The sequence below is a fragment of the Thamnophis sirtalis genome, unplaced genomic scaffold (assembly GCF_051295495.1).
Source record: "Thamnophis sirtalis isolate CommonGarterSnake01/CBP01778 unplaced genomic scaffold, rThaSir2_p1.2 scaffold_10, whole genome shotgun sequence".
Lineage (NCBI taxonomy): Eukaryota > Metazoa > Chordata > Lepidosauria > Squamata > Natricidae > Thamnophis > Thamnophis sirtalis.
This window is the reverse complement of record NW_028261390.1, coordinates 12,363,986-12,478,948: the sequence shown is the minus strand read 5'-3', so window position 1 is coordinate 12,478,948 and position 114,963 is coordinate 12,363,986. Positions and strand designations below refer to the sequence as shown.

At 41.7% G+C, this 114,963-nt stretch overlaps 3 protein-coding genes and 3 long non-coding RNA genes across 9 annotated transcripts; 2 read left to right on the top strand and 4 right to left on the bottom strand.

Annotated features, from left to right (window-relative positions):
- The first annotated feature begins 4,492 nt into the window (after positions 1 to 4,492).
- LOC106546816 (ATP binding cassette subfamily G member 2 (JR blood group)) lies at positions 4,493 to 29,811 on the top strand. 2 transcript variants are annotated; one of them, XM_087723771.1, is made up of 15 exons: positions 4,493 to 4,552; positions 5,308 to 5,422; positions 6,807 to 6,959; positions 8,615 to 8,772; positions 10,466 to 10,617; positions 14,208 to 14,288; positions 14,725 to 14,762; positions 16,605 to 16,838; positions 18,485 to 18,567; positions 19,502 to 19,591; positions 21,192 to 21,316; positions 23,142 to 23,296; positions 26,918 to 27,007; positions 28,805 to 28,899; positions 29,603 to 29,811. In XM_087723771.1, exons 1-15 carry the CDS (start codon positions 4,500 to 4,502, stop codon positions 29,748 to 29,750), a joined length of 1,770 nt encoding a protein of 589 aa, XP_087579897.1. In that variant the 5' UTR covers positions 4,493 to 4,499; the 3' UTR covers positions 29,751 to 29,811. The 2 variants fall into 2 exon arrangements, with proteins under 2 accessions (XP_087579897.1, XP_087579896.1); XM_087723770.1 differs by lacking the exon at positions 14,725 to 14,762 and having other exon boundaries at positions 14,208 to 14,312; positions 16,597 to 16,838.
- Positions 29,812 to 32,142: 2,331 nt separating this feature from the next.
- On the bottom strand, positions 32,143 to 66,223 carry PKD2 (polycystin 2, transient receptor potential cation channel). Of its 2 annotated transcripts, none has more exons than XM_087724089.1 (15): positions 65,722 to 66,223; positions 57,171 to 57,281; positions 54,949 to 55,082; positions 53,314 to 53,564; positions 51,183 to 51,407; positions 49,112 to 49,340; positions 47,684 to 47,854; positions 46,663 to 46,844; positions 43,311 to 43,431; positions 41,003 to 41,101; positions 39,283 to 39,404; positions 38,369 to 38,486; positions 36,914 to 37,077; positions 36,021 to 36,168; positions 32,143 to 34,766 (listed from the first exon to the last, which is right to left on the bottom strand). In XM_087724089.1, exons 1-15 carry the CDS (start codon positions 66,218 to 66,220, stop codon positions 34,503 to 34,505), a joined length of 2,838 nt encoding a protein of 945 aa, XP_087580215.1. In that variant the 5' UTR covers positions 66,221 to 66,223; the 3' UTR covers positions 32,143 to 34,502. The 2 variants fall into 2 exon arrangements, with proteins under 2 accessions (XP_087580215.1, XP_087580216.1); XM_087724090.1 differs by having other exon boundaries at positions 36,914 to 37,074.
- Positions 66,224 to 69,768: 3,545 nt separating this feature from the next.
- Positions 69,769 to 74,844, bottom strand: LOC148043788 (uncharacterized). The gene is made up of 2 exons (XR_015697854.1): positions 74,747 to 74,844; positions 69,769 to 69,932 (listed from the first exon to the last, which is right to left on the bottom strand). It is a non-coding gene; the product is annotated as an uncharacterized LOC148043788 (long non-coding RNA).
- LOC148043787 (uncharacterized) lies at positions 71,867 to 88,351 on the top strand. 2 transcript variants are annotated; one of them, XR_015697856.1, is made up of 5 exons: positions 71,867 to 73,685; positions 75,336 to 75,433; positions 76,289 to 76,352; positions 84,218 to 84,412; positions 88,222 to 88,338. It is a non-coding gene; the product is annotated as an uncharacterized LOC148043787 (long non-coding RNA). The 2 variants fall into 2 exon arrangements; XR_015697857.1 differs by lacking the exon at positions 84,218 to 84,412 and having other exon boundaries at positions 88,222 to 88,351.
- Positions 74,845 to 84,353, bottom strand: LOC106548083 (uncharacterized). Its single transcript, XR_015697855.1, has 4 exons — positions 84,252 to 84,353; positions 78,308 to 78,374; positions 78,135 to 78,185; positions 74,845 to 75,277 (listed from the first exon to the last, which is right to left on the bottom strand). It is a non-coding gene; the product is annotated as an uncharacterized LOC106548083 (long non-coding RNA).
- Positions 88,352 to 90,520: 2,169 nt separating the features above from the next.
- SPP1 (secreted phosphoprotein 1) lies at positions 90,521 to 101,686 on the bottom strand. Its single transcript, XM_014065402.2, has 7 exons — positions 101,532 to 101,686; positions 98,658 to 98,757; positions 98,511 to 98,561; positions 97,248 to 97,358; positions 95,624 to 95,668; positions 93,386 to 93,625; positions 90,521 to 91,086 (listed from the first exon to the last, which is right to left on the bottom strand). The coding sequence occupies exons 2-7, from the start codon at positions 98,709 to 98,711 to the stop codon at positions 90,676 to 90,678; spliced, it is 912 nt and encodes a 303-aa protein (XP_013920877.2). The 5' UTR covers positions 98,712 to 98,757; positions 101,532 to 101,686; the 3' UTR covers positions 90,521 to 90,675.
- Positions 101,687 to 114,963: the final 13,277 nt, after the last annotated feature.

Below are 114,963 nucleotides of genomic sequence, written 5' to 3'. Positions count from 1 at the left end.
TTGATCTGTAAGGGCACATTGGCACGAGGGGCTTTATAAAGACCCAACCACCACCTTTGTATCAGATGCAAAACTTCGTTAGTACTTTTAGGCTTCGTAATTACACAGCGTGTTGGGTGAACTCAATTAGTTTCTGAACTGAGAATATGGGTAAGCTCACTCACCAGTTTCGGCAGATGGTCTTTATAGACCACTGACCCATCTGGAGTGGGGTGTTTTTTTTTTACTCTGGCTGAAATCTGTGCATGGATTGAGTGGCATGCACTCAAGAATTAATTTTTATTATTAATTCATATTAATTATTTATTTGTCTGTCTGTCTGTCTCTCTCTCTCTCTCTCAATCAATCAATCAATCACCTACCTACCTACCTACCTACTTTACCTACCTACCTACCTACCTACCTACTCATTCATCCATCCAACCATCTATCTGTCTTTACTATATAATATATTAATTATAATATGAATTAGCAATATTAACCTTTGCTTTATGGACTCCCCAATGCCTGACATCCTTTGTACATCCTCTACTTGTGACCACAATTGAGCCCAAAATTTATGCTGCCGAATGATACATTTCTTAAGTGAATTTTGTCCCATTTCACAACCTTGCTTGCCACAATTGTTCAGTGAATCATTGCAGTAACCCAGTTGTTAAGTGACTCTGAATTTTGATCACGTGACCCTAGGGATACTGCAATGGTCAGAAGTGTGAAAAACAGTCCTGAGTCACTTTTTTCACTGCTGTTGTAACTTCCAGTGGTCACTAAGTGAACTGTTGTAAGTTGAGGACTACCCGTACTAACCTATAAGTAACAATAAAACCTTACAGCCTCATTGCAGAAATAGAGACACCTTTGAATCTTGTTTTCGGAGGCCTTGGAGGCCAGACAAGCTCTTCTCAGAGGTGGTTTGTGCAGCTGAAAAGTGTACAGTTGGAGCCACACCCATTTCCATGTGTGCCGCATGCACTTTAGTAATTCCAAAAAAGATGGGGGTGTGGGTTGCATAGGTGCCATCAATGCAACACTAGAGAAACCTAAATCTTTTAGAAAACTTTGTAGGATAAATCTAATTCATTGGGCATGCCAAGCTCTCCTATAGCATCTCTTCATTGATACTAACTCATAACACACTGTACGACTAGTATAACTAGTTTTTGACAGAGCAACTCCATTTTGTTGGAAAACCAACACCCAGCTTCATTTTATCTCACTTCTGTTCTTAGATCAGTGTTTCTCAACCTTGGCGACTTTAAGTTCTGTGGACTTCAACTCCCAGAATTCCCCAGCCAGCTGTGCTGGCTGGGGGATTCTGGGAGTTGAAGTCCACAGGACTTAAAGTTGCCAAGGTTGAGAAACACTGTCTTAGATGTTCTCTCTTTGGGCCTCTCATTCTTGAGCTTCACATCCTTGACCTAAAATTCCTGGAAGGCTACATGATAGCTTTGTCAAGAAACTTTGCCAGACCAGGAGTTGAGTCAGGGTTTCATCCCCTTTTCTGTTGCAGATATTAATTAGCTAGAAAGTCCTGCATACTTAATTACTAGACTTATCAGGTAGGGACAGAACGGCAAAGGATGTCATATTTTAGGAAGAGCCATTCTTTACCAACAGGGTGAACATTTTATTGCTTTTTGCTTGCTGCTTTCTAATGATCACAAGTCCCAGTGTTCCAAAAGTGTATACAGTTACTCCTCAAGTTATGACCACAATTTAGCCCAAACTTTATGTTATTAAGTGAGACACATGTTAAGTAGGCTTTGCCCCATTTTATGAGCTTTCTCGCCATAGTTGTTAAGAGAATCACTGCAGTTGTTACGTGAATCATGTGGTCGTTAAGCGAATCTAGCTTCTTCATTTACTTCGTTTGTCAGAAGGCTGCAAAGGGGGATCACATGACCCCGGGACACTACAACTGTCATAAATAAGAGCCAGTTGCCAAAAGTCTGAATTTTGATCATGTGTCCATGGGGATCCCACAACAGTCATAAGTGTAAAAAATGGTCATAAAACACTTTTTTCAGTGCAATTATAACTTTGAACGATCAGGTAAATGAACTGTTGTAACTCAAGGGCTACCTGTACAGAAATTTAAATAATAAGTGTGCAAAGACTTCCTGAATAATTGAAAACACTTCTGCCTGGTTTTTGATCATCTAACTCCCTATCTGTCCCACATCACACTTTCATAAGCTGAGGTGCTATGGAATTATAAAAGAAATATCCAAGTACTTGCAAACATAAGGATGTTATTGCGATAGGAATGCAAGAACTGAACTGACCCATAGATGTTTGATTTGGGTTTAATGCACTGGGTATTTCCAACCATTATGGTTTGTTTATTTGTTTTATGGTAGGGATGGCAGAGGGGGTATTCAGCAGATTCTGACCAGTTCTGGAGAACAGGTAGTGGAAATTTTGAGTAGTTCGGAGAACCTGTAAGTACCACCTCTGACTGGCCCCGCCCCCATGTATTCTCTGCCTCCCGAGTCACAGCTGATCGGGAGGAAATGGGGATTTTGCAGTAACCTTCCTCTGGAGTGGGGAGGGAATGGAGAGTTTACAGTATCCTTCCCCTGCCATACCCACCAAGCCACACCCTGCTCAGGAAGCCACACCCACAGAACCAGTTGTAAAAAAATTTGAATCCCACCACTGATGTATGGGCTGTTAGCTACATACAGCCTCCCACAAGCACTTTTACTATATTTTCTTTTAAAAAGAAAATGTAAAATATTGCATTAAAGCTTTCGTTGGAGGCCATTTCTCAAAGACAATATGTTACCCAGATGCAAAAATCTAACCCTTTTTAGAATATGATGGTAAGCCATGGTTCATTCAACCTTATTTTAGCATGAGACATGTATTATTCCCTAGTTATATATCTGATAGCCAAATATTACATCTGCCAACTTGTTCTCTCCAGATGTGCCATGGTGTTTCCAACCATTCCTTTTGTTTGTTTTTTTCAAGACGCTGACAAAAATATACTTGACATATCGAAGAGAAAAGTTACTTTCTCAAGCAAGACGAGTATAATAGGAAGTAGCATGACCTTTTACAATGTTTCCTATTATGTGAAATTCAAGACAGGTTACCTTGGCTTTCGAAAAGAAATTAAAAAGAACATTTTGTTCAATGTCAGGTAAGTTTTAACTGAGGAGGGGGTTTATTGGGTTAAATTGGTATGGACTGGGAAGCTAAGCAGTATCAGGTTTGGTTGGGATTTGGATGGTGGAACATCAGGAAATTCCAAAATGGGAGCTACAACAGTATGATGGAAGCTCCGTTTCAGTTTCAGTTTCAGTTTATTGTATTTGTATGCTGCCCTTTTCCCCCGAAGGGGGACTCAGGGCGGCTCACAACTCGAACCGGGGAAGGGGGATACAAACAAAAAATTAAAAAAAAGCAAACATAACAATATATAATTTAAAACTCACAACAGTCATACCATTCGAGACGGGGGCAACAGCTCTTTAGCCCCAGGCCTGTCGGAACAGCCAGGTTTTGAGGGCTTTGCGGAAGGCCTGGAGGGTGGCGAGGGTTCGAATCTCCACGGGGAGTTCGTTCCAGAGGGTCGGAGCAGCCACAGAGAAGGCTCTCCTCCAGGTAGTTGCCAGTCGACACTGGCCGGCGGATGGAATTCGGAGGAGGCCTAATCTGTGGGATCTAATCGGTCTAGTGGAGGTAATTGGCAGCAGGCGGTCTCTCAAGTACCCAGGTCCAATACCATGAAGGGCTTTATAAGTGACGACTAGCGCCTTGAAGCGTATCCGGAGACCAATAGGCAGCCAGTGCAGCTCGCGGAGGATAGGTAAATCCGCCTGATTTACTGATCTAGGCTTTTAATGTCCAACCAAAACCAGTAAGTGCCGAAGTACTCTTTAAGAGTTGTTTGAACTTTAGGTTTCAAGTGTCATCATCTCCATACATTGGATCACAGAATAACAGAGTTGGAAGGTACCTTGGAGGTCTTCTAATCCAACCCCCTGCTCAGGCAGGAAACCTAAACCATGTCAGACAAATGGTTGTCCAATCTGTTCTCCAGTCCTGGAGCACCCACAACTTCTGGAGGTCCACGCAGTAGGTATTTAGAAGCAGCTTTGAAACTGTGGAAGGCAATCAATTGAAACGATGAGAAACTTATAGCTAATAATCACATGTTATCTGTCTGTGAATCAAAGATAACAAAGCAAAATGTGTAATTTGTATTTGTTATATATATATATATATATATATATATATATATATATATATATATATATATATATATATATATATATATATATATATATATATATATATATATATATATATATATATATAATCTCTATCTATATCATCTATATCTATATCTATCTATCTATCTATCTATCTATCTATCTATCTATCTATCTATCTATCTATCTATCTATCTATCTATCATCTATCTATCTATATATACATACAGTAAACATCTCCAGAGTAACAAACTAATTTTATTTTACAGTGGTGTCATGAAACCTGGTCTTAATGCAATTCTAGGACCCACTGGCTCTGGCAAATCTTCGTAAGTGTTAAATTAATGGAACAAAACCCCTATTTTATGATCCAATTAAATGTATATTGCAGCTTAGTAGAGTCACAGTCACTGAGTGAGCCCCAGCAATGACTAAGGATATACAGCGGAAATGGCACCTTTCTAAGAATAACAGAATAACAGAGTTGGAAGGGAGCTTGGAGGTCTTCTAGTCCAACTCCCTGCTAAGGCAGAAAATCCTACATCATTTCAGCCGAATGGTTATCCAATCTCTTCTTAAAAACCTCCAGTGCTGGAGCACCCACAACTTCTGGAGGCAAGTCATTCCACACTGATTAATTGTTCCGTCAGAAAATTTCTCCTTAATTCTAGGCTGCTTTCCTCCTTGTTTAGTTTCCATCCATTGCTTCTTGTCCTGCCCTCAGGTGGTTTGGAGAATAGCTCTTCTTTGTGGCAGCCCCTGAGATATTGGAACACTGCTATCATGTCTCCCCTAGTCCTTCTTTTCATTAAAGTTTGACATACCCATTTCCTGAAACTGTTATTCATAAGTTTTAGAGTTTCAATCCAAGCTAGATATTTACAGGACTTTTGAACAATTGAATTCTTGGAACAATTAAAACAACTCTATATTTCTCCGGTGTATGTAGCTGTTTTGAAAAGTCATGTTTCTATTGGGTGCGCATGCACAGATAAATTATGATTTCAAAGGATTGCAAAGCCTCAGTTGATGTGTTCTTGAAATGTAGGTCTCAATCATGAAATGGGTTTTCTTTTTCTTTTAGGCTATTAGACATTTTATCTACGAGGAAAGACCCCCAGGGGCTGACTGGGCATATTTTGTTAGATGGCATGGGCCTGCCAACACATTTTAAATGCATGTCTGGATATGTAATACAGGTAAGCCTTTTGTTGCTATGTATAATCCACATATTTTATTTCCCAGCAGCCTGTAGTATAGAACACCTTTTCATTTCTCAATCACTGCCGTTTATTTGTTATAAATTGGCCAAATAGAATGGTTTGCTTCAGCAATACATTCCAATATCCTCTGTGCTTCTATTGTAGAATCTAACATAGAATATTGTTAAACGAAATATACAGATGCTGAAGATTTAAACAGGAAGAGGAAATGAAATGTAAAAGAATGTTCAGGGGTTGTAAAATTAGAAATGAATACAGGTAGTTCTCGACTTACAACAGTTCATTTAGAGACTGTTCCAAGTTACAAAGGCAATGAAAAAAAATGACATGACGGTTTTTCACTCTTACAACCGTGATTATGTGATAAAAATTCACACACTGACTCGTATTTATGACAGTTGCCGTGTCCTGGGATCACGTGAGTATATTTTGTCATCTTCTGACAAGCTAAATCAATAGGGCAATTTAACAACGGTGTTACTAACTTCACAACTGCAGTGATTCGCCTAACAACTGTTGCAAGAAAGGTTGTAAAATGGGGCAAAATTAATTTAACCACTGTCTTACTTAGTGACAGAAATTTTGGACTCAATTGTTGTTGTAAGTCGAGGAGTACCTGTATACTAGGGGTGGGGGATGGAAGTCTTGGAAAATCCTATGCACGTGGGAGCATGTCAGAATATAAAATCTCTCTCTGCTTTGAGAGGTTTTTACAGGAACGCAGACCCTATATACCAGAGGTGGGTTCCTACCAGTTCGCACCTATTCGGTAGAACCGGTTCGTCAAAACTACCGAACCGGTTAGAAGAGGTTCCACCAGTGGACCCGGAAAGCAGGCCACACCTACAGAAGAGGTTCCAAAATTTTTTGAAACCCACCACTGGTCCTTGGATATGATTATTCTACACTATCATGCTCATATTTATAAAACTCAGTGCCTCTGTGAAAGATAAGGATGACTACTGCGTTTGTGGTGCAATCAGGACATTGCGTGTGTTGAAGTTGTTTTAACGCAAACCAACGATGCCTTTTAAAAAACAAGTTTACATCCTATTCTTATGCATGCCAGTGCTGTGTGTGAGGTAATTTAAGGTGGTTCTGACAAGTGTCGTCGGCATCTTCATATCCGGTCACGGGTGGCAAGCCACTCCCATCCGGTCACATGGGTGGCAAGCCACTCCCACAAAGGAGGCCACACCCACAGAGTAGGTTCGAACAATTTTTGAAACCCACCACTGCTATATACAATTCTGTGAATGCTCAATACCCTCTTAAGTGTCTAACAATGACTGTACAATAGCAGTCTAAACAAGTGTAATGTCCAAATGACAATGTCCAGTTGTTTTTCTTAATCTCTAAGGATGACATAGTGATGGGGACCTTGACAGTCAGAGAAAATTTAATGTTTTCAGCAGCCCTTCGGCTACCTTTATCTATGAACAAATATGAAAAGAAGCAGAGGGTTGAACAAGTTCTCAAGGAATTGGATTTGGCTAAAGTTGCAGATTCCAAGGTATCATCTATACATACATTTAGCCCAAATGAGGTACCAATATTTAGCGGTGTAAATATTTATGCCTAGAAACAATGGTACACCCCCGCCAAAATATGTCTGTGGGTTGCAAGAAAGCTGCGGCTTGGTGTTTGTCCACCTTTGACCTAATCAGAACGTGAGAGAAATTTAAGTCCATTAGTATTACTCTATTTTGCAAGAACAACGATCCCTGAGTGTTATAGGAACTGCAGTTGGGGCTGTGCTGAGCTTGTAGAAAGCATCCAGTCTGGAGCTGCTGTATCAGTCTTATCTTAACGTAATGTAGCAGCTGAAGGGCCTGCAAAAATGAGGAATTGTGGATCATCTCATCCGCATCAGAGGTGGGTTCCTACTGGTTCGGTCCGGCCGAATAGGTAGTAATTTGGCTGGACACGTGACCGTACTGTTCTATCCTGGGTGCCACCAACTTTATTTTCGGTTCTGCACATGCTAATAGCAATAGCAATAGCAGTTAGACTTATATACCGCTTTATAGGGCTTTCAGCCCTCTCTAAGCGGTTTACAGAGTCAGCATATCGCCCCCACAGTCTGGGTCCTCATTTCACCCACCTCGGAAGGATGGAAGGCTGAGTCAACCTTGAGCCGGTGATATTAGAACCGCTGAACTGCAGATAACAGTCAGCTGAAATGGCCTGCAGTACTGCACCCTAACCACTGTGCCACCTCGGCTCTACTAATCTATGAGGGAAGATTTGTTCAAGGCGGCCATTTTGTGAGTGCCTCAAGGACATGCATGTTCTCAAAATCCCAGTGGCCCAAATGCACCCAGTGATCCAAAGAGGATCATTAAAACAGCTGTGGTGGTGCAGTGGTTAGAATGCAGTGTTGCAGGCTAATTCTGCCCACAGCCAGGGGTTCGATCCTGACGAGCTCAAGGTTGATTCAGCCTTCCATCCTTCTGAGGTCGGTAAAAGGAGGACTCAGGTTGTTGGGGGCAATATGCTGACTCTGTAAACTACTTAGAGAGGCTCTGTAAAGCCCTGTGGAGTGGTATATAAATCTAAGTGCTATTGCAATCTTTAGGTGAGGTCTTATGGATTTTTCTGGCAACAAAGGATCACATGAACTCCATACGAATGTGCATCCTTTCACCAGTGCAAGAGGACAGGTTGCTTAAGATAACCATCTGAGATCCCTTCTTCTATTCAATTAATGCAGGGGTGGGTAATCAATCTTCCCATGTGAGAAATGGGGCTGCTGTGAAGGGCCAAACCAATAGGGTTGTGAAGATGCATAGGCACACACACCCATCCACACATATATGTACATTGGAAAAGGAAAAAAAGCAGTCGCCTTCAAAATAAAAGCAATGCAGTTGTATTGCACACATGGCATGCGCTTAATTTACATTTGATTTCTAATTACTGATTGATCCCATGCGAGCCAGATGGGGACGATGGTCAAAATGCTGAATGTAGACTGAGGGCCCTAAAATACGTGGCATTCCGGGTTCCCATATTCTTTCAGTGATGTCCCATTTGATAAAGTCAGTTATTACCAGGAACGGACATGATTAAAGTATTTTATGCTGAAATGTTTTCCACCCCCCCATACTGTTCATGAAATGTTACATTTCCATGAGGTTTATTTTGTCATTTCCTTTGCTGCTCCAGGTTGGCACCTATTTTGCTCGTGGAGTTTCAGGGGGGGAAAGGAAAAGGACCAGCATTGGATTAGAACTCATTACTAACCCCAAAGTGTTGTTCTTAGATGAACCAACAACAGGACTGGATTCTAGCACGGCCAATGCTGTCCTGCTGCTCTTAAAAAGGTAATCTGTGCCACAGGTAGGGCTCGACTTACGGCCGTTCGTGTAGCGACCTTTTGAAGTTACAATGTAAAAAAGTGGCTTACAGCCAGTCCTCGCTCTTACGACCACTGCAGATGTTTGCTTAATCATTGTGGCAAAAAAAGTGTTTGTAAAATTGTGTGCAACTCATTTAAACAATGGAAATGTCAGGCTCAACTGTGCTCATAGGTTGAAAACCACCTGCACCAGGGGTGGGATTCAGTCAGTTCAGACCGGTTCAGATGAACTAGTAACTTTGACGATCAGCTGAGAGCGAACTGGTTCACTCCGACAATTAGGTTGGCCCACCCGTCCGTCCTTACCCATATCCTCTCAGCTGATTAGCGCAGCAGAGCGGATTGCCTCGCCTCAGCTGTGTCACTCCCCAAGAAGTAACGTGGAAGTAAGATTTCATAAAATTGTGCACGCACACACAACACGCAATCACTGAACCAGTTGTTAAACCGGCAGGATCCCACCACTGACCTGTACTTGTGTCATTCCTGGTGGCCAGGAGAATCTTCTTCATTGTGTGCCATTAATTCATTTCATTACACTGGTTGGAATGTAGTATAGTAGACAAGCTCTAGAGTTCGATCCTTAAGGGGGTCAAGGTTGATTCAGCCATCCACCCATCCACGCATCCGAGGTCGATAAAATGAGTATTCAGATTATTTGGGACAGTATGCTGACATTTGCAAATCGCTCAGAGAGTGCTGTAAAGCATTATGGGACTATATATATATATATATATATATATATATATATATATATATATATATATATATATATATATATATATATATATATATATATATATATATATATATATATATATATATATATATATATATATATATATATATATATATATATATATATATATATATATATATATATATATGTGCTATGCTATACTTTGAAAACTCAATTTGCTATGATCAGTAAATTTAGCAGTTTAATGAAGGCCCATGTTTCATTTAGATTTTTTCTTCCAAAAAAATAAAAATAAATGTTCAATATGTCTTTTGTACGTTTGCTAAAATAAATGTGTGTAGTGTCATAATACACTAATACACAAAATGCATAATACAGATAATGCAGGATTTGGGTTTGGCTAGTCTAGAAAAAAAGAAGGACTAGGTGGGGACATGATAGCAGCATTGCCACAAAGAGAAGGGGGTGGTCAACTTATTTATCAAAGCACCTTTATGCAGGACAAGAAACAATGGATGGAAACTAACCAAGGAGAGAAGCAACTCGGAATTAAGGAGAAACTTTCTAACAGTGAGAACAATTAACTAGCTTGCCTTCAGAAATCATGGACACTCCATCACTGGAGATTTTTAAGAAAAGACTGGACAGCCACTTGTCTGAAATGGTATAGGGTCTCCTGCTTGCATAGGGGGTTGGACTAGAAGACCTCCAAGGTCCCTTCCAGCTCTGTTCTGATTGATTGATTGGCTATGGTTAAGACAGAACTGGGCTAAAACAGGTGGTTTTAGCTGAGCAGGGTAAGGCTATAAGACCCTCAGCAATTTTTGACTGTAGTAGCTTCATTCAAGACCCTGATCCATTTTCTCATTTCAAGCTGTATGTATTATACTTTGATGCAGAGCACTTAAAAGCAAAGTGCTCTTACATGAGTTAATGATCTTCCCTGTGTTGCACTCAGGATGTCACTGCAAGGAAAGACAATCATTTTTTCAATCCATCAGCCCCGGTACTCTATTTTCAAGTTGTTTGACAGCCTGACATTACTTGCTGCTGGAAGGCTATTGTATCACGGGCCAGCTGACAATGCGCTTCCCTATTTCAAAAGTCTTGGTGAGTTTTTAACGGGGTGCGCCCCATTCTTATCTTATTTCATTAGCCCACTGCTTTTCTGTTTGAGGAATTAACATTCCAGTATAGAATGGAAAAGGTATCATTTTAATTTAAAAAAAAAAAAACACCAGTTAAAATCAGTGGAATACAAACTCCAAGTGAAAAATGTCTGGCTGAAAAGGAAGAATTTGATCTTTCCTAAAGGCAGAGAAAGTGGAGCTGAACACAAGGCAATGCATTTCCATCATTGAGAGTTGTTACAAGTACAAATTATGGATGCGCCTGTGAATATTTTGGACAGTAAGAAATATATCTTGAGCAATGGTTAGTGAGAAAAAGTATTTAAGGAAATACATTGCAGAGATAAGCAAAGCCTGGCACCTGGTTATCTATGTGTGATCTGGAGGAAAATCTAAGAAAATGGAGCTTTGCTTACTTCTGTGAAGCCTTGAAGATCTGGCTTTTTCAGCAGACTTTGGATGGTGTGTGTGGGTGTGTGTGGGTGTAGGTAGGTAAGTAGGTAGGTAGGTAGGTAGGTAGGTAAATAGATAGGATGGGTGGATTGGCTTAATATAGCTACTTGATGTTCTGATTGTTTTCATAACAATCTTCTCCCCAGAATGGATATTTGGCAAATGTCACTATTGTATTTTTTATTTTTTAAATTGCTGTTCTAACGCTAATCATTCTACTTTTAAACTGGTTAGAATTGTGATAGACATTGGGATAGGTTATACACTGGATGAAACAAAGTGGCAAGAAAACATAAAATAAAAAATGGTTCATATGTTTGTGTCTGGGAATGAAAAGCAGAAGGAAATTATCTGAGTTTAAAAATCTCTTGGAGCAGGGATTCCTAGCCTGTTTGCGCCATGGCCCTTTTGAGAGTCTGATAGAACCTGCAAATCCCTTTTAAGACTGACTGAATGAATGATTAAATGCAACCCCCCCTCCCCCATACACTGCTCCAGACATAAATCATGTATTGCAAAGGAAACAAATTATGCTCAAAAATCTAAATCATATCTAATATTTTATCTAAATACTAACAAAATATATATGCCTCTTTATTAATCCATTTCATAACAAGAATATACCCGTTTTTAGGACATACTAATTTTGGACAGTAAGATTTATTGAAATTGAACAAGAGATTTTTGGAGTCTAGTGATCATAAATTTGTTGTATGCTTGCTTTATTGAATGAAAAATTGTGTTTCAGTTGGGGTCAGAAATCCCCGCAGATGAAACTCAAAATAAGTCCTTAACTCCTCTGCCTCCTTGTGGTTAATACTACTAAGCACAGTTTAACAAACAGCAACCTCTTATTATCTGATAAAGGACCTCAGAAGGCTCAGAGCAACTCAGCGTTAAACAGTTCATATAGAATTAAAAAAAAAACTTTTAGGGCCTGGCAAATGGCATCTGGTACAGCCTTTTGGCTCAGATTTAATACAGATATGTTGCAATAGATGGGAGTTATTAAACCTCACTGTCTGGAGAAAGGTCAGTGCTAGATTATCCCTAGATTTATATTTGTAGTTTGAGATGTTTTCCTGTTTATATAGCCAGGCCAGGGTGATAAGGAGTCGAGCTCTGTAGCTCAATGGTTAACACATCTGCCTAAGAGGCAATAGAGCACAGGTTCGATTCCCAGCAAGGGTATGGCTAGCTGATGAGAGCTAAATAGCTTGAAATAGATCTATACTAGTCTCCCTTTATTTATTTATCAGCATAAATATAACATATATATGTTATATATATTAGTGTCACAACCCCTGGTAAGCCCCAATTATGGGAGGAAGCTAACTGCTTCCAACATCTGTCAATCGGCTCGTCACAAGAGTCCATCACGACAGAAACCCAATATTTTTACTGTTGCCTTTTGTTATATTTGTGTTTTTATTTGTGCTGATAAATAAAGTCTCCCTTCATTTATTTATCAGCACAAATAAAAACACAAATATAACAAAGGCAACAGTAAAAATATTGGGTTTCTGTCTGGATGGACTCTTGTGACGAGCCTAATGACAGAGAGTGGAAGTGTGACCTTCCTCCCACACTTGGGCATACCAGGGGTTGTGACTTTAAGTATATACCTCCCACCCTGGCTGGCTGATAAAAGGAGTCGTTCTCTGTAGCTCAAATGGTTAACTCCCTGCCTGGGAGGCAATAGAGCACAGGTTCGAATCCCAGTAAGGATATGGCTAGCTGATGAGAGCTAAATAGCTTGAAATAGATCTATACTAGTCTTCCTTTATTTATTTATCAGCACAAATAAAAACACAAATATAACAAAGGCAACAGTAAAAATATTGGGTTTCTGTCTGGATGGACTCTTGTGACGAGCCTAATGACAGAGAGTGGAAGTGTGACCTTCCTCCCACACTTGGGCATACCAGGGGTTGTGACTTTAAGTATATATATATATATATATATATATATATATATATATATATATATATATATATATATATATATATATATATATATATATATATATATATATATATATATATACATACATACATACATACATACATACATACATACATACATACATACATACATACATACATATATATATATGGAAAATAAACAAACAGTTATATATGGAAAATAAACAAACAGTGCAACTCCAGATTCAGAAAAGCGAATCCTCCCTCCCTCATTAACTGGCAACTGTTTGTTTATTTTCCATATATATATATATGTATGTATGTATGTATGTATGTATGTATGTATGTATGTATGTATGTATGTATGTAATCTGGAGTTGCACCACCATCTTATTTATTTATTTATTGTATTATATTGTATTGTATTTATTTATATTTCACATTTCTAGACCACCCCTCTCTCACATGCTTAAGAAGCCAATAACTGGAGTTCATTTTCCTATTTGGCCAACTTACAAATATAGGTATAAAGCTAGTCCTTGACTTGTAGCAGTTCATTTAGTGGCGGTTCAAAGTTGCAATAACACTGAAAAAGGTGACTTGTTGTATTACTGCTTTTCACACTTACGACTGTTGCAGCACCCTTAAAGTCACATGATCAAAATTTGGGTACTTGGCAAACTGACTCATATTTATGATGGTTGCAGTGTCCCGTGGTCATGTTATTACATTTTGCAACCTTCTGACAAACAAAGTCAATGAGGAAACCAGATTCACTTAGCAACTGCTTACCAACAACAATTCACTTAACAACTGTGGTGAGAAAGGTTGTAAAATGAGGCAAAATTCACTTAACAAATGTTTCACTTAGCAACAGAAATTTTGGACTCAGTTGTAGTTGTAACTCAAGGACTACCTGTATAGCCCCTTTGGTTGGATGGGCAGTTTGGGGATCTAAATATAGTAAAACTCTGGTATCTCTGAAAACAATTACGACAGTTAGAAAGTTCTGGTTTATAGTGTCTAATTAAAAAAAAAGATTTGTTAGTACCTTTTTTGGCTATCCCTCATAAAGCATGATGAAGTAGCCAAATTGGATATAACTAATAAACACACCAAGTTGTAATTGCTTTGTGAGTTTTCATTAAGACTGCTGTGGTAATGAATTTTTTTTTTAAAAAATTCCTTATAGGGTTTGTGTGTGAACCGTACAACAACCCTGCTGATTTCTTTCTGGATATCATCAATGGGGATTCCTCGGCGGTTGCAGCAAGTAAAATGACAATTCACAGCGCAAGTATGAATGACAATAGCACTTAGGCTTATATACCACTTCATAGTGCTTTTACAACCCTCTCTAAGCGGTTTATAGAGTCAACCTATTGCCCCCAACAATCTGGGTCCTCATTTTACCCACCTCGGAAGGATGGAAGGCTGAGTCAACCTTGAGCCGATGAGATTTGAATTGCTGAACTGCAGCTAGCAGTCAGCTGAAGTAGCCTGCAGTACTGCACTCTAACCACTGCGCCACCTCGGCTCTATTGTGGAAGAAATTGGGGGGGGTGTGCATTGCCCCTGAGCCAGCCGCACGTGGGTAGTTGTTTCAGAAAAAAGAATGAACTCATTAGCACCCTCAGAGTGAGGTGGGAGATTCTGCTTCAAGGGGCCTTTTCTCTTTCCTATACTCCAGCTCCAAAATAAAAAAAGAGAACGGTCTGGGCAGAACAGCCAAAATAATCTCAGCGAGGTGATGAAAGGCAAGGAAGGAAGGAAGGCATTATAAATAAAATATATTTATAAAATTCATTTGTAAGGATGCAAGCAATCCTTGCTTAGTGACTGGCTGCTTAGCAACCATTTGAAGTTGGACGTCCCCCAAAGGTACTTATAACTTGGATTGGAATTTCTGAGGGCTAGTCCACCCTTCCTCACCAATACGTGATTGCATTTTGGATGCTTGCCAACTAGTCCACAATTATGGCCATTTGTAGTGAACCATAGTCATGTGACTGTAATTTACATTTTTTGCTGTGTTGCCAGAAACTGGCATTTACTTCTGGCTTCCAGCAAAAATCCCATCGCAGTCAATAGGCTTTGTTTAACTGGCTTGACTTATGATTGTAATTTGAGGTTCAATTAACAGCTGTACATCAAGGACTACCTGTACACCCACACACACATGCACGGACGTACACACACACACACACCCACACACACACACACACAGACACATACTGATTTGTTCATTCATTCCTGGTTAGCATCCAATTCTTGTTTAAATTATTTTGCATTCCTATCATTTATTTCAGTATTTTTCAAACTTTGGAATTTTAGTGTGGACTTCATGCTGACTGGGGAATTCTGAGAGTTCATGTCCGTATATCTTAAAATTGCGAATTTTGAGAAGTCTTTCAATTAAAAAGAATATTCTAAAGCCTGCGATGACACGTCATCACATGACATATCACAACCTTTTCCCCTTCACTAAACTGGGGGTGGGCATGGCCATCATGTGATGCATATGGCCTGTGACGCCGCGAATTTGACACCCCTGTTTTAGAGAGTGAACATATATGTATATGTATGTATGTGTCAGTGGTGGGATTCAAATAATTTAACAACCGGTTCTCTGCCCTAATAACCAGCTGGGTAGGCATGGCTCGGTGGAAAGGAATGTTTCCTTTCTGCCTTCCTTACAGGATTAGCCCTGTAAAGTGGAAGGAAACAAAAGGAGATTTCTTCCAACAACCGGTTCTCCAAACTACTTAGAAAGTTAACAACCAGTTCTCCTGAATAGGTGAGAACTGGCTGAATCCCATCACTGGTATGTGTATATAGTGGTGGGATTCAAATAATTTAACAACCGGTTCTCTGCCCTAATGACCAGCTGGGTAGGTGTGGCTCAGTGGTCATGCGACTGGGTGGGTGTGGCCAACTCAACATCACTCAGGTCGATGGGCACTTCGCCTTAGTTGTTACAATGGTAACAAGGGTTAACTGGAGAGGCAGTTTCTCTAAGCAGAGCAATCAAGATTAGGCTAGAAACAACACCAGAATGTTTCCTTCCTGCCTTCCTTACAGGATTAGCCCTGTAAAGTGAAAAAAAAACAAAATGAGATTTCTTCCAACAACCGATTCTCCCAACTACTTAGAAAGTTAACAACCGGTTCTCCCGAATAGGTGCAAACTGGCTGAATCTCACCACTGTTATACATACCAACATAAACACACTGCACATACACACAGACTTATTTGTAATTCCACTCTGAGGAGCTGTTGATTTGGATACTGAAGAAAACATATCTGAAAACACACTTGTCTTTTGCTGCCTTCCTTCATAGGCTGTTTTAAGATTATTATTAAGATTATTTTTCTCAAACTGCTTTGAAAAGCAGTGAAAAACTGCAAAATCACATGAATCTGGAATCATGGTAGAGATCAGCAGCTGCTCACCGGTGGAAAAGTGGCTGTTTGCAAAAGACAGATATGACCTAGAACATAAACTGTGGATCAACTGACCTGTATGTTTCTCTCGTTTTATTTGAATGCATTAATTTGGCTTTTTGTTGTCTCTCGAACAGTTCTGGAGGCAACTGAAAGGGAACAGGAGACCATTGCTGTAACATTAGCAGTACAGTTTTCTAAATGCAGTTTCTACAAAAAAATGCTTGAAGAACTGGATGTACTGTCTAAGGAGCAGAAAAGATTAGGAACAATAATCAAAGGAATTCCATATTCCACTCCTTTTCTTCATCAACTCAAGTGGTTATCCAGGCGCACATTTAAAAATTTGATAGGCAATCCACAAAATTCCACAGCCCAGGTAAACAAAGTGGCCTCCTCCTCCTGCTTGATATATTAAGTATTAACCTGTACATGTTTGATATATATTATGAAATAACCTGTATATGTTTAAGTGTTTTTTTAATCAGTGGCAGATCTAGAATTATTGCATTTAGGCCTATTTATAAATGGAGTCTTTAAAATCCTTAGTGCTCTCTGGGCTTGGTTGTTCTCTTGCAGAACATTTCATTACCCAACTAGAGTAATCATAAATGCTGAAGAAGTCTGGGAATGAAGTTGCAAAGTAAAATCAAGCCATGGCTTCCTTCTCTAGTCATCTTCCGGATAATGAAACCACCTTCGAGCATTAATACATCACAGCTAATGTAATAATAGTAATTATTAAATTTTCTGCACAGAGAGGCCATGAAGTTAAAAAGTTTTGTTATGTGTGTGCTAGTCTTATGTGGATCTTATAAATTGCTTTGTAAAAATTTGACCTTGTGACAGGAATTATGATTTTAGGAGCTTACAATTTCCCCCTCAGCTAAGAGCTCTGACTTTTTTCTCACAATCATTTCTATCTCCCTAACCTCATTATAGATGGATTTTTGAAGGCATTCTTCTAAAAGCCCTTACATTTCATGGAATTAATCCCTTTTGTTAATCCTCTTAAATGGGTCTAGCTATGATCCTTGTTTCCCACTCCAATTGTTTAATGGTAGAATAAGTGCCGGCCTTTGGATCTTTCCGCAGCTCTCTTGAGCCTAGAACCACGTTTAAGAGCTTCCTGTCATTTTGATTGAGGCAATCCTTCCTGTTCAACACTTCAGAGCAGCCTGTTACCATCACCTTAGCTGAGATTTTAATTATATGTGCTTATTCTTCAAAATAAAAATCTTAGATATCCGTCAGCTTGATTATGATAATTGGTGCCACCATCCTAGGCATATTTATGTAACAGTAATCCCCATTAACCAAATAGTAATTCTGCGTAGTCATTAGAATTACTTGGTTAACACATTCAAGCATAGTTTACTTTATTTTTAATGCCCTCCACCCTAAACTGCTGCTGTACAGTGACTTTGGAAGTCCATAGAGTTCCCAGACAGGAATTCTCAACTAATTAAATTACGGAAACTAAAGATTCTACATCAAATGATTTGTTGGTTAGGCCAAAATCAACTCAACTCAACTCAACCTAACTTAACCCAACCCTACCCACCACTTAGTATGTTTTCAAAACTTGGATAAGGTTGGATTTACATATATGCAAAATAGGCTTTGATTGTGGAATAGTGGGTTATAGGAATCCAATTAACTGTCTCTCATCGGACTATGCCTAAGAGATAGGTACCATTGGTTAGTACAATGTAAGATACATACCTCCCAAGCCAAGACTACCAGATATGGGTACAAAAATGGGAGGTTTCTTTAACTATTTGATTCCATTTAGTGGTTGACTAGATTTTTGCAGTTTAGATCACCCTCCTAGTTGTAAAAGCAGGTATTTCCCATCCCTATTCTCCCTATCCTTTCCTAGGCATTGGAATGGAATATTTGTCATATCATGTAAACTGTAGAACTACAGAAAACAGCTATATTTTATAAGCTCCTTAATTTGTCAAAACATTTCATCCCTGTTTCATTCTAACATTGATAATTTGAAGTACCCTTTCTTCCTAGATAGCTATTATCACAGTCATGGGAATAATTACTGGAGCTGTTTTTTCTGGCGTGAAAAACGATGCAACTGGCATTCAAAATAGGTTAGTTAATGTAAGAAACATTTTTCTAAACCAAATGCACCTTTCTCAATTAATAGTTTAACTTTTGAGATTAGCAGGGCCTAAAACAATTGTACTAAAAAAATGTTAGCATCACAATCTCCAATATTGTTTTATTAGCTTGCTCCTTTGCTTGTTGTCCTAGGAAATTAGATAAATAACTTCACATCAGTTTCGATTATTTGATCAAAGTATTGTGTTTTGTTTTTGTTTTGTTTTGCTTTGAGGAAAATTAGGCAATTTCTATTGGGAATGTCCCAAGGGAGATGAAGAACATCAAAATGTTGGGTGTGATTGGGCAATAGAAACTATTTTTCTTTTGGAAATTTTAAGATGCTATGGGGTCTCTGAGCTTGGTTATTTTCTTGCAGATGTTTCATTACCAAACTAGGTAATATCATCAGTTCACTAAAAACCCCAAAGTTCAACCCTGAGCTACAAATATTCACTTCTATTGATGTCTTATACTCTTTTATAGGCTTATATTGCATGCCTTTTCTAGTAACCAAGCCCTTGATGCTTCTGGTTTCCAGTATAGTTAAAAGTGCATCTATTTTTGATTGGCAAAAGCCACTGTGTACAGAGTGGCTATGCCCTTATTATCTGTATTTCAGCAGGAGAGATAGGACTTCCTGGTTGCTGTGTTGTATCATGCAGCAACCAGCCACTATATTTGGGTTCCAGATGACCACTAGACAGAAGCAAAGTCTTAAGCTTTCTCTACTTCTTTGCTACCATCTAGTAGTCATTGGGTAAATTACAACTTATATTCATTCTGTATGTATCCCATATAACATTTTCCTCATTTGGAAGCACTCTTGATTTTCTTATATTGTGATCCTATCATGCTCTGTGTCATTAGTGCTTCATATTTGTTCTCCCTTTCTAATTTGAACATTCTTGGGTTTTCTTGTAGAATTGGTGCTTTGTTCTTTTTGGCAACGAATCAGGTTTTGAACAGTATTACAACCGTTGAACTTTTTATCACAGAAAAAAGGATATTTATGTAGGTAAATCTGCATGTAATGGAACATCACAGTTTTTTTCTTATAGTTAATAATTGCATTTGTTTACTCTTTGGTTAATCATTTGTTGGTTTCATTCACAGTGCCCATGCATGTTCTTTTGGCCTATTGTTTGCAACAAACTGTAGTCAGTATCCCCCCCCCCACCCCAAGCGGAAGGCCCAGTCTCATGTTGAGTTATCCCCACAGAGAGTTGGCCGGGGTGAGGAGTCCCGCAGCAAGTTATCCTAAACCCCTCAATTCATGAGAACTGAAAGATTGTATTTCAATGTCTTTTTGACTTTGTTACCATTATGGTTCTGAGCAATGCTCCCAAACAATTCAAGACTCCTTGGCTTCCTAAAAAAATCCTGTTTATTGGGTACATCATATCGGCACAGTCAAATGTGAAACCAGCACTGAATAATTCTGAATAATGAATAGTTTTTGGTATAATTAAAGAATAGAGACTGGCCACACCCTTGTGTCGCAGGTCATATTAGCCAACCAAGCAGGGGATGAATTTCTCAGCACTCCCTCCTGCCTTATTGCTGTTATGTCTGGCACATTGGAGGAGAACATTCTACATTCCACAAGTCCCCCTTCCCCACTAAATATGGCAACTAAGAAACAAAGCAAAAAAGAATATGGCTTCAGCTAGAATCTTTTTGAGCATTGACAGTTACCTTCAGTCCAAAACAATAATGAAGATTCTTACCTTAAGTATTCCAAGACTGAACATCCTTCTCTGTCTCAGGTATGATGGTATGAGTCTTCAGAGTCTAATTTTTTTAAAAAAAAATTTATTCAGTGATGAACTTTTTCCACCTCTGCTTTGGGCAGCTGTTATTTATGACTTTAAAAGTCATATCCAATACCTTGATTTGGACTCAGAAGCAAACTAGCACCCAATGCAGCTTGTGGAGCATAGGTGTTACACAGGCCATTCTTTGGGTGCCCAAGATGGCCGCATTCTGTACAAGCTGAAGTTTCCAAAAACTTTTCAATGGTAGCTCTATGCACACAGCATATTGCAATAGACCAAATGGGAGATGAACAGGGCGCAAGTAACCGAGCGGAGACCCTCCCTATGCAGGAAAGGGTATATAACTGGCACACAATATGAAGTTGAGCAAAGCCCATCCAAGACAAGTCTGCCACCTGCTGTTCAAGCAGGAGCCGTGAGTCCTGGAGGACCTCCAAATTACTCCCTGGTTGTGTATGGAGTAGTGCAACCCCACCCAAGACCAAAGATGATAAACTCCTCGATGCAGAAGGGCCCACCCACAGCTACTCCATCCAACCAGAGTTCTGCTGAAGTATGTTGTTCCCCATCCAGGTCCCCACAGCCTCCAGGCACCAAAAAAGAACACCCATGGTATCACTCACTTCACCCAGGATGGTGAATAGATGCAAATAGCGAATACGAAATGTAGCTAAAAAGACTATTTCATATTTAACTGAACATTTAAGTTAACTGAAGAAAATCCACTAAATTCCTACATGGGTCTAGGCCCCGATCTGAAATCCGCTATATGCATTTATTTGATTATTCTGGTTTTGTGTATGTATATATGTGTACAAGTATCTTTTTTCTTGCAGACATGAATATATAAGTGGCTATTATAGAGTATCTGCATATTTCTTCTCAAAAATAATAGCTGACATGATGCCAATGAGGACTTTGCCAGGCATCATCCTCACCAGCTTGAATTATTTCACAATAGGCAAGTGAACTCAGTTCTGCACCCTTTTTTGTGGTACAGAGAAATGAGAGATATTGTTTGCTTTCTGTTTTATTTATTAGAGTTTTAAACTTCTGCCTTTGTTACTTTTTAAATACCTCAAGACAGCAAACGTACCTAATATTCCTTCCTCCTCCTATTTTTTTTTTCCAGATAGAAAGGAACTAATCCAAAATCACCCAGGGTGCTTTCCATGACTAAGGCTAGACTAGAACTCACAGTCCAGTTTCTATCCTGATGCCTTAAACACTAGCCCAAGTTGGCTCTCTTTAGTTATAATTGCTGTTATATGCAAACAACTGAGCAATTGGATAATTTATTCTCTCAGGGGAAGTATAAGGAGGCTGAAATTGGTTTAGAGCTTGGCACTGAGAGCCACTTTGGTGTAGTGGGATGCTGGCCTAGAAATCAGAAAATCAGAGTTGCTGGTGTGGGGAAAATGGAAGGCAGGAATATAAGGTATTGCCATCTTAGGTTGTATTATAAAAATGGTGGGATAAAAATATAAGAATAAGAATAAATGGAAGAAGTGCTCAAGCATGGCCAAGCAATACAAAAAGTTTAAAAAGACAGTAATCCCGTCCTCCAAAATTCCAAACCCAACTGTTTGTGATTGCTAAGCAAATTCACTAGTTTTGGGAATGACAGAAATTCTCCAATGTAAAGGGAAAAATGCAACATCAAATAGTTTATTTCTATCCCTTACAGCAGGAGTCCTTAATCCCCAGGCTGCAGACTCCTACCACTCCACAGCCTGTTAGGAACTGGGCCGTGCAGGTGAGCAAAGCTTCATCTGCACACCGTATGAGATCTAGATAGCTCATGAAACTATCACCCCTCTCGGTCCATGGAAAATTGTCCACGAAACTGGTCGCTGGTGCCCAAAGGTTTAAGGAACACTGCCTTACAGTTCATGCCATCCTGGAAGGAAGGACATGGCTGGGTAGAAACTTTTCTGCAAGGGCCTAGCAATACACAAAATAAATTGGATATCCCACTTGCAAACTGCTTGATTGTGATAAATGAGTCTTACAGGGATTGCTAAGCTTTTAAGACTTAGGGGACAATTATAAAGTTGGGCTATTATTTCTGGGCTGCAAAAATCCGTCCACTAAGAGGTTTCAGAGGAATATAGCAAACTCCAACTGTTTCTGCCCTTTTAGGATTGTCTGAAATGTTTTGCAACTTAGATATGAAAGCCTTAATAACATTATTTTCAACTGACTTGTCAACACAAAGTACAAGCAGGAGAATCTTAGCAAATAAAAACAAATTCTGATATATGACATGGCAGGAAGCACCGATTGCATTTAGGGATGCTTCCTTCTGAGTGGACATGCAGAAGTACAGGTAGTCCTCGACTTATGACCATAACTGAGCCCAAAATTTCTGTTGGACAGTTATTTTGTCCTATTTTACAACCTTTCTTACCACAGTTGTTAGGTAAGCCACTGCAGTTGATAAGTTAGTAGCTTGGTTGGTAAGTGAATCTGGCTTCCACATTGAGTTTGCTTGCCAAAAGGTTGCAAAAGCAGGACATTTAACTGTCATAAATACATAATAATTGGCAAGCACTCAAAACACCATGGTTTTGATCACATGACCATGAGAATGCTGCAATGGTCGTTAAGTGTAAAAAATGGTCAGAAATCACTTTTTCTGCCGTTATAACTTTGAACAGCGACTAAATCAATAGTTGTAATTCGAGGACTACTTGTTTAAATCTCGGTTAAGGTTGTTACTAAGCATGTATGTACATTTGTATGCATCCAACATATGTATATGTGTATATGTTAATTCCTTGCAGGTTTCAAGCCAGTTTTGGCATCTTTCTTTATCATGATGCTTACTATTATATTAATTGCATATGCCTCTAGTTCTCTCGCTCTGGCTGTTGCGACAGGACAAAACGTCACATCAGTTGCGAACCTCCTGATAAATATTTGCTTTGTTTTTATGATTGTGAGTGTTGCCTTTTAATATTTACTTGTTATATGTAGCTTGCCTATCTTTAAAAAGCTAGGTTCGGTATTCGGTTCATTGGCCTAAATGCTGGAAAACTCCACTATATGCAGAATCAGAATTGGAACAATGCATCCCAATGCATGTTTGATGGATCAACCAGTGGTATAGTCAGGACAGAAATTTAGAAATGTATCCCTGCAATCAGGGGTGGGTTTCTCGCCCCGTTCCAACCGGATCGGTTGGAACGAGGCCGGCGGCGTCCTCACGCATGCATGCGGCACGCGGCGTCCTCGCGCACGCACGTGGCGCACGCATGCGTATTAGCGTCTGCGCGATGCTCCAGCTGCTCCTGGAGGATCGCGCAGGCGTTCTGCGCATGCGTGGAAAGCACGAAATTCAAAAAAAACGGGTAAGGAGCGGGCGCAGGTGTGCGGGCGCGCGCGGGCGTGGGGGGGGGGCTTCGCCGTTCCCGGAAGTTACTTACTTCCGGGTTCGGCAACCAACCGGATCGCAGGGACCGGTGCGAACCGGTTGAAACCCAGCCCTGCCTGCAATCCTTTCAGCAGGACAGATATAGCAATGTTCGGCTGCAAGGAAGAGATGGCCATAGGAAAGTATGTCAGGGAATTGCGCAGTGGATGTCCAAATAGAATCAGAGACGCTGACACGAACTTGATGTTTTACATAAATACAGGTAGTCCTCAACTTACGACCACAACTGACCCTAAAATTTATGCTGCTAAGTAAGAAAATGTATTGCCTTTTGCTCCATTTTACGACCTTTCTTCCCACATTTGTTAAGTGAATCACTGCAGTTGTTCAATGAGCAACACCGCTGTTCAGTGAATCTGGGATTTCCCATTGGTTTTGCTTGTCAGAAGGTCGCAAAATGTGATCACGTGACCCAGGACACTGCAACCGCCATAAATATGAAGCAGTTGTCAAGTATCTGAGTGTAAATCACATCACCATGGGGATGCTGCAGTGGTCATAAGTGTGAAAAATGGTCATAAGTCACTTTTTCAAGTGCTGTTGTCACTTGGAACGGTCACTAAATGAACTTTTTTAAGTCGAGGACTACCTGTAAATATTTTTTACATCTATATTTTTACAGCAGACAAGATAGTCAGGCAGACAGGAGCATCATGAGGTAAATCACAGAGCACACAGAAGAAAAAGGCGGGGAAAAAGGGAAACTCCCCCTCTATACCCACAGCAACCAATCATAGCGCAGATTGCCTCACACAGGAGCCATATTCTCCAATCAATCAACTACAACTGTGTGTTCTGGCTCATTGTACAAGCCCAAATATTATCAGGAATTAAAAAGTTTCTGATTGCACAGTTTAACATAGGAGTCCCTCAATAAATAAAAATAACTGGCAGTCTTGGAGGATTTTAGCTCCAAGCTAATTATGACCTAGGTTAAGTGTCCGTCCCCCCCCTCAATATGTGGACATTAGCTTCCAGAACACTCTAACCAACTGGGTCATTGTACAGTTTGACAGAAAGTAGCCAAAGAGGAACCTTAGTCCATATCGTCAGTCTTTAGGAAATCAGGCCACATAAGATGCATGAGACAGTATCCTGAATAACTAACTTCGTCCGTCTGTCTGTCTGTCTGTCTGTCTGTCTGTCTGTCTCTATCTCTCTATCTCTATCTCTATCTATCTATCTATCTATCTATCTATCTATCTATCTATCTATCTATCTATCTATCATCTCTATCTATCTATCATCTATCTATATCTATCTATCTATCTATCTATTATCTCTATCTCTATATCTATCATCTATCTATCTATCTATCTATCTATCTATCTATCTATCTATCTATCTATCTATCTATCTATCATCCATCTATATCTATCTATCTATCATCTCTATCTCTATCTATCTATCTCTATCTATCTATCTATCTATCTATCTATCTATCTTTCTAACATCTCTCTCTATCTCTATCTACAGTATCTATCATCTCTCTCTCTCATCTCTCTATCTACAGTATCTATAATCTCTCTCTCCCCTTCCTCTCTCCCTCCCTCCCTCTCTCTCTTTATCTATCTACAGTATATCTATCTATCTATCTATCTATCTATCTATCCATCCATCCATCCATCCATCCATCCATCCATCCATCCATCCATCCATCCATCCATCCATCCACGGGTGGGTTCCTGTCAGTTCTAACCTCTTCTATAGAAGAGTTTCCATAAATATACAGTGCCATTTAGAACCGGTTCCAGTTCCCTCTCCCCGCCCGTCTGCACATCATCAAGATGGGAGTTGAAGTCCACAAGTCTTAAAGCTGTCAAGTTTGAACATCCCTGGGGTTTTTTTTTCTCCTAAAGGGTTAGGGGTGCAAGGGTCTTGTAACTTGACAGCTTTAAGACTTGCGTGCTTCAAATGCCAAAGTTTCTGAGCCAACATTTTGGTTGCTAAGCAAGAGCGTTGTTAAGTGAGTTTCACCACATTTTACAAGTTGGCCACGCCCATCCAGTCAAATGTCTGCCAAGCCACTCCCACTCAGTCACATGGACGGCAAGCCATTTCCACCTGGTCACATGGACGGCAAGCCACTCCCATAAAGCAGGCCACACCTACAGAAGAGGTTCTAAAAATTTTGAAACCCACCACTGCATCCATGCATCCATCCATCCATCTGTAATACAGGATAAGTTCATGAATCTGATTAGCTTAATTTAGACTAAATTAACCATAATCATAAAAGGTTCACTCTTAAAAGTATAATAGGACACTTTATTGCTTTTTCTAGTTTTTTAACAGGGTTATCAACTCAGGAATTTGGGCCTGATTCTCTTTTCCTGGATACATGAAACTTGACAGATATTTTGCCTCTGGAAGTAACCCAGGGTCTTTAGTTGCTTTGGAGTTAGAAATATAACTTGTTTGCCATTCTTCCCTGCTACTAGTCTCTCCATTCAGATAACATAGGTTTGGGAGCATGAAAGGCACTCAAGTTTACATAATTGCAACTAATCATTGGATAAATGTGTTCTGATGGCCTCTTTTTTGTCATGTCCCCATGACATTACTTTCATCTCCCATCTATGAGTTAGACAGGCAAAACTCAGCTTTAGTTGTTAGTTCTTTGCTTTTATTCTGCCACCCTCCAAAGGTATCTTTGGGGTGCATAGAATTTCTTAAACTCTGTCATCCAGTAATTTGGAAGTAAGGCAAACGATCAGGCATGATTAGGACCAGAGACAATAGAGTCAGCATCAGGGAGAGCGGATTTCATGTTGGGTTGTTTTCTTACAGATCAGGGATGAGTAGCTACCACTATGAATTGCTAGTACAGAAAGGCCAGTGACTTTCAATTTGCTGTCAAGAGAGAGCTTGTGTGTTTCCAAAGACAATATTCTTTTGAAAAAGAGCCTAAAATAGCAATCATAAATAAACAAATTGCAGGAACTTTGCTTCTCAGGAAACGTGAAAGTCACAAATCTTCCTGTATTCTGTATACTGTATATGCAGTGGCAATGACGGATGAGGAATGAATCCTGGATATAAATGCAAAATTCTTTTGTGGAGCTCTGGACAAAATTCTATGCCATAACAGATGTCTCTCCCTCACCCTTTTTTTTTTTCTTGCAGGTTTTTTCTGGTGTATTGGTAAATCTCACAACCATTACATCTTCGTTATCGTGGCTGGAATACTTCAGTATCCCTCGCTATGGCCTAAATGTAAATAATATTATCACATTTTATTTGTTAGCTATTTGTGAAAGAACTCATCATCCAGAACTATCAAACTGGTAGAATCGACTGGAGAATGGTCTTTTCTTCCTTGGCATGGCTTCATGTAGTCTCTTGGAGCTAAAGTGGGACGTGTTCCTGTTTAGGAAAATTGTCTTACATGCTTCTAGGATGTCGGTACCATTCAGCAGTTCCCAGGGATTCATGGAAGCTCTGCCATCCCCAAAGATGTTGGGATTTGAACACTTTACCTCCAAAGGTTGTCCTTGTTCATACAGACATGATACGCTAGAAGAGGGATGGGGAACTATGGCCAAGCTGGCTCAGGAAGTCTAGGAGCTGAAGTCCATAAGTCATAAAGAGCCATGGTTCCCCACCTCTGAGATAGAAGGACATTCTCTATTTGGCTTACAGCGGGATTGGGGAGGATCTGTTCCTTTTTGAAAAGAGAAGTGGGTGGGTGGGTGTGCTTTCCTACAGTCTTACTTGAAGCAAAACCCCACTTTTCAGAAGCAGCATTTGCAGAAGTGTTAGAAGACCATTCAAGTACCTTTTCTATTGTAATTATTGCTTGTCCTCTTCACTGGCGCCACCACACATTTTACCCATTTGCACAAGACACCCCTTTGGGGAAAACATTGTTAATCCGCCTGTTATTCTGCTTTTATTCTTTTATTATTCATTGTTATTCTGCCTGCTAAGGAAGTCTAGCACACCAGCTAAAGAACCATTTGAGGGATTGTAGGATATGTCCTGCACTGCACACATTGTCCAGACAAACATCCTTTGGTCTATTTCCATTGTTTCCTGTGAACCAGCTGTGTATTCAAGCAACCTAATATTTATAAATTAAATGAAGTACTGTTTAGTGGTGAGAAAACTACTCTCATGGAAGCTCTTTAGAAAATGTTCTTCTTCTCCAGAGCCAAGTCCAAGAAAGTGCAATATTTTGAAGTTACAAACGGAAAAATTGAATAAATCGTAATCTAATGTTGACATCTAGTGGTTTATTTTGAGAACTTTGTGTGATTTCAGCTTTAGAAGAAAAAATTCTATCCTACATAAGTAACTCCCACATAGTGGCAAAAAAAAAAGTTTATGTCTTTTAATACAATTTGGTAACTGGAAAAGATGGTACCAGGTTCTGATATTTTTGCCACCCTAACTAACACGCTCTCCTCTTCTATAGTTGTACACAGGGTTTTGTGATGTGCCAAGAATCCTCAAAGGATCCCTTCCAACTCTATAATTTTTGAATGGGCAGTGTCTGTGATTTCAACTAAATATTCAAATGGATCTACCATTTGCAGTGCTTCTTAGGAGATTCAGAAAGAGGGATAGATCACGGTGTCATGATTCATACCATACATTAAAACATCTGGCTTTATTTGATGTAGCTTTGGTTAGGTTTGCTGTATGAACCATAGTTTACCTTATAAACCATAGTTTATGGCCTAGTGTGTTATATAGCTGCATATGAAGTGCTAAAGCTATGGATCCTCATCTATTTTGTACATGTGACTTATGCAGTTCATCCAAAAATTGTTACAAACTGGTAAATTTGAACTGGATACTGCATGGGAGAGCAGAATAATTTATTTAGAACATCAACATAATGGGGCATAAATATCTCCCTATTTATTAAGGCTTAAAAATTCTGATGTTGCTTTAATTTTAGCAAAGCACTCTCATTCCTGTCATTTTGTTGCCTTTTAGGTCCAACTGCACGGGAAACCTTTCAGATAATATAAGCAAGTAATTCCATTATCTGTCTGTTTTTCAAAGGCTTTACAAATCAACGAATTTACTGGACTCAGATTTTGCACTGAAACCCCAGTAGGGGTCAACGCAACATGTGTTTCTACTTCTGCATATACAGTGTAAGCATCTGTCACATGGCAAACTGTTGAACCATCTAGAAAAGTAAAACAAACAAATAACAGTGCCCAGGTTTCTTTAATTATTACTCATGCTGTTTTTTTTTAAAGGAGATGTTTATTACGTAAAAATATTCAGGACTTGCTAGTGAATAAGGTATGGAACTGTTGCCAACTTGACGGGGGCAAAACGTTTGGAAGGGTGGCTTGCAGAGCATGTTGAGCAAAGCATCGTTCATGGGGCATTAAATTTGTTGCATCCTTGTGGAGGTTTATATTTTTTACAATTGACTCTGAAGGTGTATATGCACCACACTTCTACTGGGGCTTCCAGAAAAGTAAAGAAAGCACACATGAAAACCGGAGAAGCATTCTTAGCATATTTCATTGTTATTCACCAAAATTTAAACTTTAAAAATATGATATTTTTGCCCAAAACTTGCTATTCATCTCTAGTTTTCTGCCACAACAAGGCATAGCAAACAATGAGTTTGCTTAATGACCATACTCTTAATGACTGTGGCATTCGCTTTATGACCGCAGTGTTTGCTTGATGACTGTCATGAAAAAGATTCAAAAATCATGGACTGGCTGTATTATGGGCGTAAGCAGAGGACTATCTGTATGAATTTGCATCTATAAATAAAAAAAAGTAAATTAAGAATTGCACTGTCCTAATACAAAAATTTTTAACCCATGTTTTTAGATGCACTGGAGAAGACTATTTGGAAATGCAAGGCATTGGCACAACTTCTTGGGACTTGTGGAAGAATCACGTTGCACTTATATGTATGACTATAACTTTTCTCACATTTGCATATCTGAAATTGAAATTTCTGAAGAAGTATACTTAGCAAGAGACTATCCTTATTTAACACAGCATTGTACTTTTATAATAAACATTTAGTTCTTGTAACATACGGTATACAGTTCTTGAAACACTTTGCTGGTTCATATTTTGTAATAATTATGGAATTGCAATTGTTGTACAGCTATTGCCTTCAAACTGAGGGCCAGTTTAAGCCAATCTTTTTTGAAAAATAAAAGAGAACATGAAGCCCCTCAAAAGTCTATCTGAGGTATCTATACTGCACAAGCCAGATATCTGATCTCTTGCAGTCCAAGAAAAAATGGACATAGAAGTCAATCCCTGGATGACTGGATGGGAAGATGGTATCCCCATAACAGACTTGATTGGCCAATAAGAGCAGGGCAGATCCTGGCTCCTGTCTGTATTGCTGATATAATTAACGAGGCACTACAGATTCTCTGTATTAAGATTTATACTGGAAAGGAAAAATTCCATGTGACAGTGAGATAACTGAAGATAATTAGATTGTCTCAACTACAGAGGATGTCATAAAGATGTATGTCTCTTAAAATGAGGTATCGTTATTACTTAGTAGTAAATGAAATGTGAAGACAAGTTCTATAATAGTACTGTCAATGAATTAGGGATGTGTAAAGAATTTTACAGAATATCCAGACCTTGAAGCAATACCCATCTTAAGTTTTGATCTGGGCTCTGAGCTTCAAAAGAAAATTCTGTTTTTTTTTTTTAAAAAAGGTTTGTTTTTAATCTTCTTTTGTGTTTTGCTGATAGTGAGTTTCAGGATACATTTTAAAATGCAAAGCCTCTACGTTGACCTGGATTGATTAATTCTGCTTTTTCTGCTCAAGGTTTGGTGTGTGTCTGGCCTTTTATGATGTGAAGAGTAAAAAAAACCTGTGGTTTTAAATGCTCAATGAGCAGATTTTGCTCTTTTTTATTGCGCAGGGCTAGGTTTTCATTTACTTTGTTAATTTAGCTCTGGCTGTGATTTAATTAATGATTAAATTTAAATTTTAAACTGTAATGTAAGCTAAGTTCATCTGGCTGGTCTGCTTCTTCCACCCCGAATTTCCAAGTAAAACAAATCTTGCTGAAGTCTAACCTATTAAGTGCTAATTGAAAGAGTGCTGATAAGGTGCCAAGGTGGCGCAGTGGTTAAATGCAGCACTGCAGGCTACTGCTAGATCAGCAGGTCAGCGGTTCAAATCTCACCGGCTCAGGGTTGACTCAGCCTTCCATCCTTCCGAGGTGGGTAAAATGAGGACCCAGATTGTTGGGGGCAATATGCTGACTCTCTGTAAACCGCTTAGAGAGGCCTGAAAGGCCTATGAAGCGGTATATAAGTCTACTGCTATTGCTATTGCTATAAAAGAGATTATGCTATTTTGGTAAACACTTTATTTAAATGAGCTAAAAGAGTGTTAATAAACTTGGGTGAAAACTAGACAAAAAAAATCCCAGAGGAGTAGAATTTTGTTCCTATTCTGTATGGCTTACAGAGTCAAAACATTTAAGTTTTATTTCAATGGAATAAGGAAAACTCAAAGCCATTCTTGGGTCTTTGTGGAGGGTGTTTCCATGATACACAGGAGTGTTTCAGATGAAATTGTTTTGTTCCAAACTTGAAATGTTTATTGTATCATGTGGGCAGCTCAGTTATATTTAGAATAAATTACTATACAGAGTCTTCAAGTTACAGCCACAACTGTGGCCAAAATTTCCACTGCTAAGCAAAACAGTTGTTAAGTGAATATGGCTTTCCCACTGACTTTCTTGCCACAATTGTTAAATGAATCACTGCAGTTGTTAAGTTAGTAAAACAGCTGTTAAGTGAATATGGCTTTCCCATTGACTTTGCTTGTCAGGTCGCAAAAGGTGATCACAGGACCCCAGGACACTGCAACCACCATAAATACAAGCCAGTTGCCAAGCATCTGAATTTTGATCACATGACCTCTAAAATGCTACGAAAGGCGACCATAAGTAATTTTTTCAGTGCTGTTGCAACTTCAAATGGTCATTAAACGAATGGTTGTTAGGTTGAGGACTACCTGCACACAACCTTATGCCAGCAATATTTTTTTTATAAATAACTAAATTGATATGACAGAATTAGAAAAGGAATTTTCTTATTTTGAATCCATGTGACTAAGTATCCATGGAAGACAAAAATAACCTTTAATCTGCTGATCTGGTACATATGACCAGGTATGTTGTTTACAAGCTTTCAACCAACTTCACTGTCTTTTTATGGGTTAAAAGATCTAAAAGAGAAAGCACTAGTAATATCCATTTTTATTTAATGTTTCTGTGTAGCTTCCCATAATGACCATAGAAAGAAAGTCATGATTGAGATTGTAATCAGTGAAATACAAAGCCCTATAACTAGAAATATTAAATCAAATAAAAATACATATTATAAATCTTTGGTTTTATTTCACAAACAATTAGTTGGATGGCACTTAAGAGCAGAGAGAAAAAATCCTCTTCCTTTGAAATTGATGCAAAGCTCACTTCCCCCCTTTTTAACCACTCACAACTTCAAAAACACACACAATCTTTATTGGTCAGGAAGTTGTTCATTGGTACATTTTTACCATTATGTGAAATGTTCAAAATTAACATTTATATTCTTTTCTAAGGCAACATTATCCTAGAAATATATTGGCACTTTGGAAGCATATATATATATATATACACAGTGTGCAAAATAGCAGATACTCAAGCTTCTTTGCTGTCATACTTTAAATGTATGTGTACATTGTCAACGCGCATGGCTATCCCATGAAATCTTAATGCACTTCAAAATGAAGTTTGTTATGAAGTAACAACATGTTACAAAATGTAAGCTATTACCATATGAATGCAAACCTTTGGTTTCCATAATGCTCCTTTATGTGAAACTATTGTTTTGAAGGTTGCTAAAAAGAACAAGAAGATATAATTTAAAATCAAGCATAGTAAGCCGTGTGAACAGTTTCCCACTCTACCTCAATACCCAAAGCATGGGTGATTTCAGAAGTTAAGGTTACAAGCATTTTACAAAGCTTAGCTTAGCATGTTTTGAGTAACTCAAGGAGTGTTCTTTCCCTTCCTGCCATGAACATCAGAACAACGTAAGATGAAGCATCTACAGTATAGAACAGGGGTTTCCAACATTAGCAACTTTAAGCCTTGTGGACTTCAATTCCCAGAATTCTGGGAGTTGACGCCCAGAAGCCTTAAAGTTGACAAATTTGGAGACTGGTATAGAACATTTCTGGTTCTCCCTGCCAGAAGCAATCCGGTGGCCAGTTATGCATCATATATACATGTTACATTTTGAAATATGTTACATGCGATTTTTCTACATCTCAATCTGACCTGCACTTGTATACCATTCCCCCAGCCTCTCTGGTTTTGACTTACATGCAATGAAATACAAGAATATAAACCTTTCAAAAGCTCCCTATTAAATACTGTTTGTTGTGCTGTCCAGTTTTCTGTTAGAACAGCTCATTTAGCAGTGTGTTTGTTTATTTATTTTTTACATAAATTATTTTCATAAATGCTTTCGGAATATATTTAATCGGATCCCTGTTTTATGGTCTTATGAAGATTATGCTCCGGAGAATGCTTTTTCCAGTACATAAATTTCACAGGGACAATTATAAGTGGCCCTTTTAGAACAATATCCTATGATGGGAAAATTTTCCTACAATCATGCATTTTCACCTGCAAGATGATTAACGTTGCTAAATTGTGTCATAAATTTTTTTCTCAAAGGGGCTTGGAGAATAATGACGGTTATCCTCCCAACAACCATATAAAATAGGCTTTATCAAAATAGGAATTCCTTTTTGGTAAGCTTAAATCTTACAAGATTAAAAGACAAATCTATCATATTGAAATAACGATAAGCTAATTCATGCAGCCAAACACAGATATTACTTCTGTATGTATTATTTTGCAGAGAATGTATTATAGACTACCTGTTTCAACTAACAAAGGAAGAGTGTCAGAAGAAAATCATATAGACTTGATTACGCCCTATGAAACAGCTATGTATAGTGTATTTTATGCACATTTTTTTAGAAGTGTGTCTCTGGTTCCAATATGTCTTACTGCCAGGTAATAATTACCTTAAGTTCTAGAACTGGGAAATAAATTTACTAGCTTACCTATTTTCTCCTAACAAATAGAGAAATGTGCATCTTTCTAATGAAAGGAGTTGGAAAGGAAACCAAGGGCATTTAAAACAAGCAGCTCTGGTTTTTAAAAACAGATCAGATAACAACATGATGGTTTCTTATATCATACTCTATAACAGGGATGTCAAACTCAAGGCCCGTGAGGGGCCACCCTGGAAAAAGCCAAGGTCTGGTCCATGGTGCCTCTATACCAGTGAAAACGAAACTCAAGAGGGCAGCGCCCTTTTCACTGGCAGAGGGCTTCAGGAAGCCATCATAGCTGAAAATGGAGCCCAGGGGTCCGTGTGCCCACCCCCCAAGCTCTATTTTCTCTGGCAGAGTGCTAGCAAAACAAACTACTAGCAAAAGTGGATCCCCCCCCAGCTCTTCTTGGGCCACCACAGGTGCCCCCAACACAAGTGTCATTGAGATGGCCATACCCACCATGGCCATGCCCCCCTCAGGTCAAACACAACCCTGATGCAGCCCTCAATGAAATCGAGTTTGACACCCCTGCTCTATAAACTCACAGCCCTGTCCCAAGGCATCTTGTCATTAGCTAACTCATGATTTGTGGAAAATATTTTGAGCAAATACAAGTGCTCCTAGACGTGGATGTTGCTCCCTCTATTTCCTCCCCCTCCCCCTTCCTTTCCCCCTCCCCCTCCTCCATCAATGCCTTCTGTGGACTGTGAGGAAGAAGGGCGCGGATTCCTGGTCCGTCCATGGCTGTTGACTCCCACTGGGGTTCCCAATCGTTGGCTTACTTGGGAAGCAACGTCATCCGATTCCCAGTGTTCCAGTTCCTCTCGTACAAGCCTCTCCATCTGATCTCTGTGCGCTTCGTTCTCACAACCCAGCCTTTCATCCTAAGCAGGAATACCACAATCTCTGATCATGCTCAAGGAGCTAAACTCTCTTTTAGCACAAAGAAATAAACACATTCCTGAATTATTTTTTTAATAATCACAGATAGTGCTCAACTTACAATTGGGACCAGGATTTCCATTGCTATGCATGGCGGTTGCTAAGTGAATTGCGCCCGATTATATGACCTTTTTATCTACGGTGGTCAAGAGAGGTGTTAAGTGAATCCGTGGCATGACAAAACCGCGGTCCACTAAAGCGCGCCCGATTAAACCGCGTCGCTGACGTCATCAGCAGCGCGACAACAGCGACCGCGGAGAAAAAAGGGCGCTTCAAAAAGCGCTTTGAAAGCAAGCCGATTCAAGTTAAGGTAAGGGTTAGGTTTAGGGTTAGGGTTAGGTTAAGGGTTAGGGTTAGGTTTAGGGTTAGGTTAAGGGTTACGGTTAGGTTTAGGGTTAGGTTAAGGGTTAGGGTTAGGTTTAGGGTTAGGTTAAGGGTTAGGTTTAGGGTTAGGTTAAGGGTTAGGTTTAGGGTTAGGTTTAGGGTTAGGTTTAGGGTTAGGTTTAGGGGGGTTAGGTTTAGGTTTAGGGGTTAATTTTAGCTTTAGCGTTCACAGCGTGCTTTTTTCGTCGCGCTGTGATGACGTCAGGTATGCGGTTTCGTCGAGCGCGCTTTAGTCGAACGCGGTTTTGTGGTGGAACCAAGTGAATCATGTAATCATTGAGAGAATCCAGCTTTACCCGTTGACTTGGCTTGTTGGAAGCCACCTGGGAAGGTTGCAAATGGCAATCATATGATCCCAGGAGGCTGCGACTGTTGTAAATACACGTCAGTTATTAAGTTCCCAGATTTTGATCGTGTGACCTGGGGATGCTGTAACAGTTGTGTGAGGAGCAGTTGTAAGTCGAGAACTATCTGTAATCAGAATGGTATAACTCTGACTAAATAACTTGCTAGGAATTATTGATTATAATTCATAGTACAACATATAATATAATACTGGAAGTTTTTAAGACATTGGATAACCATTTGTCTGAAATGTTATAGGATTTCCTGCCTAAGCAGGGGGTTGGACTAGAAAGACCAAGTTAAAGACAGATTATTATAACAAAAATCTATCTACGGTGCTCACGAAGAGTTGACAATGGCTATATGGCACATGATCAATTAGCGATGTCCTTTCAACTGAAGGAATTAAACATAAAACAGTAACTTTTGCAAAATACTGAATATTTAGCCAGTGTAAGCAAGTTTACCTCCGCAACTCCATCAAGCAGCCTGCCCAAGACCTCTTTTCGCTTCAGTTTAACTCTCTCCATAGTTTCCAGCTTGACTATGACAGCATCAATCTTGGATACAATGCTGCCTATGGAATGTTCCATGCGATCCACTCGGCGGACCAAACTGAAAGCAAAATGCATTTTGATACAGTTATGGTTTCAAGAACAGTATGAACAACACGTTCTCTTTTAAATATCTATCCCAAAGATAGGTAGAATAACAGCTACACCAACTTTTCATCTACTACTTTTCTGAGGGATATCCATAACGATTAAGTCTGGTGGACTCTTGGATAAGAATTTCTGAAGTAGCCTTAGTGTCAGCCCTGAAACCATTTTGGGAGCATCATTAGGGCTGCCACAGCGAGGCTGGTTGGAGCTGTGGGGATGGGAGGAGGGAGGTAGTTGGGGGATGCATAGCCAACATAACATTCTTTCCTGTGGGAGCCAAGGACGCTTCACCAGGTGTTGGAGAGGAGCAGAACAAAGCCCGCTGAAGATGGGACTGTGACCTGATTGGACTATGTGGTAGATGTGTGACATGGGGACAAGAATTTTGGATTTTGATTGGGGGGGGGGGGGAAACCTCAGGTCCTTCAGAGTTGGGTTTCCCCAAATGTGCCAAAATGACACTCCAAATAAATCGATGCTTTGAGAAACCACCAGAGCTCAGATTCTTGATTGCCTTGGGTCTGTTACTTGGAATCCTGACACTTAGGTCTACTCTGGAGAGTTATTTTCAGCCAGGGTACAATTGGAAAGCAGATTCGTATGGAAAGAGAGTTAGGTATTACAAATCATATCATAATTCCGTATTTTAGAATGAATAAAATGGGATTTGACAGGGAAAAAAAAACTGTAACACAAACACTTGAAACTCTTCATAGGAGACACCACTTGAGCTGCTGCCTCTTCTTCTGGAGCTGTGTCCACTGTCGTCGTCATCATCTTCTTCCGAATCATCGAGGCTTCGTGGAAAGCTACGGCCACTGAGTGGACGGTTTAGAGAATTTCTGTCTAGCTCTAAGTCCTCCTTAGTGGAAACAAACACAACTGTTAGAATTTGACTCTTCCTTACTCCTACAATCAGTGTGTCATATTTGCAGGCAATGGAAACCTGCTTGACCAACTGAGAATAGTTTTCTGGTTCTTTCAAGATAATAGTAGAGTGCCCAAACCACAATTCAGGATGAGCAAAACATTTCCTATCCAAGCCTAATACAGGTAGTCCTCGATTTACAACAGTTCATTTAGTGACTGTTCAAAGTTACGATGACACTGAAAAATGTGACTTATTACCATTTTCCACAGTTACGACCTTTAAAGTACGTCCATGATCATGTAATCAAAATTCAGAGGCTCGGCAAATGGTTCACACTTATGACCAATGCTGTGTCCCAAGGTCATATCTTACAACCTTCAATGGGGAGCCAGTTTCACTTAACAACCAGGTTACCAACTTATCAACTGTAGTTATTCACTTAACAGTTGTGGCAAGCAAGGCCGTAAAATGGGGCAAAACTCACTTAACAAATGTCTCACTTAACAAACAGAAATTTTGGGCTCCATTGTGGTCATGAGTTGAGGACTACCTGTACGCTATTTTGTTGCCCCGTCATTCAACACTCAGCAGCCAGAGATCTTCATTAGCAATAAAATGAGATTGTACAAACCAGAGGTGAGTTCCTACCAGTTTGCACCTATTCAGTAGAACCGGTTCGTCAAATCTACCGAACCGGTTAGAAGAGGTTCCACCAGTGGACCCGGAAAGCAGGCCACACCTACAGAAGAGGTTCCAAAATTTTTTGAAACCCACCACTGACACACACACACACACACACACACACACGCACACACAGACTCACAGAGAGAGAGAGAGAGAGAAAGAAAGGAAGAAAGAAAAAGTGAGAGAGATGAAAGAAAAAAAAGGAAAAAGGGAGAGAGAGAGACAAAAGAAAGGAAAGAGAGAGAGACAGAGAGAGAGACAGAGAAAGAGACAGAGAGAGAGAAAACATGGCCGGCAAGCCTCTCCCACTAGGTTACATGGCCGGGAAGCCACTCCCACAAAGGAGGCCACACCCACAGAGTAGGTTCGAAAATTTTTTGAAACCCACCACTGGTACAAACTTAGTAAACAGAACTAGGAAAAAATGCTTCTCTGAAATCAAAAAATAAATTTCCAAAGAAATAAAATTCCAGAATTTTGTAGGGCATTCATAGCCATGAAGATTTATTTCTGATTCAATTGCAGTTCAGGCTAACAAATCATCCCTTCTTGCCTTATTTTTCAAGAATACTATCATGCCATCCAATGTAAAGCTCACCCTCTCTTTCTCCAAATCATCTCTCATTTGCTGATGCTCCAACTCCGTCAATTCTTGATCCCCATCTTGGTCATACTTTGTAAAGATGGCTTCGATCTCAGCATCCGTACGTCCCTTTCTGGAAGTAAAGCCTAGGTTTTTAAATATGATTGCTTTAAATGTCTCAATAAAAATTATTTTCTTGTGCTAGGAATAAATAAGGGGCCATCACATAGGCATTCGGTATCCAGCAACTTAATTATATTACTGTTTTGTAGAACTGTCATAAAATTAGCAGAGTCACTAAATGCAACCAGAAGTGTTACTCTGTATAAACGTATGCCCTGAAAAATTACTACTGTGGAGTAATCACATCTTTACTTTAAGCCAGTAAATATACAAGGAGACAGACCCTTTCTTGTAACTTACTTAATTGGGATGAGAGTGCTATAGGATGGAAATAAAGTATGTTTTATGGATACCTATAAGAAATACTTAAAAGAATGGACATATATTTTCATACGCAAATGATACAAAGAAGTTCATTGAGATAAACTGGTTTATGGAAAGAGTAAATAAGGATCCAATCACAAAAATAAAGGGAGGTAAAGGAAAGACAAAAAAACCCCATGATTTAAAAGAAACGATGAGAATCTGAAAATGAAACGTGAGAAATCAAAGAAAAGGGAATGGACATGATACAAAGAAGACTAGTTTGCAAGGACAGAAAGATATGGAGAGAAATTGCAAACGACCGTATGATAAAGCAGATTTAACCATTTTATTTCTTTTTTCTTATCAAATTCCTTGGCTTTTCTATTTCTTTCTTCCATTTCGGGGCTGTGGGAAACAGTGGTTCTTCTAAAAGCAACTGTGAGGTCATTTACTTGTTATTTAGTCTTTGTACGAAAGAAGAAGAAACACTGCAAACCTACCCCTTTAGGTTCTGCCGTAGTTCATCAAAATTTAATTTGCCTCCACAATGGCGCAGACTCTCTGAAATGTCATCGACTGGTGTTTTTTTCAATTTTAATTTCACCATGGCTTTCGTGTATCCCTGAAAAAGGAGAGCGATATATTCCTTATGTGGATACAATAGTTAGGCAAGCAATGCAGTGAAGCGCATTGGGGTTTCAAACAGAAGTGAATGACCTAACAATTGCAGACTTGCATAATTTAAATGAGGTGATTCCACCCTCCACCCACCCCCAATTTTCTACCCATTTTGGGTGGTTTTTGCTTTGATCCCCCTTTTCAAACAATATGTTACTTCATAAGTATCCTGTATGAGATGTTTACATGGAAGTGTGAGGTCATAAGTACAGTATCTGTATGAGTTGCCTGGATCCATTTCTGTTGTGGCCCAGCAGGAGCCGTTGGAGCTGCCACCAGACTCCGACAGCGAGGGGCCCTATGAGTCGGCTCTGGAGGATGTGGAGGACCCTGGACAGGGTTCCGACTCCGAGCAGGGTGCAGAGAGGCTGGTTGGCCACCAGGAGGCGACTGAGTCTTGGACCAGTGGAGAGGAGACAAGGGAGTGTGATCTGGACATCAGCAGTGGGGAGGAGCCAAGGGAATTGTTCCTAGATGCCCGGCAGCGAAGAGCTAATAGGCGTAGGGAACAATTATGCAATTACAGGAGGTAATTGCACCCAGCTGGTGGTCATTAGGCTCCTCTCCAGACCTCTGCCCTTTTTGCAGAAGTCAACGCATTAACTAATGCTTGATGAACAGTATTGTGAGCTTGGCAGGCTGGATTGCTGCCTCGGCTTATCTGTGCCGGTTTGCTGCCAAGGATCTGTCTGTCTGTGAATAAATTATGTAAAATATATTTGGCTTGGAGTGTTTTGGTGTGGGACGAGGGGGGTCAGAACACATTTTTATAGCTTTTGTTAATTTATAAGGATTTGTTAAAATAACTGATTTACTTACCCTTAAAATTTCTAAATCCCCAGCCAGCTGGGGAATTCTGGAAATTAAATTCCACACATCTTAAAGTTGACAAGTTTGAAAAACACTGTTATAAATCATATCCAGACCCTGTTATATATATAGGTATGATAGCTGATTGTCAGATGAGGTTCTAGTAACAACAGATTGTGCCAGGAAGATATTCTAGTCTTTTTCATTTTAATTTTAAAAAATGATAAATATTTTCCTCCCCACATCCCATTAGTACATGGAAACAACTCTCTTGTCATCTTATTCCGTTATTTAAATTTCTTAGATCAATTATCTTGTTCAGGGTGTTATTCCAATTTAGTCAAAAATGGAATTATAATCAGTTTGTTACAACAGGCCAAACAAGTAGATAAACTGTTCTATGATGGACACCAAATATCACAAGCCCTGATTTTAATTAAGTCCTAATGAGTTTAAGTCCCTCCTCAGCCCTGAAAGCCAGGTGCGTGATCTTGAACCAGTCACCAGGAGACTGTGAGTTCTAGTCCAGCCTTAGCCATGCAAGCCAGCTGGGTGATTTTGGCCAGTAGAGCTTTCTCAGCTCAAATCATCTCACAGGGTTGTCATTATGGGGAAAATAGAAGGAAGAGGTTGTGTTGGATATATTCGACACCTTGAGTCATTTGAATAAATAATCGTGAAAACAATTAGATAATTTGGTGTTAAACCATTACAATCCAAGGATGAGATTACCTTTTTAAGAAGATCCGAAAGTTCCATTTCTGACTTCTGCTGTATCATATCAGATTTGACTTCTGAATATGTATCGTTGATTATGGCCACAAACATGTTCTGTTTAAGAAAAACACTTTAGAAATGTTTTTTTTAAAAAAATTGCTGACTTCCTGTTTTTAAAAATCTCAGTACAAAACAAGTAATTTCTCAATATCTCTAGCAATTACGTATTTTTTTGGAGTATAAGACGCACCAAGATTTTGAAGAGGTACATTTAAAAAAAAGGTTTTTGCACTCTGCAGACCTCCCAAACGCTCTGCATGCCTCATTTTTTTGTGAAAAACAGGGCATGCAGAGAGTTTGAGAGGCCTGCAAAGTGCTCCTGGGGGTTGGGGGGGGTACAAAAACGAGCAAAAAATGGCCCATTTTTTGCAAAAACAGGCCCATTTTTTTGGACAAAAATGGGGCTTGCATAGCCTTTAGGATGCTTGTAGAGTGCTCCTTGGGACCGCCCCCTCCCAAAATGAGCAAACAACGGCCTGTTTTTCACTGATTTTTGCCCTCCCCAGTCCCCAGAAGCACTTTGCAGGCCTCCCAATCCTCTGCACGTCCATTTTTGTGAAGGGGTGGGGTTTCAGGAGGCCAAAAATGCTGTATTCAGTGTATAAGATGCACCCCGATTTTCACCCTTTTGGGGGGGGGAAAGGTTTGTCTTATACTCCAAAAAATATGGTAACTTTGGCAACTGCAAATATTAAACAATTTTTTTCTGGTCCCCTTTAATTTGATTTTGCGGGTTTATCATTGGTCATTAGAAAAAAACAAAAATGAAGCCATTTATGTGGCATGTGAACAATGCAGAAGGAAATATAGCAGGGCACACCCTTAAGTTTCATTCATTTTGATATGAAAAGTAGATATTACATTGCCACTTGTATTAATGTCTCCTTATATATTCAGAAAAAGAAGCAGCTTCATCACTTGCTAGCACAGGATACCTGTGAGCCGGCATTCCATGTATGCCCAATGCGAACCGTATGGGTTTTGATTTTGATAGGCACAGAGGTGGAATGGGACAACTCAACATAGCCAACTTGCCCTGGTCAATTCACCATTAGGACAACTCTCCATGGACAGTGGCGGATTAAGGCTTACTGGTGCTCTAAGCACTGACAAATCTTGGTGCCTGTTAGGAATATAATCTAACGGTTGGGTTGGCAATATATAAATCATATAGCAATGCTGTACCTGTTTCTTTAAACCATACTGTAAAATGTGATTGGTTGCTGTATTCCTCAATCGGCCATAAGAGGGAGCCCGAATGCCTGTTAGCTCTCTCTCTGTTGGTTAGATGCTGGGCTGATCTGATCTGAGTGCCGTGAGCTATTGTAAGTTTTGCAACTGTTAGCAAACCTTGATTACTGGACTGATTATATGTTACTGGACTATGTTATTTGGATTATCCCTTAACTGAAAGACGTTGATGACTGACTGTCTTATCCGTGTATGACTTGGACTGTTTGATAGACTCTGATACCTCTATTTTCCACGAAAGTAAAAGCCTATTTAAACTGCAGGGTCTCTGTATGCTGGTTTGTGTGTTCTCCAACAAAACTATCACAACGCTTCGCTGAACGTACTCGCTCTCCCAACGGGGAGCTTACCTAACAGTGCCCCCCTCTTTTGTACATACTGTACAAATCTTCATCGGTTTGTTTTTTTCTTTCTCAACTTTGTGGTGCCCCCAGGGGCCTGGTGCGCATGCTTATCCTGCTTAACGGTTAATACACCACTGTCCATGGGCAACTCACCGTGGGACAGCTTGGCACAGGGCAATTCAAAAATTAAATTTAATTATTTAAAATAATTATTTTGCTTTTTGTCATTCACATTTCATTCTGTCCCTCCTTTGGCATCCTTTCTTTAATGATTCCATTCCACCACTTCTTTGTTATTTGTGTAACTCTTGTTCCGTGGCAAATTGTCCCATGCCAAATTGGCCACAGCGAGTTGGCCATGGCAAGCTGTCCTAGACCTGACGGAGAAGCATAGAATCTGCACCTTTTTGATTTGATGTTTGTGAAATCTGCCCACTTTTTAGTATAGTAAGACAGCAGTGAGATTCTCCCATTACCAGTGTAAGGATTTGGAAGGTACATGCTTCTGGTGAGATTTAGTCCTTTTTTTTTTTTTGTTCTTCTGGTACATAGATACATAGCATAAAACTCGTATTAGCTGTATTGAAAAATAATAATGCAAAATAAACTTCCATTTGAAAAGAGGACCAGCAACAAAAATATCAAGGAACAAAAAAAAAATTACGTACCAAAAGAATGAAGAGCATAAAGAACACAAATGAAGTGAAATAAACGGGTCCTAAGATTCTGTTAGCTTCTTCAACCTCTGTAAAGTCAAAATCTCCCAGCAGGATGCGGAACTGAGTAAAGCTTTAAAGAGAATAACACGCTAAAGTTTAGCCAACAGTTAAGGCACTGGGTGCTACTGGAATTTTCTTTACCAACTAACTTCAATCTTTCAGGATGTTCCCAGGGCAAAATGAGGTGTTTGAATGCATTCTGTAGCTGAGAGGCTGAAGTAAGCTGAATACAAAGGGAATAGAGTGTTGAAGAAGTGTGAACTAAAACAAACAAACAGGTTCAAGAATGAATGAGTGGAAGCAGATTGGATTCAAAACGGACCAGGAAGGAGGAAATTCATTGAGATTTGTGTATGATCACAAAAAAATGAATGAGGACCATATTGCAAAATGAATATACGAAGGAACAGTGAATGAGTTGAAAAGGATAGGAAGCGCAAGCAATGTGGTTGGATGGATTTCTTAAGATGCTGCTGAAGAGATCATTTAAGGAACAAAGTATTGAAATATTGTATGGATAAAGTGAAAAGAAAGATAATTTACAAATACACAGTTCTGTCATTGTCACTTTTATATCTCATGTCTTTTAATTTCTCTGGTTTCTACAGCTAGTCCCCGACTTGCAACAGTTCATTTAGTGACCGTTCAAAGTTACAACGGCACTGAAAAAAACTGACTTATTCACACTTACAGCCGTTGAAGTATCCCCCTTGGTCATGTGAACAGCTTGTGTGACCTTCTGACAGCCAAATCTAATGCGGAAGCCAGATTCACTTAACAATCGCGGTACTAACTTAACAACTGCAGTGATTCACTTAACAACCGGGGCAAGAAAGGTCATAAAATGGGACAAAACTCATTTAACACATGTTTCACTTAGCAACAGAAATTTGTGGTGGTCAGCTGTGGTTGGAAGTCAAGGGTTACCTGTATTTCTTACTCTCCCCACTTCTCAATATGATCTTTCCTTTGAAAAGACAGAGTGTAATTAGGCTGCACTTCTTCTGAGCGTTATTCCAGGGTCCACCTGTTGGCAAAGCCATCTCCATTTGGCTTGATTGAGGCTGTCTTCAGGGGTGATGCCCACACACTTCATGTCATGTGATTGTGATATGTAAGAAATAACCCCAAGCTAATCAGACAAAATATTAACAGTCTGAATCAGACTATATGTTAACAGTCTGTAAGACATTTACTAATTCACTAACAGCTTTTGAATTACGGTACTTTACATTTCAATCCCTTGAATAAGGAGTAGGGCAATGCATCTGGCTGACCTTGAACATTTCTCAAAAACTAGAGTTTGTTCTACTTTGGAAACCGCTTCTGGACTTTGTGCTTGAGGTGGAAAAAAAATGAAACGTTGATTTTGGGTTTTACCAATCAGATAGGTTTGTTGCTATAGAAATGGCTAGATTATATTATTATGTAAAAGTAAAAAAAGTTGAGATTTGATGCTATTATCTTATTCAACTGCACCGAAGGGAGTTGGAAATCAACGCCTTTTCTTTCTTTTTCCCCTTTGCCCTACACCAGGGGCCAGCAACCTTAAATACCCAAAGAGCCATTTGGACCGGTTTCCACAGAAAACACCGGGAGACACAAAACCCTTCCCGTGCCTAACTATTTCCTGAGCGGCCACAGAACTAGCATATGTAGTTGAGATAAATGTTCTGTTTTCTTATGAAACTTTTCTTTTCTTGGATTTATCTATGGTTGGTCGAAAAGCTCAAAGAATCATGTGCCGGCAGGTATCACACATTGGCGGTTGTGACGCATATTTTGAGCGACAGGGAGCCACAGCAGAGGGATGTAAGAGCCACATGCGGCTCCAGAACTGCAGGATGCTGACCTTTTCTCTTCCTCTTTTCCTTTCCTTATTTTCCTACCATTTTCTTTTGCATTTTATATTATACATTAATAAATTTAAAATGTTGTAAAAAAAAAACCCGCTACAGTTGGTTCCAAATGCAGCTGTGTAAGCAGTTGTGAGGATGCTGTAGGGCACGGGTGTGAAACGCAATTGCATCACGTGACGAATCTTGATGTATCGTGATCTGTTGGGTGCCCAGGTCTGCTATGTGAAATGTGCCTGTTACCAGTAAACTTTAGGGTATAATGCAGGTATCTGATTGTCATCAACTAAGCTCTTATGGCATAGGATTGGTTATTTAAGGAACTGCATTTTTCGGTTCCACCACAAAACCGCGTTCGACTAAACTGCGCTCGCCGAAACCGCGTAGCTGACGTCATCAACAGGGCGACAACAGCGTGAAGAAAGAAACACGCTGTAAACGCTAAACCTAAAATTAACCCCTAAACCTAACCCCCCTAAACCTAATCCTAAACCTAACCCTAAACCTAACCCTTAACCTAACCCTAAACCTAACCCTTAACCTAACCCTAAACCTAACCCTTAACCTAACCCTAAACCTACCCCTAACCCTTAACCTAACCCTAAACCTAACCCTAAACCTAACCCTAAACCTAACCCTTACCTTAAGTTGAATTGGCTTGCTTTCAAAGCGCTATTTAAAGCACCCTTCTTTCTCCGCGCTCGCTGTTGTCGCCCTGTTGATGACGTCAGCAACGCGGTTTAATCGGGCGCGGCTTAGTCGAGCGCGGTTTTGTCGTGCCACGCTTTTTTCACTTCTGCCCTTCTCATAACCTGAAATAGAGTGGGCATCCCTTATGTCCCATCTATTAACTAATACCTTGTGATGGAGCCGAGGAAGGATGATTTTTCTGTCACTGTGTCTGCCTTCTGGGGCGCATATACGTAGTGTATCACAGGTAGTCCAGGACTTACACAACTGAGCCCAAAATTCCCGTTGCTGAGCGAGGCAGTTGTTACCACAAATTCTGCCCCCTTTTACTTGCCACAGTTGTTAAGTGAACCACTGCAGTTATTACATTAGCAACACAGTTGTTAAGTGAATCAGGCTTCCCCATTGACTTTGCTGATCAGAAGATTTGCAAAAAGCGATCCTATGACCCTGGGACAATGCAACCGTCATAAATACGAGCCAGATGCCAAGCATCATGTGGCCATGGAGATGCTGCAACGGTTGTTAAGTGTGAAAAACAGTCATAGACCACTTTTTCCAATGCTGTTATAACTTCAAACAGTCACTAAATGAACTTTTGCAAGTCGAGGGGTACCTGCATGTTCTTACTTTCTCCAGTTGAATGAATTATGATTGTGTTTTGAATTTATTCATCAACCATAACTGTTGAGTTGGGCAGCTTTAGAAATCTAAATTATAATATACAAACAAACAAAGAAGTTCATTGTACTTACACGCTATCCTGGAGAGTACTGAAATCGTTAACTTGGGTCCCAAAGACAAGATAAGCTAGTTGAGCATAAGCTAAGAAGATGATGAAAAACATAATTGCAAAGCCGAGAACATCTTTGGCACATCTCGACATGGTTGTTGACAATTGATTCATGGTTCGGTTGAAGCTGATAAATTTGAAAAGCTGACGAAGAAAAGAAAATGGTTTAAAACAAAGAGCAAACAGTAGCAGAAAGAACTGGGGTACCAACTAGAAAGAATTGCAGCGAACGAATTCCAAACCAATTAGCAATAGCAATAGACAGACTTATATAAGTCTTATACCACTTCATAGTACTTTACAACCCTCTCTTACAGAGTCAACATATTATCCCAGCAATCTGGATCCTCATTTTACCTACCTTGGAAGGATGGAAAGCTGAGTCAACCTTGACCCTGGTTAGATTTGAACTGCCGAACTGCAGCTAGCAGTCAACTGAAGTAGCCTGCAGTACTGCACTCTAACCACCATGCCACCTCGGCTCTCTCATATATTACAAGTCATATGGAAATAATATCTTAAATATTAAGAAACTTTATGTCAAGGACTATTCCAAAGATTGTTTTTTGACAACTCAAAAATAAATACAAAGTAAATAGCATGAATTGCCATACACTTAATTACTAAATTGTATTATTACTCCTGTAACTATAGCAAAAACTAAATTGGATTGGACTTTCTGCTCCTTTTTAGAAAAAGCTCATTAGCTTTTAAAATAATTTTATATGTCATGCCAGAAAGCAATTAAAAAAAAACCCTTAACTGCAAGGATTTTATCTACATTGGGAACTTTTAAAATGTTCTGTGTTCCTGACTTTTAGAGTAGATACACAATTAAAAGAGCAAAAGAGACAGATCTTGAATGCAAACTGGTTTTCTCCACTCTCAAATTATAAATATTCCATTTTTCAAAAAACAACAACAACAATGTTCTTATAAAGTGTCCTAATTTACTTGAATTATCTCCGTAAAAATTGAGTTACCTTTATCCAGACGAAAAACATGGTAACAGCTGCAACATTGTTGAACTGGGTTTGCCAGTATGCTAAAGGTTCAAAATTGGGGAAGCTATTTTGACCTTCTAGCAGTTTCTTCAGTAGCTTATCCACAGTATATATTTGATAGATATTCAATCCAATAGCTGCCAATGATAGCTGGGAATAGAAAAACAGGGGGGAAAACCCCATACACAAAGTTTAGTGGACTAACTTTACCGCTCCTGCATAATATTGTAATCCTGTCAGTATAGACAACTGTCCTTTTAACTTCTAGTTAACACATGGTACTACTAGAAAAAAACATTTTAGGTATCTTTAATACCATAAATAGATATCTAGAGAATTGAGGAAATGGCATTGAAAACTGATTGAAAAAGAGTTGAATACCACTCTGAAATTTATGGCCCATCCTTCTGGTCCTTTTATAATGTCTTGAAAACCTGGCTTTATTCTCAAACCTAGCCCCATCTAAGAGAACCATCTCCTGATTGTATATATGATGGATTAAGAATATGCCCGTCTATTCATTTTTGTTTTTGTTTTAAGTCTCAAAGGTGCTGAAGAAGCTTTTTAGATGTGAAATGAAACGTTTTGAAAGAAAAACCAGAAAGTCCAATTGGCTTTTGAAAAAGCACCTTTGGCACAACCATGACCTGGATGACTAAGAAACTCCATAGATATTTTTGTTTTAAGTGTTTTTATCTGTTTATTATAAGCCTCCTAGCATAACAGAAAAGTCAAATGGGCAGCTACATAAATAATGTAGATAAATACAGTATAGAGTGCTTTGTAGTATAAGCATCTGGCTTCCTGTTCTAGTAGCTATGGTTACTAATTCATCAAACATGGGACGGTTATTACTAGTTATTTCCATCTAGCTGATTGTCCGGGTAATTATTTATAGGGGGGAAATGTCCAGACCAAACGTAATTTCTAATGCTGGATTTTCTCCCTTATCAGAGGGAGCCTCCTTGTGGAGTACTGTGAAGCCGTTACCATGGCAACTCCACTGCACTGTACAGTAGAAGCCATTTTACAGCAGTACAGTAGAAGCAATTTTAAGGCACAACAGGCTGTATCTTAACAGAACACACACATAGAGAGGGGTTTTAGGGGTGTCTTACCCCCACAGTATTTGTTTCCAGTGGGTAAGTCATCTGTGTACCAAGTTTGGTTGAAATTGCTCGAGGCGTTCCAGAGTTTTGTTGGAACACGGACACACACACAGCCATTTTTATATATATAACTTTTTTTCCTAGCAGCATCAAGAAAGAAGGCATCTCTAACAGTTATGGTGTAGAAAGGACAAACAATGAGGCATTTCTTTGCTGGTCAGAGACTTGAGAGTTGGCAATTCCCTACAAAGTTTCAGGAATATTTCAAACTGGTCAGTATTGAAATGGGTTTACTTACTGTGATAATGAGAACATCGAGACAGTTCCAAAGATTCCTAAAATAGAACAACCGGTGAATGTGAATTTCCAGGATTTCTTCCACCACATAATAAATAACAAAGAGGCAAAACACAATTTCACAAGCAGCCAAGAAGAAGTCGAAAGTGGAAATGTAGTGGATTAACTTCACAGGCTGGAATTGCCAGGATGTCAGGAGGCCTCCAGTGGGTGGGAATTCCACCAATAACCTGTATTTAAAAATAAAAGTTATTTTGTCATGGATTATTCTTTTGTTGCTCAGCTGATATTAAAGATCTTTATTTAACCCAAGGGTGGGCAATTATGATGTCAAAGTTATAAGTAAACATACCTATTGAAATCCCATGCTTTAACTATTTTATTAAAACATTTTAACTTAAATTATTTTTAACGTCCCAGAAAATATTCTTTTTTTTATCATTTGCAAGTATTAACTTATGCCCACTAACCTATATTTCAAATATAGGGTATTTATTTAATGACACTTTGGTTTGGTGGTTAAGGCTCCAGACTAAAAACTGGGAGACTGCGTTAAGCACGAAGCCAGTTGGGTGATCTTGGGCCAGTCTCTTTGTCTCAGCCCTAGGAAGAAGGCAGTGACAAACCATTTCCAAAACTGGTGCCAGGAAGACTTGTTCATGTAGTTGCTAAGGAGTCAAGCCTCACTTGAAGGGATTCCCCCACTCCCAAAAGAAAAAGAAATGTATGTAATCAATCAATCAATCAATCTATCTATCATCTACCTATCTATCATCTATCAATTTGTCTTTCTGTCCATCCATCCATCCATCATCTATCCATCCATCCATCATCCATCTATCTATCTATCTATCTATCTATCTATCTATCTATCTATCTATCTATCTATCTATCTATCTATCTATCTATCTATCTATTTCTATATATCTATAACTCTCTCTCTCTCTCTCTCTCTCTCTCTCTCTATATATATATATATATATATATATATATATATATATATATATATATGTATGTATGTATGTATGTATGTATGTATGTATGTATGTATGTATGTATCTATCTATCATCTATCTATCTATCTATCTATCTATCCCTCCCTCCCTCCCTCTCTCTCTCTCTCTCTCTCTATCTATCTATCATCTATCAATCTATCCATCCATCATCTATCTATCTATCTATCTATCTATCTATCTATCTATCTATCTATCCCTCCCTCCCTCCCTCCCTATCTATCATCTATCTATCTATCTATCTATCTATCTATCTATCTATCTATCTATCATCTATCAATCTATCCATCCATCATCTATCTATCTATCTATCTATCTATCTATCTATCTATCTATCTATCATCATCTATCTTCAGGATGTTCAATAGCAATAGCAATAGCAATAGTTAGGCTTATATACCGCTTCATAGGGCTTTCAGCCCTCTCTAAGCGGTTTACAGAGTCAGCATATTGCCCCCAACAACAATCTGGGTCCTCATTTTACCCACCTCGGAAGGATGGAAGGCTGAGTCAACCTTGAGCCTGGTGGGATTTGAACAGCCAAACTGCTGAACTGCAGTCAGCTGAAGTAGCCTGCAGTGCTGCATTTAACCACTGCGCCACCTCGGCTCTTGCAACCATTAGAAGTACATGCCAGCTGTCAAGTGCCGAAGTTCTGATCACATGCCAGGGATAAATCGTCATAAATGCGAGTCAGTTGTCAAACATCCGAATGTGAATCACGTGACCATGGGGATGCTGCGATGGTCATAAGTGTGAAAACCGGTCATAAGTCCCTTTTTTCAGTGCCACTGTCATTTTGAACAGTTGCTAAATGAACCGTTGTAAGTCAAGGACTGCCTGTAATTAACCTTTTACCTTTTACCTGCCTGCTAATTATTCTTATTAAAAATATCCCAAATCCGCAATGTTAATTATAGCCTCATGAAGGAAAAACACATTATGGGTAGTGTGGCCTTCCTGTTGAGTACAACAGAGATGACATCTACATGCACCAGATTGTGGCTTCACAAATCAAGAGTTAATGGTCAGTTAACAGTCAAACATTCCAAGGCTTACCTGACAATGCAGAAGACATTGATATTTGCATTGTAGACTGAAAAGTCGATAAACACTGCCCGTGTGCCTCTGTCAAGCCACAAGTTGTTCTTAAGGACAGCAATCAAGGCCGAGGTCTCTTCTCTGCTTTTCGAGAGGTCCTGGTAATAGCCAGACCCACTGTACGTGGCAATCAACCCCCAGTGGCTGCTTCCATTCAAGTCTTTTTCACCGGTGTACGTCCAACTGAAACACATTAGAATCATGAGAATTACCATATTTTTCGGAGTATAAGACTCTTTTTCCCTCAAAAAAGAGGCTGAAAATCTAGGTGTGTCTTATACACTGAATACAGCATTTTTTTTGCCTCTTGAAACCCTGCCCCCTTCACCAAAATGGTCGTGCAGAGCTTTTAGGAGGCTTTCAGAGAGCTCCTGTGGGTTGGGGAGAGCAGAAATAAGTGAAAAACGGGCCATTTTTGCTCAATTTTGACCCTCCCAGCCCCTAGGAGCACTCTATAAGCCTCCTAAAGGCTATCCATGTCATTTTGGGGGGGAAAATAGTCCCTTTTTGCTCATTTTTGCCCTACCAGGAGCACTCTACAAGCCTCCTGAAGGCTATTCATGCCCTTAAAAAAAACAAAAACCCAACGGGCCCATTTTCATGAAAAGTGGGCCGTTTTTGGGAGGTTTACAGAGGGCAACAACTTTTTTTGAAAAAATTTGCCTCTTCAAAACCTTGGTGCGTCTTATAATCCAGTGCGTCTTATACTCCGAAAAATAAGGTACTGGAACTGTAACTCCAGGGGTGGGTTTCAAAAATTTTAGCAAGGCGTTCTCTGTCCGGTGGCTGGGTGGGTATGGCCTAGTCGGCCTCCTGCACCACGGCCCGGGGTGGGTTTTTGCCCTCCCTGGGCTCTAGAGGTTTTCCTTGAGCCTCCAGGAGGGCAAAAACTGCCTCCCCAGGCACCAGGGCCCATTTCTGGACTTCTTGAACTTCTGGTAGGCCAGTTTTTCGCCTTCCCCAAGCCTCCACACACGCCCTGCACTTACCTGTATCTAACGGGCCGCGTGGGGACTCCTGGGAGGGGTGAGGTGGGTGAGGCCAGCCAGGAGTGGGATTTGGGGTTTTTCCAAACTGCACAGAATCTTAGCTAGATGCTCTCAAAAATGGAGTACTATCCTATTGGTAAAGCATACCTATAGTATGGGTAACCTAAGGGCCAATAATGTACTCTACACCTCTTCTATCTTATTGAAAAGCATGACTAACTCTTGATCAATAAAAGTTGCATCTGGTAAGCTTTGGGCTCCAGAATTTAAGAAGAAGAAATGAATGAATGAATAAATACGCTAACAAAAATAAATGAAGTTGTTATCTGAATTTATGGAACTGTGTTGTTTAAAGGCCTTAGAACAGGGGTGTCAAACTCAAGGCCCCGGGCCCATATCCAGTCTGGGTGTGTGTGTGTGTGCAAAGGACACAGCAAAAAGCAAAGGACCAGCCTGCAGTGACTCTGCCAGTAAAAATGGGCTCCCGAGCTCCGTTTTTGCTGGCAAAGGATTGCAGGGCCGTAGCAGCCAAAAATGGAGCTTAGGAGCCAGCTTTCACTGGCAGAGCACTCAGGCCACCACAGGCACCCCCGACACGAGTCACGTTGAGCTGGCCACACCCACGCTGCCCCCCCCCCAAAGTCAAACACAACCCTGATGTGTCCCTCAATGAAATCGAGCTTGACACCCCCACTTTAGAATCTTTAAATTCTGGTTAAATATATATGAGATTGTTGCGTCCTCCTGTGCCAGCCGACGGGCGGGGCCGGAGCAGCCGTTACCTGATTGGCTGCGGCGCACCCGCCGGCTGGCGGGAGACCAGCCGATCACCCATTGGCTGGCCAACTGACAGCTTGGGTATATAAAGAGCTGTCAGTTGGTCAGGAGCTATCCGCATTCTGAATCCTCTCTGTAGCTAGACCTGTTAGAAACCGTTACTGTTGCAACAACGACTCTAGCCTCGTTACTTAAAAGAGATGAAGACATATATGTATACGAGGGCATGGCTAGCTCAGGAATTCTGGGGATTGAAGTCCACAGGTTGTACAGTCGCCATAGTTACCCAAGCCTGGTCTGTATGAACGTAAAGAAATACATACGCTGTGCCATTCCGGAGCCCAAATGGAGCAGTGTCCTCATTAGTCACTGAATAAACATCATAACAGTCTTTTATTTCATCTTTTAAATCTTCAGGTATGGAACATGAGGCATTCCTCACTTTCAGCTGCCGGATACGAGGCACTCCTAAAAGCAGATTCTCGTGGTAGATGAAACTTCTGTTTTCTGCTACTGTTTTATTGTTGTACCACATCTCCCAGTACAGTCCATCCAACAACGGGCCTTCAGTGAACTGAAAGATTAAGCAAAATGTTTTTGACTGAGGATCAGCAATGCAGTGACTCCGATATGACTTGCTGGACTCTACTGAATGCCTGCCATTAAAAAATATATATATTTTAAAAAGGGATTGTTTTAAATTCATTGTAAAGCTTATAAATTGCCTTGAGGATCACTGTCTCCTCATTTACCATTCCTTGCCACTTGGCCGTTTAATAATTACATATCACTTTTATCATATATATTTATGGAGAATGAAAATCTCTCTCTCTCTCTCTCTCTCTCTCTCTCTCTCTCTCTCTCTCTCTCTCTCTCATGTGTGACGTGCTGGCTCAGTGGCTAAGACGCTTAGCTTGTCGATCAGAAAAGTTGGCAGTTCAGCGGTTCGAATCCCTAGCGCTGCGTAATGGAGTGAGCTCCCGTTACTTGTCCCAGCTTCTGCCAATGTAGCAGTTTGAAAGCATGTAAAAAGTAGAAAAATGCAAGTAGGAGCCACCTTTGGTGGGAAGATAACAACATTCTGTGGACCTTCAGCGTTTAATCATGCTGGCCACATGACCACAGAGACGTCTTCGGACAGTGCTGGCTCTTTGGCTTTGAAACAGAGAAGAGCACCTATAGTTGGGAACAACTAGCACATATGTACGAGAGGAACCTTTACCTTTACCTTTACCATATATTTATGGAGAATGAAAATCTCTCCGTCCATCCATCATCCATCTATCTATCTATCTATCTATCTATCTATCTATCTATCTATCTATCTATCTATCTATCTATCTACACAAGCACAACATACAGACACTCATTGATGCTCTGCTTATGTCAAATCATAGGATAGTGTTAACTGAAAAGACTATTTAGCTATTTAATATACTAGCAATTAATTTCTCCTGTTCATAATATAGCAATGTTAAAAAAACATCAAACATTTATTAAAATTAAAACATAGATGATCCCTAACTGTTTGCCTAAATTCTTTTCGCTACTATTGTGCACAAGTAGAAGTTGAACCGTTTTTTGTTATACCATGAATCAGGTCATATCTATCCATACAACTGTTCACAAAGCAAATCTACGTGTAACTACTTAGAAAAGGTTTTTTTTCTTGGTAATAGCAGTAGCAATAGCAGTAGACTTATATACCGCTTCATAGGCCTTTCAGGCCTCTCTAAGCGGTTTACAGAGAGTCAGCATATTGCCCCCAACAATCTGGGTCCTCATTTTACCCACCTCGGAAGGATGGAAGGCTGAGTCAACCCTGAGCCGGTGAGATTTGAACCGCTGACCTGTTGATCTAGCAGTAGCCTGCAGTGCTGCATTTAACCACTGCGCCACCTTGGCGCATTAATGTGCATATAGCTCAAAGATCTCAAGAATCACATTTCAACTAGTACCTTCCAGAAATCTCCCATTGTGGACAATGATCTGAAATTGGTCTTCTCCATCTTTGATACTGGTGTGTCAAGAAAGAGCTGGGACATTACTCTTGTGTAGTAGTAAATGTTAGAGTTCACCATTCCGTAAGATACTGTAAAGAGGAATTTGGAAATAATAAGTATTTCAGACATAAATTTATTCATCATCATCTTCCTCCATAACAGGAAAGTGTAAAGTAATATTTTCTTCTCTACGATATTATCAAGAATTATCTCACATGGAGCTCTTTAGGATGAATGAACCTAGGTGCTAGATTGTCTATGTTTAATGCTAAATGGATGAGAAGTAGGTTTCCCTCCACGTATTATATATGAATTTTCCCAATGTCAGTTGAAAAATAGGTTCCACCACAAAAGCGCGTAGGACAAAATCGCGCTCGACAAAAGCGCGCTGTGACGTCATCACAGTGCGACGAAAAAGTTCGAAAAATGTAAAAATAAAGCGAAAACCTTACCCTAAGCCCCCCAAACCTAACCCTAACCCTAACCCTAACCCTAACCCTTAACCTAACCCTAAACCTAACCGTTAAAGTAACGAAAAACCTAACGCTAACCCTTAACCTAACCCTAACGCTAACGCTAACGCTCTAAAGCTAACCCTAACCCTTAACCTAACCCTAACCCTAAACCTAACCCTTACCTTTATGTGAACCGGCTTGCTTTAATTTAATTTTTATTAATTTTTATTTGAATTTTTCGATCTTTTTCGTCGCGCTGTGATGACGTCAAAGGCGCGATTTTGTCGATCGCGCTTTTGCCGTCCGCGCTTTTGACGGGTCACGGAAAAATACAGGGTGGGGTTTTTTTGCATTCTTTTTATCAGATCCTTCTTATTTTGTGTTCAAAGTAGCCAGGAAAATGGGAAACCTGTAGCTGTCTAAAATGGTAAGACAGATTGATGTATATGTGTCTCGGTTGTTTATTTTCTTCTTTCTTTTACTTTGTTTTAATTGCTGGCTAAATGACGTAATAAAATTGGATTGAAACTGAAATGATCCAGATTAAGTTTCTGAAGAAAATGTACATTGAAGGCAGTCCTCTTATCCAATCATTAGGACATGGGCTAGTTTCTAATATTAAACCTATTTGTTTATATTCAATATTTGAAAAAGGGAAAAAGGAAAAACATAAAAAAGATACATGCTTTTTTAATTTATTTGTTTTGGTATCCAGAAAAGCATCTGCAGTAAGGTTGGTTACTTACTAAAGCACTTAACTGTAGCTACATTCGGTTAATCGCCTGCCCAATTATATTCTCTAGCAGAAACAAAACACTGCAGGAGACTGCATTGCAGACAAAAGCAGAGCTCTTTCAATATTTTATGTATCCCTAAACATGTTCTAAGAATCAGTTTGTTCTGCTTGTTAAAACCACCAAGCTAGACATCAAAAGACTGTGAGTTCTAACCCTGCCTTAGGCACCAGGTTTGCTGGGGGATTTTGGATCAGTTATTCCCTGTCAGCCCTAGGAAGAATGAAATGGAACATTAGTTTTAAAAACATTACCAAGGATTTGTACATGTAATTGTCAAGAGTCAATATTGACTCAAAGGGACAAAAAATATCCCATAGTTAAAGAGAGAATAGCTCTTTTAAGATCATCAATACATGTATCTCATCATGCTTTTGAATTGCGTGGAGCTGGCAGAAATGGTGAAATTGACCATTCTGGTTAAACGAAAGACAGGGGTGTCAAACTCAATTTCATTGAGGGCCACACATGGGTTGTGTTTGACCTGGGGGGGGGCTGGGGGCATGGCCAGGGTTGATGTGGCCAGCTTGTATTCACTCGTGTTGGAGGCGCCTGTGGTGGCCCGAGCACTCTGCCAGAGAAAACGGGCTCCAGAGCTCTGTTTTTGGATGCGATGGCCTCCTGCAGCCCTCTGTCAGTGAAAATGGAGCTTGTGTGGCCCCTGTGTCTCGTTTTCAGCCGCAACAGCCTCCTGCAGTCCTCCTCAATCTCCATTTTCACTGGAAGAGGCACCATGGGCTGTTCCTTCACTTTTTCCTGGGAGGCCCCGCGGGCCAAATCTAAGCACTAAGAATTAGCAGTTTTCAGAACATCAAATTTGACTGGATTAGCAATAATTATGGTCTTGAATGAAGAAATCTTTCGGAACTCTATTTCATTATATATTAAATATATGTTCACCATTAAAATATCAGCAACGACTACTTACAGATTGATAGGACCACAAGAAAAATCAAATATGTTATCAGCTCACGCAAAACACTTTTCAAGTATCTCTCTCGAGTTGTAGTTTCTTCCATGAGCCGAGTACCCCACAGACCTTTAAAAAGAATAACCAGGAATCCATAAGAAACATGATGTATTGATATATTAAAGGCATCTGTATAAGCTAGTCATGGTTTGCTGTTGTTTAGTCTGATGTATAAGCTTGGACATTAATTTCAGCCTTACAATATTAATACAAGACTTACTTTATATTATTTCAATAAGTTATATCTGCTAACCAGAACAACAAGGAAAAGAACTAGACAGGGAAGAAAGATTGCCACCTAACACGTGATAACCGATTTCAGGTAGTCCTCAACTTACAAACATTTGTTTAGTGAATGTTTAAAGATACAGCGGCACTAAAAAAAAAAGACTTATGATGACTTTTCATATTTACAATCATTGCAGCCACATCCTTGTGGCCACGTGACCAAAATTCGGACACTTGGCAACTGGTTCATATTTATGATGGTTGAAGTATCCCAGGTTCATGGGATCCCCTTGTGCGACCTTCTGTCAAGCAAAATCAATGGGGAAGCCAGATTCGTTTAACAACCATGTTATTAACTTAACAACTGCAGGATTCACTTAACAACTGTGGCAAGAAAGGTTGTAAAATAGGGAAGAATTCAGGTAACAACTATCTTGCTTAGCAATGGCACTTTTGGGCTGAAATGTGGTTATAAGTCTGGATATCATTTGCATCGATATTACATCACTGCAGTCAGAGGCCGGTTTCATATAATTTTACTAGTGGTTGGCCGCGCACGAAAACTGTGAGCATGCACACACTTGCTTCATGAGCATGTGCAGCTTGCATGCATGCGTATGGCCTTCCATGCATGTGCTTTGCCCTCACGCATGGCTTGCACGCATGTGCGCAGCTTAGAAATTATGGCTAAATAGGGTGGCATAGAGCTGGGGAAGTCCAAACCGGCTGAATACCACCACTGACTGCAGTTCTAAGTACTACCAAGATCGATCAAGCTGAAGAACAGTAACTGCTGATAAGAATAACCAAGTTAGAATGGCGAAACTTGGCCAGCAAAATGCACCTTGTGCAGTTTTTACTAGAAGATATGGAAATAGCTTTTGTAGGCAAAAAAGTATCTGAAAAACAAATATACAAAATTTAGTGGAATAGCATATGACTCTAGGTAAGGAAGTAAGTTTATCTCTGTCTTATTAGCAGTTAACAACTTTTCTCTCAAGTCCAACACAGTAACAGTGATACCAATGGCAACAGCATATAAATACATTGCAATGCTGATGCACTATTTACAAACATTGCTAGATTGATGTTTTAAAAAACATTACTCCAAAAATGCAGTTTATTGCAAAGGTTCTTCTACAACATAAGAAATCATCAAAAAGGATTTAAAGGTTTTAAACATCCCAAATAGGCCAAAAGAGCTACTTAGACTCTTTCGAAAGCCAGCCAGACCAGAAGGCTCAAAATGTATGTAACAGCAGCAAAGTAACAAAAAGAACTATAAAATTCTACACGATTGAAAGTCCACAGAAGTTTGGCTCTTCTCCGTCAATTCATTAAAAAGCTGATTAAAATGGCAGTCCTCTTTCAAATGATATCAGGATGAAGGAGGCAAGAAATTGTTACTGCGTACATATACACACGTGTACATAATTACATATTCGAACTTGTAAAATGTATTTGCATGCTGTTGTGTATCCCACTTGTCAGAGAAATAGGGATCCTTGCAAAAGATAAATTGACAGAAAGTTTTGTAGAAATTTGCAGATTATTTAGTACCCATTACCTTCCACTTGAACAATTGGGAAAAAAAATAGGACAGTGAAGATTTTATTTGCTCTCAATTTCTACCAGTTCTGGCTAATGGTGAAGGATTGCAATATCAGATTGACAATCTCTAATCTTAAAACTCAGAGATTTCTCTTAGTTATCTGAACAGTGCAAATCATAGTGCAAATGAAAGTACTCTACATATTTCCCACTTTTTAAAAAGCAAGCTATGCTAAACGGTATTACTTTTGAATTAGACCGACAATGAAGACCAATCCCTTCTCTATAACAGTGGACTATAAAATAAGGGTTGGAAAAAAATATCCATCTGGTTCAGTTCCAAACTGGGAGAAAGAAGCTGGAAACAACATGGAGGCTGATTGAAAAGATGGTTTATTGATGAAGCAGAACCAACAACTATGTGTGATTCTGGGCAGCTGACAAAATGGAGTTGAGAGTGGGGGAGGTTATAACTTCTTTGGGCTTTGTATTTGAGCTTCCTGTTCCTGTGCAAGAACATGTCCTTTAATATTCTATTGGCTGCTGCCAGATTCCTATGTGGTCATGTAGGGGTTATGTAGGGGTCATAGCTGGCTCTATAGGCAAAAAGGAAATGCAAATCCTAGGTGTTTGTCTGAACTAATTTGGTTGACTTTGGACGGCTCTGGGAGTTATGCAATGAAGGGTCTTGTGTTCTGAAAGAGAGATGGACAATTCCTATTGTGCCTAATTTTAGAGGATCGGTGGGAAGGACGAGGCAGGAGCCAGAACTGGAGGAATGGAGAAGTGTTTATTAACAGGTCAGAACTATTTACAGGCGATTCAGCATCTTCCCTGCTTGACAGCTATTTATATGGAGCTGTCAAGCAGGGAAAGCCAATAAGCGCGCCCTTAGCGGCCTGCGCTTAGCCAACCCGCGCCTTAGCCAATCAGGGCTTGGCTTGGCTAGTTGCTAGCCGCTACGTCGTAAAGTCGAGGACTTTCTGAGTCCTCAACACTAATGACTTTCGCTTGTGTTCGATCTTGAGAAGGGGGCTGCTTCAAATCCTACCAATCTGCCTTTGTTTCAAAATATCCTGTCTTGAATGGATTACCAAATCTGCATTTCTAAAAGCTGCCTCCTCAGTTTCTGCTTGGAGGGCAGGGAGACTAGTGCTGATTTCTGAATAGACTCGTGCAAAATATATACCAGGGGTGATGCTATTAAGAAAGACTGAGTTTGCTTCCTGCCTCTAAAAAAACATGTTCCTCCCTTTCCCATTTAGGAAAATATAATATTCTGCCTTTTTAAATATTCCTCAAAATATTTCATTCTCCTAGGAGGGGGAGCATGGCTTCCCACATCTGAATGATAAATGTTGCCAAAAGCAATGCACCAAATCAGTTTTGTAGATCAAAACAGTAGTTGTACAAAATGTGCTCCTTTCGTCATACCAAAGGCATGTTACTAAAAATAGCAGCATGAGCTATCCACAAAAGGAATTGCAATGCAAGAAAAAGGGTATAACTTAAGTTATATTATGCAATAAGTAAGTTTGCAAATATAGTTTAGCTCTTTTTAGCTGTTAACATCCTTCTCAAATAATTATCACTTGTGGGTTTTTTTAAATTAACTTTTAAAATATATGCTTCTTATAGCAAGACTTTCTGTCTTATGTGAATTATCCTGCATATAAATAAGTTGCAAACAAATAATATTACGTGAAAAGGAGTGGGATACAAAAAAAACCCCTGCTTTACAGTACAAACTGAAATTAGCTGCAATTACGTTTGTATTTTTTTACTTCTACGGATTCATATGGCTACTCTTCTGGAATTCGCAGCTAGCTAGATGGTTATCCTGAACTGGAACAAATGAGCAAAGGCTGGTTGGCCGAGCAACAGAAAGTTTGAAATACACTCCGAGTGGATTGGAGTTTGCAACGCTTGGCAAAAAAGTATTTTATTTCTGGAAAAAATAAGCACAGGTCTGAGACAGGCTTAAAAAATAAAGCAGTTTATGAATCTTGTGTGATGCCCAAAGTAAAGGCTTCATATTTTTCTAGGACAGTTACAAAAACCTAAAGTTTTTCCTTAAGACTTTACATTTTAAAACATTTTTGCTCCTACAGCTGGAGACCATCTCAGCTTGCCTTGCTCAGGGCCTACAGCAGGGATGTCAAACTGGTGGCCCGTGGGCCGGATGCGTCCCGTGCCGGCGACGCCTACCCCAGTGCCGCGATTGGGAAAAACATCGCGAAACATCACATGACGGCAATGTGACACAGTGAGTTTGACACCCGTGGCCCAGAGACAAGATAAAAGAATGTCAAAGAGATAAGCAGAAAGATGTTGTCGAGATATGTTTGTATTTTCTTTGGGAGAAAACGGGGATAGGCCTCAAAGCATGCGAATAAATTGCAGGGAAGTTGGCAAATTATGTAATATTGTCTGAATACCTACATCTGCAGCACAGTAATAAGTCAGAAGAAAAATCATGTGATTTCAGAAAAAGAAGTTTTCAAACACACAGAGAGAGTTTAAAATAGTGACAGTGTATTGCTCTTCAAATACATATGTCCAGTTCCACGTTATAACTAAGTAGACTTGCATAACCTACTTTATTTTTTTTATAAAAACTGCTAGGTTCCATTGATGTCTTTTAAATTTAGATAGATAGGGAAGGTTAGTATTCAGGAATATTTTAATTGTAATAGTTAAAACTAGACAATCAGTGACTCCTTGGGTGGCCGTTTCAGAGATATTTCCTTACCAGATTTCTCAGTGCTTTCAACAATGGCAGAACTTCCAAGGTATGGGTGGTCCTCAACGTACGACAATTGAGTGCATAATTTATGTTGCTAAGTGAGACATTACGTGCATTTTGCCCCATTTTGCAACCTTTCTTGCCACAGTGGTTAACTGAACCACTGCAGATGTTAAGTTAGCAACATGGTTGTTAAATGAATCTGGTTTCCTCATCGACTTTGCTTGTCAGGCCACAAAAGCTGATCCACATGATCCCAGGATACTGCAAATATCAGTCAGTTACCAAGCATCTGAATTCTGATCATGTGACCACCAGAATGTTGCAGCGGTCATAAGTGTGAAAAATGGTTGTGAGCCACGTCTCTAAACGAACTGGTGTGAATCGAGGACTATCTGTTCTTAAAAATTCAAATAGATATTCAGAGATGACTATGCCTTGAAAGTAACCCACATTACTCTGTAAATGTGTTATTGTTGAACATCAGCAGTTGACCAGAGGAAATGTTTTATAACATTTTGTATTATATCACAAAAGCTTGGTAACAATGTTAACGTCATACAGTGCTTTATAAAATTTGCCAAATCTCAATTCCACAGGAGTCATGGGTTCCAGATTTTGGATGTGTTCTGTCCACTAGCCCATTAACGGTATTTTGGTTGAAAAAGTTTTGTTTTATGATAGACCATTTCACCCAGTCAAAGGCTATTTAACAACCGGTTCTCTGCCCTAATGATTTCTTCCAACAATCATTTCATCAAACTGCTCAGAAACTTGATAACTGGTTCTCCCGAAGTGGTGCGAACTGGCTGAATCCCACCACTGTCTAAAGATACTAAATTTTGTCATGAGACTATCCAGATGGTCTTAAGTCCAAAATAGCAATAGCAATAGCAGTAGACTTATATACCGCTTCATAGGCCTTTCAGGCCTCTCTAAGCGGTTTACAGAGAGTCAGCATATTGCCCCCAACAATCTGGGTCCTCATTTTACCCACCTCGGAAGGATGGAAGGCTGAGTCAACCCTGAGCCGGTGAGATTTGAACCGCTGACCTGCTGATCTAGCAGTAGCCTGCAGTGCTGCATTTAACCACTGCGCCACCTTGGCTCTTAGAGAACATGTAGGAACATTATGTTTGGATCAGAGGTGGGTTCCTACCAGTTTGCACCAGTTCAGTAGAACCGGTTCATCAAATCTACCAAACTGGTTAGAAGAGGTTCCACCAGTGGACCCGGAAAGGAGGCCACACCTACAGAAGAGGTTCCAAAATTTTTTGAAACCCACCACTGGTTTGGATCTATAAAGGAAGCCCCAAACTTTTTATTCACAACTATTCTTTCTCCAATTAAAACAAATACAGACTCAGGGGTGGGCTGCTACGGGGACTCCCGGGTTCGGGAGAACCCGTAGCTAACATTATGACTGATTCAGAGAATCTCCAAATCCCACCCCTGGCTACCCATGCCCACCACGCTTCACCCCTCCCCTCCCTTCCCATGAGTCTCCATGCAGCCTGTTTTGGATACAGAGGCTCGGGGATTGGGGAAAGGTGCCTCCCAGAGGTTTGGGGCCCATTTCCGGCTTCCAGAGTCTGGGGGAAGCAGTTTTCGCCCTCCCAGAGGCTCAAGGAAAGCCTCTGGAGCCTGGGAAAGGCAAGAACACCCCCCCCTCCGCCTTGCTGCAGGACGCTGACTAGGCCACACCCACCATGGCCACACCCACCCAGAAACCGGGCAGAGAACCCATTACTGAAATTTTTGAAGTCCATCCCTGCACAGACTGCAATTTAAAGTCAACATCAAACCCATCTGAAGGATATCAATTTGGAAAAAGTTGAGTCACCCACCAAAAGAATAAAATTCAGACAACAATAATTAACCTGCGAGTTAATAAATTAAAAAAAAACCATGTACCGAAAATACACTGTAACCCATCACTCTTTATAACTACAATTCAATGCCTTTTGAACCAGTGCAATTGTTTTGGTAAACATTATGGAAGTTGCTGGCTATTGTCTTCTGGAACCTTTTTTGGGGAGGGAGTTCTCAGTCCAATTAATCTACAACCCTGGGCTCTCCTGATGGTCTCCCATCCTGCTTTACATTTTTTTTTTGAGCTTTACTCTGTCCCTTTCAGGTCCCAGTCCTCTTGACAGCCACATGTAGACAGAATGGGACAACCCACCACTTCGCTATAGCCAACTCGCTTTCTGCCAGAGCCAACTCCGCATGGGACAATTTGTCACGGCCAATTTGCTGTGTGAAAACTTACCACAGGCAAGTTTATTTGATTCTTTAAAATAATTCTACAGAGGAATTATTGAGTCTGCCATCTGCACCTCTATAAATGTTTGGTTTGGTTCTGCAACCCAACCAGACAGACAGAGACTTCAGAAGATAATTAGAACTGCAGAAAAAACAATTACTTAGCAACCTGCCTTCCATTGAGGACCTGTACACTGTGCGAGTCAAAAAGAGGGCTGGGAAAATATCTACAGACCTCTCACATGCTGGACATAAAATTGTTTCAACTTCTACCCTCCAAATCACGTTATAGGGCACTACACACCAGAACAACTAGACACAAGGACAGTTTTTCCCCAAACGACACCACTCTGCTAAACAAATAATTCCCCCAACACTGTCAAACTATTTCCTAAGGCTGCATCACTATTAGTATTAATCTTCTCATCGTTCCTATCACCCATCTCCTCCCACTTAAGACTGTAACTTTGTTGCTTGTATCCTTACGATTTATAGTTTCCTAATATGATTTGATTGCTTATTTGTACCCTATGACTATCATTAAGGGTTGTACCTTATGATTTGTGATGATGTATCTTTTCTTTTATGCGCACTGAGAGCATATCCACCAAAGACAAATTGTGTGTCCAATCACATTTGGCCAATAAAGAATTCTATTCTATTCTATTCTAGTTTCATTCTTTTCCTATTCTATTCTTTCTATTCTATTCTTAGTAATTCTTTCCCAATTCCATTCTTTCCCCTATTCTATTCTTAGTAATTCTTTCCTAATTTCATTCTTTTTATATTCTATCCTATTCTATCCCATTCTAAGTAATTCTTTCCTAATTTCATTATTCTCCTATTCTATTCTAGTAATTCTTTCCTAATTTCATTCTTTTCCTATTCTATTTTCTATTCTATTCTATTCTTAGTAATTCTTTCCTAATTTCATTCTATTTATATTCTATCCTATTCTATCCTATTCTTAGTAATTCTTTCCTAATTTCATTCTTCTCCTATTCTATTCTTAGTAATTCTTTCCTAATTCTATTCTATTCTAAGTAATTCTTTCCTAATTTCATTATTTTTTATATTCTATCCTATTCTTAGTAATTCTTTCCTAATTTCATTATTCTCCTATTCTATTCTTAGTAATTCTTTCCTAATTCTATTCTATTCTATTCTATTCTTAGTAATTCTGTCCTAATTCCATTCTTTCCCCTATTCTATTCTTAGTAATTCTTTCCTAATTCTATTCTATTCTATTCTTAGTAATTCTGTCCTAATTCCATTCTTTCCCCTATTCTATTCTAGTAATTCTTTCCTAATTTCATTCTTTTTATATTCTATCCTATTCTATCCTATTCTTAGTAATTCTTTCCTAATTTCATTCTTCTCCTATTCTATTCTTAGTAATTCTTTCCTAATTCTTTCCTAATTCTATTCTATTCTATTCTAGTAATTCTTTCCTAATTTCATTCTTTCCCTATTCTATTGTAGAAATATTTTTATTCTTGTCATTCCCACTTCATGTTGACCCTTCCTTCTGCATCCTTTCTTTAACGACTTTATTTTACCATTTCTTCGATATTAAGTAACTATTGTCCCGGCGGGGCGAGTTGGCTGTGGCGAGACAGGTAGAGGCATCCGCCAAGGGCTGCCCTTCCTTCCAGGAGGGGGGAAAGCAAGCCGCGGAAGGCGGGGAGGCGAGGCTGAGCCAGGCGGGCGCTCACTCACCTCGCAGTCGGCTCGCCAGCCCTTTGGGCCAGGCGATGCGGTGCGGCGGGGGCTCCGCGGCCTCGCCGTCGCCCTCTTCGGGAGCGAAGCGCGCGGGCAGGGCGTCTCCAGCGGCGGCGGGGAAGGGACGGCCCCGCTTCCCTCCGCCTTCCTCCTCCTCCTCTTCCTCCTCATCGCCCCTCCGCCTGCGCCGCCGTTGCCTTCCCTGTGCGGCGTCTCCGCTCCGAGCGCCGGGTGTCGGCGAGGCCGCTTCGCCCCGGCCCCACTCCACGTCCATTCTCAGCACCGGCCCGGCTACCGCCGTCGCCACCCTAGGCGGGTCTTCCTCCTCGGGCTCAAAGACCGGGTTGTCCCGGCTCCAGGCCTGCCTCGAGCAAGAGGAAAGCGGCGGCGAAGGCGAGCCTGAAGGCGGTCCCAGCTGTCCCAGCTCCAGCTGCTCCAGGCCGCCCGGGGGACAAAGTCCAGCGCGCCCGCCGCCGCCGCCCCCCGCGCCCGCCATTGTCCCCTTTGCAAGCCCCGCCGCCTCCGAAGCTTCCCCGCAGCCCCTCCGAGGAAACGGGGCGGGAAGTGAGCGCCGTCGCCCCCTTTTCTCTCCATCCCCGCCCACAGAGCCTCGGCAGCCAGGCTGGCGGAGCCAACGGCCTCCTCGGACAGGCGAAGGGGAGAGAAGCTCCCGAACTCAGCGGGCATCCTTTGCGGTGGAAGTGGGATATCTCTGAGCCGATTTTCCCAGGAGTAAAATCTCCCCCGAGTTTCCTTGGAGTGATTTCTAAGGGGAGAGAAAGGGGGAGAGGGAAGTAGAGGGAGGGGGAGGGAAGGAGAGAGGGAAAGAGAGAGGTAGGGAGAGGGAAGGAGAGGGATGGAGAAAGAGAAAGAGTGGGGGAGGAAGAGGGAAAGAGAGAGGGAGGGAAAAAGAGAGAAGGGGAGGGAGGGAGAGAGAAGTAGAGAGGGAGAGAGAAAGAGGGAAGGAGAGAGGGAGGGGGAAAGGACAGGGAGGGAGAGGAAGGGAGAAAGGGAGGGAGAGCGGGGAAGGAAGGAGATAAGGAGAGAGAAAGGGGGAGGAAGAGGGAGAAGAGAAGGGGAGAGGGAGGGAGATTGAGAAGAGAAAAAGGGAGGGGAGGGAGGGAATGTGGGAGAGAGTGGGGAGAAGGAGGGAGAGAAAGAGGGGGAGGGAGGGAGAAAGAGAGAGAGGGTGGGAGAGGAGGGAGAGATAGAGATGGATTGAGGGGCGGGGGGGGGGGAGGATTCAGCCCTAAATTCTGAATCAGAATTTAATATGGAATATGGAAACATTGGAAGGTCCAGTGGATTATCAGGGAGAAGCTGATGATCTGGATACAGTGCAAGATAGTCCTTGAGTTATGACCACAATTGAGCCCAACATTTATATTGCTAAGTGAAACAATTTTGGTCAGTGAGTTTTGCCTCGTGTTACGACCTTTCTTGCCACAGTTGTTAAGTGGATCATTGCATGTGTTAAGTTAGTAAACCATATGGTTGATAGGTGAATCTGGGATTTCCCATTGATTTTGCTTGTCAGAAGGTCACAAAAGGGGATCGCATTGACCCCGGGACACTGCAACCGTCATAAATATGAGTGGGTTGCCAAGCATATGAATTTCGATCATGTGACGGGGAATGCTGCAAGGGTCGTAAGTGTGAAACACGGTCATGAGTCACTTTTTCCAGTGCCTTTTTAACAGTCCTTGAAACAAAAAAAATGTAAATTGAGGACTATCTGTATTCTTTTGTGTAACAAAGTGTTTGCCTGATCTTGTCTGTGCTCCAAATACTAAGCAGGGTTGCCCTGATTAAGAGCGAGGTGGTGCAGTGGTTAGGGTGCAGTACTGTAGGCCACTTCAGCTGACTGTTATCTGCAGTTCAGCGGTTCAAATCTCACTGGCTCAAGGTTGACTCAGCCTTCCATCCTCCCGAGGTGGGTGAAATGAGGACCCGGATTGTTGGGGGCGATATGCTGACTCTGTAAACCGCTTAGAGAGGGCTGAAAGCCCTATGAAGCGGTATAGAAGTCTAACTGCTATTGCTATTGCTGATTAGACCTTGGGAAGAAAGATTTTATATCTATATCTATAGGGCTCTATAGCTATCTATAATCTATGTTCCACCTGTCTGTGTGTCTGTCTATATCTATCTATCTATCTATCTATCTATCTATCTATCTATCTATCTATCTATCTATCTATCTATCTATCTCAATCTATCATCTGTCTGTCTACCATCTATATCAAACTATTTTCCATCTGTCCCATCTATATCTGTCTGCCTGTCTCTGCCTGCCTGTCTCTGCCTGCCTGCCTGCCTGCCTGCCTGCCTATCCATCCATCCATCCATCCATCCATCCATCCATCCATCCATCCATCCATCCATCCATCCATCCATCCATCCAAGATAAAACTGGTGCTGAATACCAACCTACTCACAGGGATGTTTTTATTAACCTAAAGTCTGCTGGAATCAGAGGTGGTATTCAGCAGGTTCTGACCGGTTCTGGAGAACCGGTGGCGGAAATTTTGAGTAGTTCCATAAACCCCACCTCTGACTGGCCCTGCACCAATCTATTCTCTGCCTCCCGAGTCCCTGCTGATTAGGTGGGGATGGAATTTTACAGTATCCTTCCCCTGCCACGCCCACCAAGCCACGCCCACAGAACCAGCAGTAAAAAAAAATTGAATCCCACCACTGGCTGGAATGTATATATTTTGTGATTAATACATAACGAGGCATTGCTATCTGATACCTTTGTTTCTTGTATTAAAATGATTGAACTATGTTCTTGTAAAATATTAGTGCTCCATGAATTAATCAATCTTTCTTTTTCCTTCCCCCTCAGTAAAATAAAGTCCTCTAGACTGGACTACTGCAACGTTCTCTACATGAAGCAGCCCTTGAAGAGCATTCGGAGACTTCAGCTTGTCCAGAATGCAGCCGCGCGAGCGATCGTGGGTGCACCTCGGTTCACCCACGTAACACCTATCCTCCGCGAGCTGCACTGGCTGCCTATTGGTCTTCGGATACGCTTCAAGGCGCTAGTCGTCACTTATAAAGCCCTTCATGGTATTGGACCTGGGTACTTGAGAGACCGCCTGCTGCCAATCACCTCCACTAGACCGATTAGATCCCACAAATTAGGCCTCCTCCGAATTCCATCCGCCGGCCAGTGTCGACTGGCGACTACCCGGAGGAGAGCCTTCTCTGTGGCTGCTCCGACCCTCTGGAACGAACTCCCCGTGGAGATTCGAACCCTCACCACCCTCCAGGCCTTCCACAAAGCCCTTAAAACCTGGCTGTTCCGACAGGCCTGTGGCTAAAGAGCTGTTGCCCCCGTCTCGAATGGTATGACTGTTGTGTGTTTTAGATTATGCATTGTTATGTTTCGTTTTTTATTTTTATTTTTTTGTCTGTACCCCCCTTCCCTGATTTGAATTGTGAGCCGCCCTGAGTCCCCTTCGGGGGAAAAGGGCGGCATATAAATATAATAAAATCAAATCAAATCAATCACTACAGGAGTTGTTAAAAGAGAGAGAGAGAGGCATTTCAATAGGAAACAAGATTGCTAGTAATAAGAGTTTGCTTATTAAGAAACCTGCTAAGTTTGACTTTATGATTTGAAATCAGGGTCATTACTCCAAGCCCATGATGGTGAAACTATGGCATGTGTGCCACCTGTGGCATGTGAGCCATCAGCTCCAGTGTGCATGCGCACACTGGCCAGCTGATTTTCAGCTTCTGGAGGGCCGGGGGGGCATTTTTGCCCTCCCCAGGCTTCAGGAAAGCCTCCGGAGCCTGGGGAGGGCGAAAACGCCCCCCTGCCCCCTGGAGGAAATACCAAGCTCAGCTTGGAGGCGCATGGGGATTGTGCATGCATGCGTATGTGCGCACACTTTGCATTATGAGTACCGGCACGCATGAATGCTATCGCGTGTGCAGCCTTGCATTTTTGGCACCCAACAACAAAAAGGTTAGCCATCACTGCTCCAAGCTGTTGAAAATAAATATTGATGTAACCCAGAACAATGACACCGTGGATTTATGCTCTAATTTAAATTTTATTATGACGTTTGGAGTCATTCTGACAACCACTGAGGGAACGCAGGAATACAGGTTCCCTATTCTTCTTCCTGAAATTCATTTTCTTGAGGCAGCTCATTAAAGATATGCTCCAAAGGTTCCTCATAGATTGCCTCAGAGCCCTGCAAAAAAAAAAAAAAAAAAAAAGGCATTGTCAATAGGCTTTGAAGACACACTATAGGTTCATCTTTAAATAAAGGAAATTGAGGATTTGTTTCAATAATAATTTGTTGTAAATTCTATTTCCCATTTGTATCATGTAAAAATGAAATTATAGCTATTTTGACTATGAAAATTCTTGGAACCAGTTCCAAAATGATAAACGAAAGTATTCGAAATGAAGTTAAGCTTCTGAAATTTTTGTTTCAAGCCCTTCTCTTCCGGAGGCATCTGCAAGGAGGTCAAAAAAGTCACAATGGTGCCACACAACTGAAGTCCTGCCTTGCTTGAGTAGGGGGTGAAACTTTCATTATATAATAGCAACGGTCATCTGGACTTTTATTAACATTTCCCTACCCACCTTTGGATTTGTGTTATTTTAGGAACAAATCTGCCCTCCTTTTTATCTGTATTATGAAAGTGTTAGGCAATGGTGGTTCCTATTGGTTCAGACCCTGCTACGCCCCTGAACCAGTTCTCCTACACTAGTGCCATCTTGTTTTTCGGTTCTGCGCATGCGCAGAAAAAATTTCATTGCACAAATATATATTTTTTCCATTAAAAAAACATTTTGCACATGCACAGACATGCACAAATGTGCATATGTGTGGAGTATTTGTCAGGCGCATGCCCAAGTGGAGTGTGTGTGTGTGTAAAATTGCACATGTGTGCAAAATTGCACATGTGCGCAAAATTGTGCACGCACCGAATTGGCAGTAATGCCAGCAGCAACCCACCCCTGGTTTTAGGATTCCATGTATACAGTCAGTGTAAACTAGTTCCCATTAGAATCATAGTTTATAGGAAACTTCAGTTAAAAAGTGGATATAAAAAAACTGAATGGATCTAATCCTTTCATATGTAATATGTTTTCGGATAGTTTTTTCCTGATTTTTTGCAACAACAGCAAGATAAAATTCCATCGGCTCTTCTGACCCTTAGAAAAACTGTGCAACATTTTCCATAAAGTTGTCTGTTTCTCTAGAAATCTCATTAAGCCAGTGACCATCTGGTGATCCATCTATTTAGCTTCTGTCAAAGTACAATGAATTAGATGACATTTTCTTGCTTTATGTTTAATGGAGAAAGTACACGTGATGCTTCTAATTTGCTATTTTATGTCTTCTTATTTTTATTTTTAAAAAACGAGCTAGCTAGTACAACTTTTACTTTTTCAAAGGCAGATTTTTTTTTTAAATGCAAGCAGGGACATTGCTAAGTAGAGAAGTAATCAGTTAATTTCGGCAGTGAAATTATTTTTGAGGCTGGGGAATTTAATTTGGTTTTAATGGTAGTCCTTGTGGTTGCTATGAGGAAAAACTATTTTAATGTTTAACATCTGTTCAATTTCACATGATTTTAGATGTTGGAATCATTATGATTTAAGGGTGTTCCAAGATTGCTTACTCTACTTTTACTTGCCTTGTTCGTGAAAATATGTATGTGTGACTTGATCATAGATAATTAAAGCAGAATAAATAGGAAGGGGTGGGGTGGACATTTGTTCTCTTTTACCCTTTTGAGGTATTCAAACAGTTCCGTATTTTCTTTTTCTAAGGTATGATCATTTGGTTTAGTGGTGAAGGTGACGGAGCAATCAGGAGACTGTGAATTCTAGTTCTGCCTTAATCATGACACCCGGCTGGGTGACTTTGGCTACCGTATTTTTCAGGGTATAAGACGCACCAAGATTTTGAAGAGGCAAATAAAAGAAAAGTTTTTGCACTCTGCAGACTTCCAAAAAACGGCCTCTTTTGTGAAAACGGGCCTGTTTCCCCCCCCCCAAAAAAGGGCATGAATAGCTTTTAGGAGGCTTGTAGACTGCTCCTGGGGGCTGGGGGAGGGGGCAAAATTGAGCAAAAAATGGCCACTCCTTTCTTCTCTCCCCAGCCCTCAGGAGCAATCCAAAAGCCTCCCAAACGCTATGCACGGTCATTTTGGTGAAGGGGCGCTGTTTCGGGAGGCAAAAAATGCTATATTCAGTGTATAAGACGCACCCAGATTTTCAGCCTCTTTTATGAGTCTTATACTCCGAAAAATATGGTAATTAACTCAACCCACCTCATAGGAGGGGGAAATAGAAGGAGGAAGGAGTGTTTTATATATGTTCGCTGCCTTGAATTACTTATAAAGTAATAAAGGCAAGATAAAAGTCCAATAAATAAAGTATGCTATTTTGACAGAACAAAGATCTGTCAGATACATTATATATTAAGATGCCTTTTTTTCTAACTGAATAAAAATGTAGTCAAAAATTTAAAGTTTAAGAAATTTAATTAATAAATAAAAATAAATAAACTCTGTCTAGCATTATTTCTCCAGAGGGATACCCGTTTTCCCAAAAATAAGACAGAATCTTATTTTCTTTTGACCCCCAAAATAAGTGCTTGGCCTTATTTTCGGGGAGGTCTTATTTTTGAGGTGCAGGAGGCAGCGAGCGTGGTCACCTCATGGCTGCTGCTGTGTTGCACGTCATTGGACCAGCCACTCTTTGTGGTGGCCATTAGCATGACAGAAGGGCGTGGTGGCTAGGGTTGCGGAAGCGACTGTTAGGTAAGGGCGTGTGGGGTTCATGGGGCATGTTCCCCCTCCCTTTCCCCTCCTCTGGCGTCGCCTCATCTCGTGTTGTTTGCGCGGCAAGCAACCAGAGGAAATGGCGGGGACGGGCTGCGCATGCGATTAAATATTTTCAGGAAGCGCTTATTTTTTGGGGGGGAGAGCTTATTTTAGCGCATGCACTCAAAAGCCCAATTGGGCTTATTATCCAGGGAAATCTTATTTTAGGGGAAACGGGGTAGTGAAAATTGTATTGTTGCTGATGTTTTCAATGTACAGAAGTACAAGAATTTGGGGCAGTTAATAAAAAAGGGTGAACTCTTCTTATTCAAGATTCTACGTAGTCCTTACTGTGCATTTTGTGATGGTTCAAAGTTACTGAATGGTACTGAAAAAATCTGGCTTATCAACATTATTTATACTTGCAACCTTTTCAGCATCCCCATGGTCACATGAAAATTGAGTTGATTGGCAACTGACTCATATTTACGACAGTTGCAGTCAGGAGATCTCCTTTTGCAACCTTCTGACAAGCAAAGTCAATGGGGATAGCCTTATTCGCCCTACAACCATGTGACTGACTAAACATCTGCAATGATTCACTTAACCGTGGCAAGAAAGGTCATAAAATGGGGAAAACGCACTTAACAAATGACTCTCTTGGCAACAGAAATGTTGGACTCAATTGTGGTCTTAAGCTGAGGACTTAACTGTATTTGTCCCGCTGGTGATTCTCATTAAAAAGTATTTGAATTGAAATAGATATTCCATCTCTGAACATTTTTACGTTTATCCCTCATTCCATCATGAAATGCTGTCACTTAATAGAAATGTATCTTGACAGAAATGTAACTTTGAGGGGAAACTATCCATTTTGTTATTGAATCATTTAATTGTTAAGTGAAATAAAAAACCTACAAGGTTTGTTTTATATAGTGCTAAGCAAAGTAAGTTCACAATAACTTGATTTCTGCTGTAGATTTTCTTTTGGGGGTGCAGGGTCCCCTCGCACATATGTGCTAGTTGTTCCTGACTCTAGAGGACGGTGCTCATTTCCGTTTCAAAGCCAAAGAGCAAAGTCCGAAGACGTCTCCGTGGTCATGTGGCCAGCATGACTAAATGCTGAAGGTGCACGGAACGCTGTTTCCTTCCCATCAAAGGTGGTTCCTATTTTTCTTCTTGCATTTTTACATGCTTTCGAACTGTTACGTTGTCAGAAGCTGGGACAAGTAACGGGAGCTCACTCCGTTACGCGGCGCTAGGGATTCAAGCCGCCAAACTGCCGACCTTTCTGATTGACAAGCTCAGCGTCTTAGCTACTGAGCCACCGCGTCCCTCTTACCTTTACAGTAAGGTACTTGAGTCATTATTGACTGCTGAAAACTGCCTGGACAAGTTCATCCTATCACCTTGACAAGTTTTTTTCAGAAGTGGTTTGCCATTGCCACCTTCCTAAAACTAAGAGAGCCTGACTTGCCCAAAGTCACCCAGCTGGCTTAGGGCCTAAGATTGAACTAGGACTCAAGGTCTTCGGATTCCTAGATTAGCGTCTTACACTGTTCTAATTATTATTATTGTGTTCTTAGTGGAATAATCCCAGGTGCCTTTGATTAAACAATGGCATCTGATGGGGCACAGAGCGTATGCCTCAGTCTGCCCTGTGGAAGACCATGCCCTCTTAGATCCGAATGGCTCTGAGCGGTGACTTTCCGAAGGCGTTAAAATCTTGAGTCCCTCTCCTCTCCCCCAATCCGGCCTTAGGTTAGAAAGTTAAGTGAATCCCTGTGTGGCATTGTGGAGGTGGGTTGTCTCTGGTGGCTGTATTGCCCCAGGTTTGATAAGCTGCTGAATTTTTGTTGAGTGTTTATCAATAAAAAGGTTTACCTATTTAAAAAAAAATTCTTTTTGCTGATTTGGTGTTATGTACAAATCACACCGAATCAAAACAAATAAATAAACACTCTGTAGTACAGGGTTGGGGAACGATGGCTCTTTTGTGACTGGTGGACTTCAACTCCCAGATTTCCTGAGCCAGCGCTTGTGGACTTCAACTCCCAGAATGCCAGAACCAGCACTTATGGACTCCAACTCCCAGAATTCCTGAGTCAGCACTTAATGGCTGGCTCAGGCACTCTGGGAATTGAAGCCCACAAGTTATATAGGGGCCATCGTTCGCCACCTCTGCTTTAGTGCTTAATGCTGTGAAAAGTATTGCTTCTACCTGCTGTTCCTGGAGATCATTCTGGCTCATAGAAGAAGAAGAAGAAGAAGAAGAAGCATTATCATCTGCGTTGAGCGTCTGTGGATCAGCTGGTGTTGGTGCTGAGGGCTCCTTTAGCGCGAGTGTTGGTGCTGAGGGATCCTTTAGCAAGAGTGCTGGCCTTGAGGGCTCCTTTAGCGCGAGTGCTGGCGCTGTGGGCTCCTTTAGCAGGAGTGCTGGCCTTGAGGGCTCCTTTAGCGCGAGTGCTGGCGCTGTGGGCTCCTTTAACAGGAGTGCTGGCGCTGAGGGATCCTTTAGCAAGAGTGCTGGCCTTGAGGGCTCCTTTAGCGCGAGTGCTGGCGCTGTGGGCTCCTTTAGCAGGAGTGCTGGCCTTGAGGGATCCTTTAGCACGAGTGCTGGCGCTGTGGGCTCCTTTAGCAGGAGTGCTGGCCTTGAGGGATCCTTTAGCGGGAGTTCTGGCGCTGAGGGATCCTTTAGCGGGAGTTCTGGCGCTGAGGGATCCTTTAGCGGGAGTTCTGGCGCTGTGGGATCCTTTAAAAGGAGTTGAAATATTAAGGAGAAAATTAAAAGAATTTTGTGCTCTTAACAGGTTCCAACATTAATAAACCATAGACAGAGATGTTAACCAAAATAATGAAAACAGCAGATTAATCCACGAATAAAATGAATTTTAAGATTGAGTAGAAGGTAAAATATCCAGGTATTGCTTTGACAAATAATGAATTGTACGTTATTTCAAAGTAACTATGTTAAGACATAGAATGAGGTTTAAAAGAATAGGGGAGAAATTACAACTGTCCTTGCTGGGGAGAATATCTGTAATAAAAATGAATGCCTTGCATAGAATGATGTTTTTGAATGGCATGGAGATCTGTGGTACCACAAAATCAAGGTTACTGTGGAATTTATTGGCGAGAGGATACCCTTTATAGTCTTTTTATGTGAAACACACAAAAAAAGGAATTTATGATTTATGGTTTTGATAATTAGTTTAGATCAGGGCTGTCAAACTCAAGGCCCGCAGGCCAGACCCAGCCTGTGGGGCGCTTATAGATCTGGCTTGTGGGCCGCCCTGGAAACACCGAAGAAGTGGGCCATGGTGCCTCTGCCAACAAAAACGGAGCTCGGGAGGGCTGCATGCAGCCGTCCCGATCTCTGTTTTCTCTGTCAGAGGGTTGCAGGAGGCCGTCCCAGCTGAAAACTGAGATCGGGAGCCCGTTTTTGCTGGCAGAGCGCTTGGGTCACCACAGGCAGCCCTGACATGAGTGACATCCAGCTGGCCACGCCCCCCAAAGTCAAAAACAACCCTGATGCGGCCCTCAATGAAATCACATTTGACGTGCCTGGGTTAGAGTATAGAAAGAACAAAGTTATCTTGTAAGCATTGAATAAGCAGTACATTTGTAGCTGCATTTATAACTGGTGTAAAGAATGGAAGATTTTCTTTTATCCTTTTTTCCTTATGTATTAAAAATGTGTGTTCCTTTCTTGCATTTTTAGCTTTCTCTGATTTCTTTGTTTTCTTTTCCTCTCCTTATACAGATAGTCCTCAACTTACGACTGCTGCTGAGCCCAAGATTTCTGTTGTGAAATACACTTTTGTTCAGTGAGTTTTGCCCCATTTTACTACTTTCCATGCCTCAGTTGTTAAGTGAATTGCAGCGGTTGATAAGTTAGTAATCCGGTTGTTAAATGAATCTGGCTTCCCCTTTGACTTTGATTGTCAGAAGTGTGCAAAAGGGGATCACAGGACCCCAGGACACTGCAACAGTCATAAATATGAATCAGTTGCCAGGCATCTGAATTGTGATCACAAGATCATGGGGATGCTGCAATGGTCATAAGTATGAAAAATGGTCATAAGTCACTTTTTTCAGTGCAGTTGTAACTTTGAATGCTGCAATGGTCATAAGTATGAAAAATGGTCATAAGTCACTTTTTTCAGTGCAGTTGTAACTTTGAATGTCACTAAAAGAACTGTTGTAAGTTGAGGACCACCTGTATTAGCTTGTATTATTTTTTAGCTTCCTTTAAAAAAATCTTTAACAAAAAGTTATACGTAGAGAAGAAAAAGGAAGAAGGAAGAAGGGCAGAGGAGGAGGAGGAGGAAGAAGAGGAAAAAGAAACCTAAACACAATAAAATGCAAATGATTAATATTGGAATGATTGTTGTTAGTATTCCTTGGTGTACTTCAGAATTGCTTAGGATTTGTTAATTTATTGAACTTGTCTATATCTTAAATTATTGTATTCTATTCCAATTTCATTTTAGACTGTATTTTATTCCAATCCCATTTTAAATTGTATTTTATTCCAAGGTCATTTTAAATTGTATTTTATCAAATCCCATTTTAAATTGCTTTCATCAAATTTTAGTAATAACTTGTTTCTGGAACTTTGCACTTCGATGTGGCCCAAGGGCTAATCAATAAAGACTCAATGCCAATGTCAATGAACTGGATACATGAGAAACATTAGCATTCAAAATGATGAATACCATACCCATCCTATTAGTTCAGAAGAGGAAATTTTATGTACCAGCTTCTATGATGGTAATACTTGAGTTTGTATGGACTCCTGAGCAAGAATGCCACCACCATTCTTAAAACAGGAGAAAAGAATCAATATTCAGTTTTATATATACTGCCTGGATAAGACTTATTGATTCTTTAGTATATTTGTATTATTAATATTTAGTATTATTGATTTTCTTTTTGGGACAAAAAGAAACTTGCACAAGCTTTTGATATTCTGTTATTCATCCTAACTACTCTTGTTTCATTCCTGATCCCCTTGATTGAACAACTGAGGGTTCCACCACAAAACCGCGGACGACAAAATCGCGCTCGACGAAAGCGCGTATGTGACGTCATCACAGCGCGACAAAAACATTGCGCTGTGATCGATAAATGTAAAAATAAAGCGAAAACCTTACCCTAACCCCCCCAAACCAAACCCTAAACCTAACCCTAAATCTAACCCTAAACCTAACCCTTAACCTAACGCTAAACCTAACGCTAACCCTTAACCTAACGCTAACCCTAACCCTAACCCTAACCCTAACCCTAACCCTAACCCTAACCCTAACCCTAACCCTTACCTTTACGTGAATCGGCTTGCTTTAATTTTATTTTTATTTCAATTTTTAATTTTTTTCGTCGCGCTGTGATGATGTCAAATGCGCGCCTTCGTCGAGCGCGCTTTTGTGGACCGCGGTTTTGACGGGTCACGTCTTGACCTGGCCTAGATTTATTTGCAATAATAGGCTTGGAGGAGGTGGAGGAAGAGGAGGAGGAGAGAAGAGAAATGGATAGACTTTTCTCCATGTAATATTTTGCAATCTTTATTATTTCTTCCAAGAGATCTAAGGAAATAATGCTTGACTTACCTCCTTCGCTTCTAGCTGTGCCAAAACATTGTCTGGCAGCGGATGAGCGACCTTGGAAAAAAAACAAAGCAAAAGAGGGATGATGAAAAAAAAAATCGCATTTCCTGCTGCCAATGCCAAATATATTGTCCTTGTTTTATTTTTATTTTTTAAAAAAATGATAATGTACTTACTGCTAAAGCAAAGATGACGACGAAAAGGCAACAGATTATCTCAATGCTTTTCATTGTGGCTGATCCCCTGTAGAATATTTTATGAGAGGATAAATATCCAAAAATGAAGCCAGAAGGTTACAGAGATTTTAACCCTTACTTTTTCTATATATAATATTATATAAAATTATACAGCAGTGTTTCTCGACCTTCAAGAGGGTTAACGTCATTGCCCAGAGGATCGTAGGTAGCCCTCTCCCCTCTTTGGAAGACCTTTATAGCTCCCGTTGCCTTAAGAAAATTTAAAACATTCCTAAAAGATCCATCTCATCCTGGGCACCCCTTTTTTGAACTATTATCATCTGGCAGATGGTACAGGATAATAAAAACAAGGACAAATAGGCTGAAAAACAGCTTCTATCCAGGGCAGTAACTATATTGAAGTCTATGGTATATATTATTGCAATATTATTGCAATATCAGGCTTTCAATTTCAATTATATAGCATGTGAAGGATGTGTGTATTTTTATTTTTATAGTTGTAATGTACACTGAAGATTGCATTTAATTTCATTGTATATGTGCAATGACAATAAACTAAAACTAAACTAAACTAAACTAAACTTTGCAGCTTGAAGATGTGTGGACTTCAACTCCCAGAATTTTCCCCAGCCATCTATGCCCGGGATGGTGAACCTATGGCATGTGTGCCACAGGTGGCACGCAGAGCCATTTGTCAAGCCACGCGAGGCGTTGCCCTGTCAGCTGGCCAGCGCGCATGCGCGCCTTGGCCAATTGACTTCAGTCTTTCTTTGAGGCCATTTTTTGCCCTCCCCAGGCTTTATAGGAGCCTGGGGAGGGCAAAAACAGTCCCCCCATCCCCTAAAAATACTGGAGGTCAGTTTTGTTGGCCTCCAGAGCCATTCATTGGCCTCCATGCCATTCAAGGTCCCTGAAGGCTCTGGAGGACAAAAAACAGCCCTACGAACAAACCGGAAATGACTTCCGGTTTGCTCGTAGGGTCATTTTTTGTCCTCTAGAGCCTTCAGGAAAGCCTCCGGAAGGCCCCTGAAGGCTCCAGAGGGCTAAAACCAGCCCTATGAGCAAACTGGAAGTCCGTTCCCTAACTTCCGGTTTTCCTGTAGGGGCGTTTTTTGGGGCTCCGGAGGCTTCAGGGAAGCTACTGAAGCCTCCCGGGGGGGGGGCTTGGGAGGCTGTTTTCGCCCTCCCCAGGCTCTTATAAAGCCTCTGGAGCCTGGGGAGGGCAAAAAAAATGCCAAAATGGGGGCGAGCGCTGGTCATACATGCATGCGTGTTGAAGTCATGCCTTGCATTATGGGTGTGGCATGCCCGCCCACGACCCCCCCTGCGCTCACCCCACTTTTGGCATGTGAGCCAAAAAAGGTTCGCCATCACTGATCTATGCTGTATAGGAATGGTCGCATTACATTCAGCATATTAATGTTGCAGCCAGTAAATATATTTTAGAGCAAGGAGCAGTGAACTCCCTGTAGGTTTTCACAATCCCTGAAAATCCTAAATAATCAGAGATTATAAGGGGATTAAAATGCATTCCTATATACCCACCAAACAGTAAAGGTGCCAAAAAGTACAGTAAAGAATAACCAGAATACCTGAGGTATGCTTGCTCTAACAATTTTGACATTTAACCATAATGTTTTGAAATTTAGCCACTATACTCTATGTATATAAACCACCCACCTTTTGATCACAGTAGTTGTGGTTGCATAAGACAACTTGTTTACGTAATATGACTTTTTCTGGGTTTGCACCACACACTGAACAAGAAGCGCCACAAGCTGATTGAAAGGCAATGAACTTATCAAACAACAACATCTGTCTATCCTAGGTCCTTGGAAAGGACTAAACATTTGGCTGATTGTGCAATCCACAATAATAATAAGCTGGTGACAAAAGAAAGCAGAGAGCACCAATAAGGATAGGCTCCTTGGGTACCGTCGATGGGAACGCCATCGGCATTGGCAAAATCGCCACGAGTCAATTGCAAAAGGCAGCTTTGCCTGGAACTATCATGATATTCTTGGATGATAACTTTCGTGCCATTAGTTTATTTAATAAGTAAACCAGCTAGCTGTTGAGTGCTTGGGGCTAGTTGTTATGCCAATACCCCATTAAAAAATGAGCTAAGCCTTTATCCAAAGAGTCTGATAATACAGGAGAGAAGTGAGAGATGTGCCTACAGCACTATCACAAACTGGAAGCGAGCTTGAATGTCTTCTTGGAGACATTCATAGAGTGGAGTTTACATGTAGTAGCTGGCCCTGTCAATCTTAGAGATTTAGAGATTTAGCGATTTATTAACATTTATAGGCCGCCCTTTTCCCTGAGGGGACTCAGGGCGGCTTACATAAAATCAAGGAAGGGGTATACAAACAATAACGCAGACAACATAAAATAAAATAATGAGCAACATTCATTCATCATTCGGGAGGGGTAATTATCTTTGTCCCCAGGCCTGACGGGCTAGCCAGGTCTTAAGGGCTATGCGGAAGGCCTGGACGGTGGTGAGAGTACGAATCTCCATGGGGAGATCGTTCCAAAGGGTCGGAGCTACTACTGAGAAGGCTCTCCTCCTTGTAATTGCCAGCCGGCACTGGCTGGCAGATGGAACTCGGAGGAGGCCCAATCTATGAGATCTAATTGGTCGCAGGGAGGTAATTGGCAGAAGGCGGTCTCTCAAGTACACAGACCCACTACCATGGAGGGCTTTATGGGTGACTAGTAGCACCTTGAAGCGCACCCGGAGATCAACAGGTAGCCAGCGCAGCTCGCGGAGGATAGGTGTTATGTGGGTGAACCGAGGTGCACCCACGATCACTCGCGCGGCCGCGTTCTGGACTAGCTGAAGTCGCCGGATGCTCTTCAAGGGCAGCCCCATGTAGAGCACATTGCAGTATTCCAGCCTAGAGGTCACAAGGGCCCGAGTGACTGTTGTGAGAGCCTCCCGATTCAGGTAGGGTCGCAACTGGCGCACCAGGCGAACCTGGGCAAATGCCCCCCTGGACCCCCAAGTTGCGAACCCTCTCTGAGGGGTGTAGAATTTGACCCCCCAGCCTGAGCGATGGAGTACTGGTCGAATTGTTGGGAGGGAAGCACAACAGCCACTCGGTCTTTTCCGGGTTGAGTACAAGCTTGTTAGCCCTCATCCAGTCCAAAACGGCCTCAAGACCTCGGTTCATCACGTCCACCGCTTCATTGAGTTGGCACGGGGCGGACAGATACAACTGGGTACCGTCCGCATATTGATGGTATCTTATCCCGTGCCTGCGAATGATCTCACCCAGCGGTTTCATGTAGATGTTGAATAGTAGGGGGGATAAGACCGAACCCTGCGGCACCCCATATGTCAGGGGCCTAGGGGTCGATCTCTGCCCCCCCACTAACACCGACTGCGACCTGTCCGAGAGGTAGGAGGAGAACCACCGCAGCACAGTGCCTCCCACTCCCACCTCCCGCAGTCGTCGCAGAAGGATACCATGGTCGATGGTATCGAAAGCCGCTGAGAGGTCGAGGAGAACCAGGATGGAGGGGTGACCTCCATCTCTGGCTCTCCAAAGATCATCGGTCAATGCGACCAAAGCGGTTTCTGTGCTGTAACCGGGTCTGAAGCCTGACTGGAAGGGGTCGAGATAACTTGCTTCCTCCAAGGACCGCTGGAGCTGGAAGGCCACCACCTTCTCAACAACCTTCCCAAGAAAGGGAAGGTTGGAGACTGGACAGTAGTTGTTGAGGACAGCTGGATCCAAGGATGGCTTCTTCAGGAGGGGTCTCACCACCGCCGCTTTTAGCGCGGCGGGGAAGTTCCCCTCCCGAAGAGAGGCGGTAACAACCGCCTGGATCCAGCCTCGTGTCACCTCACTGCTGTTAACGACCAGCCATGAGGGACACGGGTCCAGTACACAGGTGGAGGCACTTACAGCCCTCATGGCCTTGTCCACATCCCCAGGGGCAACATCCTGAAACTCAACCCAGAGGTGGTCTACTTCATCCTCTTGTGCCTCGGCTGGAACTGCAGAGATGGAGTCCAAGTCCGACCGAAACCGAGCAATTTTGTCCGCTAAGAATTGGGCATAATCCTCAGCTCTGCCCTGTAAGGGTTCCCCCGTTTCCCTCCTATTTAGTAGGGAGCGGGTTATCCTAAACAGGGCGGCTGGGCGGGACTCAGCGGACGCAACCAAGGTGGCTATATGAGATCTTTTCGCTGCCCTAAGTGCCCTGGTGTATTCCTTGGTGCTGGTGGTTACCATTGCTCGGTTCGATTCGGACTTATCGGACCTCCATAGGTGCTCTAGGCGTCTCCTCCGGCGCTTCATCTCCCGGAGTTCCTCGGTGAACCAAGGAGGTCTCCGGGATCCGCCGCCTCGGAGGGGCCGTAGTGGCGCAATCCGGTCAAGGGTCTCTGATGCTGCCAAGTGCCAGGCAGCAACCAGAGTCTCTACCGGACTGTGGGCGAAAGTATCAGGAATGACCCCAAGCTCCGTCTGGAACCTTAACGGCTCCATAAGTCGCCTGGGGCGGAACCACCTGGTCGATCCTCCTCCCTACAGTGGGGGTTTGGTCTCCGGAAGTCAAGCCTCAGTAGGCAGTGGTCTGACCACGACAGGGGTATGATGTCGTTACCCCTCAGACCAAGATCACAAATCCACTGCTCCGAGAGAAATAGAGGTCGAGCATGTGACCCGCTGAATGGGTTGGGCCCCGGATTACTTGGGTCAAGCCCATGGCTGTCATGGAAGCCATGAACTCCTGCGCCCCATCAGAGTGTTCACCGAGTGACGGCAAGTTGAAGTCCCCCAGGACCATCAGCCTAGGGAACTCAATTGCCAGCTCGGCTACCGACTCGAGGAGCGAGGGGAGGGCTGCTGCAACGCTGTTGGGAGGCAGGTACGTTAACAGCAGACCCACTTGACCCTTGAGGTCCAACTTTACCAGCAGAGACTCACACCCGACAAGCTCCGGAGCAGGGACCCTACGAGGAGCTAATGACTCCCGGATAACAATAGCCACACCCACACCCCCACCCCTTCCCTGGGCTCTCGGCTGGTGCAGCACCTGAAATCCTTCTGGGCACATCTCTACGAGGGGGACTCCTCCCTCTGGGCCCAGCCAGGTTTCAGTAATACATGCCAGGTCTGCCCTCTCGTCTAAAATTAAGTCCCGGACGAGAGGAGCTTTATGTACCACAGACTTGGCATTTAGCGACAGCAGCCTGAGTCCAGGGTCCTGATTACTTGCGCCATCTGGTCTCGGAGTGGGACTCATAGGGCCGGAAGGAGGGATCTCTGTAATGTAGCGAACCCTCCTTCCCCGGTAATGGCCTGCCCTAAAGTCCCCGCCATATCTGCCCCTCCCTGTTACGACCGTAATACTCCGACCCTCTCCCGTGTCTCTGGTCCCCTCAACCACCCCCATGGCCCCCGCCATGGGTTGCAGTATGCTGCAATCTTGGGTTGCAGTATGGTGTCGTTGATGGTTTCTCGATTAGGCTATTGATTCTTTCCTGACTATCCTGTTTCTTCCTTGAATATCTGGATGTTGGGTACTAGAAAAGTTGAGTCCTAGAGCAGATGGGCTATGTTGCTCCCATTTCTTGAATCTTTCACTTGTCTGTTTAGAGTCAGAACTAAACTAAAGAAGAGATGTGAAATAAAAGGTATAACTAAGGGCAGGCAAGAGAATCTATGAATGGGAGCGACCGCTTTAAGTTGCCTGTTTGCATAGATTAATAAACACCGTAGTGTGGCATAGTAAATATTCTTGATCCATATAGTATCTATACCTGAAGCAGCAATTCTGGTTATCTTAGGGAAGCCATTATTTTATAACTTCAATAATCTAAGGATAGCCACACTTGTTTAGCTTACAAGGTTCTTGTATATATTGCCCTAGAATATTGTAAAATAGTATGCGATCATCTCATTACCTGGATCTGAAGAGTAAATTCTCCAAAGGTGGCCAACCACTTAGAATGGACTTCAACGTGTCTTGGATTTCTGACTCGGAAGACTTTTATCTCTGCTGCTGTGTTGCCTCCAACCCTGGGAATTTTAATCCTGCCCAAGCATCAACCCACAGTCTCGTGAGGTCAGACTTGCATAAATTTCCTTATTACTTCTTTTTTGCTCACCCACTTTCTCTTCTTTTGGTGGCCTCAGAAGCAAAGATATAGTTAAGATTGTACTGGTTAAGATATTCCTTATCGTGATCTAACATTTGCATCAAAGACTCAGTGGGAGAACTGAAACGAGGTACATAGTATTTCTTTCAATTCAGTGTAGGAGTTCTGAGGAACATATCACGGCCTTATTATAATGCTGGCAATTGATTTTCTTCAGTCATTAACTGATTGTTCCTTAGATTTCCTCTGGATAGAAGTTTTTTTTTAATGCAGGTGTGCCTTAGTAGTTAAATAAAAGTGTACAGCAATAATTCACTGAAAAGTGGATAGTTTCTGCCTTTGAAGTTTGAATATCAATAGTAATTAAAAAAAAACAATCAAGAAATATGTTGCAGACCAATGCTTGGTTGGTTAACAATAAAAGCTTTGGAAAAGATATTTGAATGTTGTGATGTGCCTGTAGCTTCAAAGCTAAGAATTTTGCAAGCAATGCCAGCTCTCTGAAGTAGACCAGAAAACTGACTTCACAGAAAGAATGGAACTGTATTTTATTGAAATAGGCTACCTTTGCAGAATTTTGTATCACCCCTATGTTCATTCGCTCCCAATGGATTGCAGATTTCAATCTACTTTATGGCAATTATTTTATAGGCTCTTGGCATGATATCATTATCTAGGTTCCATGAGGAAATGTTCAGATGGACTCAGGACCTATTTTCGTAGTAATAAATGGAAATGTAGAAAAACATGCTCTTCGGTAAAGCCCTTCACCCACGTGAATTAATTTTTAAAAGAAATGTGGAGAAATTGAAGGAAGTATTACGGTATATCTATTATCTGATGCTGTTACAGAATACTACTTGGCATTTTTCATAATTGCCCTCTGTACTGATTAGTGCGCTGGCATTGAATTCAAAGGATGCACAGCAGATAAATATTTTTTAAAATGCTATATTAAGAGACTGAAATCAAAAAGCCCACAGGCTTATTTCCCTGTTCTGCCCAATCGATTTTAAATCAGAATTTAAACCCAGATGTTCTATTGGAAGGGTGTCAAACTCGACTTCATTGAGGGCCGCATCAGGGTTGTGTTTGACCTCGTGGGGGGAGGGTGGGTGCAGCCAGGGTGGGCATGACGTCACTCATTTCGGGGGCGTGTCCCAAGTGCTCTGCCAGAGAAAAAAGGCTCCCGAACTCCATTTTCAGCTGCGACAGCCTCCTGCAACCCTCTGCCAGCAAAAATGGAGACCGGGAGGGCTGCTGGTAGAGGCACCATGGGCCAGTCCTTTGCTGTTTCCAGGGCAGTCCTGTGGGCCAGATCTAAGCACCCCGTAGGCCAGATCCGGCCCCCGGGCCTTGAGTTTGACACCCCTGTTCTATTGCATAGAACTTCTGGTCCATTCTGGTTCCAGGTAAATGAGCACAGGATGGCTGTTTAAAGTGGAAGTAGAATATATTTGACAGCAAGACTATCAAAGAGTTCTGTTCTCAAAGACAGCCATGTTTAAATAGTTTTGGAAGTATTTATACAGAAATCTAAGACTTTGTGGGCATGATTTGCCTTGAGGGTTTGCACTGAGTCTGGGAGGCAATGCCATCTTCGAGACAATCTTTATATATTTTGTATATGTTGTTGTCAGCCATGAGTGATGGGTTCAGATCAGGGGTGAAATCCAGCAGGCTCTGACAGGTTCTGGAGAACCGGTAGCGGAAATTTTGAGTAGTTCAGAGAACCAGCAAATATCACCTCTGGCTGGCCCCAGAGTGGGGTGGGAATGGAGATTTTGCAGTATCCTTCCCCTGCCACGCCCACCAAGCCATGCCCACAGAACCGGCAATAAAACGTTTTGAATTTCACCACTGGTTCAGATCTGGAGAGTGTATAAAGGATTTTAATGTTTTGAAGAGCTTTTTTAGGGTGTGATTTGTGTTGCTGGTATTGCTTTATTTCCTAAGGTAAGGCATGTTTAATCAACCAGCAAATACCACCTCTGGCTGGCCCCAGAATGGGGTGGGAAGGGAGATTTCGCAATATCCTTCCCCTGCCACACCCACCAAGCCACGCCCACAGAACCCGCAGTAAAAACATTTGAATTTCACCACTGTCTAGGTTGCTTCTCTCCTGAGTTGGTTTCCATCCATTGCTTCATGCCTTGCCTTCAGGTGCTTTGGGAAGTAGGTCGACCCCCGCTTCTTGGTGGCAGTTACTCAAATCTGGTTAGGGATAGGTTGATCAAATAAGTAAAAGGAAAAGAATTGCATCTGTTTTCAGTGGTGTAAAGATTGAAATAAAGATTTTGAAGAAAAGCAATAGGGTGAAAAGTGGAATGCAGAGGAGACACGAGTATCAGGTGCAAGGAACCAGAACAACTTTGTGAAAAGGCCAAAGCAGTCCCTTTATTGTTGACTAGCTGATAAACCGGCGTTGCCTGGATATTTATTTATGCTAATTCTGTTTTAGACAGGAAAAGGAATGAATTATATCTATAACAGCGGTGGGTTGCAGGCAATACGCCCTGGTACGGGGGTACCGGTGCCTGCCGGGAACACCGGGTACCGTTGTGGTATGGTGCTCTGGAGGGCCCACCTGCCCACCCACTATCCTTACCTGTATTTGAGCTCTTTGTCGCTTACGCGCACGGAGGATATAGCACCTGTGCGATGCTCTGCCGAGCAGCTGGAGCATCGCGGAAGCATCAAAGAGCATCACAGGAGGTAAGGATGCATGTGCGCGCTGTGTGTGTTTGTGTGTGCTACATGTGTTCATGTGGTGGCCACCGGGCCCCATTGCACTGTACTGGTTGAACCCATCACTGACCTATATTGTCAAATCAAAGTAATGCTGGAACCCACAGACACAGACAGACACAGACATAGACATACTAGGGGTGGGTTCCGGCCGGTACTACTGCCATTTCGCTCGTGTGCGTGCTTCATGTGCGTGCGCATGCTTGATGCATGTTGCGCGTGCATGCACGGTGCAATTAAATTGTTCTGTGCAAGCACAGAACTGAAAAACAAGATGCCGGCGCCATCAGCATGGAACTGGTTCGAGGGGGTGGCAGGCCTAGATCGGTGCCGGTTCCAGCGACCCAGGCCGCCAAACCACTACCAGTTCGTCTGAATTGGTCTGAACCAGTAGGAATCCACCACTGACACACACACACACACACACACACACACACACACACACACACAAGAACTTGAATCCAAAATGCACACTATCACTGTCAAAAGTACTGTGATTTGATATATAGATATAATTCATTCCTTTTCATTTCAGTGGCTCAGATGTTCCAGAGTTATGCTGGAACACACACACACACACACACACACACACACACACACACACACACACACACACACACAGAGGTATTAGGGGTGTCTGACCCCGACAGAGAGTAAGTCATCTGTGTACCAAGCCATTTCAGAGGCCCAGGCATTCCAGAGTTATGCTGGAACACACAAGGGGTGTTAGGGATGTCTTACCCCCACAGTATTTGTTTCCAGAGAGTAAGTCATCTGTGTACCAAGTTTGGTTAAAATTGCTCAAGTTGTTCCAGAGTTATGCTGGAGAACACACACACACACACACAAACACACACACACAAATAAAAGGTGGGTGAAATGACACTCTTGATACATGGAATGTGAATATTCTGCTTTCTGGACATAGGTGTAATTCATTGGACACTGAACCTGCCATAATAGCAGATGTCTTAATCTCGGATGCTTTTTAATGGGACTTGTACTCCCATATGTGTGAAAATCCCAGGCTGAAGAAAGATGAAGATAGGTCTACCAACAGAATCGACCCATATATTGCAGACTGCCATGGCTGAATTACCATATTTTTCAGACTATAAGACGCACTGGAGTATAAGACGCACCATGATTTTGAAGAGGTAAATTTTTTTTAAACAGTTTTTGCACTCTGCATGTCTCCCAAATCCTCTGCACGCCTCATTTTTTGCAAAAAAAAGGGGGGGCATGCAGCGCTTTGGGAAGGTTGTACAGTGCTCCTGGAGGTTGGGGGGGGCAAAAGCGGCCCATTGTTTGCTCTTGTTTGCACTCCCCAGCCCCCAGGAGCACTTTGCAAGCCTCCCAAACCCTCTGCACGTCCATTTTGGTGAAGGGGGCGGGGTTTCAGGAGCCCAAAAATGCTGTATTCATGTATAAGACGCACCCAGATTTTCACACTCTTTTTTGAGGGAAAAAGGTGCATCTTATACTCCGAAAAATACAGTAACCAAAAATGATTGAATACATAACTGGTTGGGTTTACACCAGAAGGCTCCGTTTTTTTGTAATAACCAGGACAGAGATTCCTTAAGACTTGCCAGCTCTTACATCAGTTATGCAGACCAATAGACCAAATCACAGGTTTTGAGAAATTATATCTGATCAGAGAGGCTATTGAACAAACTGGTATTAATTACCGTGGCCCCCAATCCTTTGGGCACCAGGGACTGGTTCTGTGGAGAGAGCTTTGTCCATGGACTGGAGAGACTGTGGCTTCGTGTGCTGCCTACATCCTATGGATGGGGCTTCACTTGTGTGCGCGGCCTGGTTTTTGGCATGCCCTGGGCCAGTCCACGGACTGGCGTTGGGGACCTCCGCTTTACAGGCCGCCTCCAAGGTACAGCCTTTAGCGACTGTTAGAAGCTACTAGCACTGAATAAAGTGACTCCTGACTGGTCCTTATAACTATGATCATTGCAAGATCCCCATAGTCACGTGATCAAAATCTGGGCACTTGGCAACCAGCATGTATTTACAATAGTTGCCAGTGTCCAGGGGTTCAGGGGTGGGCTGCTGGGGGTTTTCAGGGGTTTGGGAGAACCTCTAGCTAAGATTCTGTGCAGTTTGGAGAATCCCAAAATCCCACTGCTGGCTGGCCCCGCCCACCCTGCCCCTCTCCTCTCAGGAGTCACCACGTGGCCCATTTTGGATACATGGAAGTGCAAAGTGCACATGGAGGCTCGGAGAAGGTGAAAAACAGGCTTACTGGAAGCTCCGGAAGGCCGGAAACGGGTCAGTTTCCAGCCTCCAGAGGGCCTCCGGAGCCTGAAGAGGCGGTTTTCACCCTTCTGAAGGCTCGAACAATAGCCTCTGGAGCCCAGAGAGGGCAAAATGACCCCCCCCCCGGTGGTGCAGGAGCCTGACTAGGTCACGGCTACCATGGCCACGCCCGCCCAGCAATGGGGCAGAGAACCCCTTGCTAAAATTTTTGAAGCCCACCCCTGGGTTTTGTGATTGCCCCTTTACCACCTTTCCAACCAGCTGGCCACACGATTCATTTCATTTAACAGCTGGGGTTATTTGTTTAAAACAGTCATAAAATCAGGTGTGACTCATTTAATGACTTCTTTGCTTATCGACAGAAATTCTGGTCCCAATTGTGGTTATAAGTCCACGACTACCTGTATTGTCCCGATAACTTTAAAAGTACTCTCTTCAGCCACTAGAGGTCGCCCATAAGACTAACCCAAGAGCCCAACAAGACCACTACACAAAAAGGCCTAAAGTTTTGTCACTTTATTTAACTCACAACTGTCAACAAAATATACACTGCAATATTAAACATTTCAGAAGTACAGCATTGTAAGATATGCAAAAATCAGCGGGAATGTAAAACTAGATTTTTTCCCCACGCATTTTCCCCCCTCTCCTTCAGAGCAAGTGACTGTGAGACAGAGCAGGACATGAAGGGCATTAATATTCTCTAATCCTCATGACTACTGTTATTGTTCATTTAAACACTAATATCCTAAGCATGTTTATCTGGAGCAAATTCTACTGAAGAAGCTATCAGATCGACTGCCAAATAAGCATGAAGAGGATCGGGCAGCACTGTTTACAGTTGCTGCTAGTTGCAAATTGCTACGGCCTGAAATCCGAATTGTGTGTATATAATTGGGAGCGAACATTCAGGTCAAAGTTGCGTTGCCTCTCTCTCTCTCTCTCTCTCTCTCTCTCTCTCTCTCTCTCTCTCTCTCTCTCTCTCTCTCTCTCTCTCTCTCTCCCTCCCTCCCTCCCTCCCTCCCTCCCTCCCTCTCCCTCTCCCTCTCCCTCTCCCTCTCCCTCTCCCTCTCTCTCTCTCTGCAACTCGGCAAAACAAAAACACTGGTGGTAATGGAGGAGTTCAGCTTTGATCTTAGTTGGGCCCTTACATGCAGAAAGTCTGGAGAACTCCCTCAGATAAGTATCGGCCTCTTACTCTGCCCTTTTAGAGGATGACCTCATTGTCCTCAACGCTATCGTGATGCTCAACACTGTGGTGGTCTTCAGAGCTGTGCTGACTCTCGGCGCTTTCCACAGTTTGGTTGCTGGCGTCATCGGAGTTGCTGTCTAACTGTTGGGGTTCCTCACTGTGATCTTTTTTCTGCTCTCTGCTTTCAGTGCTTTCAAGGGAAAGGGTAGCTTTGCTGTGGTCGCTGCTGTCCTCCACACTCTCGGGTTTCTCTGGGCTGTGGTCCTCTAGACTTATGTCGTGAGATGCGCTGTGGACTTCATTGCTATCCGTCAGGTCACTTTTGTCATCACTTTCGTGGCTCTCCAGAGAACGGGCCTTAGAATCTTCGTGGCTCTCGTCATCTGGGGTGCTGTCCACTTCATCGGACACACTTTGGGAATCAAACTGAAAAAGTCCACAAGAGGAACCATCAAAGGCCGCTCCACTCTCATGAGGAGTCGCTACAATGCCGACAATATAGGATCCACAACAATTTTCCTTTCTTACACAAGGCTGGAGGGTAGTATTTTCAGAAGCTCTAATGCAGGGGTGTGGGAAATTATGGCCCTTTTTATGACCTGTGGACTTCAACTCCCAGAATTCCTGAGCTAGCATGGAATTACCCTGCTTCCCTGAAAACAAGACCTCCCCAGATAATGAGTCTAATCGGGCTTTTGAGCGCATGTGCTAAAATAAGCCGTCCCCTGAAAATAAGCCCTCCCTGAAAGTATTGCAACACAGCAGCAGCCATGAGGTGATCATGCTCACCGCCTCCTGCACCTCAAAAATAATAAGACTTCCCCAGAATAAGACCCAGTGCTTATTCAGGGATCAAAAGAAAATAAGACACTGTCTTATTTTCGGGGAAACACAGTATTAGATCAATATGAGTTATTTGTATCCTGCTTTTAGTATTTTAAAAAATAACTCAGGGTGGCAAACTTATCCAGTGCATCTTTCTCCTCATATTTTCTCCACAACAATTCCTCTGTGAGGTGGGTTGGGCTGAGAAAGCGTGACTTTCATGGCTAAGGCGGAATGAGAACTCTCAGTCTCTAGTTTTCCAGCCTGGTGCCTTAACTATTAGACCAAATTAGCTCTGGTACCACACTTTTCTAGAAAGACTATCCCTGGTGTGATACAAATAAAGTGCAAAATGGATGAGAAAGTACAAAGAAGACTTAATAATACACTGCCTCAGATATGTACAATATTAATTTCAACAACCTGTACTATTATTTTTGATTTTGTTGAAATTAAAAATAACTGGTTTTTGTTGAAACCAATTAATCTTTTGTGAGAACGCTTTTGCGTTTTTTCATGAGCTGAAGCTTAAGTTTTCTTAATATGAGAAGTGGTTACTGAACATAAATTGGTTACTCATGTCCTTTTACACCAGTGACAATTCCCCTGTTTCTCTAAAAGAATTACATTGGTGTAAAACATAAAGTAACAAAACAATTTCCACATAAACATTTTATGGCCACAACATTTAGCCTACAACTAAAAAAAACCAGAAAACTTACTGCAAATGTTATTAAAAATATCTAAGTGTCTGGCATGTAGATGTTAAAAAAATGAAAGCAAAGCATGTTTATGTCAACAAATTATTAAAGCAAGGAAATGCTGAATTTCTTGTTTCTTCCCCCCCAGGCTTTGCAATATTTATTTTGTAGGACTTTTATAGCATTAATGCAGTAGGTTTTTCTAAACCAATGAATTTGTTCAAAACATGCTTCCTCTTGCTAGTTCTCAGATACAATATAATATTTATTTACAGGGAGTTTCTTCGCAGCAACCACAAAAAGTGTTGTCCAAGTGTGCAACATTTGCACATCCATCTATCAAAAACTGTTGTGACAAGTGGCGTTTTAATGGTGGCCCTGCCAATCGCCACAAGATGGGGAAGGAAGATGAATTGGAGGAGGAATTGGCATGACATTTTAAAGTCAACCAACCACCTCCGACATTATTTTCCATGATTAACCAGAGCTACCAAACATTGGCAGCTGCAGTTCAAAATCCTCCAGGCAAAAATATCATGTGTGTGAATCAGTGGTGGGTTTCAATTTTTTTTAGAACCTCTTCTGTAGTGTGGCCTGTTTTGTGGGAGTGGCTTGCCAGCCATGTGACTGGGTGGGTGTGGCCAACTTGTAAAATGTGGTGAAATTCACTTAACAACACACTTGCTTAGCAACCAAAATGTTGGCTCAGAAACTCTGGCATTTGAAGCACCCAAGTCTTAAAGCTGTCAAGTTGCAAGACCCTTGCACCCCTAACCCTTTAGGGAAAAAAAACCCGGCGGGGTTCAAACTTGACAGCTTTAAGGCTTGTGGACTTCAACTCCCAGAATTCCTCCTCTCGCTCTTCATCTTGATGATGTGCGGACGGGCGGGGGGAGGGAGCTGGAACCGGTTCTAAACGGCACTGCAGATTTGTGGAACCTCTTCTATAGAAGAGGTTAGAACTGGCAGGAACCCACCCCTGGTGTGAATGGCAATATAATAAATGAGCGGTGTAGTTCTAGGTAGGATAGTTGTCTTGTTCTTTGAAATCAAACATTTAAATCACTTGATTTAAAGCAGATGATGACATCCAGATGCAGCTAAAAGTGCTTCTCACAGACCAGCTTTTAGGCCATCCCAAGTTCTCCCTCCTCTTATGTGAGTGCAGCAATAAAAGAAAGCCCTCAACTGGCATTTACCTTTCCAGACCTCCCCAAACTCATGAAGTCAACGTTTGGCCTGAATTCATCGGATGGGACGTCTCCCCTGTTAGTGACGGACTCAGTGTAGGGAGCCTCAGTGGGAGCGTCAGTGACGGTTTCATGAGACTCATCGGATTCAGATGAATCATCTGAATCATCTGAATGATCGTCGTCTTTGGAAACATCACTATGATCATCATCATCTTCATGACTTTTGCTGGAAGAGGCCAAAAGAGTCTGCAAGAAAACCAATGCAACTTGGTTATGCCACGTGAACAAGGAAACACCTTGGGAAGATGCTACACAAACTCAAGAAATTGAAATCGGGCAGCTAGTTTTCAGGGCCAAACACCAGGATGAGAACCTTGGAAACTTGAGGGTAATATCCCAGGGCAAATGCAGAATGTCTTTTGTTCACTAGTTGGCAGCAAAAAGAATCCGATGACTATAGCTATAGAAGTGGCGCAGTGGTTAGAATGCAGTACTGCAGGCAGTTCGAATCTCACCAGGCTCAAGGTTGACTCAGCCTTCCATCCTTCTGAGGTCAGTAAAATGAGGGCTCATATAGTTGGGGGCAATAGGCTGACTCTGCAAACTACTTAGAAAGGACTGTGAGGGCTCTCTTAAAGCACTGTGAAGCGGTATATAACTCTTAAGTGCTATTGTTATTGCTTTACTCTCAAGTATTTTAAATTTTAGATAAATGATATAATCTAAAGGCGCACGGTGGCTCATTTGATTAGGATGCTTGGCTGATAAGCAGTAAGCCCACGTTTGAGACCCGACTACTGCCATGGGGCAGGGTGAGCTCCCATCCTTCACTCCAGCTTCTGCTGGGGCATGAAAGGGGCCTCCAATTGGGTGTCCCCTGGGCGATGGTGATGTCATTGCCTAATCCTTTCAACCTGAAAGCCCCTTGGTGCTTCCGACATGAGTGTGGTGCGATTGACAGGCTTCCTAAAGGATCTCTATTTGGATTTCTTAAAACTACCCAGAAGCTACAGCTGGTACAAAATTCAATATGCAGGCTCCTAGTTGGTATGCAAAATAGTCTGAAGGGATATTTGAATCCTTTAATAGTTTAGGAGACGTGTGTGTGTGTGTGTGTATGAATGTATGTATATGTATATATCAGGGGTGGGTTTCGACCGGTTCGCACCGGTCCCTGCGATCCAGTTGGTCGCCGAACCCAGAAGTAAGTAACTTCCGGGAACGGCGAAGCCCCCCCCCCCCCCGCGCCCGCGCGCGCCCGCACACCCGCGCCCGCTCCTTACCCAGTTTTTTCGAATTTTGCGCTTTCCATGCATGCGCAGAACGCCTGCGCGATCCTCCAGGAGCAGCTGGAGCATCGCGCAGACGCTAGTACGCATGCACGCGCTGCGTGCGTGCGTGCGCGAGGACGCCGCCGGCCTCGTTCCAACCGATCCGGTTGGAACGGGGCGAGAAACCCACCCCTGGTATATATGCAGTATATATCTCCTAAACTATTAAAATTTGGATTTTGAAACCAAAACCAATGCACAATATACATAAACCTGACTTATTATGAATCTGTTTGCCGGTTACACTCAGGCGTTACTTTTTGACAATGCAAACGAAATCTATGGGACTTTTTTCTGCACAACTATTAAAGGTGAATTACTCCTGTCTCCTTTTTCACCCGATCCAAAGGAGGCTGCAAATACAGTCAAGTTGGTTTGTCACAATAGGATGATCAAAGCTTGGCCTGATTTGTTTGCATATAAATACCAGTTGTGGTTACCATCTTGATTGTTTTGACCAAACCCTGCAGATACCACCAATGAGAGGTCAGCAGTGGTGGGATTCAAATAATTTAACAACCAGGTCTCTGTTCTAGTGACCAGCTGGGTAGGCGTGGCTCAGTGGTCATGTGACTGGGTGGGCGTCGCCAACTCAACGTCACTCACATCGATGGGCACTTCGCCTTAGCTGTTACAATATAATAAGGGTTAACCGGAGAGGCAGTTTCTGTAAGCAGGGCAATAAAGATTAGACTAGAAACAACACCAGAATGTTTCCTTCCTGCCTTCCTTACAGGATTAGCCCTGTAAAGTGGAAAGAATCAAAATGAGATTTCTTCCAACAACCGGTTCTCCAAACTGCTTAGAAAGTTACCAACCGGTTCTCCCGGATAGGTGTGAACCGGCTGAATCTCACCACTGGAGGTCAGCAATTATTGGGAAGAATGGCTGATGCATGTTGAGTTAAACTGACCTGTTGCTCAGTGATCTCATCCCGGTCTTCCGAAGACTGAGAGTTCTGAAAATGAAATAAAAGCCTTATAAAAACGAGCAGTGGATTTGGAACAAAGATAACATAAAAGGAAACCAGCCCAATTAAAGCTTATGGAATTCATTACTACAGGTAGTCCTGGACTTATCAGTTCATTTAGTGACCATTTGAAGTTGCAACAGCACTGAGGGGAAAAAAAAGACACTTGACCATTTTTCACACTTACGACCGTTGCAGCATCTCCATGGTCACATGATAAAAAATCAGATGCTTAGCAACGGACTCATATTTATGACGGTTGCAGTGTCCCGGGGTCCTGTGATCCCCTTTTATGACCACCTGGCAAGCAAACTCAATGGGGAAGCCAGATTCACTTAACAACCGTGCTACTAACTTAACAACGGCAACGATTCACTTAATTGTGGCAAGAAAGGTCATAAAACGGGGCAGGATTCACCTAACAGTTGTCTTGCTCATTAACAGAAAATTTGGGCTCAGTTGTGGTCGTAAGTCGAGGACTGCCTGGGTATATATCTGGAGAAGAGATCAGTTCATGAACAGTAGGTATATTAACAACCATGAATCATGGTTAATGATTAGGTTTAGTAGCAATATAATTCTGACCACAGGGGGGCGGAGAAACGGAGAAAGAAGGGTATTCTGGTAAAGCTCAGCGGGTGGTAACCAGTGGAGATGCTGAATCATTTGGATCCAGTTGAGGCTTTCCTGGGATTCTTTTTTATTCAGGGAATAATAGGATTTAGGGCCTGGATTGAGTGGAATGGAAATGTTTGGTGGACTGGCCTAAAGGTGGAGCTCCCGCCTCACAATCACTGTGAGTTCGATCCTAGGTAGAGGCAGATATTTCTCTCTTTGGGCACAATGAGAATATATCTGCTGAACAAAACTCCGCATTGGTGACACGAAAGGCATCCGGCCATTAAACACTCTGCTAGCTCCATTCAGTTGCCCAGACTCCACCCCGCAAGGCAGGGGTGGGTTCCGGCTTCTTTTACCGCTGGTTTGCTCAGGCAAGTGCTTCAGGCGTATGCACAGAAGTAAAAGAATTGCTTCTGCGCATGCATAGAAGCAAAAAACAAGATGGCGGCACCTACGCCGCTGTTGATAGAACCGGTTCAGGCGCATGTCCAGCCGAACTACTACCTACTCGGCCGAACCGGTCAGAACCAGTAGGAACCCACCTCTGCCACAAGGGATTATGGGGTTGTTAAAGATGATGATTGGATGGAATGGAAATAGGGCTGGTGGGAGGTATGGAGAATAATGGACAGGGAAACAAGTTAAATAGAATAACGGGTAAAATATCTTGCGCTAAATCTCATCAGACCTAGTTTGACCATGACTGACAAGTAATTTGTGTCCCATTTTCGCTTGCTGTTCCCACTACAATATTTCTTTTTACGATGTTGCTTTTCTGGGGGAGGGAGGGAGGGGCTTTTCTCACTTTAGAGCTTTCCAAGTTATTGGACTTGCAACTCCATAATCCCCAGATCTCAAACCATGCCATCTGGGTTTATAGGCACATCCAGAAGCTGCCAGGTTGAGGAAAGCTCCTAACAGTTTGCAGAGAAGATGAGTTGCTTACCAGTTGAGAAGACTCTTGACTATGGTGTTCTGGTGACTCTTGGCTGTGCTCATGGCTGTGTGAATGGTGGTGATGATGGTGGTGTGCGTGAGCTTCATTTTCTTTGGAGTCCTACAACAATACAAAAACATTAGAATTTAGCATGCCACATCTCAACGCTTGGTCACCATTAAAGGGCAACAACCGAAGGCTCGGTACAAGAATCCCTACAACAGAGAGGAAATAGGTAGGAGGATCTAATTGCCATGCTATCTAACTTCATTCTCCTAAAACCTTTGGGGAAAAATATTAAAATCAGTGTTAAGAATAATTAGAAAAGAGGTCTAAAATAATGCAGAAAGTGCCTATTAGCAAGTGAAATGAACACTATAGGAGCCGAGGTGGTGCAGTGGTTAGGGTGCAGTACTGAAAGCCATTTCAGCTGACTGTTATCTGCAGTTCAGTGGTTCTAATCTCACCGGCTCAAGGTTGACTCAGCCTTCCATCCTTCCGAGGTGGGTGAAATGAGGACCCAGACTGTGGGGGCGATATGCTGACTCTGTAAACCGCTTAGAGAGGGCTGAAAGCCCTTTGAAGCGGGATATAAGTCCAACTGCTATTGCTATTGCTATTTTGTAGTGAATTCAGGTAGTGTAGGTTATAGCTTCTTTAAAAAAAAATATTTTGGAAAGATACAAAAATAACAGCCTTAGTAACCAAGAAATAAACACCTTGAAGTTTGGGGAAAGGATTACAGGATTGCAAAAAGGGAGGGTTTTTTTTAAAAATAAAAAGTTTGGGAGAAGTGTGGCCCAAATAAATGCATTTAATAAAAGGATTCCAATCCTTTTAGCGGTAGGACCTTTTTTTTTTAAAAAAAAGTGAAAGGTATTGTCAATGGTCTCACCCAATGAAATTGATGCCTAGAGGATTAGATCTGAAAAGTGTGTGTGTGTGTGTTTACACACAGATGTAAACCGGAAACAATTGAGGATACTGTATTGTTTCTCCCCTAGCTATGCACACTCAGGCTTAATTCTAGTAAGTAGAAAATGTGAAGAAGGAAATTCCAAATGACTGTAAAATATTAAGATTTGAAGCAAGAGAATGCTCCAATTCTTGACTGCTTTTTATTGTTAGAATTTACTAAGTGTGTCTTAAAAAACCCATATTTTTAAACTTTTAGATAAGAAACATAGGCAATCTGGATCCACTCCTACTAAATGAGGTTCAATAAAGATCGCAACAAAAGTAATTCCCCGCACACATGCAATGCACACTTACATGTTTCCTTTCTGCACTCATAGAATCGTCATGATCTCTCGATTGGCTGATCTTTAAGAAGAAGAGAAAAAAAAATAGACAGCATTGATTCCTTTTTGCTTCACGAAGGAAGTCCTGATTGACTTGGTAAATGCATAGCATACTTACTGGTAAGGCAAAGGCAACGGTGAAAAGACACAAGGTAAGCACCGCAATTTTCATGATGACGGATCCTTGTGGAATAGTTTGCAAATGCTTGGTAAGATTCCTGTTCCAAAACAACAATAACAATTCATTTGCCCTGTGTTTTACAAACTGTCTAAATATATGTAAACAGTAACTCCAGACTGAAGGTCTCATTGGATTGATCAGAAATTCACCAATGAACTGGCTAGTCTGCAATGTTGATAAAGCTTTTCTAGATGGTACCTTCTTAAACCAAAAATAATAAACCAAAAATAATCGTCCCTTTGGAACGATCTCCCCGTGGAGATTCGTACCCTCACCACCCTCCAGACCTTCCGCACAGGCCTCAAGACCTGGCTATCCCGTCAGGCCTGGGGATAAAGAGTGTAATCTGTCCCCACCCGAATGATGAATGTTGTGTTTTACTTTTACTTGCACTGTTTTCATGTTTATTGTTTTATTGTCTTGTATCCCCCCTCCCTATAAATTGTAAGCCACCCTGAGTCCCCTCAGGGAAAAGGGCGGCCTATAAATTAATAAAAACCTAAACCTAAACCATAATAATAGTCCACCTGAAAAGTTGTGGACTGTCACTGCCTTCTAGTTCTCCATATATTTATCACTCTCTTTAATCTCTTCCAGAACACCTCACCTGGCTGAGATTTGAAGAAGCAGAAACAAAAAGGATGAAAACGGAGAGAGGAAAGGTTCCCCTGATTCCACCATATTATAGGTCTGTGAAAGTTTGCGACCTGATTTATGAAACCCACCAAGCCATAAGCTGATGTGCTTGCTTTTCACTTAACGTGAAGTGGGAACTCACTCCTTCTGCCATTATTTTATGTGCAAAGTAGTACCACTGCAGCCGGTTCAACCAACCATGGTTTGAAACATTTTGGCAAAGCATATATTACAACTGAGTGCAGATTAGCTTGATGGAAATGCACGCATTTCCACAGCATTCCATAAATGCAACGACCCAGGTTTTTTGGATAATGTTATTGCTTTAGAACACAAAAAGATAGAAAAAAATAGAAACCAACAAATATAGTAATACAGTACATATAGAAAAAAGGCTCTGTTTCAAAACATAGTATTACATTTTGGGCCACACAGAATAAAATAATATTGGTTAGTCTTTTCATTGAATTGCTAAATAGTACGTTCATGAGCATCTCTGCTTCGGAAAAACTATCACATAGGAATAAATAATCTCTTATTTCCAGCATAAACATTCTGTGGAAAATCCAACACATGCGAAAGAAGTATATTTTCCTTTAATAATATCTTAAGATTGTAAGAAACATACTAAATGTTTTTAAATGATGCTTGGGTATTTATTTGTTAATGTGGGATGTAGCAACTTGCTAATAACCAACATTCAGTTCAAGAATTCTATTATCTGTGCATAAAAGGAGAACAATTTGAAACACATTTCAATGCTGATCATAGTTCAGGAGTTTTAGATGTTGCTACTGCAGTAGGAGGATGCGATCTCTTGGGAAGAAGGAGGAAAAGCGAGAGTATATTATGAAATAATTCAAAGGCAGATATTTGAAAACTTAATGGAAATACTGGGAAAGAAGGTTGCAACAAATTGGTATTTCTTCTGCCTCTGGTTGCCTGACATATGCATATGAATAGAAATTTAATTCAAGCATAATAGTAATGCTTTAGCAGCAATACCATCAATTTGAATGGGTCCTTTATTCTAAAGCATTTTGAAAAGATTTCCGAGTCAGATAGGATTACACTGTAATGGGTAACACTTTGGAAAAAAAGATGATGAATCAGGACTCAAGGGACATATGAGAAATTGATGAATCATGGTGGATGGAAGACGGTATCAAGAGCCAGGCTGATGGGGGAGCTGGCATCCTTCCTTATGCATTGCCCTTCCTCTTACAAGGTTAATGAGCACTTGTGCTAAAAGCAAAAATCAATGTGAAAACACTGCACCAAATTATATCTGAGTAATACTCCTAAAAAGCCTGGCGGAGGATGGAGAGCCAATGATTTTTATGGAGATTAAATGCAACACTTTTAGCCAGAAATACTTTGCTAAATAAATAGGTGCTGTATAAAACATGGAAGCTAGCAAAAATTTGAACCCTTCTGGGATGGAGCTGTGAGGGTTTAACTTGCATCCGGATTCATTGGTCCTCTGATATCCGGATATATAAGAAAATATTCTTGAACACTTATACACTGCATGATTTCCCCTAGATTACTAAATTATCTTAATATGATGGCTATTTTTGCCTTTTAACAGCAGAGCAGGAAGCAAAGTATGCGGCTGCTGGAGATTTCTGTGTCCAGATGCTACTGTTTAATAAATAGGACCCCTGATTAAAAACAGCAGTTGATAATCCTTGTTATCCAAATCACGATAAACTTATGGCTTGTCTTTCTCTTCCAGCTCACTTCAGTGCCTCCCCATGTTACTTCTAACAACAGCCTTGCGAGGTAGAGGAAGGGCGAGACCCACACAAGGAAGGAGCGTTTGTCAACATCCCAACTATGATGCAATCTGTTCTACTCATAACTCCCCCACCACCACCACTTCTGTAATTTAGCACTAGAGACAGCAGAATGCAGACCATAAGCCATTTTGAGCCAAAAAACATGAAGCAATTTGATCCCCCCCTCCAACTCTTAAGAAAGAGCCATTTGTATTTTGGTTTTCGTCCCTGTATCTTTAAATCTGCTCCCAGATGCTATGCAAACAGCACTATTTCAGGCAAAATGCCCCCCCCCCAACCTCAGTGTAAACGGGTCTCTAGCATACCTAACCTCTTAATGAATTGCAGCACAGCCCTTGAAAGTAACAGGTAAGAAAGACAGACAATTCGGTACCTGGATTGATGCTCAGATCCTCAGGCAGCAAATCTGCAGCTGTGTTAGTGAAGCTCAAAGCAATGCTGAAGTCACTTCAGTCTAGTTTCACTCACTCTCCTCTCTCTTCTGTTTCCCATCTGCAGACCTCTGAATTTAAACTGTAGTCCAGATACCAGCCCACCAATCTGCGCCAAGCGGAAAAGATGAGGTCATGAGTTTCCTGGTTTCAGTCCTCCCACCATTCTGCTACATTTCCTCTCGGGGTTGTTTTTTTTTTTTTTTGTGGCTTTCCAAGCAAACAAGGAGCTATTCCATAGTTAAAACATTACTTATGTAAAGTCTGATTAACTAGTGTTTTAGATCAACTCCCTGCACTCTGTCTGGAGGGAGCGGAATTTAATAAGCAGGGGACTTATTAGCATTTATGGGGAGAACTACATTAAACTGCATCTTTTTTTAAAATAAAGATATAGGCAGCTTCTGCTAGGAATGGTAAGACTATAAATAACCCCTGGAAAGTATAAATCTTGGGGTGGCTTGGAATTCCATTTGCACGAAAACAAGATACGTCTTAGAGCCCTTTATGTTTTGGCATTTGGATGAAGAGAAAAACATCTTTTTAAATCTCTTATTCTAGTAGCAAGGTTTGCAATGCCTCTGGCATGACAAATATTACTCACAAGTCCATCTGAACCCAACTCGGAAACCCACAACTCTCGTTCACACTGGCTGAGTTTGCACATTATACCAAGCCACAAATCATGGTTTGCAAGCCACAAGAGCAAAGCCAACTAACGGGAACATTTAACCAAAGAACTTTGTTGTTTGGTATGGATTCATTCTTTCTTAGTATTCGATCCTTTCAAGCAGTGCATCCCAGAAGGAAAGATTGACAAAAATGATAAAGAATAAATGATAAGATACTAAGATACAGTGCTAAATTTTGGAAATGGAATAAGCCCAAACTTTAGCACCTATTTATTAGTGAGTTCATTAATTTCAAGAACTATTTGAACTATTTTTCCCAAATGCCAGATTGAAGCTTACTCCCCCCCCCAAATAGGAGTAACCTTGAGCTTTGTTTTTCCTCATCATTAATAATGTTTTGAGATTTTTTTTTTCTTCCCCAGAGATCTTTCTTAAAGGAGAGCCTTCTCTGTGGCTGCTCTGACCCTCTGGAACAAGCTCCCCGTGGAGATTCGAATCCTCACCACCCTCCAGGCCTTCCGCAAAGCCCTTAAAACCTGGTTGTTCCGACAGGCCTGGGGCTAAAGAGCTGTTGCCCCCCGCCTCGAATGGTATGACTGTTGTGTGTTTTTAAATTATGTATTGTTATGTTTCGTCTTTTTTTTAATTCCTGTCTGTACCCCCCTTCCCTGATTTGAATTGTGAGCCGCCCTGAGTCCCCTTTGGGGAAAAGGGCGGCATATAAATGTAATAAAATCAAATCAATCAATCAAATCAAATCAGCCTAGATCCTATATGTATGATATCTAGAGGAAATTGATTGGCCCTGGAGAGCTGTACTTGAAAACAACAGGACAAAATGCTTTTTATCTCTGACAGATTATTCACACAATATCCTTAACTTGATTATTGATTATTTTCTAAATTCTAAGATTATTGATTATTTTCTAAGTTTGCCCAATACATTAAACCATACATTAACCAAAAATGGAAGGATTCTTCCATTTTTTTCAGTAAATCCTCCCTTTCCCTACCAATACAATCAGAGCTGAAGAAGTTTCTTGGATGAGAAGCAAAACATCTTCAAAGAAAAACCAGAAAGTCCAGCTGACTCTTGAAAAAAAAAGCACCTTTGGGACGATAATGAAATAAGTGACATCTTTTGATCAAAGTCAGCAGTGTTCCTCTTGAAGATCAACTTGCAAACTGTGGAGGCTTTAGAAGATAGATTACTGAATGACCTACTTTGGAATGTGAGTGTGTTGGGATATGCTTATGTGTGTATGTAATGTATGTATGTATGTATGTATGTATGTATGTATGCATGTATGCATGTACTGTATGTATAGTTCTCAACTTACAACAGTTCATTTACTGACTATTTGAAGTTACAACAGAACTGAAAAAAAGTGACCAATGAACATTTTTCACACTTATGACAGTAGTAGCATCCAGGATGGTATTCAGCCGGTTCAGGTGAACCGGTAGCGGAAATTTTGAGTAGTTCTCCCTCCTGCTCTCCCGTCCCCATCATTCCCCATCCTATATTCTCTTGTTTTTCAGCTCAGCTGATTCGCGCAGCAGAGCAGATTGTCACGCCTCAGCTGAGCTAAAACACCCCTCAGCTCACCAGCGCTGACACCGAGGGCGGTCTTTGAGTGCTGCATGCGCGCGCGTAAAGCACGCTTTCATAGAACCGATGGGAAAAGGTTTGGAATCCCATCACTGGTAGCACCCCCATGGTCATGTGGACGAAATTTGGATACTTGGCTACCAACTCATATTCATGACGGCTGCAGTATTGTGGGGTCATCGGGATCCCCTTTTGTGAGAAGCAAAGTCAATGGGGAAGCCGGATTCTCTGAACAACTACCTTACTAATTGAACAACTGCAGTGATTCGCTTAACCACGGTGGCAAGAAAGGTTGCCAAATGGGGCCACGGTTACTTTAGCTGTCCCCATTAGCCACAGAAACGTTGGGCTCAATTGTGATCAGGGGTGGGTTCCTGCCAGTTCTAACCTCTTCTATAGAAGAGGTTCCACAAATCTACCGTGCCGTTTAGAACCGGTTCCAGCTCCCTCCCGCTGCCCGTCCACACCACGCTCGCCCCGCCCACGTCTAAGAGTCCTATCTAAACCTTAAAGTCTTAAAGCTGTCAAGTTTGAACATCCCTGGAGGTTTTTTTCTAAAGGGTTAGGGGTGCAAGGGTCTTGTAACTTGACAGCTTTAAGACTTGCACACTTCAATGCCAGAGTTCCTGAGCCAACATTTTGGCTGCTAAGCAAGAGCGTTGTTAAGTGAGTTTCACCACATTTTACAAGTTGGCCACGCCCACCCAGTCACATGACTGCCAAGCCATTCCCACTCGGTCACATGGCTGGTAAGCCACTCCCACCCAGTCACATGGCCGGCAAGCCACTCCCACAAAGCAGGCTACACCTACAGAAGAGGTTCTAAAAAAAATTGAAACCCACCACTGATCGAGGACTTCTTGTATGTGGTGCCTTATGTGCAAACTCATGGTATCATCATGACTTTGCACATAGGACTGATTTTTCTTTTTAAAAAAAAGGTTCATATTTTAAGATCGATATTATGAAATTTTCCATGCTATGGTCCTAGTCTATTAGTCTGACACAGTTCTTCCATCTGTACCTTTCTTATCAGAACAAGAGGAGGTGAAGGACAAGGACAAAGCTCTTTAAGCACTTCCACTCAATTACAAAACAATATTTTTTTTCCAGGAAGACTTGCCTAGGAACAATGTCACCGTCATTTCGGCTCCAGGAGAAAATCTCTTTTTGTATGCCCAAGCATTTTAAGCGGCCTTGCTTTTAATCCACGCCCTTTGCCTGTCATTCCCTCGGTCCTGTTGCATACCCTTCCTGCATTTCAGAATTGTCCCTTATGTTGTTGAACTTTCATTCTCCTTTTAAAAGTCTTCCTCAGTGAAACCAGCAAAGGCATAATAGCAAGAATCACAAGTGTTTTCTCTCCCTCTTGACCTGGGATGGGATCCTGCTGGTTTAACAATGAATTTGGTGATTGCCTGCTTTGCGTGTTTCACGTGCATGCGTAGTTTTAATAAAACTTACCTTCCACGTTGCTTCTGGGGAGTAACACAGTTGAGGCGCAGCAATCTGTTCTGCCACAGCTGAGAGAATATAGGTAAGGCAGTGGTGGGTTTCAAAAATTGTTCGAACCGACTCTGTGGGTGTGGCCTCCTTTGTGGGAGTGGCTTGCCACCCATGTGACTAGATGGGAGTGGCTTGCCACCCATGTGACCAGATATGAAGATGCCGAGGACACTTGTCAGAACCACCTTAAATTACCTCACACACAGCACTGGCATGCATAAGAATAGGATGTAAACTTGTTTTTTAAAAGGCATCTTTGGTTTGCGTTAAAACAACTTCAACACACGGAATGTTCTGATTGCACCACAAACGCAGTAGTCATCCTTACCTTTCACAGAGGCACTGAGTTTTATAAATATGAGCATGAGAGTGTAGAATAATCATATCCAAGGACCAGTGGTGGGTTTCAAAAATTTTTGGAACCTCTTCTGTAGGTGTGGCCTGCTTTCCGGGTCCACTGGTGGAACCTCTTCTAACCGGTTCAGTAGATTTGACGAACCGGTTCTACCGAATAGGTGCGAACTGGTAGGAACCCACCTCTGAGGTAAGTGAAGTGCAGGGGCGGGCAGGCAGGCCCACCTGATCATCGGAGTGAACCGGTTCGCTCCCAGCTGAACGTTGGAGCTACCGGTTGGCCCGAACCGGTTTGAACCGGCTGAATCCCACTCCTGCCTTTGACCCAACGAAAAATGCTGCCAGGAAGAAAACCGTCCTGCCCCATTAAGCTGATAGACGAAATCTTGGATTAACTGCAGGGAAACAGAAAGGAAGGTGGAGATTCTTGGAGGGGAAAACCCATTTTGAAGCATGATCGCCTAAAGGCTAATTGCATTCTTCTGGCATGAGAGGGAGAAAATCCTGTAAGAGCCTCTCCCCTTGCTTGGAAAGACAAGAACAAATAATAAATAAAGGGTCATCTGTTGGGTGTTCTCCCAGGATCTATCAGACCAGCTGTCTGAGACAGTTGTTTCATGAAGTCTGATGGAGAACTTGTCTAGGGAACTCTTGGGGTAGACACCACCTGAAGACACACCTCAACCTTGTGGTTCACATCCTTTGATGAATTGAGGCAGATACCTTTTTTGTGTGAGTCTGGGAAGTTCTGTCATTGGAAAGTTGTCTGCAGAAATGGTATTGGCCCAGAAAGATTTTTTTTTCCATCATTTTTCAGTAGACCATAAAATATGGTCTGCTTCTATGATCTCGACAGCTTTACACCTCATTTCTAATAGAACTCTATTGTGGCTGTCCTAAGGTTTAGATTTATTTAATGCATTTTATCCATCCTTTCAGAATAGAAATCTTTCCGCAGCTGCGTGCACAACAGAATAATTTTTTAAATCAATAAAACTGGCTTACCATACAAAATACTAGACAATAACACTTAAGGGCGAAACTTAAAAGAACTAACTTAAAGTGAATCAATAAAAATGGTTGCGGATGTTGTTGTTGATCAGGACAAGGGCCAGTGGAAATTAATTGAAGAAACACCCCCAAGAGTAACTTCCAAGCTGTAAACTTTTCAAGACCAATATTTAGCTACTTCGAGAGCAATAGTACTGGGCAGTGAAAAAATTGCTTCTGCGCATGCGCAGAAGCCAAAGGCGCTGCCAATAGAACCGGTATGGTTATGTGTCTGCCGAAGTTACTACCCACCCCTGGCCTGGCCTCAAAAACGTGCCAAAATAGGATGGCATAGAGCCGGGGCGGGTGGGTGATGGGCCCACCTGCGATTTCTGCTACCGGTTCAGGTGAACTGGTCCGAACCAGCTGAATACCACCTCTGGGCTGGCCCAATCCATCATGCAGGGGTGGGTTCCTGCCAGTTCTAACCTCTTCTATAGAAGAGGTTCCACAAATCTACAGTGCCATTTAGAACCGGTTCCACCTCCCTCCCCTGCCCATCCGCACATCATCAAGATGAAGAGCGAGAGGAGGAATTCTGGGAGTTGAAGTCCACAAGTCTTAAAGCTGTCAAGTTTGAACACCACTGGGGTTTTCTTTCTAAAGGGTTAGGGGGGCAAAGGTCTTGTAACTTGACAGCTTTAAGACTTGCATGCTTCAATGCCAGAGTTCCTGAGCCAACATTTTGGTTGCTAAGCAAGAGCGTTATTAAGTGAGTTTCACCACATTTTACAAGTTGGCCATGCCTACCCAGTTACATGGCTGGCAAGCCACTCCCACCAGGACACATGGCCAGAAAGCCACTCCCACAAAGCAGGCCACACCTACAGAAGAGGTTCTAAAAAATTTTGAAACCCACCACTGCCATCATGGTAAGATCGCATATACACCTTTCAGTACCAAAAATCTCCGTCAGACCATGAAAATCTTTTGTAACATTTTTCATATCATCAAATCTCAGGGGAAAAATGGTTGACCCCAGAAGAGTTAAATATGTGGGGCAGCCATTAATCAAGTACGCAGTAATTTCCACTTAAACTTCGATCGAACCTAACATTTCTACCTGAGCAGTCTCTTGACTGTAATTATAATTGTAACTGTAGCTGCAGAACAACTCACAGGCCACCAGGGGGCTCTTTGAGACATCCCTGTGGACCATGCCATCTCTTCAATGATTGAGGATACTTGTGAGTAGGAAAGAAGATGATTGGTGGAGAAAAATCAATTAGAGAGCCTGTATTTGTAGTCTGGGTTATGACAACCAATATCTTTTAAACCGGGGTGGAAAAAAATATCAATACATTGTCACAGAGTTTCTAGGAAAGCAATGAAAACAAAGTGAACCCAAAATTAAAATCTTGAGTTGAAAACGTCTGTTGGCTTCCACCATGTATATGCAGTACGTGTGGTTACAATATCCCACAGCAAGACAGACTCAAAAATAAACAGCAGCTTACATAGAAAACAATCCAGGAAAATAAAAACCCACTACGATTATTACTATGAATGTTATATTTTGATGGCAGGAAGGCAGAATTTTAACATAAGTGACTCATCTCACAGACCATCTGATAAAATCCCGAAAGAAATGCCAATCAATTGAATTACATGCTTTTATTTCAATCAGGAGCAAATAAAATAGGCTATTGTCAACTGAAAGAAGAAAATGCAACCGCCTCAGATTACCAACATTTATTTGGGGATATTATTCTGTATTATAAAGGATGAAGTCCTGAAGAAATTAGTACTATTCAAGTCTAGCTGTCAGGCTCCAGAATCAAGAAAGACATTCTTCTAAGAGCTGAATTCTTTATTGATCTGTACTTGTAAGACAGAATCTTGCCAAACTGAAGCATTCTACTATCGGCATCCATTGTATGTCCCGAGAACTATTAGGGAGGGCTTGTTTTCACCCTCTTTCTCTGACACAAAATGTCTGGAGTGAACTGCCTCTGATTCAGAGGTGGGTTTCTACCGGTTCGGACTGGGTCAGCCGAGTAAGTAGTAACTCGGCCGGCCACGTCCCCAAATCGGTTCTATCAGCGGTGCCATAGGCGAGACCATCTTGTTTTTTTGCTTCTGCGCATGCATAAATTCTGCGCATGGATTTCTTGGTCTACAACCTCTAGCAATCCAGCAGTCAAGTCAAATGGAAAGAGACAGTAGATGTTGCGGCTCAAGAGTTTGAGAGAACCTAGGTTTCTTTCACTCAAGCCAGCATTTTCATATACTGTATGGATTTTAAAATGCTAATACCACAGACAACTTATAAATAACTGGATGCATGTGGACGTTTAGGCCTGACATTGTAAGGTTCATGAAATTAGATCGTGCTTTGCCTCCGAACTCTATTTTTCACCCTGACCGATTTCATAATGGATCTTTTGAACCAAAGCTTTTTCCGTGTCACGTCGAAAATAATTAGCATCCTACCATATTATTAGTATCATCACGGTAGTGGTTTCAGAACCTGGCTGCTTGCTGGATGACATCCTTCCAAATTCATTTGTGTGCGCTATAACATTATTTTTATGGAAGGTAGTTGGGCGATCAAATTCATTCTGAAGTAGACTTGAATGAGCTACTGAGTGAATGGTTTCCTGGAATAATCAATGTCACAATTGGACTACTTTCCGGGAAAGGAAAAAAAAATGTATACACTATCCAGATAATTGAACACACAAAATGGGACAGGTTTCTAAGGGAAACCCATAACTGGGAAAAGACATCGTTAATATCGCGAGGCCACATTGTGTATAAATGACAGCTTCTGATCTGACATTAATAGAAGAGCATTATTTATCTCTCTCAAGTAAGATAACTGGAAATCTTCCACACAGGGTATCAAGAATGAACTAACATGTGGCTCTTTTGTTTTCAGTGTTCCAAGTTAAAATAATCTCTACTCTTTGTGTAGCATTGTGCCTAGGGATTGTAGAAACGTTTGTTTCACATCCCCCCCTCCTCTTTTCTTTTTTGGGGAGAACAACAAATCAACGGAGGGTCTGTGTGGTTACTGGAGTGGGCAGAAAATTGGGGAAAACACACAGAAAAAATGGAAGGATATCCGGTGTCCTGAACAAGAGGTATTATGTGCTGTGAAGTTGTGTCATGAGGTCCGCTTGTACTGAAAGCTTAACCGTCTGTTTTGACATATTGTGTCTGCGATATTTTTACCATCATCTCCCGTGGAGCAGACACGTTATATAGCCAGACAAGTTACGAAAACAGATCCTTAGGGCTGCAAGCGGAGTTTACAAGTTGTTAACTGGAAAGATAATGGTTTCAGTTACCAACAAAACATCCTGGCGTCTAATTTGATGTTAGACTTATAGGAAGATTGTTGGCTCTAAGCACATGGATATATGGTTGGCAGAAGCAAATTGTGGATGGTTGCTTATGTGGACAAGGAGATTAGGTTGTAGAGTATATATTACAGGGAGGAAGGGAAAGCTTTCAATTCTGAACCAGGCCACAAAAAGAGGTCAGAAAATGCTACTTAAGGAAAGCAGAAATAAAATCTCTCCATCCCTTGCTACTTTCCCCCCCCTTCCGTGCAGGACTTATTAACTCAGGCCAGCTCATCTCAATAATGTTCCTTAACCCAATGCTTTTCAGATTCCAGAAACTAAAGTTCTCCATGCATATGGAAGCTGTCCACTTGAAAAATGCTGCTTTAAAGGAATAAACTACGTCTGAGTTCTTGATGTAAGGGAAGCTAAAATGGTCAGGAAATTCAAGATTTAGTTTTTATGGGGTCAGCCAGTGGTGGGTTTCAAATTTTTTTAGAACCTCTTCTGTAGTGGTGGCCTGCTTTATGGGAGTGGCTTGCTGGCCATGTGACCGGGTGGGCGTGGCCAACTTGTAAAATGTGGTGAAACTCACTTAACAATGCTCTTGCTTAGCAACCAAAATGTTGGCTCAGAAACTCTGGCATTTGAAGCACACAAGTCTTAACGCTGTCAAGTTACAAGACCCTTGCACCCCTAACCCTTTAGAAAAAAAACCCCCAGGGGTGTTCAAACTTGACAGCTTTAAGACTTGTGGACTTCAACACCCAGAATTCCTCCTCCCGCTCTTCATCTTGATGATGTGTGGATGGGCGGGGGGAGGGAGCTGGAATCGGTTCTAAATGGCACTGTAAATTTGTGGAACCTCTTCTATAGAAGAGGTTAGAACTGGCAGGAACCCCCCCCCTGGGGTCAGCTGAATTCTATTTAGGCAAACCTTCCCTTGATGCCTTTTATGGATAAAGCATCTTCATGAATAGTAGTTACAAAAACAGTATTGCTGCTCTGTAAGCACATGGCAAATATTGCAATATGATATCATCTTATTTTAATGACCCCATAATCCTTTGTGGGGTGGAGTCTGGGCAACTGAATGGAACGGAGTGTTTTAATGGCCAGATGCCCTTCCTGTCGCCAATGCGGAGTTTTGTTCAGCAGATATAATCTCATTGTTCCCAGAGAGAGAAATATCTGCCTCTACCTAGGGTCAAACTCACAGCCTCATGATTGAGAGGCGAGAGCTTCACCTCTAGGCCACTGCACCACACAAATATTATAATATAATATGAGCTGGTCTAATTATTATGCTTATAATAGAAGCATAACCATATCTACAGGTTCCAGAGGTTGCTTTTGGCAACCTTTTGTGGCCCAGCAGGAGCCGTTGGAGCTGCCACCAGAGTCCAACAGTGAGGGGCCCTATGAGTCGGCTCTGGAGGATGTGGAGGACTCTGGACAGGGTTCCGACTCCGAGCAGGGCGCAGAGAGGCTGGTTGGCCACCAGGAGGCACCTGAGCCGTGGACTAGTGGGGAGGAGACAAGGGAGAGTGAGCCGGAAGCCAGCAGTGAGTTGTTCCTGGATGCTCGGCACTGAAGAGCTAATAGGCGTCAGAAACAGTTGCACAGTTACAGAAGATAATTGCACTCAGCTGGTGGTCATTAAGCTCCTCTCCAGACTATAAAAAGACTGCTTGTGCACACGCCCTTCTTGCAGAAGTCAACACAGGAACGAATGTTGGAGAACATTATTGTGAGCTTGGCAGGCTGGATTGCTGCCAGGATTTATCTGTGCTGGATTGCTGCCCAGCTTGTCTGTGCCGGTTTGCTGCCAAGGACCTGTCTGTCTATCAATAAATTGCGTAAAGTATCTTTGGCTTGAAGTGTGTGTTGGTGTGGAAGGGGGGGGGGTCAAAACAGCAACCTATATGCTACAATTCCCAGGTCTGTTTGCTCCTCTCTGTGTTCAATATTTTTCATTTCAATTTTCTAATGTTAACCTGCTCAAGGCTCAAAATGCTATGCCTCCCCCCCCCGCCCCCTGTGCATTTGACAAAGGAACAGCCTCTGATCGATTTCTCATTGGTTTAAAAACCCTTGGGCAATTCTTTTCAATCTAATCAGTAGGGCTATTCCAATACAGGCGGTCCTCAACTTACAATAGCTTTTTTAGTGACCATTCATAGCTACAACAGCATTGGAAAAAAATGACTTGCGACATTTAGAGAGTGGTCGGCCATATAGCTGAGGTGGCGCAGTGGTTAGAGTGCAGTACTGCAGGCCACTTCAGCTGACTGCTATCTGCAGTTCAGCAGTTCAAATCTCACCGGCTCAAGGTTGACTCAGCCTTCCATCCTTCCGAGGTGGGTGAAATGAGGACCCAGACTGTGGGGGCAATATGCCGACTCTGTAAACCGCTTAGGGCTGAAAGCCCTATGAAGCGGTATATAAGTCTAACTGCTATTGCTATTGCTATTTTTCACACTTACAACCATTGCCGCATCCCACATGGTCATGTGATCAAAATTCGGATGCTTGGCAACGGGTTCATATTTATGACGTTTCCCAGGGTGATGTGATCAACTTTTGTGACTTCTGACAAGCAAAGTCACTGGGGAAGCCAGGTTCACTTAACAGCCATGTTACTCACTGAACTACTGCAATGATTCACTTAACCACCACAGCAAGAAAGTTCGCAAAATGGGGCAAAACTCACTTAACAAATGTCTCACATGGTAACATAAATTTTGGCCTGAATTGTGGTTGTAAGTCAAGGACGATCTGTATTGATTCCTTTACTCTATTGACTGACTGATCATAATTCTTTTGAGAGATTTCACTTGATACTTTGCTTAAATAATTAACACACACCACTTTTCTGGAAGAATAGAATAGAATAGGGAAAGAATGAAATTAGGAAAGAATAAATAGAATAGGGAAAGAATGAAATTAGGAAAGAATGAATAGAATAGAATGGAATAGAATAGGGAAAGAATGAAATTAGGAAACAATGAATAGAATAGAATAGAATAGAATAGAATAGGGAAAGAATGAAATTAGGAAAGAATAGAATAGAATTCTAATATAATAATTCTAATAGAATGGCTAAGTGAGATTGGACACACAAGGAATTTGTCTTTGGTGCATAACCTCTCAGTGTACATAAAAGATACATTTGTCAAAAATCATAAGGTACAACACTTAATGATAGTCATAGGGTACAAATAAGCAATCAGGAAACAATATCAATATAAATCTTAGGATACAAGCAACAAAGTTACAGTCCTGCAGTCATAAGTGGAAGGAGATGGATGACGAGAAGATTAATAGTAATGCAGACTTAGTGAATAGTTTGACAGTGTTGAGGGAATTATTTGTTTAGCAGAGTGATGGCATTCAGGAAAAAGTTGTCCTTGTGTCTAGTTCTTCTGGTGTGCAGTGCTCTAATAGTGTCATTTTGAGGGTAGGAGTTGAAACAATTTGTGTCCAGGATGCCAGGGAAGCAGCGGATAAATGAAATTGATATTTCTGCTGACTTGAACCACATCCTTGGTAGTCGCAAAGGTTTCCCCCACCAAAGCATTCTCCAAAGCAGCTAGCGCTGAATTAAGGAAGTGGATCTTACTGTGACCGAATCTCATGTAGCCTATTCTAGTCGAGGGACTTTTCATTATTCATGGAAAATCTACACGAGTTGCAAGAGTTGCAAGCAATCTTTAGCTCTGTGGGGGTGGTATCTGTAATGGAAAAAGCTATCATGGAAAATGATTTCCAGTGGTCTACATTCTGAAGAGCGTATATCACAATATAAGGCATGTACTACTTAAGCTCAAACTGGAATCCCAAATCAGAAAGACAGAACAACTAGTAGAAAATGTTGGACTGAAACTCCAAAGAAAGAAAGGAAGGGGGGAAAAACACGCAGTGGAAAGCCTTTGTTCCTTCCACTACAAAGAGCAGCAGATTGGTTTTTAACATAAAGCTTTCCTAATGATTTTATCATCGCATGTAAAACTGCTCCAGGGCTCTTTCACTCTAGACTTCAAGTGGGGAAAATGACATGAATAATGTAAAAGCTAGCAAAATCCTTTTCTGCACATAGAAAATGGATTACTGCAGAGAAAGGGCTCCAGACCTATTTTATCCTTGGCATTCTCCTTGGCATTCCCTCAGTGTGGCAGCTTAAGATGTTTACTTACAGCCTAAACAGAGTTCTTCCTTGGGATTGAGGCCTTCCCCCGTGACCCGACAAATGCGCGAACGTCAAAAGCGCACCGACAAAACTGCGGCGCTAAAACCGCGATGTCAAAAGCGCACCGACAACAGCATGCCGACAAAAGCGCGCCGACAGAAGCACGCCAACAGAAGCGCGATTTAAGTTAAGGTAAGGTTTAGGGTTAGGTTTAGGGTTAGGTTTAGGGTTAGGTTTAGGGTTAGGGTTACAGCGTGCTTCTGTTGGCGCGCTGTTGTCGGCGCGCTTCAGCGCTCATTCGTCGGCGTGGTTTTGTCGGCGCGGTTTTGTCACCGCGGTTTAGTCAGGCGCGCTTTTGTCGTTCGCGCATTTGTGGTGGAACCGCTTTCCCCAACCTGTACATTCCCAAATGCATTCAACAATTATTCTCTAAGATCCCATCAACGTCTGTCTGTCTGTCTGTCCGTCCGTCCGTCCTTCTGTTTGTCTGTCTCTATCTATCTAGCTAAACATCTGTCAATCATCTATCGATCTATCCAGGAAAAAATTTCAGCAACGGGTTCTCTACCTGATTGCTGGGTGGGCGTGGCCATAGTAGGTGTGGCCTAGTCGGTCTCCTGCACCATGGCGGGGGGACGTTTTCGCCTTCCCCAGGCTCTGGAGACTTTCCTTGAGCCTCTGGGAGGGCGAAAACTGCCTCCCCTGTACAGGGCTGGGTTGCTGCTGGCATTACTGCCGGTT

Excerpts from the sequence above, each read along its gene's own strand:
- SPP1 (XM_014065402.2), bottom strand. The coding sequence starts at position 98,711 with ATGAAAATTGCGGTGCTTACCTTGTGTCTTTTCACCGTTGCCTTTGCC. Across the intron at positions 98,562-98,657 it reads CCGTTGCCTTTGCCTTACCA|ATCAGCCAATCGAGAGATCA; the intron begins GTAAGTATGCTA and ends TTCTTCTTAAAG. Across the intron at positions 93,626-95,623 it reads ATGAGATCACTGAGCAACAG|ACTCTTTTGGCCTCTTCCAG; the intron begins GTCAGTTTAACT and ends GTTTTCTTGCAG.
- PKD2 (XM_087724089.1), bottom strand. The coding sequence starts at position 66,220 with ATGGCGGGCGCGGGGGGCGGCGGCGGCGGGCGCGCTGGACTTTGTCCC. Across the intron at positions 39,405-41,002 it reads TTTCGGATCTTCTTAAAAAG|GGATACACGAAAGCCATGGT; the intron begins GTAATCTCATCC and ends CTCCTTTTTCAG. Across the intron at positions 36,169-36,913 it reads TCCTATGAAGAGTTTCAAGT|TTTGGTCCGCCGAGTGGATC; the intron begins GTTTGTGTTACA and ends TTTTGCTTTCAG.
- LOC106546816 (XM_087723771.1), top strand. The coding sequence starts at position 4,500 with ATGAAACCTGGTCTTAATGCAATTCTAGGACCCACTGGCTCTGGCAAA. Across the intron at positions 14,763-16,604 it reads GCCAAAATAATCTCAGCGAG|GCAACTGAAAGGGAACAGGA; the intron begins GTGATGAAAGGC and ends ACAGTTCTGGAG. Across the intron at positions 18,568-19,501 it reads GCAACTGGCATTCAAAATAG|AATTGGTGCTTTGTTCTTTT; the intron begins GTTAGTTAATGT and ends GTTTTCTTGTAG.